Here is a 139,073-nt window from a genome sequence, read left to right as displayed (position 1 = left end):
AACGGGAAGGAACAAGACTAATATGTTTAGCTTCATAAAAGTTTGGCAGATTACATTACAGTCTATTATTTTCTTGTGGAAGACCTTGAAAGTGGTTGGCTTTAAGCACTTAAATTTAAAGGCGTTCAATCAAGATGCTTTAGAAAATTTCTTTTATTGTATAAGACAACATGGTATTGCTAATACAAACCCAACTTGTTTTCAGTTTGTACAAGCTCTGAAGACTTGTGTTGTCAATCATATGACTTTGCCTTTCAAAGCCATGAGTTTAAGTAACTGTTAAAATGATGATTACACTCCCTTGAGCAGTTTGTGTCACTTTTTGGCAGCTAGTGGTAGGAGTGAACGTTTAAGTGAATGTGAGATGAATGACACTGATACACCTGAGCAAATTTATTCTATGTAGCAGGCTATGTACTAAAAGCCATAGATGTACCAGATGATTGTGAAACATGTAATACCAGTCTCTACTCCTCTGTTGTGACTGAAAATAATTTGTTTACCTCATTTAAAGAGAATAGTCAGGAGCATTCTCATTTGAAATATGCAAGTGAAAGAGTCATGATTTTCCTAAGGGCACTCCATGATCAGCTGTATGAGTATCTAAGTAGTCATGGTCACACAACAAGACTACATGATAACTTTTAAAAAACATTTGTTCTGTCTCATACAACAATTTGTAATAAACATGACATTGAAGAGAGACTTCTGAAGACAAGTATTCCATTTATAATCTACAAGTATGTGAAAGAAAAGAAATTTACAAAGAAGAGGAAATTGTGTATGCAACAACTTAAAAAGAAGTTCAAATCATGTTAAAAGACTTTGTATTTCAGTGTTTGTTATGTGTACAATGAGAGTAAGCTCCCTATACATATACAAATGTTGTGTTAAAAGCAGAGAATTACATGTTCTTGTATAAAAATCATGCCTTTGATTTGTTTTGACAAAATCTGGTAATTCAGCAGGAACGTAACTTAACACTTTCTAGATGTGATGATTGGACTCCAAAAGTATAATGAATAAAGTGCTGTCAAGGGGAATTTGTGTTAATTTTCAGTAGTGTTCCAAACAAAGTTTTCAAAGAGGAAGTAAATAAATAAAAATGTTAAAACAAATGTTGTACCAGCGTCTTCTTTCATTATTTAAACATGATGGGTGTTGCCAAAATAACAGCCTAGTTGGGGAAAAAATAAAAAAAATGTTGTGTGTTGCAGTTCATTTTCTTTGTATGTTTCATTGGCAAAAACATTTTGGCTACATTCATGGAGTGTCTACCTGCTCTGCTCCCAATTTGTTTTTCAGTTGATGTAAAGTAGTATTTTGTGTGTTTCATAAATTTATTTGAACTGTGCAGAAGTTCAATTTCGGATGACTGAATATCCATAAATAACAACCAACAGAAAAAATAATAAATCGGATTTTGTAGACTTTACAGTACATCCTTGATTTGTAGCACAGATTTTTTTTTGTAAATGACCTCTTTGTTATCCTTTAGATGAATAGTTATTTATTTGTGTAACCTACTATTCCACTTTCGATCATACGAGTGGACATAATGTGTTTTAGGATATGTGGAAACGTAAAAATCATTTATATATGCATGCAATGTCAGATGATTTTTTAGTCTGACATGTACTAAAGCTCGTTTATTTCCACATGATAATGGCCACACGGCCAAAATCGCAATATTGAGTTTTACAAAAAAATTTAACACTCAAAAGGTGACGTCGTAATTTACGAAAATTTTCACAATGTAAACTGCAGCTACGACTAGTTAATGTTTGTTTTTGATTGAGATTTCTTTTATATATTACTTTGCAAGATCTCAAAAACCTTTATTACTGCACTATGCGGCCCACATTCAAAGATTAAATGAAAAATATTGTCATCTAATTCGCGTATTTAGAAATAAAAATAAGAGATTTTCGCGCCATATTTTTTCGTATTGAATTTCACAGCCAGGCCATAAGTAGCGCTGGTGTCGTTCTGTGTTGCCGTATAATAACGTGGTCTTTGCACTTCTACTATGTTGGTGTTCTGTGCTCCTAGCTTACTTATTTGTTACGTAGTTTAATTCTTAATTTCTTTGCGTGTTTTTGGGTACTTGCATTGTTTAATTCATAAATTTCGGGCGTATTATAGTATGAGAGTTGTAGCATCGTGCTTAAGTACCTGAATAGTGTAAATTCGCGTAGTCGTCTGTCTTCTGTTTTGAACGGCCAGTGTCGGTTAGTCACAGCCAGTGTGCTCCCTGCCGCCACTGAAAAAGCAGCTGCCAGCAGCAAGTCGTATACTCCTAGGTTAGGTTAGTGTAGTTTAACGTCCCGTCGACAACGAGGTCATTAGAGAGGGGTATACTCCTAGCTTACTTATTTGTACATAGCTTAATTCTTAATTTTTTTTGCGTATTTTTGGGTACTTGCATTGTTTAATTAATAAATTTCGGGCGTATTATAGTATTTGAGTGTGGCCTGAGCTCCCAGTTGGTGCACATCGACAGCGCAGAAAGGTAGGTATGTAGCTTCTTCACTGTGTTTACTTCGTAGATTCTTACTTAAATTGCGTGTGAGTTTCGTATAGGAGGTGTAATTTCGAGTTTTAGTTACTGTAACCGTAAATTCAGGCAGATTGTAGTGCAGTCGTTAGGCATTTGTACAGGTTAGTTCATACATTCTTTGCGTGTTTCCCTTGCGTTATCTAGGCACGGACTCGTGTTTCAGTAACTGTTGTTCAACATCGATTAGAATAGACAGGGACTATGGTTGCTGTGTTCGGATGAGGGCTGAGTTGGCATCCCTTCGCTCACAGCTGCAGGTGGCGCCGATTTCAGTCACGCAGCTTGAGGCTGTTGCCAATGGGCACCACTGTGGGAAGCCGGACTTGGGTATCACAGGGATCTCAACCTCGTCCCGTCTGTCCCCAGATCGGTCTGCCGCTGTGGTTGCCCCGGTTGCTGCCCGCAGTGGGGCTGAGCCCTCGCCTGTGGTTGATTGGGAGGTCGTTCCAAGGCATGGCAGAAAGCCTCCCTGGTGCGTCTGACAAACAGTATCAGGTACTGTCTCTGGCTGAGCCAGATGCAGCTGCCTGCCCTGTTTCAGAGGATGATTCAAGGTCTGGGCTGTCGCAGAGGGTAGGCTTATTGGTAGTTGTGAGCTCCAATGTTAGGCGCGTAATGGGGCCCCTTAGGGATATGGCGGCTAAGGAGGGGAAGAAATCAAGTGTGCACCTCGTGTGCATTCCGGGTGGAGTCATTCCTGATGTGGAAAGGGTCCTTCTGGATGCCATGAAGAGCACAGGGTGCAGCCAGCTGCAGGCGGTGGCACATGTCGGCACTAATGACGTGTGTCGCTTTGGATCTGAGGAAATTCTCTCTGGATTCCAGCGGCTATCTGATTTGGTGAAGGCTGCCGGTCTTGCTTACGAGATGATGGCAGAGCTCACCACCTGCAGCATCATTGACAGAACCAACTGCAGACCTTTGGTGCAGAGCCGGGTGGAGGGTCTGAATCAGAGGCTCAGACGGTTTTGCGACTGTGTTGGCTGCAGATTCCTTGACTTGCGCCATAGGGCGGTGGGGTTTCGGGTTCCGCTGAATAGGTCAAGAGTTCACTACACTCAGCTGGCGGCTACACGGGTAACAGAGGCTGTGTGGCGTGGACTGGGCGGTGTTTTAGGTTGGAAGGCCTTGGAAAAGTACAGGATGGGTTGCAATCTCAAAGGGTGCATGGCAAATACAGGACGTGCCTGGATCAGGGAACAGTCGGAATTGTAGTTGTAAATTGTTGTTGTGCTGGGAAAGTCCCTGAGCTTCAAGCGCTAATAGAAAGCACAGAAGCTGAAATCGTTATAGGTACAGAAAGCTGGCTAAAGCCTGAAATAAGTTCTGTAGAAATTTTTACGAAGTCTCAGACGGTGTTCAGGAAAGATAGATTAGGCAGGATTGGTGGTGGAGTGTTTGTGTCTGTCAGTAGTGGTTTATCTCGTAGCGAAGTCGAAGTAGATACTCCGTGCAAATTGGTATGGGTGGAGGTTATACTTAACAGCCGAACTAAGTTAATAACTGACTCCTTCTACCGACCCCCAGACTCTGATGATATATTTGCTGAACAGTTCAGAGAAAATTTGAGTCTCGTAACAAATAAATACCCCACTCATACGGTTATAGTTGGTGGGGACTTCAACCTTCCCTCGATATGTTGGCAAAAATACTTTTTCAAAACAGGTGGCAGGCAGAAAACATCTTCCGAGATTCTCCTAAATGCTTTCTCCGAAAATTATTTCGAGCAGTTAGTCCACGAACCCACACGAATTGTAAATGGTTGCGAAAACACACTTGACCTCTTAGCCACAAACAATTCAGAGCTAATAGAGATCATCATGACTGATACAGGCAGGGATTAGTGATCAAAAGGTCGTTGTGGCTAGGCTCAATACCGTTTCTTCCAAATCCACCAGAAACAGACGCAAAACAATTTTATTTAAAAAAGCGGATAAAGTGTCACTAGAAGTATTCCTAAGAGACAATCTCCATTCCTTCCGAACTGACTATGCAAATATAGACGAGATGTGGCGCAAATTCAAAGATATAGTAGCAACAGCAATTGAGAGATTCATACTTCATAAATTGGTAAGAGGTGCAGAGGCAACGGAAAAAGCATGCGAAGTTCAGAAGAACGCAAAATCCCGAAGATTGGCTAAAATTTACAGACGCGCGAAATTTGGCACGGACTTCAATGCGAGATGCCTTTAATAGGTTCCACAAAGAAACATTGTTTCAAAATTTGGTAGAAAATCCGAAGAAATTCTGGTCGTATGTAAAGTACACAAGCAGCAATACGCAGTCAATACCTTCGCTGCGCAGTGCTGATGGTACTGTTACCGACGACTGTGCCGCTAAAGCGGAGTTATTGAACGCAGTTTTCCGAAATTCCTTCACCAGGGAAGACGAATGGAATATTCCAGAATTTGAAACATGAACAGCTGCTAGCATGAGTTTCTTAGAAGTAGATACCTTAGGGGTTACGAAGCAACTCAAATCGCTTGATACGGGCAAGTCTTCAGGTCCAGGTTGTATACCGATTAGGTTCCTTTCAGATTACGCTGATACAATAGCTCCCTACTTAGCACTCATATACAACCGCTCGCTCACCGATAGATCTGTACCTACAGATTGGAAAATTGCGCAGGTCGCACCAGTGTTTAAGAAGGGTAGTAGGAGTAACCCATCGAACTACAGACCTATATCATTGACGTCGGTTTGCAGTAGGGTTTTGGAGCATATACTGTATTCAAACATTATGAATCACCTCGAAGGGAACGATCTATTGATATGTAATGAGCATGGTTTCAGAAAACATCATTCTTGTGCAACGGGCTAGCTCTTTATTCGCATGAAGTAATGACCACTATCGACAGGGGATCTCAAGTTGATTGCGTATTTCTAGATTTCCGGAAAGCTTTTGACACCGTTCCTCACAAGCGACTTCTAATCTAGCTGCGGGCCTATGGGGTATCGTCTCAGTTGTGCGACTGGATTCGTGATTTCCTGTCAGGAAGGTCGCAGTTCATAGTAATAGATGGCAAATCATCGAGTAAAACTGAAGTGATATCAGGTGTTCCCCAGGGAAGTGTCCTGGGACCTCTGCTGTCCTGATCTATATAAATGACCTGGGTGACAATCTGAGCAGTTCTCTTAGGTTCTTTGCAGATGATGCTGTAATTTATTGCTGTATGGTGTGGCAGGTGGCAGTTGACGATAAATAACGAAAAGTGTGAGGTGATCCACGTGAGTTCCAAAAGAAATCAGTTGGAATTCGATTACTCGATAAATAGTACAATTCTCAAGGCTGTCAATTCAACTAAGTACCTGGGTGTTAAAATTACGAACTTCAGTTGGAAAGACAACATAGATAGTATTGTGGGGAAGGCGAGCTAAAGGTTGCGTTTCATTGGCAGGACACTTAGAAGATGCAACAAGCCCACTGAAGAGACAGCTTACACTACACTCGTTCGTCCTCTGTTAGAATGTTGCTGTGCGGTGTGGGATCCTTACTAGCTGAGATTGACGGAGGACATCGAAAGGGTGCAGAAAAGGGCAGCTCGTTTTGTATTATCACGTAATAGGGGAGAGAGTGTGGCAGATATGATACGCGAGTTGGGATGGAAGTCATTAAAGCAAAGACGTTTTTCGTCGCGGCGAGATCTATTTACAAAATTTCAGTCACCAACTTTCTCTTCCGAATGCGAAAATATTTTGTCGAGCCCAACCTACATAGGTAGGAATGATCATCAAAATAAAATAAGAGAAATCAGAGCTCGAACAGAAAGGTTTAGGTGTTCGTTTTTCCCGTGCACTGTTCGGGAGTGGTATGGTAGAGAGATAGTATGATTGTGGTTCGATGAACCCTCTGCCAAGCACTTAAATGTGAATTGCAGAGTAATCATGTAGATGTAGATGTAACCTGCTCTTATACTCCTTCCCCTGCAACTGAATTCCAGTCTACCACGAAAATTAGGTTTCCATATCCCTTTACAAACTGTATTGCCCTTTCAATATCCTCATACACTTTCTCTATCTCTTCATATGCATGTTGCGACATCGGCATATATACCTGAACTATCGTTGCTGGTGTTGGTTTGCTGTTGATTCTGATAAGAACAACCGTATCACTCAACTGCTCACAGTAACACACTCTGTGCTCTACGTTCCTGTTTATAACGAATCCTACTCTCGTAATACCATTTTCTTCTTTCCATTGCACTTCACTGACCCCTACTATATGTAGATTGAGCCTTTGCATTTCCCTTTCAGATTTTCTAGTTTCCCTACCATGTTCAAGTTTCTGACATTTCACGCCCCACAACTCGTAGAGCGTTATTGTTCCACTGATTATTCAATATTTTTCTCATGGTGACCTCCCCCTTGGCAGTCTCCTCTCGGAGATCCGAACTGGGGACTATTCCAGAATCTTTTGCCAATGGAGAGATCATCATGAAACTTCTTTACCTTGTAGTCAAAATTGAAGTAGATAGTTTTTGCGTTTAACTCCCCCCCCCCCCCCCCCCGCCCCCCTGACTGATAAGATTATAGTTGATAAACAGTTCAAAGAAAACCTGAGTCTCATTTCAAATAAGTTCCCCACCCAGACATTTATAATCAGTGGTGACTTCAATCTACCATCGAGATACTGGAAAAATTATACGTTTAAAGCTGGCTGCAGGCATAAAACGTCATCCGACATTGTACTGAATGCTTTCTCAGAAAATCATTTTGAACAATTAGTTCATGAGCCCACTCGAAACGTAAATGTTTGCGAAGGCGCACTTGACCTCTTAGCAACAAATAATCCTGGACAAATAGGGAGTATCATGACAAATATGGGGATTAGCGACTACAAGGCAATTGCTGCTAGGCTGAATACCGTAACACCTACAATCATGAAAAAGAAACGCAAAGTATATCTATTTAAAAAAGCTAATAGAAATGCTCTTAACGCCTTTTTAAGAGACAGTGTTCACTCCTTCCGATCTGATCATGTAACCATAGAAAAGATGTAAAATGATTTCAAAGAGATAGTATCGACGGCAGTTTAGAGATATATACCACCTAAATTAATAAGAGATGATACTGATCCCACATGGTACACAAAATGGGTCAGATCGCTGTTGCAGAAGCAACGAAATAAGCATGCTAAATTTAAAAGCACGCAAAATCCCCCAGATTGCCAAAGTTTTGCAGAAGTTCGATATATATCGCATAATTCAAAGCGAGATGCTTTTAATAATTTCCACAACGAAACTCTGTCTCGGATTCTGGCAGAAAACCCAAAGAGATTCTGGTCATACATAAAGCACACCAGTGATAAGACACAATCAATACCTTCACTGCATGATAACAATGGTGAAGTCACTGATGACAGTTTACAAGACCCCTCGCATCTAAACTGCTACTGTTATTACTCAGCTTAGCCACAAGTCCGTAAAGGGTGGTATATGTGACGTACGGTGTAACTGGTCAGCATTTCCACCCGGAATTTGCGAGTGTAAGTCGGACCTTCCTTGATCCGCCTTGGTGGGTCGTGTCGTCGGATTTCCTCCTACCTGTGCGCGGTGCAGCTGTCGTAAATTGCGTCCCGTGCAGATTCTTCATTGGCGTATTGGATGTCTCTGTCGGTGGAAGCTAATTATCTGAAATTGCTGTCGATCAACTTTGGGGTGTCTATTTACTCGAAATTAACATTCAGAATGACGTAATATCAAATTTATTCCTATTAGATCAATAATGGAACACTCATGTCACAAACTGCTCGTAACCGAGAGCATGGCTACCATCGAACAAGACAGGAAGAGCTCTTAACGCCGACTGCCGACTTTGGCGCGCAGTTCGTATCTCTTACTAGTTTCGTCACAGTTCGTGGATTTCCGATCACGTTCGTACTTACTAAGATATGCATTTGTTAATGAACGGGTGTGAATTTTAACGAGGGAAAATTATGATAAATAGTTTTAAATATCCAGAGGCTCCTCCTAGTATTCATGTTGTCATAAATGACTTCAATTATTAAATGTAAATAAACAAAATCGATGACTTTGGCGCCAAGATGGCGGTACTTCTCTTCATGTATATTTCCCAGGCTGACGCTTGTTGCTACGGTCCAGCGCCGAGCCCCACCCCACTACGCGCGACATATGGTCGTTTCGTCACCTAGCCAGCCAGCGTGGGAAATGCTCTCCCACTCATGGCCGGCTACGGACTACAGCACTATCGTGAATACATCAATAAGAGACAATAATTTATTGAAATTAGTAAAAATGTCTTCCTCACGTAAGAGGCACCTTACAAGTTCCACTGATGATGATGAAGGCCCATACTCCTTGACAGAGCGCAGGGGACGATGCGGGAGATCCGCACCGCTGTACTAGGCAAGGTCCTTGTGGAGGTTGGTTGCCATTGCCTTCCTCCGACCGTAATGGGAATGAATGATGATGATGAAGACCACACACAGTCATCTCGAGGCAGATGAAAATCCCGGACCCCACCGGGAATCGAACCCAGGACTCCATGCTCGGGAAGCGAGACCGCTACCTCGAGACCACGAGCAGTGGACCAGTGCCACTAAAGCAGAGTTATTAAACACGGTTTTCTGAAACTCCTTTACCTAAGAAGATGAAGTAAATATTCCTGAATTCCAATCAAGAACAACGACCAAGATGAGAAACATAGAAGTGGATATTCTCGGTGTAGCAAAGCAGCTTAAATCGCTTAATAAAGGCAAGACCTCTGGTCCAGATTGTATATCAGTCAGGTTCCTTTCAGAGTATGCTGATACAATAGCTCCATATTTAGCAATTACATACAACCGCTCGCTCACAGAAAGTTCCATACGTAAAGACTGGAAAGTTGTTCAAGTCACACCAATACCCAAAGAGGGAAATAGGAGTAATCCGCTGAATTACAGGCCCATATCACTAACGTCGGTTTGCAGTCGGGTTTCGGAATGTATACTGTATTACAACATTATGAAGAACCTCGAAAGAAACGATTTATTGACACATAGTCAGCATTGATTCAGAAAACATCGTTCTTGTGAAACACAACTAGCTCTTTATACTCCTGAAGTAATGAGTGCTATCAACAGGGATGTCAAATTGATTCCATATTTTTAGATTTCCAGAAGGCTTTCGACACCGTTCCTCACAAGCGTCTTCTAACCAAATTGCATGGCTATGGAATATTGCAATAGTTGTGCGACTTGATTCGTGATTTCCTGTCAGAAAGGTCACAGTTCGTAGTAATAGACGGAAAGTCATTGAGTAAAACAGAAGTAAGTTCCCGCGTTCCCCAAGGATGTGTTATAGGCCCTCTTTTATTCCTGATCTATATCAACGACATGGGAGATAATCTGAATTGCCGTCTTTGATTTTTTTTTTTCAGATTGCCATTTACCATCTTGTTAAGCAATCACATGATCAAAAAGAATTGCAAAACAATTTAGATAAGATACCTGTATGGTGAGAAAAGTGGCAATTGTCCCTGAATAAAGAAAAGTGTGAAGTTATTCACATGAGTACTAAAAGAAATCCGCTAAATTTCGATTATGTGATAAGTCACACAAATTCTGAAGGCAGTAAATTCAACTAAATAACTAGGGATTACAATTACAAATAACCTAAATTGAAATGATGACGTAAATAATGTCGTGGGTAAAGCAAACAAAAGACTGCGATTCACTGGCAGAACACTTTAGAAGGTGCAACAGGTTTACCAACGAGACTGCTCACACCACCCTATCCTGGAGTATTACTGTGCGATGTGGGATCCGCACCAGGTGGAACTGACGGATGACAACGAAAAAGTTCACAGAAAGGCAGCTCGTTTTGTATTATCGTGAAATAGGGGAGATTGTGCCACAGGCATGATAAATGAATTGGAGTGGCAACCATTAAAACAAATGAGTTTTTCGCTGCGAAGGGATCTTATCGTGAAATTTCAATCACCAGTTTTCTCCCCCGATTGCGTAAACATTCTGTTGGCACCCACCTACATAGGGAGAAATGATCATCACAATAAAATAAGAGAAATCAGGGCACGCACAGAAAAGTTTAGGTGTTCGTTTTTCCCGCGCGCCATTTGAGAGCCGAACGATAGAGAGACAGATTGAAGATGGTCCATTGAACCCTGTGCCAGTCACTTTATTGTGAATAGCAGAGTAATTACGTAGATGTAAATGTAGATGTACAAGATGATCTAGAAGATATTTATTTCACAGTATCCAAGATGAAGAAGTGCTTACAGCTCTTAAGCTATGCGTTTTAGGGCCCATGTCCACAAGACTGTTTTACTTCGGATGACCATTCCTGTCATATCCCTGAATATTGACCATTCCTCCTCAGGCACACTGTATAAACGATAGTAAAAGTGCTCTCTCTAGACTGACAGCAGTTACTTCTGCTGTAACTGATATCTGATTACTCTTGCACTGAAATAACTGACAGAAATTAATGTTAGACGACTGTTTCATCACAACAAGGGGATGTCTCACTAAAGGTGCAAAGACGTACCAGCATCTTCCTAGGCTTACTTCATTAGTTACTCTCTTTGTTACCCATTGTCCATTTTCATATTAGCTGGCTGTCTCACTAAAGGTGCAAAGACGTACCAGCATCTTCCTAGGCTTACTTCATTAGTTACTCTCTTTGTTATCCATTGTCCATTTTCATATTAGCAGACTTAGGAAGGGACTAAAGAGTTTACGCCCACGTAACACTATTTATTGATAATGAAAACCGAAAGAAAAGAATGGCAAACTTCCTTCCTTCGCTAACAGGTAGTGAGTGGTAAAGCAAATAAACTGTTAGAAAAAGCAGAAAGATACATGAGAGGGATCTGACGGATTCCTCTTAAGGAAAATGATCAATCGAATCGATTCGGAACGCATGGATAGCGATAAGAGGGTAGTGGCGGCAGTGAGTGAAGGGCTTTGTAGTTGGAGCTGCTGAAAAGCATAGGGCAACTTATTATTGTTGGAGCGGTAACTCTAAGGGGAAACTTGGGTTCGACTTGTTTCAACATGATGCGGATGTCTGTAAACAAGGTGTCGGCTGTAGAACTCAGTTGCGACGAGAACCCAGGGTCCATTCGAGTAAGCTGAAATGCTCAGAGCGTGGAACACAGCTTCAATAGTACCGGTTGCTAAGAAGGAGGGCTGAAATCTGAATCTTGTCTCTACATTACAATTTAACAGGGAATGAGTACTTGCCAGGTTGTACTAACTCATGCCAGGGAAAGCTGCACAATGAGAATTAACATGTGAAAGGGTTTTGTGAATATTGCAAAAGGGATTTTTGGACTGGATTGCGAACAGTAACCTCCTGACCATTACACAGCGGTTTCTGCAACCCAGAGTATTGTGCATTTATTGTTAGGTTATATGTTCCTCAACAAGGTAAAATGGAGTTCGCAAGGAAGTATCAGACAAGAAGGACTGTACGTTAATCATGCTGTATCAGCAAAATGATGGTCTGAAACGTGGAGTGACTATAATAAGCATGGGTGTCCTTCAGATTGTGCATAATCACAGGCACATACGAGGTCATGCTGAAAAGTAATGCTTCCAAATTTTTATGTGAAATGCTGAAAGCTCTTTAAATAAAATCTTTATTTTCCACGCCTACATATTTGCAGCCCTCTGTCACACAGCGTGTAACATGGTGATGTGTAATGTAACTATGTCAGTGAATGAGAAACAGCGTGCTGCAATCAAGTTTTCGATTCGAACAGTTCATCCAAAAATAGAGCACGCTCTCCATCAGTATGACTATGGCATACCAGTCACGAGCGCCGTGACCTCTGCGGCAATCCAACACCTTGGGTTCATTGTCATCTATCGTCCCCATACAGTCTCGGCTTGATCCCATCCGATTTTCATCTGTTTCCAAAACTTAAAGAACATCTTCGAGGACTTCTGATAGTGATGAAGCAGTCAAGCAGAGGTCAGGTTGTGGTTCCGTCAACAAATTCAAACATTCTTTAGTGATTGTATCAACAAACTGGTCTCTCGTTGGGAGAAATGTGTTAATGGACAGTGTGGTTCAAATGGCTCTGAGCACTATGGGACTTAACTTCTGAGGTCATCAGTCCCCTAGAACTTAGAACTACTGAAACCTAACTAACCTAAGGACATCACACATATCCAATCCCGAGGCAGGATTTGAACCTGTGACGGTAGCGGTCGCGCGGTTCTAGACTGTAGGGCCCTGAACCACTCGGCCGCCACGGCCGGCTCGCCAGTGTGATTCTGTTGAGGAATAATTACGCAGGCATGAAGAATAAAGATGTGGAATGTTATAATGCTTGCTGTTTTTAAAAAAAAACTTTAAGTGTTTTCACGTAAAAATTCAGAGACATTACTTTTCAGTACGCACTTGTACAAACACTACTTGACAATCTGCAATAGGTTGACGACAGAAGGGGTACAAGAAACATGAACTAACTTCCTTGTTGGCTGGGTCTCCAATACAAGAAGAGCTAGAACACAAGGTAAACACAATACAAGATGACGAGGCCAACTGCTTACCGGTTATGCACAAGGAGAGTGAAAAAAATGGCTCATTCCCTAGAGCGAAGGGACTGGAAGGGCACACTAGTGAAACACTGTAGGAAAGAAGGTGCATTACCTCATTGGTCGGTGAAAAGATGGGACAGAAAAAAATTGGTACTCTCGGAAGCATTTACTGTGAACTATCCTTCTTTCACAGAAGAGGAAACACAGATCAGCGTCACGGCGAGAGACCAAGTTTAAAACAGAGGTTGGCTTAAAATTAGCTGAAGAGTGTTAGATAGCAATTGCCCACCGAGATATCACAATGCAGGTTGGCATCTTGGACGATTGTGATCCCACCATTTCAGCAGCGTGAAGAACAGTACCACTGAAAAATGTTCAGAGTAGTCCCAGCTCACTGTGGGTGCGAGGCAGACGATCCACATATTAAGTATATTAGTGGTAAATTGTCTAGGGTAATCTATTTGTTAAGGAGATTAATCCACTGTGTACCTAAAAATTATGTTAGAGTATCTTACTATTCATTTCTCCAAAGCATAATATCCTATGGTATTATTTTATGGGAAACCCCATTTGTGTGCATGATATACTATTGCTGCAAAAGAAAGCTATTGGGATAATTACAGGCTCACCATACAAGGCTCATTGTAAACCTTTGTTTAGTCAACAAAAAATCATGACAGTAATAAACCTACTATATATTTATTATGTTTTAATCTACACAAAAAAGAACTTACCTAAAGTAAAACATAGGGCAAATATACATTGTTACAACACCAGGACAAACAGCTGTATCTATATGCCCTACCACAGACTGTCAAAATCAGTTAACGGTTATGAACTTACGGGCCACAAATTATTTAACAAACTTCCACAAGCTATACAAAATTTACCAGAGCAACAATACAAACAAACATTTTATGACTGGTTAGTTGTATACCCATTCTACAATATAAAGGATTTCATGGCCTGTGATATTAAACTGTAACTTTAATAACAATTCTGTTCTTTTATAGCATGTAATGTATTGTATTATGTGTGTGACTTTGTCTATTGCTGTAATGGCTTAAAGACAATAAAATTATTATTATTATTATTGTTATTATAATGCTTAACCAGCAAGAGAGCAACAGTGTGAACATGAATTTAGATGAATCCTACCTTTTCTTTTGTAAAGTCTTGACAACAATTTGGTGATTGAGTACACAACTGATCTCGCAGTTGTCCTATGAGGTTATTCAGAGCATGAATAAACAAGAAATTCTTGCCTACTGCTTGTTCACACTGTCCGCTACTACTCTGCTAATCCTCACAAGGCTTCAGTGAAAGACCATACATCCTGCTTAAAAAATGAAAACTCATTGATGTAGAATGTACAGTCAACATGTCAGAAATTAACGGATCTGTGAAAGATCTATTATAGTCAGTGTGTGTGGTTTATACACCAAGATGCTTGATCCAGGGCTAACCATAATTTTCTCAAGACGGAAACACAGGGGTTGGACTAAAATGTGGAAACACTGAGAGAAGTTCGTGCTTGGATATAAATGCAGATGCTAGCCAAGCCTGCAGGTTGTGTTGTTGTGTTGACCATGAACGGCATCGCTGCAATATCCTCAGTTCGTTTTGAGTGTCAGTTGTGGTCAGAACAGTGTTCTGCGTAGCTCTAAATGCATTATGTTGGAGCTAAGTGAATTCCAACATGAACAAATTGGTGCTTGTATGGTGCATGCAGCCAAAGTCTTTGGTGTTTCAAGAGGCATTGTATCGAAGATTTATCTTGCATAAGGGAAAACGTAAAACCATAATCTGCTAAGTCACAATGCAGAAGAAAAAGCGTGTTGAGTGATCACGACGGATGGTGACTGAAGATGATTGTGGTGAAACATAAGAGAACGATAGTTGCAAAAGTCTCTGCAGAACTGAATGTCGTGCTCGTGAACACTGTCAGCATCGAAGAAACATGAAAGGAACTCCAGAAGCTGGGAACTGCAGGGCGAGCCAGGATTCGAAGGCCACTCATCAGTGATGCCAAAACCATAAAAGCTCGACTATGGAGCAAGGGAAGAAAGTTATTTGGTCGGTTGAGTCTTACTTCACACTGTTTCCAATATATGTCTGAGTTTACATCCCGAGGGTGAATACTGGCGAAAGTTAAATGATGATTTGGACAGTCACACCATGGTATTCCACAGGCTTCATAGTTACCATGTAAAGTTGCATTACCACCAAGGACTATATGATCATTTTGGCTGATCAGTTCTATCCCATAGTACAATATTTGTTCCCCATTTGTGATGTTGTTTTTTGAGACGGCACAGATCTTGTTTAGACAGGTCACATTGTCCAGGACTGGTTTTGTGAGCGCCAGGATGAATTGTCACGTCTCCTCTGGCCACCAGTCACCAGATCTCAATATTATTGAGCCCCTGTTGTTTACTATTGAGAGAAGAGTATGTAATCATTCCATCATTGTTACCTGAACTTGTCACTATTTTCAGGAAGAATGGTATAAGATTATCCATCCCAAGAAGACTAGAAGCTGTTTCAAATGCCAATGGTTTTTCTTCACTGCAGTATGCAGGTGATTTATAGCAATCCAGCTAGGGCAAGAAAAGGAGCAGACAATACACTAACATGAAATTCAGGTAGGATGTCACGAGCACACATATGGATTTCACAGGAAAGTTATAGAAGGCAGATGCAAATGTTATTCCACAGCACAATGGCACATGGAGGACATGAACGTGGCAACTAGTGGAGTGGAGCATGAAATGACACCCTGAGTGGAAACGCAGGTGGCAGCTATTAATCTGTCTAGGGCTCATTAATCTGTCTAGTGCTCATGAAAAGAAATCAGAAAATGCAGCCATAAACACAAAGACATCAATCGATGTACAAGTGAACTCACTTTCTTGGTGAAATGCAAACTAACAGTGAAGCACTTGGAACCATGCGACATTCAGGCTGTTGTTATGACTCAGCCGCAAGTGATAACAGTGCAACAGGGGTGTGACTAGGGCCCTGGCAGCCATGTTGATTAGTGGTTTATCATCATGTTAAGTTCCACCTTCTCGCTATCTATGCATGGCTTTAGCTTGCAGGTGCTTTAAAGATCCATCACAATCTGACACAATGTAGTGATCACACATGGATAAAACATGCTGAATCTTTTTTTCAAAATAGTAAAAGAACATATGATTTATAAAGAGAGAAATTCCAAATGTAAATTCGGTAGATGAATGGCAGAAACACCAAGGTGTAGTGCGTAAAGGGACACACCAGTTCAACACTGGATAAAAGGAAGAATCAGACACTGGTAAATGATGAATACATAGCATCACATAAAGTAGTATGTGAGACCTGCAAAGGTGGATGTTTCATCTGAAATCAGAAACTAAGGAACAGAATATGTGTTTCTGTTTCTTTGCTTTAAGTTGTCTGTTCAGCCAGTTCTTAGTATCTGGTTTAAGCTCATGTGTTTTTGTTTTTTCGGTATCTGACAGTTATGTTAATAGAGTGCTCAAATTTCATTACAACAGTATGCAAGTGTTATTGCACCTACTTGTCATCATGGAATTTCCCACAGTAATTACCTGCAACAACTATAATGAATTATCAGCATACTGGTAATGTGCAGTGCTATGTTCCCACCAAACAATGGATTGTGAAACTAGAGTAAGGTTACTGATACCTTTGGTCCAACCAAATACCAGTTTTATAGGATTTTAAGGTTTGAAGAACAACATACAGCAGATTATTTCTGAGATGCCAGGTGAGAGTGATTAAGCTTCCCTTCCTACATGGCTGTATGACCACATGGAACACTTGCAACAAATAAGCCTGGCACTACCCTTCGATCTTACTTACTTCCTCAATGAGATGGATCAAGCTACTTTGCAGGAAAACTGTGCCAATGTGCCTGAATGAGACGGCCATGTGAAATTTCACCACCAAGACTATTTCCCATATGCATTCCACTGTACTTCCATGCCAGAAGTTGAGCAGACAAACCAGTTTCTTCCACCATGTGAGAGCTGGCCAGTTCTGTTCCACAAGAAGAATTATGGTTTATCTCCCATGCCACACATGATCTATGGGGTTTCATATGACGACAGCCTATGATCATATTACCTAGTGTCATACAGACAAAATTCAGTGATGTTCCTACATCACAATATTCATTACCTATAATGCTGTTATTTCAACCTAAACATCCACAGACTTGGTTTATCATGACAGAGACCTAAAAATTTTGTTTTGTGTTACACAGTCTACGGATTTGCCAACTGTGCTTAATATGACAAAATTGTTTTCCATCCTTATGTTGAAGTGCATACTGTTTTTTTTCTTAATGTTAATGTATTACATACTGCCCAATCATAAACATCCTTGAGAGGGTTCCATTTAATTTCTGTAATAGGAGTTATGATGTTTTACGAATGACTATGATGTTGCTGTCATCAGCAAAGAGAACTTTTTCTCCTTGTCTTAAACTGTCTGGAAAGTTGTTAATATAGAATAAGAACAGAATTTAATCCAATATACTACACTGAGGAATACCTATGTTTATAAGTTTCTTGTTTCTGACATTTGTTTAACTAAAAATTCATCAGCTGGTGTGTGAATTACTTCCATCTTTTGCACCCTTTTTTCCAGGTAAAACTGGAACCACGCAATTACTATTCCTCTTACACCTACTCCTTCTATTTTGTTTACTTGTATTTTATGGTCAACATTGTCAAAAGCCTTGCTTAAGTCTAGGAACATATCTGTAATACAGTCATCCCTATCAAGAGCTTCATGTATCACTTCTCTGAACTCGGTAGTGCTGATATTGTACTTCTCCCAGTTCAAAAATCAAACTGTACTTTGTTAAAAAGGTTGTATTTGTTCACATAACTTATTACTCTATTTTCATGATTTATTCACTTATTTTTAAGAATGCTTACAGTAATGGACTGCCCTGTAATTTTCAATACTTTCTGCAATACATTCCTTACTGAGGGCACAACTTGTGTGCACTGTAGGTACTCTGGAAAAATATCTCAACAAAAGAATTCATATATTAAGTGTGTTATTGGGCTTGTCTTGATCTTTCACACCTTCAGAACAGAGACTGGACTATCATCTATGCCTGCTACCTTTTTATATTTAATTTATGTATTGTCTTCCTGACTTCAAGCCCTGTTGGGGAAATACCATCACTGGGCTTGCTGTGTAAGTCGTTGTGGGCACTACATGTGTTTTATGAAGATTTTATTACAAACTCTCTGTAACAACAGAGAAATGAGTCAGTCAAAATTTGCAATTCCTGACTGTTTTTCTACCCTCATCTCCATGTTATTATACTTGTGTCTGCCTTTTCCAGTTTCTTGTTTTATGACATCCCACACTACTTTGTTTTTTTTTTCTGTGTTGTATCTTACCTGTCAATGAATGATTTTTTTGCATCAAACAGCAATCTTCTACATATTTTATTATGCCTGTAAGTGCTTTTGTACAGAACTGAGCAATTTAAGCGTCTGGGATGATCTTCTAATACCAATCTACCCATCTTTTGCTGATGAATGCTGTGTCTGAAGCTTTACGTAAGTATCTGTTAACTGCATCTGTCTTCAACTTAATGTGTCTTCTTTATGGTAAGCAGCAATCTGTCTTTTCCTACATTGTTGATATTCCTAACTGGAGTTTTCATTGTCTGTGTTCATATATTCTCTAGCTTTAACATGTGTGCCTCCTCTGACAAATACATCTACATCTACATTTATACTCCGCAAGCCACCCAATGGTGTGTGGCGGATACATGATCCTCTATCTTTTAAGATGGTTTACAGTAGTAACTTGCACATTCATGTGATAATAGTAGTATAAGCTGTATTTCATTATCTCTATACCAGTGCTCTTTAATGTATAACCCATGCTGTTTAAAGACTTTACTTCAAGACAATGTACTTCCCTTTTAACAAAGTGGCCATGAAGAATCGATAATTCTAAGCAAATACATATGGTATTTGTGCACTCCAGTGTCGTACATTCTATCTTTAATGTACATGATGAAGCAATCTCCGAAGTGGTTTTTGTCCCAAGAAAAGCCTGTTTCTCCTGTCTATGACAACAGGTGTTGGACTGTGTGCAGCTCCACACAAACCTGCTACATTCTCAGTAATTAATTCCACCACCGTCCTTTTCCCAGTCCTGTTGAGGCACAGACCATGCTTAGTGTAGCCCATCCCCTGGAAGTCCTTGGCGGCACCAGTGCAGTGTGTGCCTGGCCAGCACTCATCAGTGCCATCTTCACCTCCAAACTGACTCACCATACAGCACTGCCAATACAAGGCCGACCATGCTGCTGGAATAGCTCATGTTGGTGCTACTAGTTGCAAATCTCTCTTACACAGGTCACCACCTGCATTGAACATACTGTCCATATACGAGCTGTTCCCTGCTGCAGCCACTACCTGATAATCTTTCAAGAAATTCTTACACAAAGGTCATAAACATTCAATTATTTGATTCAGTCCAGCACTTTGCTTGAAACTGATACTCCTCCTCTAACATCTCCTGTAACTGAGGGTCTACATCTCTGCCATGATGGTTACCTATCAGCAATACTCTCTTCTTCTTAACCATCTGTGATCTTCCTGTTGTTCATACTTGTGGGCGGAATCTGTTCCACATTGACCTATTCTTATACCATATTGACTTCTCTTCTCTCAACTCCAGCTTCTGGAGCCTGTTGCTGGCAGATGCAACAAAACTGCCAGACCACATCCTCCTCCTGTTAACCTTCCTACCAACTGCAGGTTTCCAACCAGCCCCCTCACCACTAATTTCCTTCGTCCTCACTATCTCTCTCTTAGCTTCAACCAAACATGTCTTTCAGGCACAGATCTTCCTTTCCTGCTCCTTTGTTAACATATCCTTGCAGAATATTTTGCCCTTCTAAGAGAAGGCTTCACTGACCTCTAAAGTGTTCTCTTTACCACCACCCCCCCCCCCCCCCCCATTTGAAATGATTTGCTATAAGTCTCACAATACATCCCACTACTTACCTCCTGCAGCATATCTCACAAGTTCCGGTCATTGTCAAATAAAATATCTACAGCAAATAAAAAAAGGTTTAAATCAGTGAAAATAAAAGAATATTCTGAGATGTATTATGTTTATTTCACCACAAAAGAATGTAACCTTCAACGTAAAAGTACAAGTTCAGTAATGTCAGAATTACGTATGTAAACAAAATGTTAAAGTCACACCTAAGGAAACATTTAAAACACAAGATATTTTCTAAATATAATGCAGAAAAGCCAAATCTTCACTTGTGTGATAAGAAAAAAATATGCTAGTGTGGTCATTCACAGTAAAAGGTATATATAAAAATACACACAGACATGCACAGTTTGTTGCAAGTGAGCTCATTATGTAAATGAAAGTCAGACCTAGATATCAGACTATCAAAAATTCACTCTACATATACACTTTCAATACAAAAACCACTAAATATAGGTACTGCAAAAGGTATTCAATATGTGAAACAGAGAAGAAAAGAACAAACATACAATCAAAACTTCTGTTTTGAAAAGCATTAAAACACACTTGTCACTCGGCCATCATCCTGTCAAATATGACAGTCTGATGGACAACTGTTGTTTGATGTCAAGCTTTTACTGAGTCATATTTGTGTATGAAATGATTTGCTGCATAGGGGATGCAAGAGTATAAGCTTATGAAGGAAAGACCTCAAATTTATAATAACAGAAGCATGTATGTATACAGATTTGTATGGATCATTTTATATTATCTTGGGTGTATTGTTTTATGTACGTATTTGTACATCCCATTTCCCTTGTAATTACTTCACTTAAAATTTACATGTTCATTTGGAAAATATCCATACAGTATTTATTGCTTATAGATGGATTGACAAATAATTTAAAAAATATTAAAATAATGACAGCTAAAATCTGCTCAATACAGATGTAAATGTAAAATTTTCATTTACAGCTTTGAATCATCTTATTCTCATATTTCTTCACATTATTATGAAATACAATGTATGTATAATTGGTTTCTACCTTATATAACAAAGTGCAGACAGCCTACAAATAATTGAATGATACAGCCATGTCCTGCTACTCTTTTACAAAATGAGTCACTGCTTACTGCATGAGACCTCTGTTGTTTTGTGAATTAAGAATGTTGGGCTGTTATAGGAATAACTTCACAAACATGTTATGGAATTAAACTAATAACCATACAGCCAAAATTCTGAAATTATCAATGTGGTTTATCATTTCAATGTAATGATGAGCTACCAGGTTAACATCAGAGTCAGTTAATGGTACTGTGTAATTGAGTCCTATGTACTTAGATGACAACAAAGGAACAATGTTACATCAAACTTAGACTCTGTTGCCCTTCAGTCATATCTCCCCCTCTCCTCCCCTCCCCCCACTTTTCATAAATATCATTCTGTTATCTCATTTGCTAAATGAATAACAACTATGTGCGCCACCAGATCCAAAAATTTTCAGAGCCATTTTAACATTTGATGTGTTCATTGACTAAACACATTTGTTGCATCTTTGAAGCTAAGATAACAGTTTTGATGTCTTGAGAATGTGACAAGTATTGTACTTGATAACTGCGACCCATATCTGTTGCAATTTCTTTACAATCTGTTCGGACTGAGAACAATTTTAAAGAATTTTTAGTCATAAATAAAACAATATATTCCTGTGAAATTTGTCTATAAATTTCACTAATAACTACATGGTTCCATTTGACATCTGCTGACAATAGTGTAGGCGAACAATCACAACACACTGGGTGTAAACATAGTGAGCCTTGTTGATGCATGGTACTGAATGAGAAGGTCAGAAAAAATTATTTTCTTCTCCATGAGTTGTACTGCTGTCCAGGGCTCTGATTTTGAAAACAGTAATCTGAAATTTTGAAAATTTAAAGGCTGAAACAGATTTCCTTGTGTATTAAATATGTCCATTTTCTATGGCATATTTTACATTATCTGCTAGCCGCTTGATTGTTTGCTTATTTGTTAATGGAGGAAATTTCCAAATTTCATGCTGTGGAATAAATTCTTCTCCTTCCATTAAATTCAGTTTTGGCTTATCATGGTCATCCATTGTGCTCACTGCAACAGCATCCAGTGACATAATGAATCCAACACCAGAGAATTGTTTTACCTCAGCTTCAAATATCTTGTATGGGTAAACAACTTGTGGATCAGATCCCAAATCTTGAATCATGTCAGACAGGCTTTGGTGATAAGTTTTAAGCAGATCTGAAATATTTGACTCCCTAAATTCCTTGGATGTGCTTGAATACAGAAAGAATGAGAGATCACATACTGGATTTGCCAAGCGTGACATCTGAAAATCAATTAGACAAGTATCTTTTATGTGTTGCTCATCAGAACCATCATAAAGGAATAAAAAATTTGGACCCCATGTATCTCCATTCAGAATAACAGAGTGAGGCTTGTCAGGCTTAACAAAATCAATGGCTTTATCATAAACTGCACTTTCACAGAATTCTCTCATCTTTTGTTCATATACACTGTCAGGATATTCTAAGGAAACTGCCTGCATAGAATAATTCAGTATATTTTTCATCATTCCTCGATACCATTCTCGCAGTGCTTCACTGTACCATACTTCCTGTAATAAAGGATTGCTATTAGGCAGTGCTAACTTACTAATATAACATTTAAGAGTAATGACAAAGATAACATGACAGATATCAAAATATAAAATTTGCCCCAAGGATGGTCCCTGAGATAAAGTTTGTGTGACAAATTAAATGCAAATTGTGTTCAAATGTAGACCATACAGTGTAATGGGTATACGGATTAATATTTTAGGTTGGCTTCATAAATCAGGACCTGAGTCCCTATTCACACATCAAATAAATATACAAAAATGTTAAACAGTGCGCTGAAGATTTGTGAGCTCTTCTCAGGAGCACATACTTGTGTAAGATCTTGCACTCTCTTGGAGAATAGGTTTGTTTGCATTTTTGTGATGTCAGAAATGTTGAATCATTTCTTCAGTGTTCTGAGGGTAGCACAATACACTTCAGAGTTGATGGTTTCACTATGAGGGAGGACATCAAACAGAATAACCCCTTCAGAGTTTAAAATCTTGAACATGGTAGCAGTAAGCAACTGTGATTGTGGAAATCATACAGCTAACCAGCTGCATGCCAGAAGTTTATTCAAACCTTTACCAAAGTTTCGACAGATATAAACCTGTATTCCTCAGAAGTACTACAAGTAGTAACACCTAAAAATAAGATAGATTATGATCAGTACATGGAAGACATATGTGTATCAAAAAGAAACACAAAAATTCCATACAGTGGAAATATAAAATTAACTTTTATGTTGTATGAGAAAAGAAACAAAGCCATAAGACTTAGTCAGCAGTAAAATAATATGTACAAATGGTGTGGCATAGCCATAAGGCTTAGTCAATGGTAAAATGATCCATGTAAAATCTAAGGCAGACACGCACCATACACACAAACAGACTACTAACACGCCAGAAGGGACAAGCCTGCAGGAAACTTACAACCAGGTGGCACTCATATAAGAAGCAGGGCCAACAACAAAAGGCAGCTGACATGTTAACAAAATTGCATTAAAATAACATTATAGAGAGTAGTAACACAACAAAAATTATGTAACAGTATATAAATCTAAGCAAAAGATGAACAAGGCTATGATGCACATTAAAACAGGATAGTGACAGATTGCATCTTTGAGAAAAATAACACCCCGAAACAGTGTGGAGAACCTGATTCAGGTGCTGTGTTTATTTAAGAACAAGCCAAAAGCCACTGAAAAAGTTTCTGTTTTTAAGCTGTAACTAATCATTACAAATAACGTCCCTATAATTGAAATTGTCCTTAAAAATGTGAAATTACTCCAGCACATCCAATCTGAAACCCTTGTTTCCTCTATGCAAAATAACCCTCTCTCCCAGTTTAATAGGGGAGAGTAGACATTGGCATAAATAAAGCCATGAACTTACTGTGTCCTTTACCCAATAAATGTTATTTGAATCTAATTGCGACTGATCTTCCTGCCTGCCCTGTGTAGAAATAGGGACAATCATTAGACCTTATTTTATTGATGGCAGTATGCGGGAAGGGTTTATCATTATGCTTTAAGGAATGATTTAAATTTTTTTCCCAGACCATTATTAGTTGAAAACAAAACTTTACAGCCATATTTATTAGTAAGAAGGCAGTTTATCTTATACAAAATATTTCCTAGAAATGGCATGGAAAAGAAATTCACATTCTCTTTACCTTCTTTTTCCAGTTTGTAATCTCCTAGAATATAACAAATTTTTGTGTTTTTATGATCCAAAATTTGGCTACTAATGATGGTTTGTGGCCTTTATTATTGATTATAGTTTTAATGAAATTTAACTCTTCCCAAAAATTTTCCAGGTAACATTATTCCAGTTCATTTGGCTCACCAAAAGCACACATGTTAGCCTTTTTCCATTCTAATATTCATCATGCTTTGGTTACTCAATTACCCTGAGAAAATTTTTGGGAAGAGATAAATTTGCTTAAAACTAGCCAGTAATAATGGCTATGAATCATCATTAGTAGAGCCAATTTTGGACAGTAAAACCACTAAAAAATGTTCCACTCTAGGAGATCAAAAACTGGAAAATGAATGTGAAGAGGAAGGGAATTTCCTTTCCATGCCATTTCTAGGAATTATTTCATATAACCTAAGCTGCCTTCTTGCTAAGAAATATGGCTGTAAAGTTACCTTTTCAACTAATAGCAGTCTCGGAAAAAATTTAATTCATGCCTTAAAGTGTAATGATGAACCGTTTTCTCATTTGGCCCCTATAAAATAAGGCATAATGATTGTCCCTGTTTCTATATAGGGCAGACAAGAATATCAGTCAAAGTTAGACTCAAATAAAATTTATTGGATAAAGGAAGCAGTTATGTTCATGACTCCACTTATGCCAAACATATAGTTGTCGATTTGTGTGTAGGATGTGCATCTGCCTTTCATTTTACACAGATCATTTTACTGTTGACTATGCCTTACAGCTTCATTTCTCTTTCCGCATAATGTGCAACATGTACATTTATCTTATATTTCCACTGTACATAATTTTTGATGATTCTTTTTGCTGCACATATGACTTCCATGTACTGGTTGTAATCTATTCTATTTTTAGGTGTTACTACTTGTAGTTCTTCTGAGGAAGACAGGTTTATGTCTGTAGTTAAAGGTTTGAATAAAATTTTGGCATCCAACTGATTGACTGTATGATTCCCATTGTATCCCTTCAGGGTCCCAGAAGACCATCGCCATGACTTTAGCAGCTGAGAGTGCTGCTTTGAACTTGTCCTTCTGATGAGAGATAGTGTGGTGCCACTTGACGGATTGGTGTTTTGCGCCTCAAATTCCAACACTCCAGGAGTCACAGCTGCATGTGGCTGGCTGACGTGTGGGAGATCGGACAGGTTTGTGTGACTTCGTTGCAACTATGACAGATGTCTCGCCCAACAACTCACCACGCTATTGTTCACCACCAGGCTTTCATGGACATTCTGCAAGTGCCTATTATTATTTGCGATGCTCTGGTTTTCTGCCAAAAGAAACTCAATGTCACCTCTCTGCTAAGGCTGCATCTCTACTATGGATGGCAATTTGAAGGATGCATACAGCAATGCTACCTATTGGAAATATGTGAAACAATAGGGAATAAAGCAGGAATATTCCACAATGTTCCATAACAGATTCCACATTTTTTCAACCAAAACTGGCCAAGAAATAAAAGAGTTGCAATACTTATTGAATGCCCCTTAACATCACCAGAATTTGGAGAGTGGCCTTCTTTAGCTACAATGTTGATTCATTTGTCTTTTTCAGCATCCATTCTCAAGAAGATGGGTGATAATAAAATTACACTGACAACAACATGCAACTGAGATGTGTTTGCTGGGCAAACCATCAAAGGATATACCTATCTGCATGAGGCACCTGTAGACTTGAAACAAGCACATAAAAGTTATACTAACTCTTTAACTTCTGGAACAGACTCAGCTAAAAATAACTATCTGATGTGTAAGAATATGGGTTACTATGAAGACAAAAGAAAAATTGTGTGATAAATAATAATTGTACAAGCTTTCAAAGTTGTACTTGATGTATATTTATAAAATTTGCATTGTATAATCTCTGTAGGAAGTGCAATGTGTATCTGATTTTTATAAGAAAAGAAATCTTGTAAATGTGCTGAATCTAAGCAACATAAAGAAAGAGTGAATACCCATTTCCTTTTTATCATTTGACTCAGTACTACTTTTATACAGTGCAACTTAGCTTTTTTCCCCCTTTAAGCAAAGCTTCCATCTTCCACTGGAAAATCTATAATTTGGAACTTATGTCAAAAGGAATATAACAATGCTGATGTGTAGTTGCTACTACCAGTGGTGCCTCCTGACACACCTTCCTGACCACACTCAATGAAGTGGTATCATCGAAAGGCGTGTGTGTGTGTGTGTGTGTGTGTGTGTGTGTGTGTGTGTGTGTGTGTGTGTGTGTGTGTGTGTGTGTTTAGTTCTGATGACATTCTTTGTTTATAAGCTAATGAGTTTTTCAGTCTTTTCATTTGAGAGTGTCCTCTACTCAGTGCCACCTCCATTTGATGAGTGTTGTCTGTACTCTTTATGTATTAATTCAGATGTACGATATTAGTGTTCTAAGGTATACGTTACCTGCAAATTGCCTGCAGCAGCTCTGAATTCTTCCGGTTCCTGGTCTTTCATAGCAAATGAAAGACCGTGGAACCTAGCTATGCACTTTAGAACTTCTGCACAATGTGCAAAGTTATATGTTTGTTGTCCTTTGGCTGCCTGGAAACCAAGCACACTCAAGTCTTCCAAAATAATGAAGTCATGGTCACCATCTGTAAATGCTTTAAAGCATCTGTGAAATTGAAATATGGTATCAGAGAAGTCAAAAGTAATTTTAAGGCATTAAACCCATGAGCAATTGAATCAGATTTAACTGATGTGTTGGAGAGCACTCTTACCACCAGACAAATAGAATAGTTCAAGGTATCACGCAACTGGAATTTTAGTGAGACAATCAAATGCAGTATGGGAAGGACCCACGACAGAGAGTGCATATGATCGTCACCACTCAATTGTAACTAAGTAACTTAGTTCACGATGATCTCTCCACGTCTAAAGTAATGCAGACACTGCGCTATTCATGTGAAATCTTTTCAAGAGTGTGTCGTAATTTGCAAAAAATTGCTGCTGCCTGAGTCAGCTCTCATGAGCAATAATGTGTTACTGACAGAGGATGGCCATTGACTGTCAAGCATGGTACCCATACATAGACATGCTACAGAGGAGCATATGATTTGCTGATTCACTGCTGGACAACACAAAGTGTACCTTAGTGTACAAGTGTGCACATCACAGAACTAAGTGGTTAGCATAAACCTAGGAATACAGACTCTGGATGCTTGAAGAATGGGAAAAGGGTGCTCTGACTCATGATCCATGGTACGAGCTAACAGCAGTGACACAGCAGTGACACCCATAATTACAATACTCGAGCCAAAAGTGACTATCATAGGATACGAACTAACAAGAAAGCTACAGACCACAGTCCATATGTAACTGGGAGACAATTCTATTATGAGTTGCCAAAAAATATAAAGCAACTCCAAGGCAATCTTTTCAAGAGCAAGTTGAAAAATTTGTTAATAGAAAGATGTTTATACTCATTAAAAGAATTCTGAGCTGCAGTACTGTTAGTTTATTCTTTTACATACTGCAATATATTAGTGGTGGTATTGTTATAATTGGCTAATTGATGTATATAATCATTATATGTATGGAGTGATATATAATGTGCTAATGTGTTTATAACATTATTGCATGGAATGATATACAATGTGCTACTTGATGTATATATCCATTCTTGGACTGACATGATATTGATATAATTGTACAAAAAATGACGATGTCCAAGACTGTAAAGTTAACATGGACAAATAAACATTATTATTATATGAATGTTAAAAACAACGTGACAGGAAGCGTTACCTTGCCAACGGGGCACCATTCAAGCAAATGGAGGTATTCCCCTGTGGGAGGTGTTTACCACAAGATGAAATGGGGCCTCTTATACAGCTGCCGCCATGTCTCAGTAGCAAATAATACCGGAATGTACTGCTGTATTATGTGCATTCATTTGTTCAGCCACAGCACTTGCAACTTCATACAGACGATGCACCATCCCATTTTTCATCTTCTGTGTCAGAATGGTTAGAGGAATACTATAAAAACATGAGGATGCTTGTGTGCTCCCTCCTCCGGGTCGTCCGCAGCTCGTGGTCGTGCGGTAGCGTTCTCGCTTCCCGTGCCCGGATTTGATTCCTGGTGGGGTCAGGGATTTTCTCTGCCTCGTGATGACTGGGTGTTGTGTGATGTCCTTAGGTTAGTCAGGTTTAAGTAGTTCTAGGGGACTGATGACCATATCTGTTAAGTCCCATAGTGCTCAGAGCCTCCTCCAGGTCACCTGACATCACTCTTATCAAGCACATCTGTGACATGAGTGAAAGGCGTTTGTCTCGGCTCCAGCTTCATTGCACCTCAAAGCTCTTGATTTGTGGATAGCAGTTGAAGTGGGCATATATTAAGATGGCTTTTCCTCTCTTGTGGAGTTCATGCCATAGTGTCTCACCAGTGTCATCTGGATGAGAGGGTTAACAGTTAACACTAATAGGTAGGTTTGTGTACTTCAACTGCTCATGAGTGTGTATTACAACAGAAAAATAAATTTTAAAATTTGTTTTCTTATAATATTTTATTAGGTTTTAAGATACTACGTGTACAACTCTGGCAGTTTTTTATATGACAAAACTTCCACTAAAGATAATGATACATCTGTAAATTATGCTTTCAAAGTTACAGTCATACTTGCATTTGTAACATACCAGAAAGGAATAACACCATTTGATATAATTCTTTTCCTTAGATAACTTTTTTCTTTTCTGTATTATACTGGTAGTACATTTACCATATATCCGGTAAAGTATCAAAATTCATAGCTAGATGAAATTTCAGTATAATTCATTATTCATTAGTTTAATGGAGTTCTGCTAATGCCAAATGTATAATTAGTTTTTCAGCAATGTCTTTTTGTTACAGAAATCTGTAGTTTGCTATGTCACTGCCATTAATTTCAAGACTGTGCTCCTTATAAAGCAATTTGTATTTACAGACTGCACTAAATATTCAAACACTTGTCTACAAAGTATAGCAACTAGAAAATAGGTCCAGAAATTGGAACTTACTAGCTATATGGTTAAGATCTCTAAGCCAGAGTCAATGCCTAGTAATACTGTAGCTTTAGCAACATCTCCATGAGATAATCCATAATTATCTATTTTCATGTTAATATCTCAGTGTAAAAATTCATGTTTTGGATTCATATGATTTTGATGTCAGAGTTACTAATATCTGTAGATCTGAATGTTATAGTCAAACAGTGGAAAATCTAGGATGGAAAAATGACAAATCTTCATAAAAACTGATAACAATAAATAGTTCACAGTGTGAGTCACATTGACATGAAGAAGTTATGTGGATGACTACAGTTGGACTATTCAAATAAGTTCATAAAATATTTACACTGACTGACTGTTACATTCAATATTATGAGAAGGAAAGTAGCTACTCACCATATAGCGGAGATGATGAGTCGCAGATAGGCACAACAAAAAGACTCTCACAATTATATCTTTCATCCATTATGGCCTTCGTCAACAATAGACATATATATGCACATGCCTGCACACTCTTGCAAACGTGGCTCACACACACGACTGCAGTCTCAGGCAACTGAAACCACACTCAGTTTTGGTTGCCTAAGACTGCAGTCATGTATGTGAGTTGCATTTGCGTGAGTGTGTGTGCATGTGTGTATGTATGTCTACTGTTGACAAAGGCCTTAATGGCCAAAAGCCATAATTGTGAGAGCCTTTTTGTTGTGCCTATCTGCGACTCAGCATCTCCACTATATGGTGAATAGCTACTTTCCTTCTCATAATATTGAATGTTACAGTCAGTCAGTGTAAATATTTTATGAACTTATTTGAACAGTCCAGCTATAGCCATCCACATAACTTCTTCAAATCAATGTGACTCACACTGCAAACTATTTATTTTTATCAGTTTTTATGAAGAGCTGTCATTTGTATAGACACAAGTGACGACTATCCAAGGAAATGTGTACTAAAGGAATTACTGCGAAAGCAAAGGGAGCTTCACTCCAAGTTTAAACGCAGCCAAAACCTCTCGGACAAACAGAAGCTAAACGATGTCAAAGTTAGCGTAAGGAGGGCTATGCGTGAAGTGTTCAGTGAATTCGAAAGTAAAATTCTACGTACCGACTTGACAGAAAATCCTAGGAAGTTCTGATCTTATGTTAAATCAGTAAGTGGCTCGAAACAGCATATCCAGACACTCTGGGATGATGATGGCATTGAAACAGAGGATGACACGTGTAAAGCTGAAATCTAAACACCTTTTTCCAAAGCTGTTTCACAGAGGAAGACCGCACTGCAGTTTCTTCTCTAAATCCTCGCACAAACGAAAAAATGGCTGACATCGAAATAAGTGTCCAAAGAATAGAAAAGCAACTGGAATCACTCAACAGAGGAAAGTCCACTGGACCTGATGGGATACCAATTTGATTCTACACAGAGTACACGAAAGAACTTGCCCCCCTTCTAACAGCCGTGTACTGCAAGTCTCTAGAGGAACGGAAGGTTCCAAATGATTGGAAAAGAGCACAGGTAGTCCCAGTCTTCAAGAAGGGTTGTCGAGCAGATGCGCAAAACTATAGACCTATATCTCTGACATCGATCTGTTGTAGAATTTTAGAACATGTTTTTTGCTCGAGTATCATGTCGTTTTTGGAAACCCAGAATCTACTCTGTAGGAATCAACATGGATTCCAGAAACAGTGATCGTGTGAGACCCAACTGACTTTATTTGTTCATGAGACCCAGAAAATATTAGATACGGGCTCCCAGGTAGATGCTATTTTTCTTGACTTCCGGAAGGCGTTCGATACAGTTCCGCACTGTCGCCTGATAAACAAAGTAAGAGCCTACGGAATATCAGACCAGCTGTGTGGCTGGATTGAAGAGTTTTTAGCAAACAGAACACAGCATGTTGTTCTCAATGGAGAGACGTCTACAGACATTAAAGTAACATCTGGCGTGCCACAGGGGAGTGTTATGGGACCATTGCTTTTCACAATATATATAAACGACCTAGTAGATAGTGTCGGAAGTTCCATGCGACTTTTCACGGATGATGCTGTAGTATACAGAGAAGTTGCAGCATTAGAAAATTGTAGCGAAATGCAGGAAGATCTGCAGCAGATAGGCACTTGGTGCAGGGAGTGGCAACTGACCCTTAACGTAGACAAATGTAATGTATTGTGAATACATAGAAAGAAGGATCCTTTATTGTATGATTACATGATAGCGGAACAAACACTGGTAGCAGTTACTTCTGTAAAATATCTGGGAGTATGCGTGTGGAACAATTTGAAGTGGAATGATCATATAAAATTAATTGTTGGTAAGGCGGGTGCCAGGTTGAGATTCATTGGGAGATTCCTTAGAAAATGTAGTCTATCAACGAAGGAGGTGGCTTACAAAACACTCGTTCGACCTATACTTGGGTATTGCTCATCAGTGTGGGATCCGTACCAGATCGGGTTGACGGAGGAGATAGAGAAGATCCAAAGAAGAACGGTGCGTTTCATCACAGGGTTATTTGGTAACCATGATAGCGTTACGGAGATGTTTAGCAAACTCAAGTGGCAGACTCTGCAAGAGAGGCGCTCTGCATCACGGTGTAGCTTGCTGTCCAGGTTTCGAAAGGGTGCGTTTCTGGATGAGGTGTCGAATATATTGCTTCCCCCTACTTATACCTCCCGAGGAGATCACGAATGTCAAATTAGAGAGATTCGAGCGCGCACGGAGGCTTTCAGACAGTCGTTCTTCCCGCGAACCATACGCGACTGGAACAGAAAAGGGAGGTAATGACAGTGGCACGTAAAGTGCCCTCCGCCACACACCGTTGGGTTGCTTGTGGAGTATAAATGTAGATGTAGATGTACCATGGTTTAGAGTTCAAGTGTAGTTGATAAACTGGTTTATGTGAACTACAAAAACAGTTGATAGAATAAGCTGATCATCAATATGTGTTTTGACTACTAAATGTGAAGTAATCTGAAGTTTAAATCAGTTTAAACCAGTTTTAGAGAATGAGACAGTGAAATGTCAGTGTTATCAAAGAACAGTAGCAATATAAATGAGCCAGTAACTTCACACATTGAGAGGTGATCTGAAACGTCAGGCTTTCAGAACCAAAGGTTCTAAGGCACATTAGATACAAAAAAAATCATTTTTGGTGAATACATACTGGAAAAGGTTCATTATCGAAAATCAAAGTCCAGAGATGTGTAAATTGTGCCTAAGAAACAGATAAAGCATGAAAAGAGTTTCGTAAATGAACTTGGGTTTCCTATTTAAAGTGCAAAAATTAGTTGCACACAACCATTTGGATGTTATGCTGGACAAGAGCACTCATAACTTTCTTTTGGGAAACTCCAGTCATAGAAAGCATTGTGTGGTCTACTAAGAAGGGAGGTAGTGATATGTGTGCCACTTTTTCACACGATTTCTCTTCATGAACTCATCAGCCATCTTAGATAAGATGAAGCATTGCACCAATATTTTCCAGAGGAGTTATTTAGTGAATAATTCCTAATCATTTTCGAAGAAATAGATCACAATGTCCTTTATTATTTGTATTTGCCACTTGACTTCAGGATTGTACCAATAAACACAAATTTTGTTACCACAGAGACTCTCAAAAGAGAAATGGGTCCCTGCTAATTCTGTTATATCCCTTTTTTTTACTTGCATAAGTAGAAATAGTACGTAGCAGTTTAGTCATAGTTAACTGTTAATACAGCATAGAGGAATACTTTCTCATACCCAATTTTTTTAAAATTAATTTATACACTCCGCTGCAGAGTGAAAATCTCATTCTGGAAACATCCCCCAGGCTGTGGCTATGCCATGTCTCCGCTATATCCTTTCTTTCAGGAGTGTCAGTTCTGCAAGGTTCGCAGGAGAGCTTCTGTAAAGTTTGGAAGGTAGGAGACGAGATACTGGCAGACGTAAAGCTGTGAGTACCGGGCGTGAGTCGTGCTTCGGTAGCTCAGATGGTAGAGCACTTGCCTGCGAAAGGCAAAGGTTCCGAGTTCGAGTCTCGGTCGGGAACACAGTTTTAATCTGCCAGGAAGTTTCATATCAGTGCACACTCCGCTGCAGAGTGAAAATCTCATTCTGTATACAAGAGGTATTCGGAAAGTAAGGTCTGATTGCCACAAAATGGAAACCACTGTGAAAATCAAAAGTATTCTATTTACAACAGTTAGCTACAACTTCCAGCTGCCTATCTACATAGTTGCAACTCCAACTTTGACATTTGTTACAGTGTAATACCAACTTTGCAATACACTCGTCTTACATGGCACCCATAAGTGCTTTCTGTCAAGTCTCTATGCTGGTCTACAGCATGTTTACTGTGCCAAGATGTTGTCTTGAACTGCTGATTCATGTTGGCAGAGATGAAACTCAGGGGGAGCCACTTATGGGCTATATTGTGGGTGATAAAACACTTCCCTCATGGCCAACCCACATTCCCACCTACATACAGTCCCTGCCCATTTCCTCCTTGCTCACTATTCTGAAATTCCTGCAGGAGGTTGGACATACTGGCGCATCTGCTGTGGAGGTGGATACAATGTCCATCTAGCTGAATCAATTATATGAATGTGCCTGAAAGAGCAGACACCATGGATTCATATAGCAGATAATTGTCTTGAAGAAGGAAATGCATTACAGTTATTTTATGTGGGCTGCATAGCTTCAGGTGGAATTTCTCATCAGGCCCTTGTACTTGTCAGGAGACACTATTTTCTAATCATTTTTATGAGCTTACTGTGCACTAAGAACTGAAAAAAAAACACTGTCACACGATTGATGGGCATACCAGAGACACTGCCTGACAAATCTGTGCAAAGCTTCATATGATTTTCACAGTGGTTTTCATTTTGGACCAATTGTAACTTACTTTCTGAACAGCCTCAATATTTTGGCTCATTTCACACACCCCAACATCCTCATTCCTGATGGGACACATGGAACACAGTCAATGAATGGTTTTCCTTGACCATGTTCACTCCTGTTCACTAAAAATCAAGTGTCTTGAAACTAACCTTGGAATTTGTGTAAAGGGATTTTTTGGCTTTTTCTTCTTCTGGAATGCCATCAACTTCTCCAGTACCTGAAAAGTAAGATGAAAGATACTGAGAGTGTTGCTGCAGATCAAGAGAAGTTAAATTTGTATGGTCTTATTTTCAAAAGCTTCAACCTTATATATCTGCAAACTGTATAACATAGTTACAAGGGTGTATGATGATTCATAACTAAAACTGAACATACAAGAGTACTGAGAAGCACCAGCTTTTTCTCACTTAATATTCCTCTTTCCTGATCTAACTGGTTCAATTTCTTTCTTTTTCACCTACCCGTGGTCTAGGGGTAGCGTCTTTGATTCATAATCAAAACGTCTTCGGTCCCAGGTTCGATCCCCGCCACTGCCTAAATTTTGATAAATAATCAGCATTGGCGGCTGAAGACTACCGGCATAAGAAGTCAGCCTCATTCTGCCAACGGCCTTGTCAAAGAAGGCCCGAGGGCGGAGGAGCGGACAGAGGTTCAGGGCACTCTCTTGTCCTAGGGGTGGGAAATTGCCCCTAAAGGCGGAAGAATCAGCAATGATCAACGACATGAGGATGCAGAAGGCAATGGAAACCACTGCATTAAAGACACGTAACGTGTATCCAAAGGACATGTGGCCTGTAATTGAAGAAGTGTCATGATGATCTCTCCATTGGCAAAAGATTCCGGAATAGTCCCCCATTCGGATCTCCAGGAGGGGACTGCCAAGGGGGAGGTTACCATGAGAAAAAGATTGAATAATCAACGAAAGGATAACGTTCTATGAGTTGGGGCGTGGAATGTCAGAAGCTTGAACGTGGTAGGGAAACTAGAAAATCCGAAAAGGGAAATGCAAAGGCTCAATCTTGATATAGTAGGGGTCAGTGAAGTGAAGTGGAAGGAAGACAAGGATTTCTGGTCAGATGAGTATCGGGTAATATCAACAGCAGCAGAAAATGTATAACAGGTGTAGGATTCGTTATGAATAGGAAGGTAGGGCAGAGGGTGTGTTACTGTGAACAGTTCAGTGATCGGGTTGTTCTAATCAGAATCGACAGCAGACCAACACCGACAACGATAGTTCAGGTATACATGCCGACGTCACAAGCTGAAGGTGAACAGACAGAGAAAGTATATGAGGATATTGAAAGGGTAATGCAGTATGTAAAGGAGGACGAAAATCTAATAGTCATGGGTGACTGGAATGCAGTTGTAGGGGAAGGAGTAGAAGAAAAGGTTACAGGAGAATATGGGCTTGGGACAAGGAATGAAAGAGGAGAAAGACTAATTGAGTTCTGCAACAAGTTTCAGCTAGTAATAGCGAATACCCTGTTCAAGAATCACAAGAGGAGGAGGTATACTTGGAAAAGGCCAGGAGATAGGGGAAGATTTCAATTAGATTACATCATGATCAGACAGAGATTCCGAAATCAGATACTGGACTGTAAGGCGTACCCAGGAGCAGATATAGACTCAGATCACAATATAGTAGTGATGAAGAGTAGGCTGAAGTTCAAGACATTAGTCAGGAAGAATCAATATGCAAAGGAGTGGGATACGGAAGTACTAAGGAATGATGAGATACGTTTGAAGTTCTCTAACGCTATAGATACAGCAATAAGGAGTAGCGCAGTAGGCAGTACAGTTGAAGAGGAATGGACATCTCTAAAAAGGGCCATCACAGAAGTTGGGAAGGAAAACATAGGTACAAAGAAGGTAGCTGCGAAGAAACCATGGGTAACAGAAGAAATACTTCAGTTGATTGATGAAAGGAGAAAGTACAAACAGAAATACAGGTCGTTGAGGAATGAAATAAATAGGAAGTGCAGGGAAGCTAAGACGAAATGGCTGCAGGAAAAATGTGAAGACATCGAAAAGGATATGATTGTCGGATGGACAGGCTCAGCATACAGGAAAGTCAAAACAACCTTTGGTGACATTAAAAGCAACGGTGGTAACATTGAGAGTGCAACGGGAATTCCACTGTTAAATGCAGAGGAGAGAGCAGATAGGTGGAAAGAATACATTGAAAGCCTCTATGAGGGTGAAGATTTGTCTGATGTGATAGAAGAACAAACAGGAGTCGATTTAGAAGAGATAGGGGATCCAGTATTAGACTCGGAATTTAAAAGAGCTTTGGAGGACTTACGGTCAAATAAGGCAGAAGGGATAGATAACATTCCATCAGAATTTCTAAAATCATTGGGGGAAGTGGCAACAAAACGACTATTCACGTTGGTGCGTAGAATATATGAGTCTGGCGACAGACCATCTGACTTTCGGAAAAGCATCATTCACACAATTCCGAAGACGGCAAGAGCTGACAAGTGCGAGAATTATCGCACAATCAGCTTAACAGCTCATGCATCGAAGCTGCTTACAAGAATAATATACAGAAGAATGGAAAAGAAAATTGAGAATGCGCTAGGTGACGGTCAGTTTGGCTTTAGGAAAAGTAAAGGGACGAGAGAGGCAATTCTGACGTTACGGCTAATAATGGAAGCAAGGCTAAAGAAAAATCAAGACACTTTCATAGGATTTGTCGACTTGGAAAAAGCGTTCGACAATATAAAATGGTGCAAGCTGTTCGAGATTCTGAAAAAAGTAGGGGTAAGCTATAGGGAGAGACGGGTCATATACAATATGTACAACAACCAAGAGGGAATAATAAGAGTGGACAATCAAGAACGAAGTGCTCGTATTAAGAAGGGTGTAAGACAAGGCTGTAGCCTTTCGCCCCTACTCTTCAATCTGTACACCGAGGAAGCAATGAAGGAAATAAAAAAAAGGTTCAGGAGTGGAATTAAAATACAAGGTGAAAGGATATCAATTATACGATTCGCTGATGACATTGCTATCCTGAGTGAAAGTGAAGAAGAATTAAATGATCTGCTGAACGGAATAAAACGGTCTAATGAGTACACAGTATGGTTTGAGAGTAAATCGGAGAAAGACGAAGGTAATGAGAAGTAGTAGAAATGAGAACAGCGAGAAACTTGACATCAGGATTGATGGTCATGAAGTCAATGAAGTTAAGGAATTCTGCTACCTATGCAGTAAAATAACCAATGATGGACGGAGCAAGGAGGACATCAAAAGCAGACTCGCTATGGCAAAAAAGGCAGTTCTGGCCAAGAGAAGTCTACTAATATCAAATACCGGCCTTAATTTGAGGAAGAAATTTCTGAGGATGTATGTCTGGAGTACAGCATTGTATGGTAGTGAAACATGGACTGTGGGAAAACCGGAACAGAACAGAATCGAAGCATTTGAGATGTGGTGCTATAGACGAATGTTGAAAATTAGGTGGACTGATAAGGTAAGGAATGAGGAGGTTCTATGCAGAATCAGAGAGGAAAGGAATATGTGGAAAACACTGATAAGGAGAAGGGACAGGATGATAGGACATCTGCTAAGACATGAGGGAATGACTTTCATGGTACTAGAGGGAGCTGTAGAGGGCAAAAACTGTAGAGGAAGACAGAGATTGGAATACATCAAGCAAATAATTGAGGACGTAGGTTACAAGTTGCAAGTGCTACTCTGAGATGAAGAGGTTAGCACAGGAAAGGAATTCGTGACTGGCAGAAGTATATTACTTTACTTCTCATTACTCATAATACCTGTTAAAATATCGTTTAGTAAGAGCAAGAAATAACAGAAATTATTCTTTTAACAATATTTTGTACAACCAAAAAGCCACAGAAAATAATGTGTAGTATGGAATGCATATGTGGGAGATACAACTGTTCTTCCCAAGTAACATAGTCATACAGTTTTCACTTGCTTGCGAATAATCAAAAGCTCATGGAAGAGGGGGAGAAGTAGAGAAGGGGAAAGGACTATGTAGGTACACTGGTGGGACAGAATCATCATCATCATCATCATTTAAGATTGATTATGCCTTTCAGCGTTCAGTCTGGAGCATAGTCCCCCTTATAAAATTCCTCCATGATCCCCTATTCAGTGCTAGCATTGGTGCCTCATCTGATGTTAAGCCTATTACTTCTAAATCATTCTTAACCGAATCCAGGTACCTTCTCCTTGGTCTGCCCCGACTCCTCCTATCCTCTACTGCTGAACCCATGAGCCTTTTGGGTAACCTTGCTTCTCCCATGCATGTAACATGACCCCACCATCTAAGCCAGTTCGCCCTGACTGCTACATATAGAGTTCATTCCCAGTTTTTCTTTGATTTCCTCATTGTGGACACCCTCCTGGCATTGTTCCCATCTACTAGTACCTGCAATCATCCTAGCTACTTTCATATCCGTAACCTCAACCTGTTGATAAGGTAACCTGAATCCACCCAGGGACAGAAGGCATGTTTAATACTGGAGTGGGAGTAGTGGAAGTAGAGACGGAGATAGGGAGGTGGAGGACAGGGACTAGCGAAAGTTGAGGCCAGCGGGATTATGGGGATGAAGGATATGTTGTAAGGAGAATTCCCATATGTACAATTCAGAAAAGCTGGTGTCAGCGGGAAGAATCTATGTGGCTGGGGCAGTGAAGCATTAAAGAGAAGCACATCATGCTGTGTGTCATGTTCAGCAACTAAGTGGTCCACCTGTCTGCTGGTCATTGTTTGGCAATGGCCTTTCAAGTGGACAGACAGTTTTTTAGTTGTTATGTCCATATAAACTGCAGCTTAGTGGTTGCAGTCAAGTTTGTAGATCACATGGCTGCTTCCACAAGTGAAACTGTGACAAGACTGAAGTAGATGGTAGTGGAAGGATGTATGGGGCATGTCTCGCATCAAGGTCAGTTGCAGGTATATGAGCCATGAGGCAAGGAGCTGAGGATAGGGGAGGAGTGGGGATGGACAAGAATATTGCATAGATTGTTGGAATATCAGTGTGGGAGATGTTGCGAGGACAGTGAGTAGTATATTTATCATTTCAGGACACAATGTGAGATAGTTGTAACCCTGATGAAGACTGTTCCCATTGCTTTATTTTGAATATTACAAGTTTTTGTGGTTACTCTCCTAAAATTAGTTCACAATTTGTTTTGTAGTTGGTGACTGAAATTCATAAGTTTGGAAATTCTGTTGAATGCAGGGTTTATAGAAGACATTTTAAAAGAATTACTTCACTTCACTTTTTCTAGCTGGCCAAATTATTCCATTAATTATTATATCTTACAGTAGCTTGCTTCACTTCCTGTCAAAGTTCATACATTCAAGTACTGGCTGTTTGCAGTTGATTGCCTCCAGTGCATGTGTACATGACGTCATTGGTCATTCTGAATTGATAATAATAAGCCTTCAGTTTTCCATATCCCAATGCTGTGAAGTTAGGAGAGAGAGGTAATTTAATCACCAGTCATTGGTACACTGTTAGAAAATATTCTTTTATAATGATTACTGTTGTAGTCTGCAGTCATTCTTTCTCTCTTTCTTCAGGAATTGATTTTCGTAACATTTGGACTACAGACCTATATCATTGACGTCGGTTTGCAGTAGGGTTTTGGAGCATATACTGTATTCAAACATTATGAATCACCTCGAAGGGAACGATCTATTGATACACAATCAGCATGGTTTCAGAAAACATCGTTCTTGTGCAACGCAGCTAGCTCTTTATTCGCACGAAGTAATGGCCACTATCGACAGGGGATCTCAAGTTGATTCCGTATTTCTAGATTTCCGAAAAGCTTTTGACACCGTTCCTCACAAGCGACTTCTAATCTAGCTGCGGGCCTATGGGGTATCGTCTCAGTTATGCGACTGGATTCATGATTTCCTATCAGGAAGGTCGCAGTTCGTAGTAATAGACGGCAAATCATCGAGTAAAACTGAAGTGATATCAGGTGTTCCCCAGGGAAGCATCCTGGGACTTCTGCTGTTCCTGATCTATATAAATGACCTGGGTGACAATCTGAGCAGTTCTCTTAGGTTGTTAGTAGATGATGCTGTAATTTACTGTCTAGTAAGGTCATCCGAAGACCAGTATCAGTTGCAAAGCGATTTAGAAAAGATTGCTGTATGGTGTGGCAGGTGGCAGTCGACGCTAAATAACGAAAAGCGTGAGGTGATCCACATGAGCTCCAAAAGAAATCCATTGGAATTCGATTACTAGATAAATAGTACAATTCTCAAGGCTGTCAATTCAACTAAGTACCTGGGTGTTAAAATTACGAACAACTTCAGTTGGAAAGACCACATAGATAATATTGTGGGGAGGCGAGCCAAAGGTTGTGTTTCATTGGCAGGACACTTAGAAGATGCAACAAGTCCACTAAAGAGACAGCTTACACTACACTCGTTCGTCCTCTGTTAGAATATTGCTGTGCGGTGTGGAATCCTTACCAGGTGGGATTGACGGAGGACATCAAAAGGGTGCAAAAAAGGGCAGCCCGTTTTGTATTATCACGTAATAGGGGAGAGAGTGTGGCAGATATGATACGCGAATTAGGATGGAAGTCATTACAGCAAAGACGTTTTTTGTCGCGGCGAGATCTATTTACAAAATTTCAGTCACCAACTTTCTCTTCCGAATGCGAAAATATTTTGTTGAGCCCAACCTACATAGGTAGGAATGATCATCAAAATAAAATAAGAGAAATCAGAGCTTGAACAGAAAGGTTTAGATGTTCGTTTTTCCCGCGCGCTGTTCGGGAGTGGAATGGTAGAGAGATAGTATGATTGTGGTTCGACGAACCCTCTGCTAAGCACTTAAATGTGAATTGCAGAGTAGTCATGTAGATGTAGATGTAGATTTGAAAGTTTTAGAACATAACTATAGCTAACTTTCTCTCGTCCATCTTTGTTCAGCTTGTCTGCAAATTCGTTTCTACAGATATTGTTTTTTATAAAGTACGCTGGCTTTTTTATAAAAATTACTATTCCTGTGCCTGCTCATTCTATAGTTCTATACTCATCAGTGAATACTTCTATCATACATTGCCTCATTACTACTTTATTGGATAATGACAATATCAGTCAGATGAGGCCAGTTTTTATAATGAACGTCACAGTCTAAAGTTTAATTGCTATTTCCAGCTTACATTGCATTGTACTGATTCAGTATTTCCTAATTTTAACATAAGCAAACAACAGTAACAGAAGAAATTGTTGCACACTACTTACGGGAATGATACGTAATTAGTTCATCATGCGAAGTATTATAAAACCTGGCACGCCTGTAAAAGGAGTTATTAAAATATGGGCAAATTGATTAAGAATTTCTAAGTGAATGATACATCAATAATTACTGGAGGCTCAAATGACACTGATAAGCAATTGAAACAGTTTCAAAGGAACAAGACAGATTCTCTGTAATGCATACTGAAACTGGCATGAACATAATAATTCATGCAGTACCTGTTAGACAAGACACCCAAGGCCAGACTAGAAAAATAAAGACTGTGTATTACTTCATGATAGAAAAAAATCAATATTACTACAAATGTGAATTTTGTTCCTCTAAACAGACAAGGAAAGATGCACAACTGAAATAGGCTTGTCTCTTTCATACTTCTGATGAAAGTAAAAATGCCAACAACAGTACCAGTAATAAAATACACAAATGGACAAATAAGTGACTATCCTGAAATGAAAGGAACAAACTGATAACAATGGACTACTATGTGAGCAGAAACATGCATAATGGAAGAAACAGCAACATGCCTGGCAAGCTGAATTTTAAACCTAAAAATACAGTAACAAGGCAGTTATTAAAAGATAGATTGGTAAAAAAGTTAACTAATAAAGTGCCACAACAAAGCAAGAGTACAGGTCTACAAATAACTATGGAAGCGTGAGGAAACAAGAACAAGAAAGAAAAAGCAAATATAAACAAACTGAATTTAAAATAATAGTATGCTATGCTGCAAATGTGACACAAAACTACTAAGATGTGAATGGGCCCAATCTAAAAGTTTATCACCATAATGTACAATCCCTGCATAATAAGACCGATGAAACTAATATACTGCTAACACATGAGCTATATGATATCCCAGTAACATACAATTCTGAGCCCTGGTGTAAACCTAAATTAATTTGACTTACAAAAATAACAAGCCGGATGGTGTAGTGAATTACACAAAGGAAAATCTACATTTTACTGCCATACCCAACTGAACTTGAAAGAATGCCAAAAAGAACTATGAGACTGCAGCTATAAAAATTAATAAGTAGAACTTGACAGTATAATTACAGTACAGAAGGTTCTGGCAGAATGTAAATACTTTAGGAGTAAAGCGCTCCCCCTCCTGTGTATCTTCATTGTGCTGGTTCCATGGAATTGCAATTTGGCAGGTGGACTGTGGTGCGGGATTGTGTTGGATGGTGTCAGTGGAGGGAGAAAGAGGTGGGAAGCAGGAGAAGGCATTGGGGACATGTAGCTAGGGGCTCAGAGGAAGGCAGAGGATGTCACCTCCTGAACGTTGACCTCCACTTCTCTGATGGCTCGATTCATAATCCTGTTCATTTTAGCCCACTAACCACCAATACTACCTGGATTCTGACAGCTGTTACCCCTTGTAAACCAAGAAAAGTGCTCCCGCACAGCCCAGCCACCAGTTGACAGCATATCTGCAGTGATGAGAATTCCCTTGCTCAGTATGCTGAAGGTCTCACGAAGGCATTACAGACATAAACTATCCTGCATCACAACCTCAAATACCCCTAATCCTCCCATCTCCTCCAAGAATCATCTGCAAAGGAGCACTCCCCTCTCCAGGCAATACCATTCTGGGGTGGAGCAACAGAATCACGTACTTCTCCAGAGTTTTGATTTTCTATCATCATGTCTGGAACTGAGGAACATCCTACCCACAATTCTACCAACCCCTCCTAAAGTGGTACTTCATTGCCCTCCCAACCTGTACATCATCCTGGTCCATCCCTATGCCATTCCCTCACCCACCTCCTTGCAACAGGGCCACATCCCTGTGGAAGACCTTCATGCATGTCCTGCTTAGTTCACTTATCCAGCACATCCCACTCCAGACCCATCAAAGGCTTATCCTATCCCATCAGAGGCAGGGCCAGCAGTGAAAGCAGCCACATCAGTTATCAGCTCTGCTGCCATTTCTGCACAGTACTTTATGAGAGCATGAGCACCAACCTGCTGTCCACCAGAATGAATGGCTATCCCCTGCTGTGGCCAAGAACAGAGTCAACTATGTGGCACAAACATGACAACATGCTGCTGAGCACAACATGCTTCAGTTCAATGGCTGCTTTATAACCTGTGCCATGTAGATCCTTCCCTCCAGCACCACCTCTTCTGAACTTTCCATTGTTTGATTTTGTCTATCGTTTTTCTTCAATCCCACAACTCTGTGATGATTTCCATTGTTGCTATTCTCTACAGCATTAATCTTCTCAGTGCTTTTTCTTTGTCTTCTTTCCTGTTTTTTCACCACTTTTCAAACTGCACACACTTCCAGTTCCTTATATTCTTGATAATCCAGCCTGGAATTCTTTATAGTGTTGATATTCTTATGCATTTGGGAGTTATTGTTGCAACACATTCTTTGTTCCTCTAATTCTCCTAACTTAAATCTCTGCTAAACCACCATTTCCATCCTCTCTACCTAATAGTTCCCCTCCTCTCCACTGCCGACTCCTCCGAATACACCCCTACATGTCATCCACATACCACACCACACAAACTCCAGTGTCCGTGTTCAATCTGTTCATTTGCCACTCTTCCCAAATAGAATCTTTCAACCCAGTTCACCAGCCAAATTGTAATCCTGGCATTGTGTGTCTAACTGGCATAATGTGGGTGTACAGGTGTGTGTGCACAAAATCCATTTGAACTAAAACAACACCACTCACGAAGAAGCAGAAGCACTGAGTCCTTGATAGCTTCTGGATTAATCCTTTTTTGAACTCAAATAACACATGGTGAGTAGAAGGAGAAAGAGGCAAGAGGCAGGGAGAGGGAAAGGCCATGGGTGGCTAGTAGTTTGGAGGCAGCCAGTTTGCCAGCTAGGAATGTGGGAGGGAGAGATGGCAGGTAAACATGTTAGGCACCTGATGCACAGTTGTTAGAGCCTTGTAGAGTGCACACTGATGGTGACATGGGAGTGGGGTGATATGACAGAAGAATGGGAAACTGTTGGGTGGACAGTGTGGAGACAGTAGGCTACTGGGCATTGAGGGCAGGATTGTTGGGGGAGCAAAGGGTGTGTTGCAAGGATAACTCCCATCTGCATAGTTCAGAGAAGCTTGTGGTGAAGGGAACAATGTTGATGGCCAGGTAGTGAAGCAGCCATTGAGGTTGAGTATGTTATGCTCAGTTAAATGTTGTGTCGCTGGGTGGTCAACTTTGTTCTTGGCAACAGTTTGGTGGTGGCCATTCATCCTGATGGACAGGTGGTGTGTAGTCATTTCAACATTAAAAGTTGTCCAGTGTTTGCAGCAGAGTTGGTATATGACTTGGCTGCTTTCACAGATGGCCCAGCCTCTGGAGGGGTAGAATAATCCTGTGACACCTCTCCAGGGAACACCACCTTGACGAAGCACTATCCTGAGGGTGGAGATGCTTGCGTATCCCTGTGAAGCTGAGGGCTATGCCAAAGGCAGAGGACCTACTGCCTCAGCTGATGGATCAGATTAAAAGTGTCCCACTACGTCCCATCTTCCCTATCCACTCCTACTCCTTACCCAATTCTCTGTCCCAACCCAAGGTGTGATGCGATCCATGTTGAGGGTGCGTGTCACATGGGAGGATGTGTCACAAACAGAGCCTCAGGGATACTGGGTGACCTCTCTGAATAAGTAGCCTTACACCGTGCAGGGTATTCCTGGTGTGGACCATGTAGATCCCCAAATCTTGTGGAACCAATATGGACACGACTTAAGAAAATAAATTAAAACAAACTGAGGGGCAAACTGAGACCTCAGACACCCAAACATCGGGGTCAGCACTGATGGAAGGCATTCCCACTAATGAATCAGGGTATAGACCTGAGCCAGAAGTGGGTACTGTAACCGAGAAGTTGGACCAGATCAAGATTAAAGCCTTGTCGGGGGTCCACAGGAGAAAACTACTTAGGGAACAGAGAAAATGGGAAGGAAAGAAAGGCTTCCTAAAGACAAGTGGAGGGAATTAAAGGGGCTTGAACCCTAAGAAAAAACTGTCTCCGGTTGAAGGGGATACACAGACCCCCACAATGAAGAAGACAGGCAACAAGAGGATAAGGGAGGAATCTGACTCCTTCCTCCATGGATAAGTGAGCCCAGAAAAAACCGAGGCAAGAAATAGGGAAACATACCTATAGTACTGCAGTCTTGGATTTTAAGAAGGCAATTATCCAGGAAGGCTATCCAACGGTAACCATCACCTCACAGCAAGAGGAACTCGTACAGATGGCCCTCTTTGAAAAGACTGGGAGGGGGACACTGGTCCAGGACCCAACTTCAGGAGGGTCTATCTAGATCGTGGTGCCCTCATTTTTGTCTGTGAGGGGGTGCACATGATGGAATGGCTTAAGGACAAGGTGACCATGATATCCCTGTGGGAAGATGCAAAGCTGCTGGTCAAGATGGCAGCGGAGCTTCTTAAGACCACAAAGGTATCAATATGGGTACCAGAGATCCTTAAGGATGTCTCTCCTAAGACTCTGTTTGAGAAAATAGGGGCCCAGAACCCAAAAGTCTCAACAGAAGACTGGAGAGTGATCAACCAGAAGGTCGTACCGGAAGGATGAACCCTGGTGGTGGAGTCGGAGAGAAGTCCCTGAAGGCAATGCAAGAGCAAGACCTGAAATTGTTTTTAGGGTTCTCGCAGGTCACTCTCAGGGTTATCAAAGACCTCAAAGGCAATGATGGCAGCAAGACAGAGACTGGAGGTGCTGCAGATTAATTTTCAGCACAGTAAAGGGGCCTCTGCTGCTCTGAGCCACTGCCTGGGGAGGCAGGAAGTGGACGTGACCCTGATACAAGAACCCTACTTATATAAAGAGAGTGTAAACGGCTTCAGTGGCACAGTGTTGGAATATACAAAGACAGCACATGAGATGCTGGAATTGCTCCTCAAAACTCACTTTCCTCAATATGCTCTGCTGGACAACACAGACCAGAATGAGATCCTGGAGAGACAATGGTTCTCAGCCACTTGAAGAGAGGACTGGGATTCGGCCAAGGAGTGTGTGGACTTCATTAAATTCAATGGATGGTGGGAACATTCCAACTGTTCAAGTCACTTGGCCCAGATGGAATCTTTACAGCTCTCCTGCAACAGGCAGGAGAGAATCTCATGAGTCCTATGCAGGTTATTCAGGGTTAGCCTGGCAGTAGGAATCATTTCCAATGCTTGGAGGGCAGTGAAGGTTGTCTTCATTCCAAAGCCAGGGAGAATCGGTCACACCAAGGCCAAGGATATGAGAACAATCAGTCTGTTCTCCTTCATTCTCAAAACATTGGAAAAACTGGTTAATGTATATGTTGGGGGCAGGAGGCTAATTAGGGCCCCCCTACATTCGGACCAACACACATATCAACCAGGTAAGTCATGTGAGACAGCTCTCCATCAACTTGTTGGGAGGGTGGAGAAAGTACTTCATTTCCAAGAAATAGCCCTCTGCATCTTCCTGGATACAGAGGGGACTTTCAGTAACACGACCTTCGATTCCAAGGTAAGGGCAGCAGAGGTGCATGACCTATGGACCACTATATGTAGGTGGACCAGGGCCATTCTTAATGGAAGGAAGGTAGAGGCTACAATGATGAATGAAAAGATGCTAATTAATACCGCTAGAGGTTGCCCACAAGGAGGAGTTCTGTCCTCTTTATTGTGGAATCTAGTGGTGAACAAATTAATGAGGAACTGAATTCCAGACAATGCTTCTGCCAAGGACTGTGTCATAGTAATACTTGGCAAATTTACTGACACAGTTAGAAATATGGCAGGAGGAGGATTGGACACTGTGCAAGACTGGTGCATTAAACAGGATCTAAGGGTTAATCCTAAGAAGACTGTTGTGGTGCCATATATGAAGAGGCATATCCAACACTCAAGTTGGAATCTAAAGCTCTTCAATGAAACTCTACCAGTGAAGAGGATAGTGAAGTATCTAGGGGTAGCCTTAGATGAGAAACTAACAAGGACCCTTCACATTAAGAGCATCTGCTCCATGGTGAAAAGTACTCTAGCGAGTACCAGAAGGGTTTGTGGTAAAAACTGGGGCCTAAGCCCGAGAGGTATGCACTGGATATACACCATGGTGGTTAGACCTAGGATCTCCTACGGGGCCGTAGTGTGGTGGAAGAAGGTAGAACAGCAGATTGTAGCTAAGGAGCTTGCTAAGGTGCAGAGACTGGCCTGCTTAGCCATAACAGGAGGAATTAGCAGCACACCAACTGCTGGAATGGGAGTCATGCTGAACATGCCTCCACTACACCTTTGGTCAAGATGGAGGCAGCAGCTGGGGCATACAGACTTAAACCTGGTAAAAACTGGATCTCATCGGAATATCCAGAATCACACAGTAAGATAGTGAGTGAAGTAAATACAGGAATGTCTGGAGAAATGCCGGCCGACTATATAATAACTCCCAACTGCTTCAACAAGCCTTACAATATAATAACTGGAAGCAGGGAGCAGTGGGAATTCATGCTCAGTTATCAAGATCCCCTTATAACCACTCAAATCACCTAACACTTTCACTAGTCCATTTTCTGCATCATTTCCTGTTTCCCCAACACCGTCTCTACCCTAACGGACACTTGCTCCATCTATCTGCACCAGTTCAGAAAAGTATCCCTTTCCCTTTATTTGACTATAACCCAGACCCACATCCTGTTCATTAAATGCTGCCTAAGACTGGAATCCCTTCCCCCCTCCACCAATAGCCTAACCATAAAAATCTCCTTCTTTGGATCCCACACTCCTTTCATAACGACCATCAACTTTTTAGATTTTGCCAGTTCCTGCCCTTCCTCCTTCTTTGGATCCCACACTCCTTTCATAATGACCATCAACTTTTTAGATTTTGCCAGTTCCTGCCCTTCACAAATGTGGTGCTGTAGAAATAATTTTCCACGGTACAGGCACTCCAGCACCACCTCTGCTCCCTCCGCAAGATATTGTTAGTGTGCAGTCCTTACCACATATACCACATTTCCAAAACTGAAACCCTTGCACTCCAAAACCTGGAGGAGCATCCTAGACATCACCTCCCTAAATAATTGTCCAACCTGTTGACAACCTACTGCTGCCTTGGGGCACCGCTATCCATCAACACCCAGCCTACTCACAGTGAACCCCCTTGTCATCCACTCATAGCATCCAGACCTTGCCTAGATAACCTTTTCAATTTACCATATGCTCCTAAAACCCTCTCTCAATGCTCCAAAAAATTCAGAATCCAAGCAAACCCAAAAAACTGTTGTTAACCTTTACACCAAAACCCTGAGTCCCATAGAAGCTTCAGTTCTATCCAAAGGAATCACTTTCAGCTTCACACCCAAGTTGAATCATGTTGGACTTGTCAAAGACCTAGTCTCCTTCGCCCAATCCCAACAGGGGAAACATTGCTTTGCCAACAGTCCTTCCAATCAAAGTCTGCCTAATCCCAACACTTAACCTTGTCTCTCCCAGTTCATATCACAGTCCAATTTGACCCTCCCCTGCCCCCCCCCCTTCCCATCCACCCGCCCCTTGTCATCTTCCATGAATTCCTTACCTCCAACTTGACATCACCATCCTTCCCTGGGTCCATTCCTAAGGACACTAAACTTTTAGCAAAAGAAAGGACAGCCATACACATGCTAAAAACATATTCTGACATAATCACCCTCCCTCCAGACAAGTCTCCACCACTATCATGAAGAGTCACAGTGGCTATTGACAGAAGGCCTGCCAGCTGTATACGTCCTCCACCTACAAGCTCTGCCATAGTGATCCCATCCCATAACTATAACATAATCCCCAGTAATTCTTGAGAACATTTCTCATGGAGAAATTGTTTATGTTCACTTTCAAGTCCATCTCCATCCTCACCCTGATGTCACCCCACACACCCATCTTCTCCATCCCCCAAAATCGAGAAACCTAACAATCTTGGACGATCCGTTATAGCTGGTTATTGTACTCTGGCTGAAAGAATTCCCGCCCTTGTTGACCAACATCTCCAAGCAACTGCCCAAAACCTAACCCGACACATCAAAGATACTTACCAATTTCTTCATAGAAGCTGCATCTCCTGGATACCTACTAATCAATGTTGATGTCACCTTCCTTTACGGAACATCCCTTATACCCATGGCCTACTAGCTACTATTGAACACTACCTCTCCTGACGTCATTCAGTCTCCAGAACCACCATCTCATTCCTCATACACCTCACCAACTACACATTTCCTTTGAAGGGAAGGTATACAGACAACTCTATGGCACAGCCATGGGCAGCTGCATGGCACCCTCATATGTCAAGCCGTTTATGGGTCATCTAGAAGAGATCTTCCTCGCCTCTCAAAATTCCCAACACTTAGTCTGTTTAAGGTTCACCCCCCCCCCCCCCCCCTGATACTTTTATGATCTGCATTCCAGACCAAGACACGCTATCCTTGTTCCACCATAAAACCACTGTCTTTTTCCTTTGCTACACCTCATCCTCCTCAATCCAGTGTACCACCTTCCTGGACATCAACCTCCACCTTTCTGATAGTGCCACCCACGTCGCTGTCCACATTAAATCCACTAACCACCAACAGTACCTGGATCTTGATGGCTTCCATCCCTTCTGCAGCAAAAAGTCCCTCCCATACAACCTAGGTATCTCTGGATGACATATCTGTAGTGATGAGAACTCTGTTGCCCAGTATCCTGAAAGTCTGATGAAGGCCTTCACATTATACCAGAATTTTCCTGCAACATGAATACCCAATCTAATAAATGTAAAATAAGCACATGTAGTAGGTCAATGTACAGGAGCACGACCACATAGGATGAAGTAACAAAAGGATCCAAAAGCTACAACTCTGCAGTCACTGATGGTGTGCCTCCCGCATTCTTAAAGAAGAGTGCTGTAAGCCTAGGTGTACTACTTACACACTTAGTGCTTGCTCTCTTCAAGAAGGTATGTTTGCTGATGTACTGAAAGTATCTTATCTAATTACAATATATAAAAGAGGTGGAAGAGGTATTGTAAATAACTACAGGCCTATCACAATGCCCTCTTGTATTAAAAAATATATATATATTAAAGAAAGTTATGTATGACAAACTTATGGAATTTGTAAATAAAAACAAAATCCTAAGTAATGAACAACATGTAATCAGAAATAAGAGGTTAATAATAACTGCCATTTATTAGTGAATTTATTGTATACCAAGCCTAACAGGCACAAGAGCAATCAACAGGACTATTTATTGACATATCCAAAACTTTTAACATGGTGGAACATAATATTCTGCTGTCAAAGCTTGGAAAGTATGGTATTCAAGTTCAGTGCAGCAGCTGGATAAGTTCCTTCTTGAGCAATAATAAACTAGCAGTGAGCTTCAAGCACACTAATGCCAACCTTAAACTATTTATGAACATTTATCAGAATACAGTCTAATTAAAAATGACGTACTTCAAGGGTCAGTAATGGGATCACTTCTGTCCCTTTTGTGCATTAATTATCCAAGCTTAAATCTGAATGCTCATAGAATGATCATATTTGCAGATGACACCATAATTCTATCAAAAGAGGGAAGTAAGGAAGAATTACAGCAATCAGTTAACACTGTCACAAAACAACATAGTAACTGGGCATAGGGTAGTAAACTTTTAATAAATAGTAGAGAGACTATTACATTAATCATTCACAATTCTCTGAACAAGGACATGTACATCCCACTTCTATCATTGATAAACTGGTTGGTAACAGCACAGAAGCCAAATTGTTAGAATTATTATGACATAGCAATCTGAAATGGAATAAGCATATACACTATCTTATAACGCTTAATTGAGCAAGACCTGTTACCCTCTCTGCTCATAAAAATCCTGCTGTAGTGAGAAAACAGTAAAGAGTGCATTATATGCCTTGTATTTTCACCTTGAATAGAGGGTCACATTTTGGAGAAAATCTAAAGCAACTATCAGCACATTCAAACTGCAAAAATGGGCTATTACAATCATGACTGAAAAACAAAGTTACAGACATGCAGAAAGGACTGTTTAAGATCTCTGGCATCCCTCCTTTAACATCTCTACATTACATAATAAATGAAATAATTATGGATGAATAAATAACTCAATCTGTGATACTCATGATAACTTTACCACACAAAACAAAAACTTACATATGATAAAAACCAACAAATTCCTGTGCCAAAATGATACTTACCACATGGGAGTCAAATTTTACAACAAACTTACTGAAAACATAACAGCAAATACTGCAGTTAAAATCTGTGGGAAATCTTTAAAGTCATTTTTATAGCATCACCACTTTTATTCTGTTGAAAAATAATTAAATTTATGAAGTACATGATATGTATGAGAGTGTTATTTGTAATTTTAGATATGTATGCATGGAAATTAATTTCATTTCTATACATATACATTGGCTTGCCCAATGTCTTATGCATAAGCTCTTTCTGTAGGCACAAAAAAAAAAGACTATAAAATTGGTGTTACACCCAGTAGAACACACAGTGCCTCATTTGATACTGTTTTGTAACCTCTGACAATCTTGATGTTAATTAATCATTCTTATTGTTTACAGTTATGGCAGTTGTACTTTCTCATTAGAGAATTAACACACACTGGAGATGCATTTAATAAGCTGGGCAATATGGCTCCTCCATAGATGATTCTTGGAACCTGAGAGCAATTTCCTCAGTTATGTTTGTTTTGACAACAAGTGTTTCAGTTCTGCATGTTGGTTCTTGACATGATGGATGTGGCTGTTAAAGCTGATCTTATCCTCAATAATTGTCTCAAGATATTTTAGTTGGTCAATTTGCTCCAATTCTTTATTGTTCAATAAGATGTTTACTTTTGCTTTATCCCTTTTACTCCTAATTTCTGCTCAGTGAAACAAATTTTGTTATTATTGGCTTATTCTTTTTTCTTTTTTTTTTGCATTTGAAACACTTTCTGCTGCTTCCTTTCATTAGTGTAGTGGTAGCACCTGATGTTACAATGGAAACTGTGTAGTTGACACATTACCATCAACTGTCATGGTGCCACTACTCAAATAGTGCTGGTAATCAGGAGCACTCTCCAATATGACCACACCACAGTCTGCCATATAAACTGGCCCAGGTTGTGACTGAGTCAGTTGTGATGTTGAATGCAAGGCATATGTGCTACTGGTTTGACTTGGGTGCTGTTATCACGCCCTCTGTTTACCATGGGTGGAAATTTGATATGGTGTGCACTGGGCTTTGCTTTGAAATAGACTTAAGTTAGCTTGTATTGTTTCTGAGGAGCCCCCTGTATATATCCCTGCTGGTAAATAAACTGGGGCCAATCCCACTATATCATGTGTAACTTGAATTTACAAATCCTGATATTTCCAAATCTTCAGTAAACGTGATCGTTTGTCTTTATGTTGTGTAATTTATGTTTAGGGGCTGTATAATATGTTCATGATCTTAGCTGACAACAGGAACTTTGGTTACTTTCATCTCAATCTTGACAATGCTGACAGACAAAAAAAAAAAAAAAAAAAATTCAGTTTTTGAGTGAAAGTAGCTTTTAACTAAAATGTACAACAAAATTTCTGCAGAGTAGAATACTTTTCTAGGTCATCAACTAGCATCAAAGGCTCCTTATGCATCCAGAATACACACTGCCCATGCACCAGACTATCATCAACAAATTTAGTTGCCTCTGTCTAGCAAACCCATACTGGATGTTCTATAATAGCTTCACTGAGGAATGAAAGTAGATTAACTTGAAGTTTTTTCAGCACTTTTGCCTTTGTATACAGGGAACTTGGGCGATATCTTACTGTTCTTCTTTCCTGGATCTACTACTGATATTATTTTGATTTATTCCAGTGTTTCGGAAAATACTCATGTTTTAAGCAAGTGTAACTTTCTGTGACATACTTTGGGAGAAAATTGAATGCCTGAAGAGTGTTTTTCTGTTTATTTGTTGTCGCCAGAGCTCCTATTAGGATTTATTCTTTTTAGTATTTCAAGTATTTCTTGTTCCATAAATTGTCTGTGTTTATTTGTTTCTGTCACCCTCTGTGTCCTTCATTCTACTTGTTTGTGGTGATGTTTCATCTGTTTCTTCAACTATTGGTACAAAATAATCTTATGTGTGGTTGTGTAGGTGTAGTGTTATCTGGTTTCTTCAGAGTTGTTGCCATAGTTGTAACCCCAATTTTTCTTTATGCTAGACAATAGGCTAGTTTTCAAAGGATAATTTTTGGCATTAGGTTACAATATTCATCCCACAACTAATTTTGCGTTATGTATAGCTTTTCAGTGAGGTATAGTGTTTTTTGGTGTGCCGTAAGTTCCTCGTCCTTTTTATTCTTTGAACAAGTTACTTCAATGCATTATCCTTTCATTAAATCTCCAATATAGATTTAATTTGTTTTGTGTGTGCCACTAAGAAGTAGAGTTGGTTTTGGAAGTTTTACTGCAGTGTAAGATTGTTTATTTATTTATTTTCTACTTCTGTTTCTCTTTCAACTACCTGTCTATTTACCTTGCATTCATTGAGATATATGTTTTCATATAAAGGTATTTTCAGGCAAGCTAATCTACTGTATATCCAAATTCACTGTGCATTTGGGTGACTGTGTGGTTATGTGTACTTTTGCTAAAAAAGGAGATAGTGCTCGAACATTAGCATGAATGCCGTTTTCTGTTACATGTTTCTGTGGTCCTTCAGAGAAAATGAGACAAAAAGTCATGAAAATTTATAGATCTATCAGTCTCTTTTGCACAATATTTACAGTAGTCATCACAAATTCATAAAAATTAACACTAGAATGTCACCAGGAAAAGGAACACACTGGCTTCAAAATTGAATGTAAGACAATTGGCCATTTTTGAGGTGTGAACAAAATTATAAAATAACACAGTGATTATGAATGACCACCCACACCTTACCACTTTGACCACCAAACCAATCATCGTTGATCCTGCAGACTTTACCCTTCTCCAGCAAGAAGTGGGAACACATAATGCATCCAGGAACATTGTTGAACATGGTCATTATGGTGGTCTATGTGTTATGTTGTGGGAAGCATAATGTTGCATGGCCATACTGTCTTTCAAGGTATGCATTCAGCCCTGACTTTATTTTTATGGATGTTAATGCACAACCACACTGAAAAGCACTGGTACTGGAGCTTTTACAACATAATGATATTCACTAAGTGACTTCAGTGTTATTAGTGGGAGGTCTTCAAGATGGTGGCTAGTGTTGATATACATAGTGTTCATGCGAAAAAAAAAGTGAAAATTACAGTGATAAAAACAGCGTGTGTGCAAACTGTGGTGATGAAATCAGAAAGTTAAATGATTGTGTAAGCAGTCTGCAACTAACCATTAATATCCTGATGAGCAAACTAAAAAAACTTACATCTAAAAAGTGTGAACCAACAGCAAACTTGCCTCACAGTAACATTGAAATTCCAGGAAAAGTGAAAAACAAAGTGCCACATTCTCAACGAAGCTTGTTAAATAAAGCTACTATTGTGTTCACAAGCAGATTCAGTGTGCAATCAACTGTGCAAGATAAGAAACATTGTGCAAGTGATAAAATTCATTTGCGAGCTGAATGTGAAACACAAATAGATGGAGTGATACATCTGAAAGAATGCTTAATAATTCATTTACTGTTATGAAAGAAAAAGAGTCTGAGAGACCTGAACACTTGTGTGACTTAAATATCAATTGTTTCTCCAGTGCTGATACTAAATGTTTTGGCTATAATGCTGGTGACCCATCTAAGCATGCAAAGAAACCTGAACAAAAAAAAGTAGTTGTTATGGCAGATAGGCATGGTCATGAATTTGCTCACATTCTGAATGGTCAGTCCAGTGTACAAACAATCACTTACATAAAACCAGTTGCTTCTATGTCAGAAGTTCGCAAGCATGTGCGATCCACAGACATTGCTGACTTATCCTCTGAAGACTTTGTTGTGCTATTTGGTGGGTCAAATGGCGTGTACAAAAATGAAACTCACAAAGCAAAACAATAACTAAAAAGGTTCTTAGGACAGTTGATACAAACAAATGTTTTAGTGCTGAACACCCCATATTGGTATGACTTACCGTCTTGGTCATGCATAAATAAAGAAATAATCAATGCCAGCCAACAAATTTCATTCCTTTGCAGACATTTCAGAAATGTACAACTTGTAAATGTTAACAATATTGGGTGCAAATTCCACACATTACATGGATTGCACATTAACAACATGGGGAAATAACTGCTTGTTGAAAAAAATTAAAGAAATTATCAAGAAGTGGCATCAAACACTCAAAAGTAAAATCATTCTGGATAGCCCCCCTCAATATTCAAAGGAAACAACACCAGCAAGATCTCTGTCACCAACATCAACAACAACAAAAGAAGAAACAAGGTGCCTCCAATATTCAGTCACAGTTACAACAATGAATGCAGTAACAGCTACACTAATTGTAGACACAGCACTAACACCAGCAGTAATATCATCAACTGGAGCAGCTGAACAACTAACAGGGGAGCCAGGTACAGAAGAAAATTCTGCAGCAGATGATAATAGAAGAATAAGTGCAGTAGGTAAAAGAAAAGCAGTACTTCCAGTACACCTGAATGATTTTTAATTGACAAGATAAAGGTAAGTGATAAATTAAATATGCCAAAGTATAAAAAACCTTTTAATTTCATGCTGATTCATCAAAATGTCCAATCATTGCAAAACAAATTAAGTGAACTTGAAATTTTATTTACTAATGAGTTAAAAAACATTTCTGTAATGTGTATAACTGAACACTGGCTGCCTAAAGATGCAATGTCAGTCACAAAACTAGCAGACTTCAATCTTTCATCATCATTCTCTAGAATTACACATAGTCATGGAGGGTAACGTATATTTGTTAAAACTGGTATTGATTATTGTAACATAAAACCCATTGAACTGTTAGGTAAAGAGAAAGTTTTTGAAGTATCTGCAGTCAAACTCTCTGCATTGAAATTAATAATCATCTGTGTATATAGGAGCCTTGATGGGAACTTAAATGATTTCTGTCATCAACTAGAAGCAGCTTTAAATACTATAAAAAATTTCAACAAAACATTGATCATACATGGAGATTTTAATATTGATTTTCAAGAAATCTCAAAAGACCAGGAAAGCTTAACTGGAAACATATAACATATAATCCACCACAGATTCTTCTTCAAGGGTTACTCCAACAACAAGCTCAACAATTGATCAGATATTAATAAACACAAACGTATATCACAAATTCAGCGCCAGAAATCTTAATACTAGCTTCAGTGATCACTATGCACAGTTTATTGTTTTACACCATCCAAGAGAAACAAATGAGAAAGAGGAACTCATGAAAGAAACACGAAAATTCAGTAATAAAGAAACAAATGTTTTTATACAGAGACTAAGTGAAGGAACCTGGTATGAAGTGTATACTTGTGAAAATACCAACAGAAAGTCTGAAAAATTCATGGAAATCTTCATATCATACTTTGAAGCTGCATTTACACTATAAAAAAAAATGTCAACTTAACTTCAGAAAGAGCAAATGGATTACAACAGGTATTAGAACCTCTTGTGCAGAGAAGAGAAAAATACACAATATAGCAAAGACACAGAACATACCTTGTGAATTTCATTTATAGCTGAAGAATTACAAGAGGATCCTCAAAAATGTTGTAAGGAAAGCTAAAACAATGGCAAATGAGAGATACATTGGAAATTCAAAAAACAAATCTAAAGCTATATGGGAAGTTATAAAAAATCAAACAGCAAGTGAAACCAAACAATATAAAAACGTAAACTTATGAAGGGCAAATGATTTCTTGCCTAACAAAAATTGCAGATCCTTCAACAAATATTTTGCAAACATAAATGAACAGTTGGTGAGTGTACTGGAAGAACACAACAAAATATCACCTCCATCATTAAACAGAATGAGAAATGTGTCTGCGTCATTGTTCCTTTCACCACAAATACTTAAGAAATTTTATCAGTTATAAAAACCTTGAAAACAGGGTACTCATGTGGAATTTGCATAATACCAGATGCAATTGTTTAAAGCTGCTGTTGTGCCTTAGCTGATCCTTTGACACTCTTGTGCAACAGCTTAGTGGCATCAGAAACCTTCCCCTCATGCTTAAAACAAGCAGATCTGAAACCGCTGCTCAAAAAAGGAAATCCAGAAGATGTTTCAAATTATAGACCAATAGCCCTACAGCCTGTACTTTCAAAAATTTTAGAAATGAATGTTTATAAGGGATTGTCTGATTTCCTAAATAAACATAAAATTCTCTTTCCCTCAAAGCATAGTTTTACGAAAGGCTATTCAACTGAGAGTGAAATATCTGAATATCTTAATGAAATCTATGCTAAACTGCATACGAGTGAGTTTGTGACTCGCATATGTCTTGAGTTATCCAAAGCTTTCGACACCATTGACCATAATGCCCTACTACAGAAGCTTAACCAATTACGAATTAGAGGTATATCCAATGAGTGGCTCAAGACATACCTATGTGGTCGCAAACAGGTGGTTGAAGTGCAATATACTTACCATAACAAAATCAACTACTACTATTCAGGATGTGAAAATGTGAAATACGGTGCCCCTCAAGGATCAGTATTAGAACCCATTCTGTTTCTCCTCTATGTCAATGATCTTATGTACAACAGGTATTGCCAAACTACCCTTCAGTTTGAAGACAATACAAGCTTTCTTATTAGTGGGAAAATAGAAGAAAAACTAAAAGACTCTGCTATCCAAATAATGAACCACTTAGAACAATGGTTCAGCTATAACAAGCTCATTATAAACAATGAAAAGACAGTAGCACTGAACTTCTACAATCTAAAAGGAAGGTACCACACAAACATACAAATAGTACTGAGGGACAGAGTTCTTGAAAGTGTTGACAGCACAAAATTTCTGGAACACTGCCTCAGAACAACACAAAATGGGAGGTACACATTGAATATTTGCAAAGAAAACTGAGCAAAACCTACTACATATACGGGTCTTAAAAAGATGTTGTAGCAAAGCCAGCCAGTTAAATGTACACTACTCCTATGTGCATTCTGTAATTACAGGGTGTTTCAAAAATGACCGGTATATTTGAAACGGTAATAAAAACTAAACGAGCAGTGATAGAAATACACCATTTGTTGCAATATGCTTGGGACAACAGTACGTTTTCAGGCAGACAAACTTTCGAAATTACAGTAGTTACAATTGTCAACAACAGATGACGCTGCGGTCTGGGAAACTCTATAGTACGATATTTTCCACATATCCACCATGCGTAGCAATAATATGGTGTCGTCTCTGAATGAAATTACCCGAAACCTTTGACAACGTGTCTGGCGGAATGGCTTCACATGCAGATGAGATGTACTGCTTCAGCTGTTCAATTGTTTCCGGATTCTGGCGGTACACCTGGTCTTTCAAGTGTCCCCACAGGAAGAAGTCACAGGGGTTCATGTCTGGCGAATAGGGAGGCCAATCCACGCCGCCTCCTGTATGTTTCGGATAGCCCAAAGCAATCACACGATCATCGAAATATTCATTCAGGAAATTAAAGACATCGGCCATGCGATGTGGCCGGGCACCATCTTGCATAAACCACGAGGTGTTTGCAGTGTCGTCTAAGGCAGTTTGTACCGCCACAAATTCACGAAGAATGTCCAGATGGCGTGATGCAGTAATCGTTTCGGATCTGAAAAATGGGCCAATGATTCCTTTGGAAGAAATGGCGGCCCAGACCAGTACTTTTTGAGGATGCAGGGACGATGGGACTGCAACATGGGGCTTTTCGGTTCCCCATATGTGCCAGTTCTGTTTATTCACGAAGCCGTCCAGGTAAAAATAAGCTTCGTCAGTAAACCAAATGCTGCCCATATGCATATCGTCGTCATCAATCCTGTGCACTATATCATTAGCGAATGTCTCTCGTGCAGCAATGGTAGCGGCGCTGAGGGGTTGCCGCGTTTGAATTTTGTATGGATAGAGGTGTAAACTCTGGCGCATGAGACGATACGTGGACGTTGGCGTCATTTGGACTGCTGCTGCAACACAGCGAATGGAAACCCGAGGCCGCTGTTGGATCACCTGCTGCACTAGCTGCGCGTTGCCCTCTGTGGTTGCCGTACGCGGTCGCCCTACCTTTCCAGCATGTTCATCCGTCACATTCCCAGTCCGTTGAAATTTTTCAAACAGATCCTTTATTGTATCGCTTTTCGGTCCTTTGGTTACATTAAACCTCCATTGAAAACTTCGTCTTGTTGCAACAACACTGTGTTCTAGGCGGTGGAATTCCAACACCAGAAAAATCCTCTGTTCTAAGGAATAAACCATGTTGTCCACAACACACTTGCACGTTGTGAACAGCACACGCTTACAGCAGAAAGACGACGTACAGAATGGCGCACCCACAGACTGCATTGTCTTCTATATCTTTCACATCACTTGCAGCGCCATCTGTTGTTGAAAATTGTAACTACTGTAATTTCGAAAGTTTGTCCGCCTGAAAATGTACTGTTGTCCCAAGCATATAGCAACAAATGGTGTATTTCTATCGCTGCTCGTTTAGTTTTTATTGCCGTTTCAAATATACCGGTCATTTTTGAAACACCCTGTAAATATGGCATAATCCTCTGGGGCAATGCAACAATAAATATTAAACTTTTCAGGATGCGAAAGGGAATATTAAGAATTATTGAAAGGTTAACAATAGGAAATTATGCAGACCCATATTTAAAAAAAATGTCAGTTCTTCCTCTTCCTTGCATTTTTATCTATGAAATGTCAGTTTTCATAAAACAATATATTCATAGAAACCCAGATATCTTGTTGAAAATGAAGATAAACATACATACAATACAAGAAAAAAATCTGATCTTAATATCAAACAGGTGAGAACATCATTGTGCCAAAAAGGCACTCTACATATTGGGATAAATATTTACAATAATCTGCCAAACCATATTAAATCAATAAGTAAACTCATCAGTATTAAGGCTGAACTAAAGGCATATTTAACTGATCATTGCTCTTACAATCTGACAGAGTACCTAGAGACCAAACAACAAAAATAAATATGAATTAAGAATATTCTACTTTGTATGTTGTCTCTAATGTTTGTTGTATATACGATTCTTTGCTAAATTATTTAAATATCTAGTCCTTAGGAATGCAACATGAACTGTACTTTATCTTGTAAAGACTTAACCATGCCCAATATCATTGTATATATTCTATACATGTAGGATTAGAAGGACTAAATAAATAAATAAATAGATTATTGTCTTTTAATAAAAGTGTCAGTTTTGTTTGTCCCATTGCATATTTCTTTCGGTTACTTCATGTACTATACTGAAGCTGTCCATTCTTTGTTTCATCAAGCTATGTTAATTTGCAGTGAAACATCATGTGAAAGTTATTTTCATCCTTAAGTTTTGCCCCCTGTGTGTTATTGTCAGTAGCCCTAGGGGAAATTTTCATTTCCTTAATCCAAGAAAACAAAGGAAGGGTGTGAGTTAATGGGTTATACCTGAACTGCTTTCATTTGCTGACAATATTTTACTATTTGCCTCTAGTGCAGATAAATTTCAACAACTAAATGAAGAACTTAGTACAGTCAGTGTGAAAGTAGGCCAGAAAATCAAATATAATAAGATTAAAATACTATACAATCAATGAGTTTTAGAGACATAAATGGTGATTGTGCATTTATTGCTGTAAAGAGAATGATAATATCTAGTGTGGTTACAATAGAACCTGACAACAGATATTTCAGAAAGTTACTATGAAAGCAAGGACAGCTCCATCACAGATTTAAGTGAAACAGAAGTCTAGCTACAAATAAAAGCTGAAATAAGCCAAAATGAACATAAGGAGAGCAACGCAAGAGGCGTTCAATGAATCTGATAGTAAAATTTTGCCTACTGATCTGGTTAAAAAATCCCAAGAAATTCTGGTCTTATGTAAAGTCAGTGGACCAAAAGCATCTGTTTATTAATTACTTGAATACAATGTATTAATGTTTTACAATAATATTTATTAGTTTGTTAAGGACTCAGACCTAAGAACTGAAAGCCGCTTCATTATGAACTAATAAATATTATTGTGGAACATTAATATGTTGTATTCAAGTTATCAATAATTTTATGTTACTCCATGAGACAATGGAATATTCCATAAATAATATCTATTTAGTTTGTTCAATGACGATAAAAGGCACCAAACCAGAAAATGACAAAGAGAATTCAGTATTCAGGAACTGTTTCACTGTGACAGATCTCAACAGAGTTCTACTTTTCAATCACTGCATGGACGCCAGAATGGCAGATATCAAGATACATCATCATCATAGAACAGAAAATCAACTAAAATCACTCATTAGAGGAAAGGCATCTGAATCAGATGAGATACCTCTGAGATTTTACAGATTTTATGCCAAAGAACATGCTTCCCTTGTAGCAATACATTATCGTAGGTCACTGGAAGAACAAAGCATACAGACATCTGGAAAAAAAGTACAGGTCACTTCTGTTTTCAAGAACAGTAATCAAACTCATGAACATAATTATATGCCAGTATCACTGACGTCTGTCTGTTGTAGAATTATGGAATGTGTTCTATGTTCATGCATTACAACATTTCTGAAAAATGAAAATCTGCTGTATAAAAAGGAACGTGGATTGATTTCTTCAAGGTGTTAGAAACAGTTCCACACTGTTATTCAGTGATAATTATGCAGGCATACTGATATCAGACCACATACTTTCTATGATACAGACATCAAAATGTTATTCTTAATGGGACAAAACTGACTGAAGAAAAGGTATTTACTGGAATACTCCAAGGGAAAGTTGTAGGGCCATTACTGTTTACACTATATATAACAGATCTAGCTGATAACACTGGAAGTTTCATGACGCTTTTTCAGATGATGCTGTTTTCTACAGAAAGATGGTAATGCCAGAAGACTATAGTGGAATTTAGAAAGATCTGGAAAGGATCTGTGATTGGCGCTGGGACTGTCAGCTGACCCTGAATGTATATAAATGTAATGTAATACTCAGAAATATGCAAAGAGATCCATTACTGTTTGATTATGTATCAGCAAAAATTCCATGGAAATAGTGACAACTTTAAAACAGCTAGAAGTAATCTTCTGATGTGACAAAGTGGAACAACCACATAAAGTTATCTGTAGGAAAAGCAGATACCAGGCTGAGATTAATGGAAGAATCTAATGGAAATATAATTAATCTACATCTAATTGACTGTTCTGCAATTCACACTGTAGTGCTTGGTCAAAGTATGGGAAAAATGAACAGTTAAATCTTTTCATGCAATTCTGATTTCTCTTATTTTATTATGATGAACATTTCTCCCCTTTAGGTGGCATCAGAAAAATATTTTTGAATTAGAAGGAGAAGTTGGTGACTGGAATTGCATGAAAATTAGTGATTACCACCCCAACTTGTATATCATATCCGTAACATCTCTTCTCTATTTCTGATAATATGAAATGAGCTGCCCTTCTTTGAACTCTTAAAGTGTCCTCCGTCAGTCCTATCTGGTAAGGGTATCCATACCACATAGCGATACTCCGAAAGAGGACAGAGATGCGTAGAATAGACAGTATTGTTAGTAAATCTGTTGCACCATCTAAGTGTTTTACAATAAAATGCAGTCTTTAATTCACCTTCAACACAACATTTTTTATGTAAGTGTTCCAATTTAAGTTGTTTGTAATTGTAATCCCAAGGGATTTAGTTGAAGTGACAGCCTTTAGATTTGTGTCACCTACTGTGCAACAGAAATTTAACAATTTCCTTTAATACTCATGTGGATGATCTAAAGGAGTTTAGAGTCAACTGCAACTTGTCACAACATACAGATATCTTGCCTAAATCGTTTTGCAATTGGTTTTGATCTTCTGATGCCTTTACTAGACAGTAAACTACAGCATCATCTACACAGAATCTAAGAGGGCCACTCAAATTGTCTTCTAAATTCCTTATACAGATTAGGAACAGCAGAGGGCATATAACACTTTCTTGGTTTAGATTACGAACAGCAGAGGGTCTATAACAGTCCCTTGGGGAATGCCAGTAATTACTTCTGTTTTACTTGAACACTTTCCATCAGTTACTACAAACTATGACCTTTCTGACAGGAAATCACAAACTCAATCACACAACTGAGACAGTACTAGATACATCTGCTATCTGATTAGAAGCTACTTGAGAGGAACTGCGTCAAAAGTCTTCTGGAAATCTAGAAATGTAGAATCGATAAGAGATCCCCTGTCAATAGCATTCATTAATTTCGATGAATAAAGAACCAGTTTTTCACAAGAATGATATTTTCTGAATCCGTGCTTACTAAGTGTCAATAGACTGTTTCCTTCAAGATGCACAAACGAAATGGCTTACAAACTACTTGTTTGACCGATTCTTGTGTAGTGCTCATCTCTGGGACCCTTACCTAGTGGGATTAACAGAAGAGATAGAGAAACTAGAGTTAATAGTGGCATGTTTTGTCACAGGATTGTTTATTTGGTGTGAGATCATTACAGAGATGCTCAACAAACTCTATCGGCAGTCTCTACAGGATACATGTTGTGCAGGGTTACAGCTGAAATTCTAAGTGCATACATATGAAGAAGAGTTGGGCAAAATATTACTTCGTCCCCCATATATCTCACAAAATGATGATGACCAGAACATCCATGAAATTAGAGCACATACAGAAGTTTATAGAGAGTCATTCCTCACACACATCATTTGCGAACAGAAAAGAGAAGGGGAAAATAGTAGTAACACCAGAGATACCCTCCACCACACACTGTAACTTGGCTTATGGAGTGGAGATGCAGATGTATAAAACAGTAAAAACTGACAGTATAGTTATAAGACCAACTGATGAGTTTTGTATTATGAAACTTGAAAGCAATGGCTGGATGGACACCACAAGAAACAAGCAGACAGTGAAAGACATATTTTTATTGTAAAAACAATTCAAAAACTGAGAGTTGCTCAGCTAGCAATGGAGAAACACTTGGTGGAAATTATTAGGAGGCACAAGGAAACAAACAAATGTATCAGAGAACAGAATAGAATGGAAGACATAATTATGACTGCAGTAAAAATGAAATGTATTTGGATAGTATATGTAGCCAGACATTGGATATCAGATGTTCCTATGAATCCAGCAGTTGATGATGAATAGCTGATGATGATGGCGATCTTCCTAGAATTTCTGCTGCCACATACCTTCCACTTTTCTTCCCCTTGAAAGTAATTTACTCTGGCTTCATTTGTTTGGTACACATAACATGTTAAAGAAAGTCTGGAACACCAACAGAAAATATTCACACCTTAACTGTTTCAAAGAGATGTGATTTGATGGGAGGTGTAACGTCTAGTAAGAAACAAAAACAACATTGTGGTGTCACCGCCAGACACCACACTTGCTAGGTGGTAGTTTAAATCGGCCGCGGTCCATGTAGTACATGTCGGACCCGCGTGTCGCCACTGTGATCGCAGACCTAGCGCCACCACCAAGGCAGGTCTCGTGATACGAGAGTGGACTCGACCCCAGTTGTACGAGAACCAAGCTATCGCCCCAGTTGTACGCGAACCTAGCTATCGCCCAGTTGTATGAAGCCTTTCTCTCTCATTAGCCGAGAGACAGAATAGCCATCAGCTAAGTTAATGGCAACGAACTAGTAAGGCGCCAGTTGTATCAGTGACTATAGCTTACGAGTATTCAAGAGAGATGTATTCCAAGGAAGCAATAAAAGAAAAGATAAGTAAAAAGCATCTACATACTTTTCTTCTTATTCATTCATGAGTTCTCGTGTTCCAGACTTCACGCCCGTCTGCCTTAGTCTAGCGTGCCTTTCTTTTGGCTACTACCGTGTGGCGTAACAGTCTTGTTACGTCACTACAGATTGGCGACGAGGATGGGATCCGAACCCACGCGTGCATAGCACCGCACGTTGACGTGCACCCTGGACTAGTTTTGCAGGCGTTTCCTAGCTCCCCTCGGACCGGATGGCCGGGTGCGGGTGGCACAGCCTCGCCTGTTGTTAGGCTCCCCACCTCATCGCATACGTCAACATGTGGTCCTCCCCACGGCGGGCGGAAGCCTTATTACACGACCGTTCGCCGATTTGCGGGGGAGGAATGTGGTGTCACCGCCAGACACCACACTTGCTAGGTGGTAGTTTAAATCGGCCGCGGTCCATGTAGTACATGTCGGACCCGCGTGTCGCCACTGTGATCGCAGACCTAGCGCCACCACCAAGGCAGGTCTCGTGATACGAGAGTGGACTCGACCCCAGTTGTACGAGAACCAAGCTATCGCCCCAGTTGTACGCGAACCTAGCTATCGCCCAGTTGTATGAAGCCTTTCTCTCTCATTAGCCGAGAGACAGAATAGCCATCAGCTAAGTTAATGGCAACGAACTAGTAAGGCGCCAGTTGTATCAGTGACTATAGCTTACGAGTATTCAAGAGAGATGTATTCCAAGGAAGCAATAAAAGAAAAGATAAGTAAAAAGCATCTACATACTTTTCTTCTTATTCATTCATGAGTTCTCGTGTTCCAGACTTCACGCCCGTCTGCCTTAGTCTAGCGTGCCTTTCTTTTGGCTACTACCGTGTGGCGTAACAGTCTTGTTACGTCACTACAAACATATTATGTAGTAACGAGAAAATTATATGTATCATATTGTGTTATTGTATAAAATTATGTATTTTTTTTTATTATTTATTTTTGAGAATATCTGCGTCGGCGAGTAATGAAACCGCCACAGACGATAAATGTCGAACAAAGATTAAAATAAGTAACTAGTATATAATACGTGACGAATATCAATTTCTTTGCCTTCTTCATCTGGGAGTCGAGCGAGTAAGATATCCTGTGTCGTAGTAGCGAACGCTAGGGTAGCATTCTTTTGTCGAGACTAAGAGATGTACGCCATTACGTGTGAATTCATAAAGGTGTGTAACAATTGAAATATTTAAATGTTTTAATAGAGTTATGTAAATGAAAACTCGCATTATTAATTGTCAAAGCTTGCTTGCCTATTATCCCATCCTGTTGAGACATTTTTCAGTTATATAAATATTATCTGTGGTGCTGAGCTGCGTGGCGAACGAAAGAGCCGCTGCCGCGGCGTATTCAAACGACTTCCAATATAGTCTATCATACCACAAGGAAGCGGTAAAGTAACAGTAAAATAATATTATTTCTTTTAGCTCCCAGACTTGCAGTGCAGATCAGCAGATTTTATGATGTGTTGCAGGCTGACGCGGGCTGCTGATAGTATATAACTCACAGTACAAATAAGTTAATGTACCGTCAAAATCTAATAGGAATCTTGCTGTGCTCCGTTCTGGTCAGGCAAACTGTATAGTGAAAACGTATTTTTTTTTAATAAGAGTCTCATGTTTTTGTGCTAGTCGTGGCAGTGAATGGTGTTTTACCGAGAAACAAAATCCACTGCAAAATTTTGTTGTTGAATGATCATACGAACTGTAACATCAGTGTTCATAACAAAGTAATTTCAATTTTCAATAACTATAAAGTAGGAAGATATGTTGATTTTTAGAATGAGTTACAGTCACAAAAAACTGTTCCTTTAATTGTAGGCCAGATACAGAACAATAAGATCTCAATATATATATATTTTGCTTTGTTAAAAGGTAATGATGATAAAGAAATTCAAAGCACGGCATTACTAACAGATATTTCACGGCTCTTTTCGTATATGCGTTATTACGCGAGCAATAACAAAAACAAAACCAAAAAATAAATAGAAAAGAGGATATATATATATGTATATATTTTACGCCGACAAAAAACGCGAAACTGTCGCCCAAAAACGCGGGGCCCGAATTTGCAGTGGCCACAAAATTTTTATGTATTTCCCTTTCAGTGTCTATTGTTATATATGTATATATATATGTATTTAGTGATAAATGTATGTATGTGTATCATGATTAATGCAATGTATTAATGAATGTGCAACCACTCTTTCATGAAAAAACGTACTACTGCAAGCGAGTCAGAGAAGACGATCCTGATAGTACTGAGAAACTGTAACGACTACGTAATCCGGGGGCAGCCGAACCCCAAGATCAGATAAACTAAACGTAAGACTACAGTGTAGTTGTCCTGTTTGTAGAAGCTGAGCTCCAGTGAAGTGATCTCATATCGCTAGTGGTGTGCATATTGTGTGTAGTTTGATGTTAGTGTTATGACAGGACAAAGTTGATGGTAGATAGTAATTTTTAGTGGGCAGTGTAGTGTAGATAAATTAACATATTTTGTGTGCAAGTGGCAAAACTGTCAGATTTTGTGTTTGAGTAAGCAATTTAGGAATATGGTTAAGTTGCATAGTCAACGTCTGAGCAATATGGATACTGAGGAACAGCAATTAGTTAGTGCAGGAAATGTAGAACCGGGTACCTTAAGCAGTACAAGTACTCTTTTTGAGGCTATAACATGCGAAAATATGGGGGTGGGGGCACAGGAAGTGGTGCCACCACCCACTAGTGCTCGAGGAGATGTAGATAAAGAAATTACACCACCTCCAGAAAAGCAGGAACCAGAGAGTGGTAATCTTCCTGGCGGGTATTCACTTCAGGCTATATTAGAGCGTGTGCTAAATTACCAGGCAGAATTTGCCCAACAGCAAGCTGAGCGAGATCGCCAGCAAGCGGAGCGAGATCGCAAGCAAGCTGAGCGAGACCAGCAACTTGTGCAATCGTTAGAAAATATGAAAAAAGAGATTGCAGATATGAAACAGAATTATGAGTCGATACCTAAGGCCGTGCAGGAGTTGACGGTACAGGTCAATAACCTGCAAGTAGCAAACACTAACAGGGTAGACGAAATAGGTGTACTAGCCAACCCAGTAGAAAAGCTAGAAATAGATTCCACACAGCTTGTAGAGCAGAAGTGGAATGAACAAGCAACTAAAATTGAAACCAAATTCAACTCATGGCTAGAAGTGAAGGAGAGTGAGATTGACAAAAATATTAATTCTAAAGTACAAGCAGCCATAGCAGATAGAAATTCCGAATCGTTCAGTACCGCAGTAAATAGTCAGGTACAGAACGACGTGCAAACCATCAAACAAATACTCAGTGAGGATATTCTGCAGTGGCAAGTGAATATTAACAAACGGATATCCGACTTGGAAAAGGGTTTAGCACAAAGCAGAAAACATCTGGAACATGAAACTGTGTCGCCAACAGCCAATGTTTTTGGCAACGCACAAACCTATACGCGACACAACAATGGTGAATCTGTAGTCGATAATGCGAAGAGCTGTAGCTTCGGTTCGGAGCAGACAGCATATGTCCCAGGAGCAAATCCATATAGTTCAAAAATATTAGTTGAAGAAAGTTTAATCAAAAATAGGCAGTTTCAAACGTTTACTACTGAACGGAAGTCAGTACACCCAGTAGTATTCATAAAAAGCTTTAAAAATATCTTGCCTAGTGTGTGGAATGAAGCACAGAAAATTCAATACGTAATGTCATACATTCAGGGTGATGCAGCGTTGTGGGCTACGGAAGTAGCAGACAGCTGCTTGACATATGAACAGTTCGAAAGGGCGGTTCTGTCGAAATATTGGTCGCCTTGTATACAAGAGCGTCTAAGAAAAGAAGTATATAATCCCGAACCGTACTCACCCCATCTTGGGAATTTGAGACGGTATTTTGAAAAGTATATAAACAAAACGCACTACTGGGACGAGCCTATATCACCAAGAGACATAATAAGACTACTAAAATCACATTTACTCATTCATATCAAAGAGAAATTAATACACGTACCAGAAAGCGACATGGAACATTTCCTGTCTGTTCTAGATTCAATAGACTTGATCCAGGAAGACGCAAAATCAGCGTGCGATCACTCGCGGAATAATGGATCAGGGTGTAACCATGACAGAAATAATAATGCACAAAACCACAACCATGGAAATGGTGGGGGTGGTAACAAGCGGCAAGAGCATTCGCAAAATGGTAGTAATGGTAGAAGCCAGAACGGGTATGGGCAACCAACTTATAACAAAAAGCGTCGATTTGACGACCGGTACGAATCCGGAATGTCAGGGACCAACCGCTGTAAAAATGCGCGAGGTCAGTGGCATAGCAATTATAGTGATAGTAATTGAAATTGGCATCAGAATCAGAGAACAAGCCCAGAGCGACAGGGTAATGACCGGTATGACAACAGTAGACCACCACCGCAAAACGCGCCTATTGCGCAGCCGTGGCAGCCTACAAATCAGAATGTACACATAGTGGAGGTCACGGACAATAGCCGTCCAAGTACCTCACAAGTAAGCAATCCAACAAACTAGGATCGGCCTCGATATGCTCTCCATCGCTGGCCGAGGGGTGGAGTGAGAGCAACACGAATGATAATAATATACCTGGAATATGTATGCTGCAATACAACGACGGTATCAGTATGGATAAAGATCTACTGAATGAACCGCACGAATGTAAGAAAGATAATAACGAAAATGTGCAAGCCATAATAGAAGCGAAAATCAATGATGTTGCAGTGAATATAATCATTGACACAGGTGCCTCAGTAAGTGTAATGAGTATAGAGTTATTTAAAGCACTGGGAAAAGGACGTAGCATACCGACTTTCCCGGTTAATAATTGTAAGGTGTCTGGAGCCATAAGTGCACAGAGCCAATTAGTTAAATACCAGGTGCAGGTAGAGATTTGTAAGGAGGGCGAAGCCATAGTGAGCTCGTTCCTCATTGTTAAAGGACTAAAGGTGGCCTGCATTTTGGGAGTAGATTTTCTCCGTGAGAGGGACGCAGTGATCGACCTCTCCTTGGGGAAACTAAGCATAGTTAATAAAGGTAGGAGGATTGAGTTGTCTATGATGAAATCGAAGGAGGTACTTGTGCCATGTTGTAATCGAATTAATATCAAATGTAGGAACCCCTGGGTACTACACCTCGATGATTTTTCACATGTAGCAGACCTCTATTACCCGAATTTAGAGGATCAAAATTTTGAAACAAATGTTGAGACATTTCAAACCAAAGTGCAGGAATCTGAAGGTTGAAGCGATATCCAAAAGCAACAGTTGACGCAGCTGCTGTCGGAATATACTATGGTATTTACCGACCGACCAGGAATAGTCAAAGGGTACCACTATCACATAGAGCTGATGCCCCACAAAACATACTGTCGCGCAACTTACTCCATCCCTTGGTCGAGGAGGGAAGTAGTGGCTAAAGAGATTCGGAAGATGTTGGCACACGAATGTAGCTATTTGTTAGCACATCCCCAGACGGGGAAAATAAAAGGACTGTATCCACGTAAAGATGTAAAGTTATTTATTCAGTGACATGTCTGATGTAAATAGTAGTGGTAAGAAGATTTCAATTGTGTTTTAGAGTATAAGTATTGTCAGTTTTAAGAAAGAATTTATGTATAGTTACAATTTTGAGGAAGCAGAATCAGTACACTGAGCAATAATATGCAAGGGGAAGACTTGGTTTACAGACAGTTAGTGTCATTAAAATACTACATGCTCTTCAAGCAATGAATAATCTTTTGTTGATAAAATAATGATTAATTTCTTGAATCATTTTGTAGTAAGTAAGTACAATTAATGATGAAATCTCATATAAATATGTAGCAGATGTAATTGTGTTAGAATCAAGGAACCCTGAGAGAGAGTCTATACTAGCAAAAATTGACTTTGTAGTACGAAATAATTATGTGATGTAATGTTTACTGCCAATAGTGACCTGAGAACGACACTGGAGCAGAATCCAATAAAAAACAAAACCGTTCCGTGTAACCTATGCTTTGTATGTATTAATGCTTCAATTGAAGCCTGTGTACTTGGCACACGTTCTTGAATATTAATTACGCGGTACGCGAATCAAGTTACGCGGAAACTACACTGTAGTCCTGTAGGACGGACCGTTAAAAATAATACTAGTACTAAATGAAGTATTTATTGAACAATATGCCCAAGTCAAGCTGTCATGCACATGGTAAAATCTGTTTGCTAGATGGGTGATAACCTGGCAAGCTACACTAAAAGAGGAAAAGAAAGCTATGTACAAAAAAAAAAAAAAAAAAAAAAAAAAAAAAAAAAAAAAAAAAAAAAAAAAAAAATCACACACCTTTAAATAATTACAAAAAAGCAATATATGCCTAGTAATAGTATTAAAAGTGTGTAATGAGAAGGTAACACAATGGACTCAATGTAGATGAGAGTGATTATGCTAAGAACAGTTGTTATGCATTAAAATTAAACTGTGTGCATAAACAACCTAGGAAAGGACGGAATATTGTGTGTAGTAGGGACAGAAAATGACTGTTGTATCTGCACCAATATATACGTCGGTATAAGTTAAGTGTTGAGTGACTAACTGTCATAGTGCAGTGCTCAACGAACAGTAGTACACTGTGAGTAAAAACGGTAGTTAGTGATCCGTTCGGAGTCGATTCAAACAAACATGGCTCGACGGAGACATTTAGTATGTGTGTACCGAAATATTTTCGCGTGTTGAAAGACGCTCTGGCAGTGTATCAGCCGTGAGAACAAGTGAAAGTGTGTAGTACAATGTGCGTGTGACGAACCCTGAATACCAGTGTCACAATGCCACAAGAAACCTGTTATCATGCCAAAACATTCTGTGCATACCAGCGAAGCGACGGCGTAATGAACAATAAACACTTTTAAACAAGTTGCATTTTCTTCCACAGCTGTGTCCTTAGAGACAGTACACTGTTGTGGAATGTTTGTTTCATGCACTACGACGGGGAGCCATGCGGAGAAGCAGAGACGAGCGCCTTGCCGCCAGCCGGCCGGTCGCGGTAAACCACGGCAACTTGCCGACATCGGCGAATGGTTCGGCGCGGTTCGCGACTGCTTGCGCCACGTCAGCATGACGTCGCTGTTACTGAGAGCTGGTCGTCGAACCCAGTGGCCGTCGGCACGCGGCGTTCCAAACGACGCGACCCAACAATTGCTTCGCGCCGCCCGCTTCGTACAACATTGTTGTCATTCAAATGAACTATCAATTATGTGGTTAATGCACTAATATGAAAACGGTATATTGGACACGAAATGACGTGACAAACATTGTGTTTTTCTTTAGTTACTCGATGCAGACTCAAAGTATTCATCGGTTCAGTGATGTATAGATATAATATGTTTTCGTCATGTTAATGAAGTAAACTTGCACGAATGCTAGAACATTTTAAAACAATTGTCGTGAGTAAGTGCAGAGACGATTCATTATACCACTGTAAAACTGTTTAATGAGTGACTTTCATTGCAATACAGAACACAAATGTGAAAAAGGGTAGAAGGTATATTGGTAACAAAGAGACTAAAAGTTTAACATGTTGTCATAAATAGCCTTTGTTATCTGTGAACATTGGATAGAGTCTGAACTTTTTGTGATCAAACTGGGTATTAAAACAAACCAGGCGAGATGACTATGGCTCCGGCGCAGTTTTCCCAGGTTTTCTGATCGCATGTAGCCCGAATGGGGGAGCCAGATAAATGTAATGACCCTGGGACTAGGTTTATGGTCACCTCGCAAAGTGTAAGAACAGTATAAAAAGTGTAATTAAACCTACAGTGTAAAAGAACTAAGAAGTTTAAAGTGAATGTTCCAACCAAGGTAACAGACAATAACCAAACGGACGTTAGTGGCAGCATATTGCCGAACATTCTTAACGTTAGTCAATTGCTGCCAGGGGGCATTGTAACGTCTAGTAAGAAACAAAAACAACATATTATGTAGTAACGAGAAAATTATATGTATCATATTGTGTTATTGTATAAAATTATGTATTTTTTTTTTATTATTTATTTTTGAGAATATCTGCGTCGGCGAGTAATGAAACCGCCACAGACGATAAATGTCGAACAAAGATTAAAATAAGTAACTTGTATATAATACGTGACGAATATCAATTTCTTTGCCTTCTTCATCTGGGAGTCGAGCGAGTAAGATATCCTGTGTCGTAGTAGCGAACGCTAGGGTAGCATTCTTTTGTCGAGACTAAGAGATGTACGCCATTACGTGTGAATTCATAAAGGTGTGTAACAATTGAAATATTTAAATGTTTTAATAGAGTTATGTAAATGAAAACTCGCATTATTAATTGTCAAAGCTTGCTTGCCTATTATCCCATCCTGTTGAGACATTTTTCAGTTATATAAATATTATCTGTGGTGCTGAGCTGCGTGGCGAACGAAAGAGCCGCTGCCGCGGCGTATTCAAACGACTTCCAATATAGTCTATCATACCGCAAGGAAGCGGTAAAGTAACAGTAAAATAATATTATTTCTTTTAGCTCCCAGACTTGCAGTGCAGGTCAGCAGATTTTATGATGTGTTGCAGGTTGACGCGGGCTGCTGATAGTATATAACTCACAGTACAAATAAGTTAATGTACCGTCAAAATCTAATAGGAATCTTGCTGTGCTCCGTTCTGGTCTGGCAAACTGTATAGTGAAAACATATTTTTTTTAATAAGAGTCTCATGTTCTTGTGATAGTCGTGGCATTGAATGGTGTTTTACTGAGAAACAAAATCCACTGCAAAATTTTGTTGTTGAATGATCATACGAACTGTAACATCAGTGTTCATAACCAAGTAATTTCAATTTTCAATAACTATAAAGTAGGGAAGATATGTTGATTTTTAGAATGAGTTACAGTCACGAAAAAACGTTCCTTTAATTGTAGGCCAGATACAGAACAATAAGATCTCAATATATATATTTTTTGCTTTGTTAAAAGGTAATGATGATAAAGAAATTCAAAGCATGGCATTACTAACAGATATTTCGTGGCTCTTTTCGTATATGCGTTATTACGCGAGCAATAACAAAAACAAAACCAAAAAATAAATAGAAAAGAGGATATATATATGTATATATTTTACGCCGACAAACGCGAAAGAGGGTATGGCGAATTTTTCAAATATGTTACTAGGAAGATTATATTGTGTGAGCATATCCTGCTGTTGTGTCCAAAAGAGTGCAGAACAACACTATAAACATGATTTTGACTATGTGAAGTTGCAAACAACACATTCAATCTAACTGTCCTTTTGTTGTATTATGATTTTGACTATTTGATCCACTCATCTGTATTGTCATTGTCTTTCATGGTGGATGTAAGTGGTGTGACCTTATTATTATACAGCATACACAAGACCAGTGTCATGGCCATCTGCTACTTGGACAATGAAAAACTGACTTTTTGGTTTTCAAATCTATTTGTTTTCACTCATTAGTCAAATAAATGGTAGCTCTTCTGTACAGAGCCACTACCTACTGAACCAATTACCTGACTTGGCATTTCTTTCTCTTCCTTTAATGTGCAATTAAATATGTGGTATTTAGGACTGCTTTCCACAAAATTGATGTGTTCAGTTTGTTTTGAAATTCTCATCATCGTGGTCTCCATCAGCTATTTGCTTTATGAAAATCAAGATCTTTGTTAAGCAGCAAGCAATGTAGTTGATATAACATATTTCTTGTTTAGCTAAATAAATATGACAGTAGTGTAGCATCTTCTTGTTATTCAACACTATACAGAATAAAAATAAAACTTTGTATGAAAAAAATACTATTAAGAAACAATAAACTTACATGAAGAATGTATTGTGACCACGTCGTGTCTACAGTAATATTTTGGATTTGAAATGTGATTTCATACTCTTTTTGTCACACAAATATTACCCTATCTTCTCAGTCATGTATCTAAGCCTTAACTGTTAGAATCATTAACAGACAGCTCAACAGGCTGATAATACAACAATATGCATACTGTTTCTGGTAAGTTGACACTCTGTGTGTGAGTGAGTACTTAGATCAATTAACAGTGTATTTATCAAGTATACAATTCTTTTCTTCAAATTATACTCGATAATTTTTGCTGTTAATTGGACACAATGATAAAAGTAAATAACAATCTGAATGTTTATGCTTTCTGGGTTTTTCTTACCTCTTTGTAGAAGTGTACTTCATTTCTGTAGAATTCTGCCAATCTAAAAGATTTTTTGTGGCAAATATTTGATGGTAGAGCTTTGACAACAACTGCTACAGTATGTGCTTTTGAGCCATTACCTGACGTGCCTTCAATTCGTATTCGTCTAATGTCACTCATGTAGCACTCTCCCTGATCACCTAATGGAGACAATGTGTAACTCCTAAGTGCTACATCTGACTGCCCACTCACATCTTTCAATATATCAGTAAGAATGTGTTCTTGGAACATGGGTGAAATTTTCAGTAACTCTGCTTCTGTCCCGATGACTTCACACATTGTTTTGTGTTTAACTGCAGCACCTGTAATTAAGAGCATCTTCAGGTAACATCATGCCGGCAATACATTTAATATATTCTTCAGATCTTTTGCGAATATAGTGAGTGACTGAAAATTATCCATTTACATTTTTCTATTTTTACATGTCTGAAAAAATGATAAGCGTTGAGTGAAAACTAAGTCTTCAATCATTAGTCAAATAAATGGTAGCTCTTCTGTACCTCAATATTTCAGCTCATTAAATTTACATAATTATAAACTTAAGAGTGCATGTGATCATTGATCATTTGTAGCTTTAATGATAGGAAACTGCATTACCCTGCCAAAGACATTCCATTTAATTTCCAAAATTAGTGATAACATTTCAATTCTGTAATGATAAAAGCACATTGAAAACAGACTCAGAGACATTTTGAAATTACTTACGCCTTTTCATCCTCCAACTTTACAGTTACATGGAATAACAGATTTTTTCATCATAACGTGTCATTCTGCGAAAGGTTTGTATTGTTTCTCATTATTTTCCAGTATATAACCTCATATACTTCTTGGGAATGCTACAGATCCCAGTAACAATGCTCTGATGAATAATTAAAATATGCACAATATCTGTGCATATTTCTGAATTGTGCTATTTTATATTTCAGATTTCTAATGTTTACTGTCAACTTAAAATTAATAGTATCTGATTAAAAATACCTGTTTTGAATATTTTCTTGCTCTACTTCCAAACATGACAATTTCTCTGGACACCTGCTGGATTTAACAATATTTTGATGTAATTTCACCAGTAACAATTTCAACTTTCAATGATTTCAGTAATATAAAACAATCTAAACCGGTCAGTTCACATCAATGATCCATGTAAAAGACTGAATTCAGCAGCATTTGCCATTCGCTCAATTTCATCTGTTTGTGACTTGGAAACATTTAAAGCTGCATACCTAGGATATTTCCATTCACCTATGACATATGGCATCATATTTTGGGGTAACCAGTCATGAGCAAACAAAGCCTTTATTGCACAGAAAAGTCACCAGAATTATGACTAGAGTGCACCCCAGATGCTCCCACAAAAACTTATTCAAACAGCTCGGGAGCCTCACCATGCCATCTCAGTACATTTTTTCACCAATGTGGTTTGTGAACCATGATCATACAATTTACAAAACAAACAGTGAATATCATGATCATGATACGAGAAGTAAACATGATCTTCATAAAGATATAAAAAGTCTCAGCATGGTACAAAAAAGGAGTACATTATTCAAGCATAAAAATGTACAATAAACTACTATTTTATGTTAAATCAGCCATTGGGAATATGACTAAATTCACAAAACAGCTGAAACTTTGTGTTTTGAATAGTTCTTTCTATTATTTACAGGAATTTTTTGATAGTGTGTAACAATTTGTACAATGTGTTTAATTTTGAGCATTCCTATAAGATAGTAACTGTTCTTGAAAGAACAGATACCACTGATGACCGTGCAGCTTCTCTAGAATCAATAATAATAATCATTTATTCCTATAAGAACTGACTACGTAGCACTGGTATATAAACTGATGACAGAATGCTTTTTATACGTATTAGAATGTAAGACTTGCCATTTGTTTGTGTAATCATTATTACTACTATAATCTGGGTTGTTCTTTCAACACTTGAACCTCATGTATCTGTTTATTTATGACTTAGTTTGTAAGCCTTAAGACCATTTAAATTGGTTATTCTGTAATAATCTGACACATTCTACATCCTAGTGATACACTTGCATCAAGGATCGATGGAACACAAAAGTAAATAAATAAATAAAAATAACTAGATGTTCTGACGCATTAAGGGATCACCAATTTAGTACTGGAGGGCAGTGTGGAGGGTAAAAATCATAGAAGAAGACCAAGAGATGAGTACACTAAGCAGATTCAGAAGGATGTAGGTTGCAGTAGGTACTGGGAGACGAAGAAGCTTGCACAGGGTAGAGTAGCATGGAGAGTTGCATCAAACCAGTCTCAGGACTGAAGACCACAACAACAACAAATAGCTGTCAGCTACTTAGCCATAATGTAAACATAAAGTCATGCTGAACTTTTAATTATTAGTGTAGTCCAACTAGAAAAATATTCTGAATGGATATCTATCAATTCTATGGAACATAATAAGTGTTCTTTGACTTCCTTGGGGCATGAAAGGTCATCAAAGTCATTGACTAAGTTACATAAAGAAATTACCATTTTTAACTTCTATCAAGGAAAAACAGGCATAAACAAACAATCTCTAATTACACATCCATTTCCCCCCTCGAGTCATTTCATTATTTGTGTAATGTAGCGCACAATTTAATGATCATCCGCATTTCTGGGAAAATCTTGATAAATGTCTTTCAGTTTTGCTTCCATGCTGAGTTCTCTACACAAATGACACTGTGAAAGACGTGGAGTGCAATGTGAATTATTTAACAAATAGTGTAGCAGAGCAGAACACTGGTATATGGCTTATAACATAGAAAACAGAGTGGTGATCAACTGCTGGGAAACCCAGTGCACACAGTTTATAATACAGTACCGATATGAAAGCAACATTTTACCATCACAGGATGAAGAAATAATGTATATTTTTAATTCATGTGACTTCAGGTAGTTGGAAGCTTTATTTGGGACATTCACATTCAGAGATGGTTGAACCTAGCTTCACCACCAACACTACATTTACTGTAAGTTAACACTATTTTTGATTTAGTGACTATAATCTCAAAAAGTTTTGACAACCTAGTAATTTTTGCTGCAGGATTTTCTGTTAACTCAATAGAGATCTCATTTTGTGTATTAATTGCTTTGTTTCTTAAAGGGATTTCGTAACTTTTTAGCTCAACAAAGTAAAAGATAATCAGCAGGCTTAGTTTAAAGTTATTTCTTTCCTGTTCTGTAAAAAACTGCACCAGCCACAATGCATCTCTGCTTTGAATGCTGTTTTCAAATGTAGGATGAGTTAGTTGATGTTCATAAGCAGCTGGAAATCAAATTAACTACTCTCAAATGATTGGCAGCAGCTGCCACTAAAGGTATATGAAAAACTGTCCTTTCCTGTGAATCCTGTCTCCTCTACAGGAAGTACTGGATCTGTCACAGCTCATCCATTTGATTTCAAAGCGGCATGTCAGTGGTAGGTAAAGCCATCCTGTACTCATATAGACATGGATTAATCAACAGATTTGAGGTACTGTCTTCCACTGAAACTGAGCCAGTGGAACCCAATTTACCCATTGGGAAACCAGCTTTGTCCTGTGTAAAGAGGAGGCAAATGCTAAGGGTACAGATATATTAATCATTGGCACTTCAAACATATGGAAAATAATGATATCCCTTAGGGAGACAGCAGTAAGGAACAGGAAGGAACACCAGGTCCACTTAATGTGTATGCTTTGGGGCCTCATTCAAAATGGTGAAGAGGCTTTTCCATTGAGGGAACAGAGTGCAACAAACCGCAAATTGTGGCACATGTTAGAACAAACAATACCTGTTCTCTGGGCTTTCAGGTCATGCCTGGATCATTCCAGCAACTGGCAGAGAAGGTTGAGAAGACCAGCCTTGCACACAGAGTTCCAGCTAACCTCATAATTTGCAGTTTTGTCCACAGAACTGATCATGACCCCCTGACTCTGAGACAAGTAGCAGGATGGAATTAGAGCCTTCGCATGTTCTATGACAAGCTAGGCTGTGGCTTCCTGGACTTGCACCACAGTGTTGAGAGCTGTAGGACCCCCATAAACGGATCAAGTGTGCACTATACACCTGAGGGTGCTACCCAGATAGCTGAATGTGTGTCTGGTGAACATAATCAGTTTTTAGTGTGGGTGACTCTTCTTCCAGTCCAGATAATGACAGCTGTAAGAGACCCGGAATAAAGATCCAAAGGAATACCCCCCCCCCCTCCCCCCCCCCCACACACACCAGCAAGAGTATTAAAATCCTAGTAATTACCTGTCAAAGCATTCACAACAAAACATCAGCATTTGAAGTGCTCCTGAAAACAGTGAAACTCACATAATACTAGACAGAGAAATCTAGGTAAAACCTGAAGTTGATAGCAGTAAGATTTTTGGGGAAAATGTATCTGTATATCAAAAGGACAGACTAATGCGAAATGGAGATGACGTATTTATCGCAATAGACAAGAATCACAAGTCCTCCAAGACAGAAATTGAAGTTACATGCGAGATTGTTTGGACACAGCGCAGTATTGGTGATGGGTGTAAAATTCTAATAGGATACTCCTATTGGCCACTAAACTTGCCTCCTGATGTAACTGAAAACTTATAGAAAACCTCACTTCACTTATACATAAGTTCCTCAATTGTACCATAATACTCTATGGAGACTTTATCATCCAAAAAGTAATTTGGAAAATTAAAGTTTTGTTAGTGGCAGACATGAGAAGACATGGTGTGAAACATTATTAAACACCTTGTCTGAAAACTACTAAGAACAGAAAGTTCGGAACCCCACTCATGATGGAAATATATTAGATCTATTGGCAACAAATAGATCTAATCTCTTTGAGGATTCCACATTGTATTAGTGGTACCAGTGACCATGAGGCAGTTGTGGCAAAAAGATTAGCAAAGGACAAACAGGAACTAAAACAAGTATGAAGATGGCTATAACAGAGGGATGCTAAATGAAATTCATTTGGCTGTCAAGAGAATAATGCATGAACCACCAATGACTACCATAGCAGAATTCTGTCAAATGATCTTTCATAAAAACCCAAAGAAATTCTGGTTGCATGTAAGGACTGATAGTGGCAACAAAGTTAGCATCCAACCTCTCACAGATGAGATAGGAATTGAAACTTCCTGGCAGATTAAAACTGTGTGCCCGACCGAGACTCGAACTCGGGACCTTTGCCTTTTGCGGGCAAGTGCTCTACCAACTGAGCTACCGAAGCACGACTCACGCCCGGTACTCACAGCTTTACTTCTGCCAGTACCTCGTCTCCTACCTTCCAAACTTTACAGAAGCTCTCTTGTGAACCTGGTAGAGCACTTGCCCGCAAAAGGCAATGGTCCCGAGTTCGAGTCTCGGTCGGGCACACAGTTTTAATCTGCCAGGAAGTTTCATATCAGCACACACTCCGCTGCAGAGTGAAAATCTCATTCTGGAGATAGGAATTGTTTTTGAAGACAGAAAAGCAAACACATAAATGCTCAACTCCATTTTTGAATGTTCCTTTACACAAGAAAACCAAGAGAAGCGCCCTAATTTAATCCTCGTACCACTGAAAAGATGAGTGAAATAAGTGTTAGAGTCAGTGTCTTTGAGAAAAGCTGAAATCATTAAAACTGAAATAAGCTCCAGGGCTCAATGGAATCCTTGTCAGATTTATACTGAATTTGTGGCTGAGTTAGCCCCTCTTTTAACTATAATCTATCGTAAATCCCTTGAACAAAAGCCCAAGCCCAGAAGCTCAAAGAAAGCTCAGTTCACACACATTTAAAGGTGGGGTAATAGGAGTGTTTCACAAAACTACTGTCCAGTATCCTTGACATTGGTTTGTTGTAGAATCTTAGAACATGTTCTGAGCTCAAACATAGTGAGACATCTCAAACAGAATGATCTCCTCCATGAAAGCCAGTATGGATTTCAAAAACATTGATCATGTGAAACGCAGCTTGCACTTTTCTCATATGACATACAGTACTGCAAGCTTCGGAACAAGGCAGTTAGGTAGAAACAGTATTCTTTGATTTTTGAAAAGCATTTCACTCAGTACCACATCTATGCTTATTATTAAAATTGTAGTCATATGGAGTATCAGGTGAATTTTATGACTGGATTGAGGATTTTTTTGGTAAGGAGAATGCAGCAAATTACCTTGGGTGGAGAGTCATTAACAGAAGTTGAAGCAATTTTGGGTGTGCCCCTGGGCAGGTTGTATTAGTGATGTCATGGACAATATTAACAGTAACCTCAGACTTTTTGCAAATGATGCACTAATCTTGAATGAAGTACTGTCTGAAAGAATCTGTATAAATAATCAGTCAGATCTTGATAAGATTTCAAAGTGGTGCAAAAATTGGCAACTTACTTTAAATGTTCAGAAATGTAAAACTGTGCACTTCACAAAATGAAAAAAAAGTAATATCCTATGACTATAATGTCAATGAGTCTGAGTTAGTTGGAATCAATTACTTTACACAAATACCTGGGAGTAAAACTATGTAGGGATATGACATAGAATGAGGTCACAGGTTTAGTCATGAGTATAGGAGACGGTTGACTTGATTTTATTGGTAGAATACTGGAGAAATTCAATCAGTCTACAAAAGAGATTGCTTACAAATCACTTGTGCAACTCATCCTAGATGAATGCTCAAGTGTGAGGAACCTGTTCAAAACAGGAGTAAAAGTGGATATTGAATGTATATTATTTTGCAGTTCATTGCACAGAAATCAGTCTTAGTAAATGTCAACAGAAGTCTTCTAGAGTTGATAGCCAGACTATATTTAATATGGCCTTCATTGTCTGTACAATGATGAGGAATATAGTGAGGGATGGGTCATTCACTAATTTTCCACAAGATCTAAAAAAAAAGTGAGATCTGGTAATTCAGGGGATCATTCAAAATTACAAATATATCGGCAGTTTCTTTTTCTTCTTCTTCTCCTTCTTCTTCAAAGTACTGCATAGGGTGTGTAAAATGGATAGGCACAGTGTTGTCTTGAAAAATTCCATTAGTACTTGGAGGAAAGTGCATCATTAGACTCGTCCAGTGTACAACTGACCAGATACTCATTTATGTGCAAATGAACTATTTAACCAAGACACAGGACGGAGGCTTTGTGGACCACTTAACACAAAAACTTACTCTTTGCTCAAAAAATCAACTCGAGAAACTGCTTAATAAACACCAGTAGGTGCTGAGAATATAAATAACTTTCACCACGGCTTGAGCAGAGAAAACTGGGAAGAAATATATAGATGTTCAAATATTGATTACAAATTTGACAGCTTCATCAGCAACTTTAGTTATTACTTTGATCTCTGTTTCCCCTTATAAAGAAGAAAATACAAAAAGGAAATGTTGCCACTGGAGTACAAATATCTGCAAAACAAAAAAAAGCTTACTTTAAAACATGTCCAAACAGAACACATATGCAGAGTTTGACATGTATTTCAAAATCTATAAGAAAATCCACAGTAGGATCATAAAACAGGCATAAACAATAGCAAATGACAGAAACATAAAAACTCTGAAAATAAAATTAAAGGTATGTGGAATTTTGTAAGAAGGGAGACAGCAGCAGAACATCCAGAATTTCAAAAAATTAACTTCTCAAAAACCTAGACCCTAGAAAAATTGCAAATCAATTTCATTCATACTTCACACACGTAGCAGGATAACTCATTCAACAAAACTCACAGTGTGCAGTAGAGAATCAATTCAGATGTATTTCAAATCAAAAGACTCTCTTCCTACATGTGACTAGTGTGAAAGAAATGCCAGATACCATTAAAGAACTCAAATCAAACCACCCCTTTGGTATAGACATTATAACTGACTATTATAAAGAAATATGCTCCCTTCATAGTCAAGCCTCTAGTCAACATTTGCAACTGTTCACTCACAGATGGTGCATAAAAAAACCTGGAAAGTAAAGCCTCTCTATAAAGAAGTGATCAAAACAGATGTCTCCACCTACATTCCTATATCACTCCTATCTGGGTTTTCCAAAATAATGGAGAAAATTTGCTATTAGAGATAAATAACCTTTAAAGAAAAAATAGCTATGTCTCAATTCTCAGTGTGGTTTTTATAAATCAATATCTACTGAGACTACCATCTTTGCATTCCTGAATTGACAATAAAGTGCACATTTCTGAAATTTTTTTAGGCATTTCAAATGCATCTGATGTCATAAGTCACAACATCTTGCTTACGAATGTGGAGTATGTAGGTGTTAGGGGCAGCTAACGACTGGTCACAACGTTAGCTGCAGAATAGAGAAGAAATAGTTGAACTTCCATTCCAAGAAGGGAAAACCTTGAAGACTTGTCACTCAGAAAAACTGTGTATTAAGTGCAGTGTACCACAAGGCTCCATTCTGGGACCAATTTTGTTTTTGCTCTGTGTAAATAACCTGAAACCAACTAGCCTCCATTACAAATATATTTAATTTCCTGATTATACAAAAGTGATAGTCAAAGAAATGACTGAAAAAGTTGTAGAATGAAATTAAAATACGCACTTAATATGTTGCAAACTGGTTTCCTGCAAACAATCTGATAATAAATATCCAAGAAACAGTTACTATGAATCTAGACACCATACAGAATAACTCTCTGCTAGTGCCTAAAGTAATTCACTAGAAACTTGGAAAATGTAAATGCTACAGTTTCTTGGATTATGGATCCAGGAGGATCTGAGATAGATCCAACATATAAAATATGTAACTAAAAGACTGAACATCATCTGCTAGTGCATGACAATTCTTTTAAGTTTCAAATTGAAGCAAAAAATAAAAAAAAATGTGTAGTTTGCCAGAGCAGAATCTCTACTGTGATGCAGCATAATCCTCAGGGGAATCTCAATTGCTAGCAAAAATTGTTTCACAGCCCAAAAGAGAGAGAGGTTTGTATGAGTCGTGGAAATTGCAGCTCTAGAAACTTGTGCAAGCCTTTATTCACAAGACTTCAAGTCCTTACATTGGTTGTTAGTATGTTTTGTGAGTAAAATTTTTTATTAGGAAATTTTAGATGATGATAACCAGCTGTTAGCTAAAAACCAAGGTATTCACTCAATAACACAAGAAGAAACCAAAATGTACATTTCCAAAATTAAAATAAACGCTGAAACAAAATGGACCACTCAATCAGGAAACACGCTGTACCATAAACCACCTTGTGACATCAAAATGATCAGCATTTCAAACAGTTGTTCATACCTAACTACTGCAGGAGTGTTATTATGATGCAGCTGAGTATCTACCAGATTAAAACCTAAATGTGTACATTATTATTGTAATAAACAGTGATAGTGGAAAATTTGTATAGATTGTGTTAAGCATGAAACAGTGGAACAGAATGTAAAATTTGAAGATCTGTACACAACTATGTATTTTGTCAGTAAATGTTCTTACAGTATAAATGAAGATTTGTTGGCATAAAGAAGCAGAATATTATACAACATATTTTCATCACAATGTTGTATAAATTGTAAATATCTTTAAATTTTTAAATTTTTGTCTTTCACACAAAAAGCTGCAGCCTATAAATGATGGTCACAAAGATACTGCAACAACTTTTAACATCTTCTTAACTTGATTAATTGTCGTAAATTCATAAGCAGTGTATGACAAGGTTGTGTACATTTGTGATTTTTGAGTGAAAATGATGATGATATAAACTATGATCACATAATGGGATCAATATCGTATTGCTTTTTTGTGTTCTTATGAAAAATATCCATGCATGTATCTTTTCTATTATTTAATCACAATCTGAACTGATGAAACTAAGTTTACTGTGTGTGTGTAATTTGCTTACAGCTTTTTGTATGTAGACTCCTGTATATTTGTAACAGATACACAGTTTATAATCATCACACTAATTTATATTGTCTCATCTCATCTTTTCAGAATACTGACAGTGTGTATGTATGTACAAACATGATGAAGAGGATCAATGAAATAATACAATACAATACAGACAACAGATGGCCCACTGATAAATAAGATGAAACTATATAGACGAAAATACAAAGGTTCATATTCCAAATATCCCCACTCTGAGGTCAAGGGATGGATGAGGGGTCTTTGAAGTCTAAGATTTATATAAAGATTACCAAAAGTTTTCATTGGAACTAGTGCTGAAGTAAAACTCACGACCTATCTATCACATGTAAAATGATGAACCAAAATGTATAAGCCTATACATAACTTAAACAAACAATTATTACTTAAATTTATGGCAATCATTTTTCCTCTAACATGTGAAGATAAAAATGCTGCTTTTACAGCACTGACCCATCCACAGGGTAACATTAGGACAATTTCAGCATATTTCTTTCTGTGGCTATTGCAGACATGTATTTGTACTACTCAAACCTATGTCAAGGAAATGTGTCTTAAAGTGTGCCCAAAAGTTCATTTGGCGTTTCATCTAGAACTCGCGGCCCAGAGTAATAAATATATAAAAGCTGTTCAAAGCATCCCCCAACTTCCAGCAGCCTATATTGCAAAATATGTTTATATTTTTTTCTACCTAGTTCCAAGGTTGTAAATGTAGTGTTTATAGTAAAATGGTATTTTTATAGCTTAATAGTGTATTATATATTGAACAATCACACACCAGCTCTTCAGCCTTCACTTGATGCACTAGACATAAATACCCTCAGTCAGTCTTCATCAAACTGATAAATTGTATCTCTCTCACTGTGCCCAAACACTTACTACCTTCTGATCGATTAGACCAATTGGTAATTGCTTAAAAATTCCTCATAAAAACCACTGGCACATACAGATTTCCATTTATGTTGAAACCATTTCACCTGATAACCAAAAATGATAAACACAAGACAAAATTTAAATGTCCATCCGATTGAAACAGAATGTTCAAGCTGACTTACATCACAGATTAAGTACACAAAAGCTCCTAATATGTTAAGCCTGGATATTGCCCAGAAAGGTCAATCGATTCTGGGCCCAAGGTTTGTTCAGTTGGTCTAATGTTCCATCTTCAATTTTTTTTTCTTTTTTGCCATTATGTGAAACCGACAGTGTCAACTGCACTAATGTTGTTTATATTAGAAGCAGTAGTAGTAATAGCAGCAGCAGCAACAGCACAGTAGTAATAGTAGTTGATGCTGTTGTTGTAGCAGCTTTATTCATCTGCAGTTCTCTTCTACTAGAATATCAGACATGTCTTGATATAACAATTTAAGAAAAAGAAAAATAAAGCAATTCATATATCCAGGCTCTTACAAACCTACAGGTCTAGTATCCGAAGAATGGGACAGACAGTCAGCAGTGGCCTTATAGTAGGACCCATTCTGGCATTTGACAGAAATTGTTTAGGAATCACGATGGTTGGATGAGGACTTGGGCCTCTATCCCCCAAATATAAATCCGCTCTGTTTAAAACGGTGCTACTGTATTGTGTTTACCCCTAGTGTAAAACACTGTTTTACAAATAAGTTATTTAATAAAGAAAAGGGCTAATGCTACACTACTAATTGATTTCTTATTCCCAGCCACTGCAAACACTATACACACATGGTTTTATAGTAGTACACACACTATCAGTTGATTCAGGACCATTAGTAGTTGCCAAAAGTGAGTTAAATTATATTGACTCCCTGAATCTGGACCACAACAGCGTGGTGTAATATGGCTAATAAGTACTGGTAGCCAAAGGAAATGAAAATGTACAGCATACTTCGAGAAGACATATATAAAATGACTGAATATAATCAATGTGATGTACTATATGGCTTCTTGACAAACCAAACGAAACCCGTACAATACTTGGAACGGAAGAATAAAAGATGTTAGTTTCAAATTACGATCTACTTGTCAGAACAAAGAATCCTGTTTTTCCCTGAATTCCGTGCGAATGCAGGTACTAGTGTATCTTCTCAGCAAATTCTTTCCAAACACTGACAGCTCTCTCTCTCTGTATGTGTGTGTGTCCTCGTTCACCGGTACTTAGGCATTTATGGTTTCTTAGCTGGTAACTCATATCGACGTTTAAGTTTTATAATTTTACGTACGGTATGTTGTAATTTATAAATGACATTACAGAACTGTAATTCATTTAATTACATTGCATTTACGTACACGAACATGTTCGGTTCATTTCTCAGCCTTCTTTTGTTGCGGACTGTTTAATATTATTTACGACTCGTAGGCCTAATGTTGTTGCATCGTAGTTCGGAGTGCAAATAAAATTGTTATCTGTAGATCTCTTCATATATGGCTTGAAGTCAAAGGTGGGAGAACGCAAGACCATACCATCTGTCTGGCTGATGTCAGCTTGAATTAATGTAATCAGTGTTAATGTAGTAGAATGAAGGGAAAGTAGTCGTCCGCTTGCGATGTCTTCGCGACATTCCGCCGTCTTGAGGAAAAAAAGCATTCATTTCTGCAAAGCTGTTTATCGCTAACTTTTCTACATGTCTTCCCGTTGTTCACGGGTATTAAAATTACGCTAATGACACTTCAAGCTGAGACTAAAAGGATGCTTCAACATAATTTTTCTCATGGAAAGACAGATGTAACTGCCAGTCAAATACTATAATTAATGAAAGAAGTGTCACTGTAATGCCAACGGTCAACGTTAACCTCATTTACTCACGAAAGCAGAGGGCGCAGATGAACCATGAACAGTTTGCCAACTTCTGTGCTACTGATGTCTCTGAAGAGATAGGCTCTATCTAATTTGATAACTTTCCACAAGATAATACGGGAATAATGCATCAAAAGACTACACAATAATACGGCGCTCTCAATAACTTAGAACCAGCTTTGATCATCACGATGCTAGCTGTGGAGTGCCAGTATTCGGCAACGATGGGACAAGTTTGTGGAAATTACATGTCTTGGCGGCAGAAGTTATTAACAGCTTCGGCCTCCTTCGGATGCTCTCGGGTGCACTCGGCTGAGCGGCAGTTGGCGGAGCGCTCAAATTACCGGCAGGAGGCTCTGCTGGCACAATGCACTCGGCAGTCCAGTCCTGGCTTTCATCAAGTTGTCACTGATTTTAGACTTTTTTTCGCAGTTTTTGGTATATTTGAACAGTTTTAAGCAGAGATGTCAATTCTGTGAAATAATGTGTTTGTAAAGCAAGTAAAAAATCCAAAATATAGGTACCTGTTATTATTTTGCATTTGAAATACTTTTCTCCAAAATGCATTACCTGTTTTATTTGAAATACTTAAAACATAAATATTTTGTATTTGTAAAGTGCAAAACGCTTTCTTCGGAATTTTTATTTCATGCTTCGCAGTTTTCGTTCGTTTAATGAGCCATCTGTTTAAACAATAATAGTTCTACGATGGACAAGGGGGTGTAATAAGACCAAAAGTATATCTGTCAAGTGGTTACAACCACGACCCTAATTTTTACAAAAGGCTGTAAGCCTTGAATACCTATTATATGTTTACCATTATTGTTACTTTAATGGAAAACGGACCTGAAATCATCTGATAATGCCTAGTGATCTCAAAAGGAAGTGAAGAATGGAGTGAGATCAATATCGCATTTTTGTGAGATCACGAGTTTATCATGGGCAACACTACAGAGTTCATTCAATGTGACAGTGACAGCTATACCTGTGTAAACAATGTCTACTACAGAACACCAAGATAAAAATTGCAAGGCCCATGTTACGATACGGAAACAGAGACCGATATTATCGCTCCCAGTGGCTTGCGGTAGTTTCAATACTGACAAATATGGTACGATTATCTGTATTCTTGCTTTGCGAAATTCAAGTACTCGATGATAACATTTTTCATTTATATTTAAGGTGTGTCCTGGTAGTAAAGTTTATTTGTTGTTGTTGTTGTTGTTGTGGTCTTGAGTCCTGAGACTGGTTTGATGCAGCTCTCCATGCTACTCTATCCTGTGCAAGCTTTTTCATCTCCCAGTACCTACTGCAACCTACATCCTTCTGAATCTGCTTAGTGTATTCATCTCTTGGTCTCCCTCTACGATTTTTACCCTCCACGCTGCCCTCCAATACTAAATTGGTGATCCCTTGATGCCTCAGAACATGTCCTACCAACCGATCCCTTCTTCTAGTCAAGTTGTGCCACAAACTTCTCTTCTCCCCAATCCTATTCAATACTTCCTCATTAGTTACGTGATCTACCCATCTAATCTTCAGCATTCTTCTGTAGCACCACATTTCGAAAGCTTCTATTCTCTTCTTGTCCAAACTATTTATCGTCCATGTTTCACTTCCATACATGGCTACACTCCATACGAATACTTTCAGAAATGACTTCCTGACACTTAAATCAATACTGGATGTTAACAAATTTCTCTTCTTCAGAAATGCTTTCCTTGCCATTGCCAGCCTACATTTTATATCCTCTCTACTTCGACCATCATCAGTTATTTTGCTCCCCAAATAGCAAAACTCCTTTACTACTTTAAGTGCCTCATTTCCTAATCTAATTCCCTCAGCATCACCCGACTTAATTAGACTACATTCCATTATCCTTGTTTTGCTTTTGTTGATGTTCATCTTATATCCTCCTTTCAAGACACTGTCCATTCCATTCAACGGCTCTTCCAAGTCCTTTGCTGTCTCTGACAGAACTACAATGTCATCGGCGAACCTCAAAGTTTTTATTTCTTCTCCATGAATTTTAATACCTACTCCGAATTTTTCTTTTGTTTCCTTTACTGCTTGCTCAATATACAGATTGAACAACATCGGGGAGAGGCTACAACCCTGTCTTACTCCCTTCCCAACCACTGCTTCCCTTTCATGTCCCTCGACTCCTATAACTGCCATCTGGTTTCTGTACAAATTGTAAATAGCCTTTCGCTCCCTGTATTTTACCCCTGCCACCTTTAGAATTTGAAAGAGAGTATTCCAGTCAACATTGTCAAAAGCTTTCTCTAAGTCTACAAATGCTAGAAACGTAGGTTTGCCTTTCCTTAATCTTTCTTCTAAGATAAGTCGTAAGGTCAGTATTGCCTCACGTGTTCCAGTGTTTCTACGGAATCCAAACTGATCTTCCCCGAGGTTGGCCTCTACCAGTTTTTCCATTCGTCTGTAAAGAATTCGTGTTAGTATTTTGCAGCTGTGACTTATTAAGCTGATAGTTCGGTAATTTTCACATCTGTCAACACCTGCTTTCTTTGGGATTGGAATTATTATATTCTTCTTGAAGTCTGAGGGTATTTCGCCTGTCTCATACATCTTGCTCACCAGATGGTAGAGTTTTGTCAGGACTGGCTCTCCCACGGCCGTCAGTAGTTCCAATGGAATATTGTCTACTCCGGGGGCCTTGTTTCGACTCAGGTCTTTCAGTGCTCTGTCAAACTCTTCACGCAGTATCGTATCTCCCATTTCATCTTCATCTACATCCTCTTCCATTTCCATAATATTGTCCTCAAGTACATCGCCCTTGTATAGACCCTCTATATACTCCTTCCACCTTTCCGCTTTCCCTTCTTTGCTTAGAACTGGGTTTCCATCTGAGCTCTTGATATTCATACAAGTCGTTCTCTTATCTCCAAAGGTCTCTTTAATTTTCCTGTAGGCGGTATCTATCTTACCCCTAGTGAGATAGGCCTCTACATCCTTACATTTGTCCTCTAGCCATCCCTGCTTAGCCATTTTGCACTTCCTGTCGGTCTCATTTTTGAGACGTTTGTATTCCTTTTTGCCTGTTTCACTTACTGCATTTTTATATTTCCTCCTTTCATCAATTAAATTCAATATTTCTTCTGTTACTCAAGGATTTCTACTAGCCCTCGTCTTTTTACCTACTTGATCCTCTGCTGCCTTCACTACTTCATCCCTCAAAGCTACCCATTCTTCTTCCACTGTATTTATTTCCCCCATTCCTGTCAATTGCTCCCTTATGCTCTCCCTGAATCTCTGTACAACCTCCGGTTCTTTTAGTTTATCCAGGTTCCATCTCCTTAAATTCCCACCTTTTTGCAGCTTCTTCAGTTTTAATCTACAGGTCATAACCAATAGATTGTGGTCAGAGTCCACATCTGCCCCTGGAAATGTCTTACAATTTAAAACCTGGTTCCTAAATCTCTGTCTTACCATTATAAAATCTATCTGATACCTTTTAGAATCTCCAGGGTTCTTCCATGTATACAACCTTCTTTCATGATTCTTAAACCAAGTGTTAGTTATGATTATGTTGTGCTCTGTGCAAAATTCTACCAGGCGGCTTCCTCTTTCATTTCTGTCCCCCAATCCATATTCACCTACTATGTTTCCTTCTCTCCCTTTTCCTACACTCGAATTCCAGTCACCCATGACTATTAAATTTTCGTCTCCCTTCACAATCTGAATAATTTCTTTTATTTCATCATACATTTCTTCAATTTCTTCGTCATCTGCAGAGCTAGTTGGCATATAAACTTGTACTACTGTAGTAGGTGTGGGCTTCGTATCTATCTTGGCCACAATAATGCGTTCACTATGCTGTTTGTAGTAGCTTACCCGCATTCCTATTTTCTATTCATTATTAAACCTACTCCTGCATTACCCCTATTTGATTTTGTGTTTATAACCCTGTAGTCACCTGACCAGAAGTCTTGTTCCTCCTGCCACCGGACTTCACTAATTTATTTATTAATTGTAAAACCCAATTTGGAGTTTCGTCAATGTCGCTGTTACCAAGTGTAAATTATGTTCTTCATTAAACTACTTCTTAAGTGTATTGCACCCTTTCGACTGTATTGTAAATATGTTGATAGTATTGTGTTTAATCTTTGCTTTCATTCGTAATATTGGGTGGAGAAACTAGTAATATATATATATATATATCATATGAAACAGAAGCCGGTTTTCTGTGGATTGATTTCTGTTTGTTTCGGCTTACGATACCACGCGCGAATTGCTCGATTTAAATGCATTGTAAGTATATAGCCCGTATTCTGCATTATTTTTATTCCCATCCGTTTTTCATACTCTCGCATTTTATGAAGGATACAGAATGTTTCATTGACTTCTGCTAAAATGTGCTTATTATCGTACTGTGTCTGTTAATAACATGTGAAAGCATTTGTATTAACGACTGTCACATTTTCAGCATTTGCAAGAAAGAATGCTGTAGACATTAAAACTCAAAACATACTCATATACGTCTACATTCACGCTCTGCAAGCCAATGTCGAATGCATGGCACTCAGTCATAAGAATCAATACAAAGCAGAATTACATACTCATTATGTTACAAAATGTAATAAAGCTGAATACCAGTAATGTCAAAACTTATTAACATGTAGTTCTCGGTTAAATGTGAGAATACGGCAAACGGATGCAAAAAAAAAAAGAATAAAGCAAGCAACGAAAAAGCAGCTTCTGTTTTATATGAAACAAGAACAAATGTGGAATCATTTATGAGACCGGGTATTACGGATGCGAGCGGAGCGCAGCCAGAATACGAGCAACATACTTACAACGCAACTGAAAGAGTGCAATACACACAAGAAGTCGTAATTAGAAACACAATGTGTTAAATCAACTCCCGTTAACTACGAAAAGAAAACCAACATGGAAGACTCTTAGTCAGCCAATAAGAAAGTTAGATGGATTGATAAACTTGCTGCGCTCCAAGTGGCCTGGCAACGAACCAAGATATTGTTACTGGAAGTCCTTCTATGAGTTTCACCCTCGTGATGTCTACATCTACGCATTACTTGAAAAACTGTTTGTTCCTTTTGGATTAGTATTGATAGTTTTTAGCAGACGTCGATAGTTTCGATATTATTGTTGTACTATCGATGTTTATTCATCACTACGTTGTAAGTGCAGACATTGGATTTCCAGGTCAATAAAACATGAAACAAGAAATGCGTTTACATGCCAAAATTACAATTACTATGTACCTTACAATTCTCCAAAACATCTTCCCATGAAATAATGCGTCATACCTACCAGTGAACCACAAGTCTGATGGTCAATAGCTAAGCATGAGATGAACTGACCACAAGCACAACATGTGTCACTGTAGTGCATAGATTCTATAAGTGAAAGTCAAATACGTAATTTAAAAACAACCATGATTCGAAATACACATACATAACATTTTTTCTGAAATGTTTATAAAGTATTTTTGAACACCGCTAAGAAACCCTATACAATGTATTTGTAATACTTGTATTACCTCATTACAAAACTGCAAGTACCATTTTTTGACAGTATCGCTTAGTAAGTGACAAGCATAATTTCAAAAGAAATGTAAAAAATTTAAATTTATTGTAAGAAACAGAATGTACATTAGTTGCTAAAAATTTTTTAGTAAATTATTAAATTCAAAATACAGTGGTGCGCAACCTAAAATTAGCTCAACCAATCTAAAAATTAGGCCATTATGGTGAACGCATCATATTTAGTGCATCAGAAAATTAGGTGATGTGGTAGCCTACATCATGGCCATGAATACTACGTAGGATACCAACGGAAAACCGTCTTCTTCTCCTAAGTAATCACTACAGATTGCCCCTACGAACTCAACACGAGTAAATTAAAGCCTTAATTTAATATCACAATCTTTGCTGCAAATAAGTACCGCTTTTGAAGCACTATCATGCACTTTCGTTTATAATATACGAGGTGCGACAATAAAGTAATGAGACTGATGTGAAAAAAAAATGTTGCTTACCGTTTTAGTCAAGTTTAGTGTTGTCTCCTTCAAAGTAGTTCCCTTCTGATTGCACACAATTTTTCCAGCGCTTCTGCCATTGATGGTAACATTTCTGACATTCTTCTTCTGCAATATCCTCCAAGACCCTCATCACAGCTTTTTGGACATATTGTGTTGTTTGAAAATGGTGTCCCTTGACCGCCGTTTTGACTCTTTGAAATAGAAAAAAGTCGCAATGAGCGATATCTGGTGAATAAGGTGGCTGTGGTAGTACTGAAATTTGTTTTGAGGTTAAAAACTGCTGTACTGACAGAGCAGTATGGGATGGCGCATTGCCTTGATGCAGAATTCAATCATCAGCAGTGTTGGCATGGACACGAGAAACTCTTTAATGAAGTCTTTCTAAAATTTCTTTGTAGTAATATTGGTTAACTTTGGAATCATAGAAGAACACAAGCATGCATTTCACTTTTGACTGACGTGAGCTTTTTTTGGCCTGGGTGATCCCTTTGAGTACCATTGCCAGCTTTGGCGTTTTGTCTCTGGATCGTACTGAAAAAACCAACTTTCATCGCCAGTAATAACATGGCTCAACAGTTCTGGATTGATTTCCGTTTGCTCTAACAGATCGGCTACAACATTTTTCCGTGTTTCTCGCTGTTGTGGTGTGAGATTTTTGGGGACCATTTATGCACAAATCTTTCTCATATGAAGATCTTCAGTTATTGTTAGACTAACCGTTTCTCGATCGACGTTCAGTTCTTCTGCAATCATTTTCACAGATAATCTTCGATCAGATCGTAAGAATTCACGCACCCTGGCCAAGTTGACATCCGTCCTTGATGTTGATGGTCGTCCACGCCTGCAGGGTTGCCACATCTTGCAAAGAAAATCAGTCTCATTACTTTATTGTCGCACCCCTCATATATCACAGTTTACGATCACTGCGAGGCGCATGCACTAAGCTGGCAGTATGTAAGTAAAAATAATTTCTCACACGTCCCTTCACTAAGTGTGCGATTTGCACTTTTACCACAGGCAATATGTCTTAGTAGGTTATGCAGTATATATATTTACACATTATATGGCAAGTGTAGTACACACTTTTTCTAGTATATAAAGCCCTTCAATTACCTATATATAATTTGTGATTATCTTCTTGATGCATCTTAAAAACACATAATTGATAAAGCTTATTTACAAATCATACTATAGTATACACTTGTCATTTTAACTTACAGAGTGCTGTTAAACAGACTAAACGAATTAGAGTGCTTGTCAGTTGATTTGTCAGGGGCACTATTGTATGAGACTTGAGTCACTTGCTGCAAATTTTTCTGCATTGTAACAATACAGTGAAGGACCATTTACTGAAGTAAAAAGTAGATTTGAAAGTGTCATAATTTGTAAATGGTTTCTCAGATCAAACAGTGTTAGACTCATGGCGCTAAATCTGTGTTCACATTCAGCTGTAGGTATAACTTCAACTGCGTTCAAAAGTTCTTCCACATAAGTGGGTATGTGTTGGGGATTTTCTTTATATATTCGAAAATCTTTGACTAGTGGCACACACATGCGTTCAATTATTTTAAAATGCACCTTCTTACATAAAAAGGAATTGACAAGTCACCCGTAAAATACACGTTCATTGTCATCTGAAAGTCATGTGTCTGAATATAATACAGCTGCAAAGCGTTTTTTTATATTGTCTACCAAAGCCTGAAAAATTTCTTCTGAAGTGTTTAAAATTTGTTATACTTGTCCCAAGATGTCTCTTTAATTATGACTCCTTTGAATTAACACTTTTCCTCTAACTCTTGTACTATCATTGCAATTCACATCAAGGCATTTATTTTCAATGTGTCAAGAGATTTATAGCCATGTCAATTTCTTGTTCTGCTTTCAGGACTGAAGAGTTTCTGTTTTGCATAAAGACTGATAATATTTGCAGAGTTTCTAGGGCCTCATAAAGCACCACTAGTTTCTGTTTTGCATAAAGACTGATAATACTTGCAGAGTTTCTAGGGCCTCATAAAGCACCACTAATTTCATTATAAACAACCATTTCGCGAGATATTTTAGCAGCCCTTCAAATCTAGATCTGCCATGAACTGATCGGGAACCGTCATGATTTAGTTTTTCAAAACGACGGACAAGAGAACTGTGATTTTCAAGAAGAACTCGAATAGCATGAAATGGCGAAGCAGCCCAACGTACGTGAAAAACAAAGCCTGTTTTCAGTAGCTGAGAGGATAATTCTTGTGAAACACCCTGTAGTAGTCTCTGATTTTTGGGACTTTGAGAAAACACAGAATATAAGGAATCTGAAAAAGTCACATCAGTCATATCTCAAGGACAGCTAGTTCCATTTTGTGGTTCATACAATGCAAGGCAATCAATTTCTTATGTAAGTGAGTATGCAGCGTAACGACTACGTCTTTGTAAGGTTCAAGCATTGCTGATGCACCATCTGTTGCAATACCTAAGAGATGTTATCTTAGTACGTCGTATTTAATGTTATACTTTTCAAGAGCTGCTAACAGTGTACTGAAAATACCTTCTCCTGTCCCACTTTCTAATCCGACAATGTCGAGAAAAATTGTAACTCCGTCAAAGGGCGAATGTACATATATTATTAAACAGGTTTTATTGGAAATCATTGTACTTTCGTCCATCATGGCACTAGACCTTGTACCCGATTCTGTAAGGAAGTGAGCAAGATTGTTTTTTATTTTTTCCTCTGTAAACATAATGATATTTCGGCATGCATGGTCAGAACTTTTGTAGTTCGATTACAGCGGGATATGATTTGAATGATAATTTCTCTTTAGCTACTACATAAGCATAACTGAGCAACATAGCACTTGCGATTACTTTTTCTTGATGTTACTTTCTCCACAACTTTCCACTTTCACTCATGGATTTTTCTAAACTTTGCTCTTCTTTGCCATTTCTACGCATTTCATCTGTGATACGAACTTCGCATGAACGTTGATTTTATCTTTTAGCTTTTTGGCATTATTAGCAGAAACACCAGCTAAAAACGGGTTATGGACAGGCTCACGTTCCATGCTTTCCACATTAAGTTCACGAACTTCTGGACACACTGTGTATATTACTAAATTTTGCCATTTGCAGACAACCACGACTTAGTCTTTTGATAGTTTTGAAAACACAATGAAGCATCACAATTTCCTACTTAATTTAAAGCCACTGTTACTCCAATTCCTACCTTGATTCGTCTCACAGTTTTCAGTCCATGAAGATTCGCTATCTGTCTCTCTGTTAGCAGCACCATTACCATTTTGTTTTTAACTCTTTTAGCACAACTTTTTTCTGATTGTAAATGTTCGCTCTCGTTTACGGTAACGCACTGTTCTTAAGGACTGTTGGAACTTTGCTTTGTTTGGCGTGACATGATGAAATTAAGTAGTTCTTGGCCTGAACACTCTCATCTCACCAACAATGCTACTTGCCTTGCAAGGTCACAAGTAACGGACGTTGCAGCTTAGGGTGTAAAAGCAACAATGACTGCACGAGAATGGCGATTCAGTTTGAAATGTTTAAATAAATAACGCCTTCTTCCAAAATTAACCAGCAAACATGTTAATGCTAAAATAGTAGATGTATTAATACTTCCTGTACAGTATATAGCTCCAGAAACTTAAATTAAAAGTGAAGTTTTACATAACCAATAAGCAGGAAATAAATATCCCTGGTCGGTATCGGTAATTTAAACCAGAGGATGGTATGGTTTGAGAAAAGGGAGGGGGGGAGATGGCACACTCAGCTTCCCCCTGCGGTAGCCTATCAACTTATTGTAATACGTCCAACAATGGCCACTTTCTCCAACGCGCCGCGAGCGGCCCAGCCGGACACCCTGGGGCAAGCCCCCAGTTGCAGTCATTCTGCAAGGATACAGCGGGAAGCTGGGGCCGACGTCCCTCGCTCAAGGAGGCCACGATGTGAAGGGCCTGTCTGACAACGAGAAGCGTGCCGAGAGCTGATGGACACCTGCAACCATTAGGACGGAACGCCAAGACTGTACGCGCGAAAGCATCTGAGTTCTTCTGGCGTGGCGGCAATCACTTTACCTGCCTTAAAAAGCAGGTATGTGCCGACAATTCCAGCACCCCACGGGCACAGGGAACTGCGTGCAAAAAGCGCGGAAAATGGCGCAGGGAGGCGTGTGAAAGAAGCCAGCATTCATAAGAAGATATTTTTTCTCGACAGTGAGGACATTCCTTGTAAATGATGGGCGCCAAAAGACTCTGAGACGGAGTCCAAATATGAGTCTGCCCAGGGCTTACGCAGAGAGAGCGGTTATAAAGAAGTGTTGTGTAGCTGCTCTCCCAACAGCTTCGGAATGCGGGAAAATATCTTAGGAATGTAAAATCGTGAGAAAGATGCCAATTCACGAGGCTCACGCCAGACAGAAAATTTCCACCCTGCACGGAGTGGCGTGGCGATGAAACAGCGATCTGTCATTGGGCTACATTGAAAATTTCGTCCGCCAATGACAACGCCGAAGGTAATAATGTTTGGAAGAAGAGTTGGGCCGAGAGATGGATGAGAAGCGAGAAGGGGAAGTGGTTGAGACACTGCAGTAGCTGTAAGGTGCTAGGATTTGGGCACTTACACATTAACTTGTCAACATCAGTATTAATAATAAAGGGACTGGCAAGGGCATCAGGTCATGACTTTATTGACTTATGATGAATATGAGGCGCTCTCGAGTAGTATTCCCTGCATGTCTGCATGATTAAGTTACTAACTTAAAGCGTTGGTGGAAAGCGTCGAAGCTGAGAATTGTAGAATATAGCCTAAGTCTGCAGCTGGCCGTAGCTAGCCGGGCCGCCGTGGCCGGCAAGTAGCGTAAACCGGAAACGCGGGACAATACGGCGCCTTTGGGGGAAGCCAGGCCTTCGGAGCCACCTGTGCTGGCCAGCACGTGTCGAAGACGGGATTTTCGTTTGCCTAGGGGCGATATGACCACACGATCATTTGGCAGAATCTCAGAAATGACGTTGGAGTGATTTCGGCGTTGGAGCGTTCGACATTGGCTGGAAATGAGTATTCTTCCGCCGCGTTTTCGTACGCGTGGAAGACGGGAGAATTGTGGAGAAAGAGGACTTCGCCTTCAGTCATTGAGCGGTACGGACTTGGAGACGGCTTCTTGGCCATCGTCTTCGAAGGGAGTGGACTTCGACTTGGACGTCGGCGATGTAGGACGCATCCCACGAGATCTAAGACGTGAATTGTTCCTCTGGGCAGAATAGTGCAGAGAGGGATTTTTTTCATATTCGAGTTACGGATTTTGTCAAAAGAAAGTGGGCGTCTGATTTCTAACTTGCAGGATTTGTGCTGTCCTGTGGGGGTGGAAGTTTGAGAAGCAACTTTCAATTGAGATTACCTCAGACTAGGAGTACTGTGATTCGGAGACGGCACAGCCATCCGAATTATCGATATCTTCAACATAGGGCCAGTTTGAGTGATTGCCTTCACTACAGGTGTAGGATTGCGCATTTTTTTTAGGTCTACACGACGAGGTTCAGCGCGGGAGACAAACGGTCTGTATCGCAGCACTGCACCAACGCGCGTTCCATGCTGAGTTCTGCGCTTAGAACTCTTTGTGTGCTCAGAAGCAAGATTTTCACCAACGCTTAACCACTTCCAAGAACTTACCTAGTATTCTTGATCTTGTAGTTATCCTTGTGAGGTGCCGAGTGTTTAACAGTGTAGCTGCCGGTAATTGGGGCATGTAATTGAAAATTAGTTAATATGCCATTCTCAGGAGCGTGTGGGTGGTCAAAAAAATTCACGTTTTTGTAATTTTTGTCAATTATGGGAAATATCAAAATTAAATGCCAATATTACAATCGAATTATCGACTTCATCGTAACTAGCATTTAACCTGTCCCAGCAAGCTTTTCATGTACTCTAGTCACTGGGCAGCTTGCCCAGACGGGAAGGATAGAAGGTTTGCGATCTTCTATGTCAGCGACGGACAAATAAACTTACAAAGCGAGAGAACATAGGCACTCGTCCACCGTCGCCAACATCCGCCTTCCGACGCCGCGATAGCACAGCTTCGGCCACGCAAACGACAACTGTCAGACAGACAATGCTGAGATTGTACGTGGGACCCGCCGCAACGCCGCGATTGCTGATGTGGGCAGCCGGCTCGCGCCGCACAGCTCCGAGGCGACGGGCCGTACCTTCACAGCACCTGCCGCCGACAGCAGTATACGACGAACGATAACGAATAATGGTGAGACGATTCGTCCCCTCCTCCTTCCCCTTAATAACTGAGTCGTGTCCACGTCCAGTCAAATCGGCCTTTAGATTTATAATTCGGTTTTGTTTTGTGAACAGCACAAAAAAATACATTTCTTTAATGTTTTGATCATATATGCAATCTTTTCATTCATACATGAACCCCTCAGTTACGAGCCATTTGTGCTTGAATTCATTTCATTATTGATATCAAATAATTGTTGGCTCCTAATGTGGGGTAACTGCGTCAGTCATCCGCTCATCATGTCACGTCCGACAGCAGAGAGAAGAAATTCACAGTTCACTACATTTTCAGGTCGCCCAGCGTGGCATGGTTATCTGATGTCACAAAACAGTTTCTCACGAGTTCACAACAAACCTGATGGAACTTTTGCCACATGTGAACTGTGATCCTTATTGAGCTCAAGCGCCGAAGTTCATTCGGAAGTTTCCGTTGCTGCCAATCCGTGTGATCTACATTGTTTGGTACAAAGTATAGCACATGAGCGGAGCGGCATGAAAACTAAGTTTCCAATGCTTGAAAGTCTCTCGGGCATGCAGCTGGATTTATTGATAATTGTAGAACGAATTTTCTACAGCGTAACGTGCCATCGTCATCAAGTTACACTTACCGACTAACATCCTGGACTAGTCACCCACTGACTTGACCGTGCGATATGCTGGCCGCGGGAGGGACGGGGAGAGGGGGGGGGGGGGGGCTAGTGTATCTCCAACTCGGGAATCGAGTGGGGATTTCTACAGCCATCTTGTGCATCCAGTCCCCAATAGTGGGATGTGTTTTGTAGAATGGTTTGTGTCTTTGTATTTCATTTTGTGGTTGATTTCAAGTGAATGTTCAGCAAATTGCTGATCTTGCAGGCTGCTGGAGGTCAGTGTGCGTTTTCTGTTCCGCGCACCTTTCTTCATTTGTGAGAATGGTTTGTCCGACTCGCCACACTCGCATTGTATTTTATACAGTCCAGATTTCCAGAGTCCCAGATCGTCCCTAAAAGGGATTTGGTCTTTGCTTGTTGGTGGTACTCACATTTGATATTTTGTCGTCGTAAAATTCTACCGACTTTTCCAGATACGTTGCCCGTGTGTGGAATGTAGGCTATCTTTTTCGGTTGGTCGTTATCGGGTGTTGGCGTTAATATGGTCTTTCACTTGAAGACATGTCGAACTAGGCCATCGCTATAGCTGTTTTTCTGGAAATCGTCCTTGAGGGGATCCCGTTCAGGTTTTAATCCTTCTTCGTCAGAGATCACACGAGCGCTGTGGACCAGTGTGTTTATCACTCCCTTCCTTTGTGATGGGTAATGACAGCTAGAGGCATAAAGACGGTGATCCATGTGAGTTTTCTTCCGACAGACGCTTTATACTAGCGGTCTGTCCAGTTTTCTCCACACCAGGACATCCAAGAATGGCAGAAGACTATTTTGCTCCAGCTCCATGGTGAACTGAATTTGGCTGTTGACAGAATTCAGGCGTTGCTGTGAGGCCAAATGACGAACGTATTGTCAACGTATCTGTAAAAGACGATCGGTTTTAGCGATGCTGAGTCCAGTGCCTTCTTCTCGAAGACTTCCATGTACATGTTGGCCACCACAGTTGATAGAGGACTACTCATACGCTCGCCATCAGTCTGTTCTTAGTAATGTCCGCCAAAAAGAAAATATGTGGACGTGAGCACAAAATTGAAAAGTTTGGTGAACAAGGATCCAAATTTCATTTCAATAAGTTGCAGCGACTCCTGGAGTGAAACTTTGGTGAAAAATGACACATTGTCGAAACAGAGCATGAGATCTGAGCTGGCCAATCTGAGTTCTCGTAGACATTCCACGAAATGAGCCGAGTTCTTGATGTGGTGCTCACGTTTTCCAACCAAAGGATTGAAAACTAACGTCAGGTGTTTCACGAGCTGGTAAGTTGGCGTTCCTATTACACTCAGTACTGGTCTTAGAGGTGTGCCCTCTTCGTGTGCTTCTAGAAGCCCGTAGAGCTTCGCAGATGGTGCGGTAGCACATGGCAGATGTTTCTTTGCTGTCTCTTTTGTAAAAGCACTTCGGAGTACTTCAATCATCTTACGCTACATCCATCTGGTCGCATCCGCCGTCATCATCTTGTGAGCCACATCGTCTAGGAGTTTGTACATTTTATCTTTGTATTCTGCGACTGTTAGTAAGACGGTCACGTTTCACTTATCCGCTGGTAGGACGATAATATCTGGATCGTCACGCAGAGAACACAACGCGGCTCTTTCCGGTCTGGAGAAGTTATGTCTTGTCGACGCGGACCTGGCGAGATTACGTCACTTTTCTCGGTGTATCTTCTCAGTCGTGTCTGGTGGCAGAGTGGAGGCAATTCCTACCACTCGTCTGATGATTTCTGCGCCAGGTGGTGCTGCTGGTGTTGGGGCAAAGTTTAAGCCTTGCTCGAGGACATACAACGCAACGTCATCGATCGTGTTCTCTGTAAGATCAATGACGGTTCATCTAGTCTCTCGTTTTGGCTGTTTTGATGCTAGTCGATTGAACTTTAAAGACTATTTCATAGATGCATTACAAGGAGGCTATCGAAATCCGGTTACGTGAGAACCTCACCAACTAGGGCAATGGCTATCAACGCCGCCACTGAAAAATCTCCAAACGCAGCGAAAACGGAACAACGAACACGGCAAAACCAGAGCGTAGTCTGAGGACCGGCACTCGAATCCCAAGCGCGGTCTAGCCCCACCACCGCGGCCGGTATATTGCGCGGTCCATTCACGGGGTCAGTGGACGGGAGGGAGACGACTGGTACATATGTCATACCCACTGCTCCAGGATGTTAATCAGCAGAAGTAACCTGATGCTGATGGTACGTTACGCCGTCGAAAACTCGTTCTACAACGATCAATCAATCCGGTTGCATATCCGAGAGACTTTGAAGCAACATATTCGCCGGAAAACCTACGAACACACGTAAGTTGTCAGTACTGCATGACAGGCTGCCTACCAATCACTGCCGTCTTTAAAATGTGATTACATAAAACCTTGTACCTGTGTGATATTTCTATCAGAGCAGACGATCGGCACGAAAACTAAGTTTTCAGGATTCCACGAGCTGCTGCTTGCTCCCCTTACCACAAGTCCCCTCGCGGAAGCCACTGAGCTCTCTTCTCTCTCCTTGCAAGTCCCACTGAGTACAATTCACGATGACTGGACACATTGTACTATCTCTGGTGAATATCACTGTTAGGTTGCATCTGAAGCAAATAATAAGTTGCACTAAAGCAGCACTGCAAATGGTGAACTCATTAAGGGGAGGTTTACTATCTTTGGCCCGAAAAAAGCATGTTCTTTAAGAATTGTTTTCTCGGGATGTGTTATAGATATCAATGTCAAATTTGGTCAAAATTTTTATTGATATTTTCTCTACAAACTGAAATTTTTTGGACTGAAAATGTCGAAGAACAAAGGCGGAAGTGCCGTCGGAACGAAACAAAATTTCGATGTAGACCTCTACGCGCGGTATGTCACAGGTCAGTCGGCTCGTCTGAAATCAAAATTAAGTTGACGTTAGCGAAGTATATAAGATTCTTAGGAGTTGAACCTCGCTTAAGTTATTTGGATCATAGTAAACAAAGTGGAGGCCATTTGAAAAAAAACAGGGTTTTTTCATCGATTTTTCGACTTCGTCGGCCAAGTAAAAATATTTATAGTTGATGGATCGGAATAAAAAATGGCTCTGAGCACTATGGGACTTAACATCTGTGGTCATCAGTCCCCTAGAACTTAGAACTACTTAAACCTAAGGACATCACACACATCCATGCCCGAGGCAGGATTCGAACCTGCGACCGTAGCAGTCGCGCGGTTCCGGACTGAGCGCCTAGAACCGCTAGACCGCCGCGGCCGGCTCGGAATAAAAGTGGTACAACTTCTAGACAATTTAGTTAGCTTCGTCGGAAACAAAGAATCATGCTAATCGGTTCAGTAGATGTGAACCTACCATACCGCCCGGTAAAAAAAATGTCATTTCTAGAAAAACGCGTTTGAAATTTTGACTACATATAAAAGCAATATTATGCAACTTATGTTCAATCTGCTATTCTGGGTCCATAAACTAGTCCTTCATCTTCTCACAGAGGGCGTTCTGCTTGCTCTGGGCCATCCTGTGCTGCTCCAGAGCCGCTCGTAAGGCCGGTGACAATCGGTTTTCGGCCGCTTGAATCCGGTGGTCGTCCGAATGCTTGGCGAACTGCGTCGAATAGAGTCCCAGGGTGACGTCCATCGTTGTCATGGTCTTCAGAATTGCTGAATACCCTTCGTTGAAGCTGCTCACTGCCAGGAAAGTCGCAGCCTCCACAGTCTTCACACAAGAATGCAAATGCTTGGGGGCTAACGTCCAAACACACGCGTTCAAACTTTTATTTGAATTTTGTGTTTCCTCCCAAGCACCGGTACAATAACTCGACCTCTGAAAGAAAAAAAAAAAAAAAAAACTGGTGCCTGAGAAAGGCCGATTTCAGGCAGGTGCAATTTTTTGTTCAACCACGAATAACAAACATATCCGTTCCGTATTCGGAAAAACAGTTTCAGGGGTGGATTGTAAACACTTTTATGGATCTAAAAATGCAATTTAAAAAAAAATCGATTTTTTGAACCAAAGGATCCTAACCTCCTCTTAAGAGCAAAACAGAACTCAGCCGAATTCACAATGCGTTCCTTCACAAAACACAAAATATAACGCAGGCGATTGTACAAAACTTTTTTCCGCAGATTTGAAACTTAGGGCAAAATTACGTGCTTTGTGTGCGTCTTTGAAACTGTACTATTTCGGAATCACATTTATAAAACAAAGAATCAGGTCCATGGCTAGTGAAACCTCACTCATTTAAACTCATCTTTACTTGTAAGCATAAGCTTCCGCAGCCTTTGTCGCAGTCAGTAAAATTCTTGTGGGTCTGTGACTGCATTGGCAATGTGTAAAACGTTTGACGTTTTGGCCACTATAGCAAGTGATCTTCCTCAGGTTTTTTTTTTTTTTTTAATTTTGCTAACTGCTGAATGAGAAAACTTTGGATTATGTTATGGTGGAAGACGCTGGTATCAAACTCTGATAGATTATTGAGGATGAGGAGCAGGGGTGTTAGACTTCCTCCAGCACGCGGATATCTGAACATCAAAGATATATCCAACCAAGACAACGCGTCAAGGCAGTGGTGGCGGAACACTGGGATGGGTGTAGCATAAAGTATTTCGAGAGGCCCGAGTACTGACAATACAGCCGCTTACCTTGAGGAGGAAGATTACAGAGGCGGTAGAAGTAGCCAAACGACCCGTCAACATGAAGGGGAGGAGGGGCACCGACTTCCGGCATCTTGGCTGCCAGCACTAACAGCGGTACGGAACTGCAGCTCATGCGGCGGAACAGACACAGGCACACGAGAGACTAAAGAGGCCGCAGGTACACAGAATACTGGAATGCCTCAGCCAGCACTAGGCTGAAGGTAAAAGGCGCTACGTCACAACTGCCACACGTTTCCCATTTGCCTATTACCACCAGTGGCAAGTAATAAAGCAACCACCAATAAAGAACGTTTATTTCCACCAACGAAAACACCAATAAGCGATGCGTAACACTCCTCCTCCTCAGCCTCAGTATCCTGTTAGAGTGCGATAATGCGATAACAGCCTCTTCGGGCAGTATGTAAGAACCACACTTTTCTCATTCCGCAGCTAGCGAAAAAACATTCTGAGGAAGGCCACCTGCAATAGTGGCCGAAACGTCGGAAGTGTTACACATAGACAATGAGGACACAGACCCTACAGAATTTTATTGCTATTTTTACTTCTCACATTTTAGTTTCAGTAATTAATAAATACCTGTAGGGGCTTCATAACTCATCATAAGCGTTGCTGAAGCTACATAAGGCACTTTCAGGAATATAGTAACGTCCGTAGGTAACATATTATCGACAATGCGCAAAGACTGGTCCGAGGACACCGCCTCGCTCCCCCCATCCATAAATAAGTGATTTTTTGAGTTAAAGTCGCAGGTTCAGTAATTTTTCTGCCTTTCATAGACGTGACCTGCTGCAGGTCGACACTGATTTCAATGGCGAATTTTGTGGCAGCTGGATGACTTGTGTAGCCGTTTACTCTGGACGAAAGCACGTACACACGTCGTTTCTGCTGCATGTAATATTATATTATATGTATTATATTTCGCTTTATCTTCTAATACAAAAAGCAGAAACGATGAAGGTATGTTTGTTTGTCCAAGGCTGGCTCAAATGGCTCTGAGCACTATGCGACTTAACTTCTGAGGTCATCAGTCGCCTAGAACTTAGAACTAATTAAACCTAACTAACCTAAGGACATCACACACATCCATGCCCGAGGCAGGATCCGAACCTGCGGCCGTAGCGGTCGCTCGGTTCCAGACTGTAGCGCCTAGAACCGCACGGCTACTCCGGCCGGCGTTTGTCCAAGGGGAATGCTTGTACCAGTCATACAATTGCCACAAAATTCGTCACTGAAGTTGGTATTGCCCTGAAGAAGGTCGCTACAGATATGAAAGTTGAAACATTACGAGAGTTGCGACCATTGTTAACTCAAAAAATCGCTCATTCGAGGGCGAGAGGGATGGGACAGGAGTGTACCTTCTGGAGTGGTATTTGCCTTCTTTCGGTAATATCTCACCTATAAACATTTAGTAAACATTAATTAAAAAATCCCGCACGACCCAGAGAAGATAATGGAAACCTCCATCGTCTAAATCCTCTCGGTAACTATACTGCGAGCAGCAGTTGGGAACTGACTTGTGCACTGCCCGGAGAGGGTTTAAAGCAATTTAAATCTACTATATAACTTGTAGAAAGACTAGCTAAAGGTGACCAGCTGCCACGTCTGAACTCTCGCGCTGCATCTTCAAGGGCAGTAGTTTTCTTTAACCAAATTGTAGAGTGTACGGAGAAAGTTCAAAGTCATTCGTGTCCTACGACCAGTAGGAAGATTGTTTGAATATGGTTTACGTCTCCTCTAAATTTACTATCGCATACTGTAAAACCAATAATGTTGTTACATCATATTCTGTGTGGTCCAGGTACGCCAACAGTGAAACGGGATTTCCCACTGAAAAGGTAATTCAAATTCACCAGAAACCACTTGATGTTTTCTGTGCGTTTAAAGAACCCATTAGATTGCAATTTTTTAAGCATTAAGTATGTTGAGTAAACAAAAATGAGACAATTTAAATTATTCCTTGTGTTTAAAGCCAGGATAGTATAAAAAAATGTGCCACGGCAAACTAACCCAAGAGAAAATGAGCAGCTTGGGATCATCAACGTTTTCCTCGACAGAAGGTTCAATACCAGAGACAGAGGTGGTACCGGGTGAAGTACATTCAGATGCTTTATATGCCGTTCACTTTTGGCATTGTCGTGAAGTGGGATAGTGTCACTTGGATCTCTATATTTAAGCACTTCACACCAGAAATTAACAGTGTCTGTGGTTTCGGACCATTTGACGAGTTAAATTTTTTAATTGAAAATCAACTTTTGTCACTGTGCCTGCGTCAATATTACACGACTGAAGGAGAGGAGTCAATGGTTCTTTAACGACCTGAAGAGTTGAAGAATGCAAAAACCAGTTATAAGTTTTCCTAACCAAGAAGTTAAAATTTCTTGCAGCGTTTCACTAGCGGCAGAAGTAGCGTGTTGAACTGAATGGCATACACATTTTTACAAAATTTAAGGGACACAGTTGTTAATAAGCACCATTACTTTTTCTTTGTCTGTGCATACACCCTGCAGCTTGTTTAGATCTAATTTGAATTCTTGAAGCGTGTCTTTATTTGATGTTACAACAGACTGCATTAAAAAGCTCGAGGTCGGCGAATTCCAAAAATGTTGAAATCATGCCATTGGTTGCAGCATTGTAATATATTATTGCTATTCCTAATAATTTGCTCACTCTAATGTCTGTTGATTCAACAGTTAGAATGCTAAAAATAGTCTCACTGATGTGTTGCCACATATTTTCCACAAAATAAGCCCTTGTATTGTATTGTATTGCACTGTATGGAACTTGGGACCTAGAAACGATGGAGAGGCTTCGTTCCCGGCGTAGCCCTCAGTGGTTCACAACCCCACAACAGGCTACAGCAGTCCACTCACCCATCGCCGCCCCACATCGAACCCTGGGTTTTTGTGCAACCATGTCAAACACTTTGGAATCTGAGTTCAAGATCTCCTAAAGCTCGTGAAACCTACTTGGAATCAACTAGAAAGTCTCCTACTTATCTATGTCCACCATGATAGTATTCATACTATAATTGTGTTCAATATCCACTCAGCCCCCATGAACCATGCACCTTACCGTTGGTGGGGAGGCTTGCATGCCTCAGCAATACAGGTAGCCATACCGTAGCTGCAACCACAACGGAAGGGTCTCTGTTGAGAGGCCAGACAAACGTGTGGCTCCTGAAGAGGGGCAGCAGCCTGTTTACTAGTTGCAGGGGCAACAGTCTGGCTGATTGACTGATCTGGCCTTGTAACATTAATCAAAACGGCCTTGCTGTGCTGGTACTGCGAATGACTGCAAGCAAGGGGGAACTACAGTCGTAATTTTTCCTGCGGTTATGCAGCTATACTGTATGGTTAAGCGATGATGGTGTCCTCTTGGGTAAAATATTTCGGAGGTGAAATAGCCCCCATTCGGATCTCTGGGCGGGGACTACTCAGGAGAACGTAGTTATCAGGAGAAAGAAAACTGGCGTTCTACGGATCGGAGTGTGGAATGTCAGATTCCTTAATCGGGCAGGTAGGTTAGAAAATTTAAAAAGGGAAATGGATAGGTTTAAATTAGATATAGTGGCAATTAGTGAAGTTTGGTTGCAGGAGGAACAAGACTTCTGGTTAGGTGAATACAGTATAATAAATACAAAATCAAATAGGCGTAATGCAGGAGTAGGGTTAATAATGAATAAAAAATAGGAACGCAGATAAGCTACTACAAACAGCATACTGAACACATTATTGTAGCCAAGATAGACACGAAGCACACGCCTATCACAGTAGTACAAGTTTATATGCCAACTATCTCCGCAGATGACGAAGAGGCTGAAGAAATGTGTGGTGAGATGAAAGAAATTATTCAGATAGTGAAGGGAGACGAAAATTTAATAGTCATGGGGGACTTGAATTCGATAGTAGGAAAAGGAAGAGAAGGAAAAGTAGTAGGTGAATATGGACTGGGAGTACGAAATGAAAGAGGAAGCCTCCTGGAAGAATTCTGCATAGAGCATAACTTAATCATAGGTAACATGAAAGAAGGCTGTATACATGGAAGAGGCCTGGATACACTGCAAGGTTTCAGATAAATTATGTAATGGTAAGACAGAGATTTAGGAACCAGGTTTTAAATAGTAAGACATTTCCAGGGGCAGATGTGGACTCTGACCACAATCTATTGGTTAAGAATTGTAGATTAAAACTGAAGGTACTGCAAAAAGGTGGGAATTTAAGAAGATGGGACCCTGATAAACTGAAAGAACCAGAGGTCGTAGAGAGTTTCAGAGAGAGCATTAGGGAACGATTGACAAGAATGGGGGAAAGAAATACAGTAGAAGAAGAATGGGTAGCTTTGAGACATGAAATAGTGAAGGTAGCAGAGGATCAAGTAGGTAAAAAGACGAGGGGTAGTAGAAATCCTTGGGTAGCGAGATGTTGGATTTAATTGATGAAAGGAAAAAATATAATGGGAGATATGATACTGCGTGAAGAGTTTGACAGAGCACTGAAAGACCTAAGTCCAAACAAGGCCCCGGGATCAGGCAATATTCCATTAGAACCACTGATAGTCATGGGAGAGCCAGCCCTAACAATACCATCTGGTGAGCAAGATGTATGAGACAGAAGAAATACCCTCAGACTTCAAGAAAACATAATAATTCCAATTCCAAAGAAAGCAGGTGCTGACAGGTGCGAAAATTTCCGAAATATCAGTTTAATAAGTCACGGCTTCAAAATACTGACACGAATTCTTTACAGATGAATGGAAAACTGGTAGAATCCGACCTTGGGGAAGATCCTTTTGGATTCCGTACAAATGTTGGAACACGTGAGGCAATACTGACCCTACAACTTATCTTAGAAGATACATTAAGGAAAGGTAAACCTACATCTACATCTACATGATTACTCTGCAATTCACATTTAAGTGCTTGGCAGAGGGTTCATCGAACCACAATCATACTATCTCTCTACCATTCCACTCCCTAACAGCGCACGGGAAAAACGAACACCTAAACCTATCTGTTCGAGCTCTGGTTTCTCTTATTTTATTTTGATGATCATTCCTACCTATGTAGGTTGAGCTCAACAAAATATTTTCGCATTCAGAAGAGAAAATTGGTGACTGAAATTTCGTAAATAGATCTGGCCGCGACGAAAAACGTCTTTGCTTTAATGACTTCCATTCCAACTCGCGTATCATATCTGCCACACTCTCTCCCCTATTACGTGATAATACAAAACGAGCTGCCCTTTTTTGCACCCTTTAGATGTCCTCCGTCAATCCCACCTGGTAAGGATTCCACACCGCGCAGCAATATTCTAACAGAGGACGAACGAGTGTAGTGTAAGCTGTCTCTTTAGTGGACTTGTTGCATCTTCTAAGTGTCATGCCAATGAAACGCAACCTTTGGCTCGCCTTTCCCACAATATTATCTATGTGGTCTTTCCAACTCAAGTTGTTCGTAATTAGTTGAATTAACAGCCTTGAGAATTGTACTATTTACGTTTTTAGCGTTTTTAGACTTAGAGAAAGTTTTTGACAATGTTGACTGGAATACTCTCTTTCAAATACTGAAGGTGGCAGAGGTCAAATAAAGGGAGCGAAAGGCTACTTACAATTTCTACAGGAACCAGATGGCAGTTATAAGAGTCGAGTGGCATGAAAGAGAAGCGATGGTTGGGAGGTAGTGAGACAGGGTTGTAGCTATCCCCAATGTTATTCTATCTGTATATTGAGCAAGCAGTAAGGGAAACAAAAGAAAAATTCGGATAGGAATTAAAATCCATGGAGAAGAAATGAAAAGTTCGAAGTTCGCCGATGACATTGTAATTCTGTCAGAGACAGCAAAGGACCTGGAAGAGCAGTTGAACGCAATTGACAGTGTCTACAAACAAGGATATAAGATGAACATCAACCAAAGCAAAATGAGGATAATGGAATGTAGCCTAATTAAATCAGGCGATGTTGAGGGAATTAGATTAGGAAATGAGACATTTAAAGTAGTAAATGAGTTTTGCTATATGGGGAGCAGAATAACTGATGATGGTCGAAGTAGAGAGGATATAAAATATAGACTGGCAATAGCAAGGAAAGCGTTTCTGAAGAAGAGAAATTTGTTAAGATCGAGTATAGATTTAAGTGTCAGGAAGTCTTTCTGAAAGTATTTGTATGGAGTGTAGCCATGTATGGAAGTGAAACATGGACGATAAATAGTGTAGACAAGGAGAGAATAGGAGCTTTCGAAGTGTTATGTCACAGAAGAATGCTGAAGATTAGATGGATAGATCGCGTAACTAAGGAGGGGTACTGAACAGAATTGGGAGAAGAGGAATTTGTGGCACAACTTGACTAGAAGAAGGAATTGGTTGGTAGGTCATCTTCTGAGTCACAAAGGGATCACAAATTTAGTACTGTAGGGCAGTGTGGAGGATAAAAATCGGCCGGCCGCTGTGGCCGAACTGTTCTAGGCGCTTCAGTCCGGTTCCACGCCGCTGTTACGGACGCAGGTTCGAATCCTGCCTCGGGCATGGATGTGTGTGATGTCCTTAGGTTAGTTAGGTTTGCGTGGTTCTAAGTCTTGGGGACTGATGACCTCAGATGTTAAGTCCCATAGAGCTTAGAGCCATTTGAATCATCTGATAAAAATCGTAGAGGGAGGCCAAGAGATGAATACACTAAGCAGATTCAGAAGGATATACACTCCTGGAAATGGAAAAAAGAACACATTGACACCGGTGTGTCAGACCCACCATACTTGCTCCGGACACTGCGAGAGGGCTGTACAAGCAATGATCACACGCACGGCACAGCGGACACACCAGGAACTGCGGTGTTGGCCGTCGAATGGCGCTAGCTGCGCAGCATTTGTGCACCGCCGCCGTCAGTGTCAGCCAGTTTGCCGTGGCATACGGAGCTCCATCGCAGTCTTTAACACTGGTAGCATGCCGCGACAGCGTGGACGTGAACCGTATGTGCAGTTGACGGACTTTGAGTGAGGGCATATAGTGGGCATGCGGGAGGCCGGGTGGACGTACCGCTGAATTGCTCAACACGTGGGGCGTGAGGTCTCCACAGTACATCGATGTTGTCGCCAGTGGTCGGCGGAAGGTGCACGTGCCCGTCGACCTGGGACCGGACCGCAGCGACGCACGGATGCACGCCAAGACCGTAGGATCCTACGCAGTGCCGTAGGGGACCGCACCGCCACTTCCCAGCAAATTAGGGACACTGTTGCTCCTGGGGTATCGGCGAGGACCATTCGCAACCGTCTCCATGAAGCTGGGCTACGGTCCCGCACACTGTTAGGCCGTCTTCCTCTCACGCCCCAACATCGTGCAGCCCGCCTCCAGTGGTGTCGCGACAGGCGTGAATGGAGGGACGAATGGAGACGTGTCGTCTTCAGCGATGAGAGTCACTTCTGCCTTGGTGCCAATGATGGTCGTATGCGTGTTTGGCGCCGTGCAGGTGAGCGCCACAATCAGGACTGCATACGACCGAGGCACACAGGGCCAACACCCGGCATCATGGTGTGGGGAGCGATCTCCTACACTGGCCGTACACCACTGGTGATCGTCGAGGGGACACTGAATAGTGCATGGTACATCCAAACCATCATCGAACCCATCGTTCTACCATTCCTAGACCGGCAAGGGAACTTGCTGTTCCAACAGGACAATGCACGTCCGCATGTATCCCGTGCCACCCAACGTGCTCTAGAAGGTGTAAGTCAACTACCCTGGCCAGCAAGATCTCCGGATCTGTCCCCCATTGAGCATGTTTGGGACTGGATGAAGCATCGTCTCACGCGGTCTGCACGTCCAGCACGAACGCTGGTCCAACTGAGGCACCAGGTGGAAATGGTATGGCAATCCGTTCCACAGGACTACATCCAGCATCTCTACGATCGTCTCCATGGGAGAATAGCAGCCTGCTTTGCTGCGAAAGGTGGATATACACTGTACTAGTGCCGACATTGTGCATGCTCTGTTGCCTGTGTCTATGTGCCTGTGGTTCTGTCAGTGTGATCATGTGATGTATCTGACCCCAGGAATGTGTCAATAAAGTTTCCCTTTCCTGGGACAATGAATTCACGGTGTTCTTATTTCAATTTCCAGGAGTGTAGGTTGGAGATGAAGAAACTTGCACAGGATAGAGTAGCATCGAGAGCTGCATCAAATCAGTTTCTGGACTGAAGACCACAACAACAACAACATCTACTCACAGTCAAGGCTACTCTAAATGAAACTTTAAGGAAACTTGGATTATCAGATTTTAAAGAAATTGAAATTCAGTTTCTTAATGAATACATTAGCTGTTCAAAACCTATACCTAAGTGTATCAGGAGTTTAGAAGGGGATAAATATACCTCCTATGAATAAGTTCTGCCGGAACTAATGAGAATTAATGAGAATGCAAAGAATACTAAGCATCTTGCAGAAGGATAACCGTATGTTCTGAGGTGTGTTAATCAAAGTTATTAAAGAAAGTCGTAATATGCGTTATGAGAGATTCTGTTCATTAGTGGAACCAAAACAAAGGATTGCATATTAGCATACAAATCATATCATTTTTTCAAACGGAAATAGGTATCGAAGGCTAACAGAGAATACTTTTAAGAACTGTTTATATCGGAAGTGTAGAAGAGGAAACAAGAACAAAAGGATGGGAAGAACTTGCATCATTCTGATAAAAAAGTTGAATCTGATTATATGTTTGTTGAGAACTTGAGATTCTTCTGTAGCCAGTGATAGTGCAAACACTGCTGTAGATCGGGAAACTCCACAATATTTGGAAGATGATGACAACAGTTTAGATTCCATGAACATCTATCCAGCTGTAAGAAAGATTTGTCCTTAAATATAATATTTGATAACCAAGTTCAGCTCCTATTGAACGAGTAAGTTTCATTGGTGGAATGCTAAAGAGGCCACAAAAGCAGAATATGAAAGATTAAATGTTTGAACAATTGTTGGTGTTAAAATCAGCGAAATAAATGGCACGTGAAATGTTCACTAAGTAGAGGTATTTTATTTGAAGAAAGGTACTTTGAAAATACAAATTTTTTATTTAAGTACTTGTGTTTAAAACCGTTTTGTGTTTACTTTGAAATAGAAAATATAACCAAATATTTGCATTTTGAATTTAAATACTTTTAATAAGCTATTTTGTACATCTCTGATTTTAAGTATATTTCCTTTTAATCCGAGAGTTATACTTCACGTATCTGAAACTCTGCTGTCGCAGGATACACAGTATGTTTGTTATCACCTAATCTACTGTTGACACACATTAGAACTCTGTTTTTCAGCTATTTTTAACTCTGAGTAACTCGTTCCAGAGACAGGTCCGGAGACAAAAAGAACCTATTTAGTTTTGGATAGATGTTACTGTTTAAACAGAATGACACCGACCTCATCGCCAAGCTGCCAATGCCTACACATGGCACACATTTCAAATCCACAGTATGTCATCACTTGCTAATCATGTAACAACACTGTGACTATTTGTATGGTTATCTAGCTGTGTGGTATCAGATAAGGAAATTATCTTGACTCCTCCAGGATGAACATTAATAAAAGCCGGCCGGAGTGGCCGAACCGTTCTAGGCGCTTCAGTCTGGAACCGCGCGACCGCTACGGTCGCAGGTTCGAATCCTGCCTCGGGCAATGATGTGTGTGATGTCCTTAGGTTAGTTAGGTTTAAGTAGTTCTAAGTTCTAGGGGACTGATGACCTCAGCTGTTAAGTCCCATAGTGCTCAGAGCCATTTTGAATATTAATAAAACCGACATACTGCAGGGACGACTCCTGCCTGGCAATGGAGGGAACAAGGTCCTATGAACATGTGTCCAGAAATGGAGGATGTGCATGGACGACAACAATTCGTCACGGTACATAGTACAGAGCTGCATCGCATCCACGTCACAACAGATGCTCGAAATGGCCTCCATGGGGATGCAGTTGTCATGTACGATACAGGCAATCGTACTTTGGCTTACACCATGTTGGTGGGCCACTTGCCTGGACCTCTAAATCTGGTGTACAAACAGTCCACTGCCTCCCTGCACGTTCGTTTGTCTGAAAGGACCCATGATCACACAAACGCCCAAAAAAGGGCTGAAATGTTACGTGATGTGGCTGGTGTCGGTGAGGGCACTTGCTTTGATAAAGCTGTGCTTTCCGTCGACCATCCCCAACTGCTTGGTGCACAAACACCATCTCGGCTTGTTCCCGACAAGGATACCAGACCATTCTGCTGCTTACAGTACGCTACGTTAATCACATAGCCTGCAACATACAAGGAACACACAGGACGTCGTCAGAGGAATTTCCATTTGTGTGCCATCTACTGTGGCAACTGTGCATTTCCAGGCGCATGCTCATAGGACCTCCATTTCCAGCCAGGGACCCATCCCTGCTGTTTGTCGGTTTATATTCCAAGTGATTTTGGCAGCACGGCGGAAATTAACAGACTTGGAGCGCAGAACGGTAGTTGGAACTAGATGCATGGGACATTCTATTTCGGAAAAGCGTTAGGGGATTTAATATTCTGAGATCAACTATGTCAAGAGTGTGCCAAAAATACCAAATTTCAGATATTACCTCTCACTATAGACAATGCAGTGGCCGATGGCCTTCACTTTACGACCGAGAACAGCGTCGTTTGAGTAGAGTTGTCAGTGCTAAAAAACCAAAATAGAAATAATGAACGATCCAAGAACAAGAAGTGCAATAAAGAGCAGTCTCAAAGAGAAACGGCGTCGTGTTTAATGGCGGCATGGTGGTTCATCGTGTTCGGTCAGAGGGTTAGCAGCCCTCTGCAATAAAAGAACTGTATAATGGATCAACTAAGAAATCAAATGGGTGTGTCATGAGAAGTCCGCCTCGAACAAATGCAATGAACAATATAAAAAATAGTGGTTACGGTGTTAGACTGCCAAGCAGGCGAGCCGTGTTCAGAACTTCCTCATGTCAGTCATTTAATTTTTTTTCCACAATGTTATCATCTGTCCGTCCAGTCACTGAAATGTTTGTTCTCTTTCTGTTGTCTTAACAGCTGTCATACTATACATTGGTTATAGAATACAAGATATGTCACAGACACAAACTTGAATACAGCAAAAACATAAAAAAAGAAGATTGGCACGGGGGAGTACTGAACACAGCTGGCCCGCTTGGCAATCCAACGCCGTGACCCCTTTTCTTTTATCTCATTTTGTTCGTTATTGTTCGTGGCATTTGTTCGGGGTGAACGTCCCATGACACACGTTGAAGTTCGTTGTTGATCTAGTCACTCTGTTTTTATTTTTTAATACAAAGGCCAGCTAATCCTCTTCTTTCTTTTTTTTAAATCTCATTTTGTTCATTATTGGTCCTTGTATTTGTTCGGGGTGGACATCCCATGATGCCTCAAGTTCATCATTGAACATTTCTCTCAGTTTTTTTTTATTACAAAAGGCAGCTATCCTTCTGGCTGAACACACTGAGCTACTGTGCCATCTGTCCTCTGACCAAACACACTGAGCTACCGGGTTGGCTTAACCACGACGCCATTGCTCTGTCATACTCCTCTATACTGCACTTCTTGTCCTTGAACCCTTCGCTGTTCCTATTTTTCTTTTTTTTTTCACAGTTCAGTACATTTTCTTCCTGTTTTCATGCTTGATTTATGTTCAGTTTTTGACGGGCTGTCGTGTCAACTGGGCCCTCTTACCACTAAATCTGAGGGTGGGGGGGGGCGATGGGGAGTTCCCTACCCCAGGTCCTCACTTCTCCGTCGGAGCACCTGCGTGCACCAACTGCCATTCAGCCGAGAGCTCCTGAGAAAACGCAATGACGACCGAAGCTGTTCCTCACTTTACTGCACCGACCCAAGTGCTGAAATGTTGGTTGGTGGCAATGGCTTTGTAAATCATCAGAGCAATCACAGACCATCAGTCCAGCATAGTGGGCAGTGAGTCGAAGTGTAAGCAGGTACTGAAGAAGTGATGACGGTTAGCACTTCAGGGCACTAAGTGGCGAGGTCATCAGCTTACTTGCATGAAAGAAATATAGAAGAGAGCGGTGAAAATTTATTAAAAAACAACAATAAATTTTTAAACCAACCAGTATCATCGAGAAAGAATTTAAAATACAACACTGACATTATGAGATTTCTAAATGACGAACTGTAAAATGCAGATAAAGCACAGTGGGATAACGAAATAAGATCAAGGATAAAATGCCAGAACAGATAAATGGAAAAGGGTCCAAATATTTTTGCAGAGTGACTACTTAGAAATAACTGGTGACCAAGTCACTCTGTCACACATTAAACTCTGACCTGAAGGTGCAAAAGAAAGGCGTGTAGAAAGCATGTGACCATAATGTGTAAGTTAAACGACACAGAACAGTAATAGTAGATAGGTCACTCAATGAAATGTCATCAGTTAGTTAACAAATGCCGGCCGAAGTGGCCGTGCGGTTAAAGGCGCTGCAGTCTGGAACCGCAAGACCGCTACGGTCGCAGGTTCGAATCCTGCCTCGGGCATGGATGTTTGTGATGTCCTTAGGTTAGTTAGGTTTACCTAGTTCTAAGTTCTAGGGGACTAATGACCTCAGCAGTTGAGTCCCATAGTGCTCAGAGCCATTTTTTTAGTTAACAAATGACTTTGTTATAACGCATTTCGGTTTTAGCCATTGCCCAATATTCTGAAAATAAAGAACAGAGTGCCAGAAAAAAGTTTTTAAAGCTGTGAAATGCCATAGGAAGAAGAAAAAAGATTAGTTACAACAAAATGAACACATACGAAATACATCACATTGTTCAGACGAACTGTAAGTACATGTAGAGTAGATAGGCATCAGAGACAGACTGGTAGTGATCGTACGGTGACATCACCATGAAGTAAAAATTACTGATAGGGGCACTAGTTTGCTCAAAGTGGCACCCTCAGCCTCAAATAGCAAAGCACAATATGTTCTTTAAAATGATGGCAATTTAAATAATAGTTTAATATATATGCATATTTAGCTGAAGAGACTTAACTTACGTAAGTCACAGTGTGTATAGATAATTACAGAATCAAAGAGTTCTTTTACTAATATACAAAAATCAGATGCAAAGGGTTACTCAATATAACGATACCAGAGGTAACTCTAAATAGTGAGTATGTAGGCATGTATGACTTAATGCAAATTGTATCTGGAGAGGACATGACCAGTGATGCTAGAAATTGTAGGAGAACATAATCGTAAACCAACTATTAGCCTAGGGAAAATCGTGGCCTTTGGCTTATAACCTTGTACATGTTCCTTACACAAATCATTTTTTTTACAAAAGTATACTACATAATGTACTTTCAATTAAGCCAAGGAACTACAACACAAGATTGGAATTTACGTAATGTTTGGTGTTGTACTACTTCTACAACACAAAAGCTGAAAGACTTAATCACATGAAACACTACACTACAGCTGCTATACAAAGGGAGCCGTATATATGATGATCATTAACACAATCGAATCTAGATGATTAGAATATTTGCAGTAATATATAAAAATTGCGTATTCTGAGGCAACATAATAAAGTAAAAATCCAATTGGCTGCTGCGAGTAACAGTTCTCCCAGTGATGTTGGCGCAGTGCATAACATTAAAATATCAGGTGTGACATTTGCCTCTCGTTCAGTATCTCAAAACATACGTTGCTTAGAGCTTACTGCAGACTACCTTACAATGTAGCTATATTACCAATACACAGCAAAGTGTAAAACCCACTGTGTGGACGTGAGAAAACTTTTATCTAACATAATGCAAACAGCAAGGATAAAAGATAGGAAGATAGGGGCAATAGTGTATATAATTTACGTATCCAAATATCAAAGAACCACTGGCAACCGGAGTGCAGTTGTTCATTCAGTATTATAGACGAATTACGTGATTGGTGCACGTGGATCTCTAAGTCTTCTAGCATATCCAGTTCTCGCCCTTTGGGTTCGACGTGGGGAATATTCAAACACCCGTCAATGGAAGGTGTAGAATGTGTTTCCTGCAGTAAATGACAACCAACAGCCGTGCTGTTTTTGTAGCTGTGCTCCATAAATCTGGTAGCAAACCCCCTACCCGTCTGTTCCACTTAAATACCATTGCATGACTCGCATGTAGTCCTATATACCCATGACCTACGAAACTTTACTTGCCCAACCACAGACTTACGTAACGATAGCCCTAAATCCTATTTGAATTCTTGCCCGTGGGATTTTCTCGCAATGTGGACCAGAGAAGGAGATGTAGATTTATTGTTGCAACAGTGCATATTGAGTACATGGAATGATTTCATTCACAAATCAAATAGCACAAGTGGTTCTGATGTACCAGGCATTGACCCATGCTCAAACACCCATATTAGTACATGATGTAGCCTCCACAGGCGGCAGTGCAAGCCCTGACTATGGCATCCAGTCGATGGTGTAGATGGCGGATACAGTCCTGGGATATGCTATTCCACGCCTGTTCGACCTGTTCACGTACTTCTGTAAGAGTTGTTGGTTGATGAATCGCACGTGTCACTTCTCGTCCCATCAGATCCCACATGTGCTCGATTGGAAACAATTCCGGAATTTGTGCTGGCCAGGGAAGGTGCTGTACTTCTTGCAGAGCACGTTGAATTTCATGATCAGTGTGTGGGCGAGCAGCATTCTGTTGGAAAAACACATCTCCTTCCTGATGCAAGAACGACACAAGAACTGATCTCATATTGTTCTGCTCATAGTAAGCGCTGGTTAGAGTCCCCTCCAGAAACACCAAAGGTGAACGAGAGTTGTGGCTTATCCCACCTCAGATCATAAGGCGTGGGGTGGGGCCAGTGTGTCTTGGACGAATGTGCTCTACCAGACAGCACTCAATGGGTCTACATCGTATGCGCGAACGACCGTCACTTGCATGCAGGTGGAATCTGCTTCCATCAGTGAAGATCATGGTGCGCCATTCCATCTTCCAAGCGATCCTCTGACGGCACCAATCGAGCCGTTCACGTCGATCCGTGGCTTGAGTGGAAGACAGGCCAAAGATGTGCGTACCTGTAGTGTCATGTATGCACCTGTAGTCCCACTGCTAATAACCAGTTCGCAACAGTTCGTGTTGACATGTCTGAGCTCACAAGACCTCTTATCTGTGCTGTAGTAACTGTACGATCATTCACTGCTGCCGTTACAATACGACGATCATGGCAGGCGTCTGTGCTGCGAGTAAATCCTGTAGGCGGTGGGCGTGAGGACTTCTGACACCAAATCTGTAGGCGCTCCAGTGGTCCCGGTCGCCTACGGTGGACTGGAGGCCGAGCAGTGACCTCTCCAGTAGTCAGGATGCTAGGAAATGACTGTGGACGCGTTAGAAACGCCAAAGAAACACCTTTACTCCTACAGAGTACATTGTGGCTTAGTGATATTAACGACCTTCCCCGAGTCCTCGCTGACTCGTAGCGATGACACCAGCTCTGGGCTGCACCAGTCTTGCTAGCGCAGCGCCGCGTGCTGTGACATAGTGGAGGAATGTCCTTACTTCGTACTTCGGCCACGCGTGGCTGGTGGCGCCTGGCTGGCTGGCCGGCCGGCTCGGCTGCGGACAGCAGGAGGCTCCGGGTTGGAGTCCGGCCGCTGTCGGCACGAGAGGCGTTCTCGTAGTGCGGACTGTATCCCACCCCGTCTTCGTCCCTGCTCCTCCTGGTGGCTCGTCCGCCGTGGACGGGCGGAACGGGCTACAATCTCACCCGGTTGTGACGGCAGATGCACAGGGCCTAGGCCCTGCACAATCTCGACGACGGCTCACTGATGTGGTCAGCATTGGTGGCGAGCGAGTCTGCCGTGATGTCTGCTAATCCTGGTTAGATGATTGACAGCGGCAGCAGAGAGGACCAGATCTGGTACCGTCCCCTCACGTCTGCTGCTGGATAGGCTGCCATTGCTGCAACATCTCCTTAATAAAGATTAACATGTCGATCACCTAGCTGAGCGCTACACAGCGACCCAGTACACATCTAACTGCAAGTCTAACTGCGAGTGCCTTGTTGCTATCAAAGCTGGCGTATTTAAAGGAAGCACGATCGACGTCCTGACGTCATGCTCGTTTGTAATGAACGCATTCGTTCCACATATACTGCTGATTCATCTGTCGTACTGGTCCTTTTGGTGTTCTTGCGACAGAGTTACGTGTTGTTACGACAGACTTTCGCGAAGTTGTGAAATGTAGTACAGCTGACACTATACCTCTGTCTTCACTCTACCAAAGTCTCCGTCTAACACAAACCCGCGTGCTAAGCAATTCTCTCTCGGTTGTTGTGCGTAACCAGGCCATTGCCCCTGCGTGACGACACATTCCATACACGTGCAATCCTCTTACCTCTTGGCTAACCTACTGCCTCCGGCTCTGGGCATAGGCAACGAAACTTTGACACTATTCCATGTTTCCAACTCTTAACTACTCCGCGAAACTACAATCCAGAATATCGTCTACGGAGGGGAAGAATGTTCACGTGACCACTGATACCAGGATTGTTGCGCGACTGACGCAGCACGTGTTGCTTGTGCGCAGTTCTCCGAAAGGACCGTCACGCCACTCGGAAGGCCACAACTGACCCCTTTCAAACTCTCTCAGTTAGTTGTAGGCAGCACGAGTGAGTCCCCGTGGCGTGGTTGCCTGATGGCTTCACACGTCTTGACCATATTGAGCCTTCTGGCTGTGAGCACTCCCTATTAAAAGGTAGATGGAGATGGCGCTCTGGGGGCTAGGCCACTATGCTATCTGTTGGCGGACGACGTTGAAACCGTTATCAACACATCTGCTATCCCCCAGGTGGCATACGTCATCTTCGGATCAAAATCGACGGCGTCTTTCCAGATGTATTAATTTCTTTCCAGCAGAGTATTTTACTGACTACAAAGGGAGAAATGATGATTCTACACTACTGGCCTTTAAAGTTGCTACACCAAGAAGAAATGCAGATGATAAACGGGTATTCATTGGACAGATATATTATACTGGAACTGAATGTGATTACTTTTTCACTCAATTTGGGTGCATAGATCCTGAGAAATCAGTACCCAGAACAATCACCTCTGGCTGTGATAACGGCGTTGATACGCCTGGGCATTGAGTCAAACAGAGCTTGGATGGCGTGTACAGGTACAGCTGCCCATGCAGCTTCAACACGATACCACAGTTCATCAAGAGTAGTGACTGGCGTATTGTGACGAGCCAGTTGCTCGGCCACCATTGACCAGACGTTTTGAATCGGCGAGAGATCTGAAGAATGTGCTGGGCAGGGCAGCAGTCGAACATTTCTGTATCCAGAAAGCCCCGTACAGGACCTGCAACATGCGGTCGTGTATTATCCTGCTGAAATGTAGGGTTTCGCAGGGATCGAATGAAGGGTAGAGCCACGGGTCGTAACATATCTGAAATGTAACTAACGTCCATTGTTCAAAGTGCCGTCAATGCGAACAAGAGGTGACCGAGACGCGTAACCAATGGCACCCCATACCATGACGCCGGGTGATGGCGATGACGAATAAACGCTTCCAATGTGCGTTCACCGCGATGTCGCCAAACACGGATGCGACCATCATGATGCTGTAAACAGAACCTGGATTAATCCGAAAAAATGGCGTTTTGCCATTCGTGCACCCAGGTTCTTCGTTGAGTACACCATCGCAGGCGCTCCTGTCTGTGATGCAGCGTCAAGGGTAACCGCAGCCATGGTCTCAGAGCTGATAGTCCATGCTGCTGCAAACGTCGTCGAACTGTTCGTGCAGATGGTTGTTGTCTTGCAAACGTTCCATCTGTTGACTCAGGGACCGAGCCGTGGCTGCACGATCCGTTACAGCCATGCGCATATGATGCCTGTTATCTGGACTGCTAGTGACACGAGGCCGTTGGGATCCAGCACGGCGTTACATATTACCCTCCTGAACGCACCGATTCCATATTCTGCTGTCATTGGATCTCGATCAACGCGAGCAGCAATGTCGCGATACGATAAACCGCAATCGCGATAGGCTACAATCCGACCTTTATCAAAGTCGGAAACGTGATGGTACGCATTTCTCCTCCTTACACGAGCCATCACAACGTTTCACGTGGAAACGCCGGTCAACTGCTGTTTGTGTATTAGAAATCGGTTGGAAACTTTCCTCATGTCAGCACGTTGTAGATGTCGCCACCGGCGCCAATCTTGTGTGAATGCTCTGAAAAGCTAATCATTTGCATATCACAGCATCTTCTTCGTGTCGGTTAAATTTCGCGTCTATAGCACGTCATCATCGTGGTGTAGCAGTTTTAATGGCCAGTAGTGTAATAAAATAAGAGAAATCTGACCTCAAATGTAAAGATTTAAGCGGTTCGATGTGCCCTCTGGCAAGCACTTAAATATAGGTTGCGAATTACTCATCTGGAAACATTGTGTAAAACTTTTATTACACGCATACTACAAATACATGTGAATAGGGACCACATTCCACGAAGACAACAGCAAAAACAAAATTAAGCAATTGCAGCCGTTTCTATTCACTGTATTCATTTTGAAATGTGATGTAATGCTAGAAGTAGTGCTTCCTGCCTGCGATGCGTACAAGTGTTAGCTGTCTCAGATACGTGCATACGTCCATAGCAACCACGGTTGAACTGCGCCGGTACACCAAAGTGCAGCGCAATGTGACGCGTCGAATTTGCAGCATGGCGCCGCTCTGCGAACAATGGACACAACGGGACTGAGGATTAGCACTCAGGTGCGACCGTCATCACTTAGGGGCGTTGCGGCTCCATCCAAGCACCGCACCCCTAACTCGTTCCGTTCCGTGCCGGGGCGGCAGCCACGGTCCGCAGCGCCGCTGATATGCGATGTGGTGCTCTTTGCAGACTGATGGAGCACAAACGCGCTCTGACACAGCCAGAGCGCCGTTCGACTGCGCGACTCACGAGGAGAACACTAAAAGCGCCATAGCTCGATTTCTCAGTTTATCCATAGATACTCGCCCGCTCCTAAACCAAGTTTTCGAGGTATTTTCTAGGTACTTTATGTGTCTCTTACCGCGCAATACTGTCAGACGGAGTGGTGACTCAGTGATTAGTAATGCGGCTTGTGTAGTTTTCACTCCATGTTCGAAATCCGATTATTGTTTTTATTTTTATTGTTTTCATTTACCTTACTACGTCTGTAGAAGGTTACTACACAAATGTCTCTTATCATATTAGAGGATACAAGGGCGTTACATTAACTGCAATACTACAACTAGATTTCACAGTAAGTGTCATACAGTTATCACGTAATGTATGTGTGTTTGTATGGTGTGTTGAGGGGTTACAACCTTCTTACATTCCCATACACTACTGGCCATTAAAATTGCTACACCGCGAAGATGACGTGCTACAGACGCGAAATTTAACCGACAGGAAGAAGATGCTGTGATATGCAAATGACTAGCTTTCCAGAGCATTCACACAAGGTTGGCGCCGGTGGCGACCCCTACAACGTGCTGACATGAGGAAAGTTTCCAAACGATTTCTCATACACAGCCCGCATCTCGTGGTCGTGCGGTAGCGTTCTCGCTTCCCACGCCTGGGTTCCCGGGTTCGATTCCCGGCGGGGTCAGGGATTTTCTCTGCCTCGTGATGGCTGGGTGTTGTGTGCTGTCCTTAGGTTAGTTAGGTTTAAGTAGTTCTAAGTTCTAGGGGACTGATGACCATAGATGTTAAGTCCCATAGTGCTCAGAGCCATTTGAACCATTTTCTCATACACAAACAGCGGTTGACTGGCGTTGCCTGGTGAAACATTGTTGTGATGCCTCGTGTAAGGAGGAGAAATGCGTACCATCACGTTTCCGACTTTGATAAAGGTCGGATTGTAGCCTATCTCGATTGCGGTTTATCGTATCGCGACATTGCTGCTCGCGTTGGTCGAGATCCAATGACTGTTAGCAGAATATGAAATCGGTGGGTTCAGGACCGTAATGCGGAACGCCGTGCTGGATCCCAACGGCCTCGTATCACTAACAGTCGAGATGACAGGCATGTTATCCGCATGGCTGGAACGGATCGTGCAGCCACGTCTCGATCCCTGAGGCAACAGATGGGGACGTTTGCAAGACGACCATCATCTGCACGAACAGTTCGACGACGTTTGCAGCAGCATGGACTGTCAGCGCGGTGACCATGGCTGCGGTTACCCTTGACGCTGCATCACAGACATGAGCGCCTGCGATGGTGTAGTCAACGACGAACCTGAATCCAGGTTCTGTTTACAGCATCATGATGCTAGCATCCGTGTTTGGCGACATCGCGGTGAACGCACATTGGAACTGTGTATTCGTTATCACCATACTGGCGTATCACGCGGCGTGATGGCGTGGAGTGCCATTGGTTACACGTCTTGGTCACCTCTTGTTCGCACTGACGGCACTTTGAACAGTGGACGTTACATTTCACATGTGTTACGACCCGTGGCTCCACCCTTCATTCGATCCCTGCAGCAGGATAATGCACGACTGCATGTTGCAGGTCCTGTACGGGCCTTTCTGGATACATAACATGTTCGACTGCTGCCCTGGCCAGCACATTCTCCAGGTCTCTCACCAACTGAAAACGTCTAGTCAATGGTGGCCGAGCAACTGGCTCGTCACTACCCTTGATGAACTGTGGTGTCGTGTTGAAGCTGCATGGGCAGCTGTACCTGTATACGCCATCCAAGGTCTGTTTGACTCAATGCCCAGACGTATCAAGGCGGTTATTACGGCCAGAGGTGATTGTTCTGGGTACTGATTTCTCAGGATCGATGCACCCAAATTGTGTGAAAATGTAATCTCATGTCAGTTCTAGTATACTATATTTGTCCAATGAATACCCGTTTACCATGCGCATTTCTTCTTGGTGTAGCAATTTTAATGGCCAGTAGTGTATTCTGATTTTTCATTCTCATATCAGTCTTCATATTTTATTCATATGTTTATTCTTCAGGAAAATTTGACGTGTTACCTTGGATAATACCGATCATTCTTCCCACGCACTATTTGCGAGTGGAACAGGGTTGAAGGGATCAGATAGTGGTATCGAAAGTACCCTCCGCCACACACCATTAGGTGGCTTGCGGAGTATGAAGTAGATGTTGATCGTAGAAAAAATTGAACCATAGATATTCCGAATACCATGTGTATTAGTGAAGGCGGGTTAGCAGCAGTGACATTTCTTCGCATGATTCTCAGTCGGGACAGAAATGTTTTTAACATTGCTCAATATTTCACGCATTGGTAATAATTTCGCGGCAAACCATGCATAACGCATCACTTTTCCGAAAGCTGGCGCTTGTTTATGAATTGATTATGAATCAAGAAACACTATAAGAGTTTCATCGAAAACAGTTTCTAATTATTTTCGTAGTTTTTTACTCGTTTATCTGACATACAACTGATAGACGACAAAGGACAACGCTATATGAATATACATTGGAACGCATTCGCGTATTAATTTTCTACAGACCTAGGTACATAAAAGAAAAACAAAACTGAAAGTAATAATCGGATTTCGAAACGTGTTGCAATCTTAAGAAGTGGCGAGGCTAAGCACTGTGGCACTATTTAGTCTAAGGCTACCGCGCAGTAAAAGGCACATTATGTACCTCTAAAATACGTCGAAAAATTGAGGCTTTATTTTTTCAGAAACGGTAGAATATAGCTCTTCCCGTGTTCTCCTCGTCAGCCAGATAAGGTGAGTGTCGACTAATTATAGTACAGAGCAGTGGCAGTACTCGTAAATAACAGCAGACAGAGGAGAACACATCAGCACCTCTATTAATACCATTCTAGTGTCCGCAGGTTTTAAAATAAGGGTCGTTCTGAAACTAGACGGGTGAAATACCCTTAGGCGTCAAGATAATTACAAATTAAAAATTTTCGGATTTTTTTCCTTTACTCATTCTAGTCAAATACTTCCAATTCCAAAGAAGGCAATTATGATAATTGGAGTTCCTTAAAAAACAGATCTCAGGCTAGAAACTGTAGCGGCGGATAGAGACTAGGATATTGCTAGCAAATAACTGAGAATGTAGGATGCAAGTGGCACTTTGTGATGAAGAGGAGCAGGAGAAGAGTTGGTGGTGTGCTGTGTCAAACTATTTAGACTGATCAAAAAAATTTTAATGGATCTGACAGTTGTTCTGGCTGCTCCTCATAAAAAAAGTAAGGACAAGTGCGAGTAGATGGACCTACACTCTGTGGGCTCCGTACAAGCTTAATTGTGTACATAGATAATAATAATAATAATTTCATGCAGCTCAATGGCCTGGTGGAAGTCTTTCTACTGGACGCCACCTCGGCGACTTGCGTGTACCTAACCTACCCCAGTTACCCAACCGGCGAAAAGGGACCTACGGTTTAACGTGGAATCCGGACTACGCATTATTTCTGGCGATTCTTCACATCTTTGAGACGTCAAGGCTAGGTTAGAACGAAGACTGAAAAATCTATGGTCTGACCAAGATCTGATCCCACAATCGCTCTGTTTCCAAACACGCACTTTACCTCTAGATCACTATACCACTTATATGCATAGTCGATCTATAGGTTTTGCGAGCATCAAAATATTTGACACATATGGCCTTATCTTTTGACTGCATTGACTTGAAACTTAGATTATTTACACCTTACTATTTGACATAACAGTCATCTTAATAATTCTGCCCGTTCCTGAGAAAAAGGGATCTAAACAGACAGAGAGACAGGCAGACGGTCAGCAGACGGTAAAATAATGTTTTTATGTGATATAATTACAAACTAAAAATTTTCCATTTTTTTTCTTTACTTGTGCTGTGAAACCTTGATTCTTGTCAAATTTCATGATTGTAAATCAACAGGACGTAACCTATAGGTTTTGAGGAATGAATCTGCGAGTATCGATATATGTGAAGCTTACATTTTTCACACCGCAGAGGTACATTTCTTTATTTCTGTATTTGCTTATTCGATGTATGGATTGAACAGTAGGGACGAAAACCTACATCCTTGTCTTACACTTTCTTTAATCCGAGAACTTCGTTCTTGGTCGTCCTGTCTTATTATTCTCCCTTGTCTCTTGTAGGTACTGTCTATTACCCGTCTCTCTCTATAGCTTACCACTGCTTTTCTCAGAATTTCGAACATCTTGCACTATCTTCAATTGTCGAACGCTTTTTCCAGGTCGACAAATCCTATGAACGTGTTTTGATTTTTCTTTAGTCTTGCTTCCATTATCAACTGCGTCAGATTTGCAACTCTGGTGCCTTTACCTTTCCTAAAGTCAGATTGATCCTCATATAACACATCCTACATTTTCTTTTCCTTTCTTTTGTATATTATTCTTGTCAGCAACTTGGATGCATGAGCTGTTAAGCTGATTGTACGACAATTCTCGCACTTGTCAGCTCTTGTAGTCTTCGGAATTGTGTAGATGGTATTTCCCCGAAAGTCAGGTTGTCTGTCGCCAGACTGATACATTCTACACACCATTGTGAATATTAGTTTTGTTGCCAGTTTCCTAAATGATTTTAGATTATTTGGTCTCAAGTCAACCAAAGCTCTCTCAAATTCTGATTCTAATACTAGATCCCCAATCTAAATCGACTCCTGTTTTTTCCTGTATCACATCCGACAAATCTTATCCCTAATAGAGGCCTTCAATGTACTCTTTCCACCTATCCGCTCTCTCCTCTGCATTTAACAGTGTTATTTATGTTGCACTCTTAACTTTACGACCCTTGCTTTTAATTTCACCGAAGGTTATTTTGACTGATCTGTATGCTGAGTCAGTCCGTGCGACAGTCATTTTTTTTTCGATTTCTTCACATTTTTTATGCAGGTATTTCGTCTTAGCTTTCCTGCACTTCCTATTTATTTCATTCCTCAGCGAGTTGTATTTGTATTCCTGGATTTCCCTGAACTTTTTTTTTGTACTTTCAGTTGAGAAGTAAAGAGTCCAGCAGTCAGTTGATTCACAAACAGGAAGTATAGCGCAAACATTTTAATTTGTTTGATTTTAAATGAAGACGCAGGGTGTGGCTGTAACAGGTGTAATTGAAAGTGGACTGATGCAGAGGAAGCTTTTTTGTAGCAAGCGCTTACCTTCAATGTGAGGAGCTGTAGGTACCATTCGCTATGTACTGTAAATTGCTGCCTCATTCTTTAAATAAATGTTGTGAGAAATAAGCAGTACCAATACTCTCCTACTGGCTCATTATTACAAGATTTAATGATCTACCTACAGAAACTAAATACAATTTAATCTTTAGTCATTTTAACAATAAAAATATTAAAATAATTCTTTTCTCTTAAGCTTTTATTAGGGGCCAATGTTGATAAAGGGGGGAGAGGGGAGGGGGCTACTAGTTAATATCTGAATGCACTCAGGCATAATGGCCTCAGAACGGTTGGGAACCATTGCCCTGAGTCATCCTGTACCATTTTTCAATCATTCAGCGATAAAACTTTCCCGTACACCATAGTGTCATCAGCAAACAGTAGTAGATTGATACTAACCCTATCCATTAGATCGTTTAGTAAGCCAAAACTCTGCCGCTGTTGAATACTGTCCAATGCTGGTTGACGCTTCTCCTCCTGATATGATGCGTAGCACTGTCTTCTCACAAACACTCTACATTCAAATGCTAATTCTAAATGAGAAACCTGCTAGGTAATATTTCCCTATACACAGAATGTCAATGTCGTTACACATATCTAATTTGTGCAGTTTGGGAAATTTTAATAATCTGAATATCCAAATATATACTTTACGCCAATTTTGTTGCATGCCCTCTTTATGATGTTGCTATTTTAATGGTTAGCAGAGTTGATTCGCCCTAGAAGAGACAAGACTAGTGCAATGATAATGATTAAAGATCTTCGGATGGACTTCGTTAATGTGTCAGCGTAAGAAGTAGACACACTGGGCTGCACACAGCATGTAAGAGGTAGTAGCAGGAGGGAGAGTTGACATCAGGAACCAAAAAGTGTTATGTGTATTTCATAACCAGAGATAGGCTGTATGGGCTACGTACAATATCTGACTCAACGCCTCATCTCACTGCCTCTAGTCAGAGTACTAATTATCTCTGCAAATGTATGGATCAGTATTAGTGACAGTTATGATAATTTCGAGTGACTCAACGGCCTGGTGCCAATCTTTCAATTGGACGCCATTTCGACGACTTGTGTGTCCCAGCCATACATCGGTTATCCTCCTAGGGAAAGAGTACTTGCAGTTTAACATGGAATCCGAACCACGCGTCCTTCCTGGCGAATCTTCACATCACTGAGGGCTGAAGCCTAATTTAAAGACAGACTGAAAATTTCTGTGGTCCGACGGAAATCCATTTGCCACCTCTCGGTTTCCAGGCACGTTCTTTGCCACTAGAGCACCAGATTCGACTAGTATTTGTGATAATAAATAGAATGTGTTGTATGTGTTGCACTAGATACGTCTGTAGACTTTGAGTAAATTATTATATACTGTCTAAATTTTGGACAAAACTGTTACTGTTTGTATCAAATGACGAAAACTGTACTGAGAATACTGTCAGAGCTTTAAACTGAGTTTACGTGAGAATTTTCGAGGCAAGCTTCAGCCAAGTACAAGACTACATAAGTTTTATGAAAATTTAATTATTTCAAGTCGAAAAGCCGTTTCCAAATCCGAGAAAAATCTTGAAAATTATGGTAATTTTAGAAAACATTTAGAGAAATATTCTGAAATGTTTGATTAATGTCTGACTCCAGTGTGATTTCATCGGTATACATCAGTGTTATTACTGTGCTATTGCTGTTGCACATCCATAGTAATATTAGAAAGTACGTTACTAAAGTACTAATGGGCCAAGTAACACATATTATTATGAGGGTATGTTTTCATTAACGGGTTTCGTTACTGTTCAGAGTTGCTTACCAGAGTTTTCTCCGTGATGCAAAGCATAGACCTTTTTGGATTATTTCCGTTCACTGTTGTTTGAATAGAAATGGGTCAAATGGCTCTGAGCGCTATGGGACTCAACATTTGAGGTCATCAGTCCCCTAGAACTTAGAACTACTTAAACCTAACTAACCTAAGGAAATCACACACATCCGTGCCCGAGGCAGGATTCGAACCTGCGACCGTAGCGGTCACGCGGTTCTCACTGTAGCGCCTAGAACCGCTCGGCCACCCCGGCCGGCGTTTGAATTGAGTTTCTACAATTATGATGAGAGATTGCACTTATAGTAGGCAATAGTCTTTTAGAAGTGTGTGTCTTCCCTGTGAAAAAAAGACTTTCCCGTTACCATGCATTCAATTAGATACCTATCGATTAAGATCGGAGGAGGCTTTAGGAAGAAAGAAACTAGGGACTGGAATTTTGTTCTCCGTGGATAAGGAGACCACGTGGTTTATCAAAGTTCTGGTTTACGCGAATTGTCAGTTGTTTGCAAGGTGTATGAGATTCGTTAGTATCTTTTAGAATTTACCTTGTACAAGTGATTACAATTTTCATAGACTTCTTTCTGTGACTGTTTCTATAGTTTTTCAGCCATGTTGGAAGAATTTGTTGTCATAGCAGACTGAGGGATTTTGGAAGTCGCCGTATATAAATTAATTATATGGACGTATTTGAAATCTGGTTCGCAAACGACCTGAGCTTTGCTTTTTGTGTTGTACAATGGGCACGTCGAAAAAGTGGTTGGCCAGGTAGAAAAATGACTTACCGGTACCCGCGATGCAAGAACAAATAAATAATTATAAAATAAACTGAAAATATTGATCGTTGCGATAATCTGCTACTACAGTACACATAGTCCTTCCGTGGATTAACTGACTCATGTCGAAGGCAATCTTGGTTGAATGGGCACAACGATAAATGCTGTCTGTTTAAGATTCGTGGTCAAGTTTGACAACTGAGCTCAGGGGCGGATCCAGGGACCATGGTTTGGTCCTGGGAAGGAGTGGCATAGGGGAGGGGCGGGGGAGCAGGCACAGCCTGTTATAGCCGCCTTCCGTCACCACCAATTTTAATGCCTACGATTTTAATAATAACAACAACATTGTATGTAAAACGTCTTAATAAAATAACAATAAATTGTTTGATCATATTCAAATATATAAAATGTTTTTGTAAAATAATAATTTGTCAACATCAATGTTTCGTACGTCGCTTTAACATAACATCCAAGAAATGGTAATTCAGAAAACTGTAGCATCTGAAAAGCATATGTACGAAAATTTGTGATGCCATGCAGTTACGGTAAGAACTGTAACAGAAACAAACTCGCACAACTTTGAACACTGTTTTTTCTTGTGGTTTCCGTCAACATTCCGGAAGTCAGTCTTTCTGTTTGTATCAGTGGAGGGTCTTTCTCTTTCGAAATCAGAATTGTATTAATACCTTCAGCTGCAGACGGGCGTTGATATATACCAACGGGGAGAGGTGAAAATGTGTGCCCCGACAGGGACTCGAACCCGGGATCTCCTGCTTACATGGCATCTATCTGAGCCACCCAGGGCACAGAGAATAGCAGGGACTACCTCGCGCACGCCTTCCGCGAGACCCACGTTCTCATCTTGTATGTCCACACACTACATTCGTAGTGTCCCACCCCAACACACTCATTACACGTGGAAGACAGTCTTACCAAGTCCTGTAAGAGTTCGGTGAATATGTGTACACCCGCACAGAAGAGGAAGGTTCAAATGGCTCTGAGCACTATGGGACTCAACTTCTGAGGTCATTAGTCCCCTAGAACTTAGAACTAGTTAAACCTAACTAACCTAAGAACATCACACACATCCATGCCCGAGGCAGGATTCGAACCTGCGACCGTAGCGGTCTCGCGGTTCCAGACTGCAGCGCCTAGAACCGCACGGCCACTTCGGCCGGCAGAAGAGGAAGGTCTGGCCAGTATTGCCAGAACTATATACTTATATAGATATGGTGTCCGTTCTTTCGAACATGTCTGAAAGAACGGACACCATATCCATAAAAGTATATCTTTCTCTTTCTGTCCTTTCTTACGCAACTTCCTGCGGTTTGCCGATTTTGTTTGTGAACTCAGGAACAGTCTCGAATTACTTGTTGACAGCCAGTGCGGTCAGCCTTAAGTACGTGCTCCTTTACCTTGCCCATCAACGTCCGGAACTCATGAAGCAAATAGCTGAAAATTATATGTGTTAAACGTATCTAGCAATTTCTAGAATTTCTTGACATTTTAGAAACTTAATTCTCATGTTTCTTTGTTCTCCATAGCTATGAAATTTGGAAACTGACATACTAATATGTAAAATTATAAAAATTGCTGCTAAATATTGAAATATTTTTTTGAGAGGGGTGGGGGTGCGCGTGCGTTTATGACCAACACGAAAGCCCCTCCTCTCCGCTGGAAACTGCCTGAGTTCCTAAGTTTTATTTTCTGTTGTTTTCTTAGCTTGTCAAATATCTGTGTGTGTTCTTCCGTAACACCACATTTGATTATTTCCTCGGGTCTTATCAAAAGCTGACTTGGTGTGCCAAACATAAAGACTTCGTTATAGACGACATAATCTATCTAAATTCCTGGAGGGGGGGGGGGGGTAGTGGGGAGGGGTCGCTGGAGGAAGCAAGTTAGTTCAGTTTCGTCCTAAAAACTATGAAACAAATGTTTATCCGACAAGCAGTGTAGAATGAAACGCGAAGAGGCGTGGATCGAACGACCCGTCAGTTGCGAAGGTGTATCCTCTTAACTTTGCTGCGCTGCAGACTCGTGTCGGACGAGAGAACTCCCAGAGTACATGGGCCTAAGTTTCGAGAGTTAAGGTTGCCGGCAAGTTCCCGAGAAATGTGATTAGCTCCTGGGGGAGTGGTGTTACAGGATCTACTGTGAAATGCTGTAATCACTCGACAGGGGATAGAACTTTGTGCTAACTGACAGAATGCGATTTGTCAGTTCTTGAACGCTATTATACGCTGGGCAGTCGTTGCGTAAAGATCAGAAGCTGAGATAATGAAAGGTGTTAAATGTGTGATACACTTAATGGCTCTCTTAACGCATAATGTTTCGACAAAGCTGATATCTATATTCACTGTCCTTGTGTAACTTGTCCTTACGTCACAGGGCACAGCCAGTTGTTCCCGTAAGTGTTTCGAAACGGTGCGCATTGACTACTTTCAAAACTTAAGAGTGTGGCAAGAAAGCTATGTTTCACCAGTTATCACGACACTTTCCGGTAAGTTGATGCTTAGATTCTCTTAGTGGGAATACTCAGTGGAAAATTGAAAACACCGAAAATGATTCTCAGGCATTGCGAAATTCATCAAGTTAAGGGCACTCTAGTTGCCAGCATATAAACAATATCTCTTGCTGTTTTATTAGGTTTATCTTCACCTTCATCAATATACTTGGGTTGTATGTAGCTATCTATATGAGAAGATTATACTGGAAAAGGACTATATTAATGCTGCCATTACACAAAAATTCGAAAAACTATTTGTATCTGCAAGCAATTTGTGCCGATTTATCGTATAGTTCGGCTTGACTAGTTACTTTTATGTGTGTCGTAACTCACTACTGTATTTATAATTTAACATGTAGATGTATTTATAATGGCGGAGCTGAAGTGTCTCATGCCAACAGGAGTTGCGCAATAATCCGCTTGCTGTCAGCCAAGTGAAGTCTTTCCATTAAGCTCTGTCTAAAAGCTGTCAGTGTATGGACAGCAACCTTATTTCTACGGCAATTATTTAACCTGTTGAGTTTTAAAAGTGAAACTGAGTGTCTGCTGTTACACTAAAGAGAAATCAGTATTATATAGACATTTTTTACCAGATAAGCACGTTAAGGGAAAGCAGAAAGGTGGAAGGAGTATATAGAGGGTCTATACAAGGGCGATGTACTTGAGGACAATATTATGGAAATGGGAGAGGATGTAGATGAAGATGAAATGGGAGATACGATTCTGCGTGAAGAGTTTGACAGAGCACTGAAAGACCTGAGTCGAAACAAGGCCCCGGGAGTAGACAACATTCCATTAGAACTACTGACGGCCTTGGGAGAGCCGGTCCTGACAAAACTCTACCATCTGGTGAGCAAGATGTATGAGACAGGCGAAATACCCTCAGACTTCAAGAAGAATATAATAATTCCAATCCAAAAGAAAGCAGGTGTTGACAGATGTGAAAATTACCGAACTATTAGTTTAATAAGTCACAGCTGCAAAATACTAACGCGAATTCTTTACAGACGAATGGAAAAACTGGTAGAAGCCGACCTCGGGGAAGATCAGTTTGGATTCCGTAGAAATGTTGGAACACGTGAGGCAATACTGACCCTACGACTTATCTAAGAAAATAGGTTAATGAAAGGCAAACCTACGTTTCTAGCATTTGTAGACTTAGAGATAGCTCTTGACAATGTTGACTGGAATACTCCCTTTCAAATTCTGAAGGTGGCAGGGGTGAAATACAGCGAGCGAAAGGCTACTTACAATTTTTACAGAAACCAGATGGCACTTATAAGAGTCGAGGGGTATGAAAAGGAAGCCGTGGTTGGGAAGGGAGTGAGACAGGGTTTAGCCTCTCCCCGATGTTATTCAGTCTGTATATTGAGCGAGCAGTAAAGGAAACAAAAGAAAAATTCCGAGTAGGTATTAAAATCCATGGAGACGAAATAAAAACTTTGAGGTTCGCCGATGACATTGTAATTCTGTCAGACACAGCAATGGACTTGGAAGAGCAGTTGAAAGGAATGGACCATGTCTTGAAAGGAGGATATGAGATGAACATCAACAGAAGAAAAACGAGGATAATGGAATGTAGCCGAATCAAGTCGGGTGATGCAGAGGGAATTAGATTAAAAAATGAGACACTTAAAGTAGTAAAGGAGTTTTGCTATTTGGGGAGCATAATAACTGATGATGGTCGAAGCAGAGAGGACATAAAATGTAGACTGGCAATGGCAAGGAAAGCGTTTCTGAAGAAGAGAAATTTGTTAACATCGAGTATAGATTTAAGTGTCAGGAAGTCGTTTCTGAAAGTATTTGTATGGAGTGTAGCCATGTATGGCAATGAAACATGGACGATAAATAGTTTAGACAAGAAGAGGGGAATAGAAGCTTTTGAAATGTGGTGCTACAGAAGAATGTTGAAAATTAGATGGGTAGATCACGTAACTAATGAGGAGGTATTGAGCAGAATTGGGGAGAAGAGGAGTTTGTGGCACAACTTGACAAGAAGAAGGGACCGATTGGTAGGACATGTTCTGAGGCATCAGGGGATCACAAATTTAGCATTGGAGGGCAGTGTGGAGGGTAAAAATCGTAGAGGGAGACCAAGAGTTGAATACATTAAACATATTCAGAAGGATGTAGGTTGCAGTTAAGTACTGGGAGATGAAGAAGCTTGCACAGGATAGAGTAGCATGGACAGCTGCATCAAACCAGTCTCAGGACTGAAGACCACAACAACAAGAAGCACCCTAAGATCTCTCATACTCGGCTATGGAGGCAAAGACGGACCTTATTTCGACCTATTACGGCACAGTACTAAAGCAGCGTTTGAGGCTTAAGTGAAAAACCTGAATTTATTTTCAGGTAGGTATTACTGGACAGCTGCTACTTGAGGATTGGTATACTACAGACTTTAAACAAAATCTTCACTTTTCTAGCTTCCATACAGTCTGTAAGAGCTATTCTGATATGAGATTACTGAAACATAACTGTGGGTGTCAGGACGATGTGTGGCCTTTACATATTCATTAACCATCTAATGGCGACCACACACAGTTGCTGACATGATAGGGAGTGATAAAGTGCTGATTCAAAAGTGAAATTCTTTACCAACATTTATTTTCCTCAGCGGGAAATTAAAATAGATAAAATAAACAGTAAGAGCTACCATAAATTATTTAATGGCCACAACGAGAACTATGGTGAAGACGTTGAGCACTTAAAGAAGTTTTCAAAATTTGTCGTACATGGGTTCCTGAAGAGATAAACAAAAAGATCACCCATTTTAACGAAATTCGCACAGTGAAAACACGAACAATATTAAGATTCAATCCAAAAACCTGATACAAATATATTTTACATTTACTCAAGCGTTGACGTAAGGTAACCGGCTTGAGCTTAGACCAGTCACTGCTGGGTCCCTAAGATTTGGTGCTCTCAAACACAGAGTAAAATTTAACCACTTACTCAAAGTAACAACAACACACATAAATTTAAGTCTGTTTTACGTCTTAATTTTGACTCAGTAATGCTAACGGTAATATAACACATACTTAAAAGACAAGAAACTCTTTCAAAGGACAACCTCTTTCACGTTTTAACTCATGATCTTCAAGAAAAACAGACAATTTAAAAATTAATTTCTTTTTACTAAATAAGTGCAAAAATAAGAGTTCCATAAAACAATCAACATTAAAATCTAAATTATACTTGCCGTTTGCAAGTAGGCTTGAAATACCTCGCATCTGTGCTGGTAAGCAGGAACGCTGATACACACTGGGGAACTAAGACCAAAATAACTGTCATTAATCAAAGCTAGAAAGAGTTACATACGAGTGACCAAATTCAATAGCAAAACATCACTCAAGGAACAATAGTTTTCGTGAATGGCAACCAACACTTCAGTAATACGTAAGAAAAGGTGCTCACCACTTTTCTTTTTGTTCCAGTGCTTGCCTCTAAACTGAACTCTGGCATTTCGGCATCCACAAATCAAAGCAGCAGACACAGGAAACGTGCCAACTCTGAAGACGTAAACCCACGACAAAACGGAAGAGGCAGTAGTAATTCTTCAAATATGATAGGCAAACTTTCCACAGCCATCCAAAACAAGACGAAGTAGACCTCTGTCCTCGGCGAGCAACCTTAGATTATATGCTCAGCAGCAAGCAAACATTGAGGCCAGGAGGGAGCATACGTGCAGGTAAATATGCTCGGCGTGCGGCCGCCCGCAGGAAGCCCACGGACCGCTCGCTGGGATACGAAGAGCAAATATGTTTCATGAGTGGCAGATACCGATTATAACACAGGTATACCTCAGTTTGTGAGGTTCCTCCTGTTTTGGGAGGTATTTTTTTCTATACCTTTTGTTTACTAGAACTCAGCAGATAGGAGAAGTACACCACTGGCCATTAAAATTGCTACGCCAAGAAGAAATGCACATGATAAACGGGTATTCATTGCACAAATATATTATACTAGAACTGACAT

At 40.3% G+C, this 139,073-nt stretch overlaps 1 protein-coding gene and 1 non-coding gene across 6 annotated transcripts; both read right to left on the bottom strand.

The window, feature by feature from the left end:
• Nucleotides 1-20,229: 20,229 nt before the first annotated feature.
• Nucleotides 20,230-88,561, bottom strand: LOC124797835. 5 transcript variants are annotated; one of them, XM_047260882.1, is made up of 6 exons: nucleotides 88,317-88,561; nucleotides 86,313-86,511; nucleotides 75,644-75,987; nucleotides 34,462-34,529; nucleotides 26,850-27,060; nucleotides 20,230-22,747 (listed from the first exon to the last, which is right to left on the bottom strand). In XM_047260882.1, the coding sequence occupies exons 3-6, from the start codon at nucleotides 75,962-75,964 to the stop codon at nucleotides 22,058-22,060; spliced, it is 1,290 nt and encodes a 429-aa protein (XP_047116838.1). In that variant the 5' UTR covers nucleotides 75,965-75,987; nucleotides 86,313-86,511; nucleotides 88,317-88,561; the 3' UTR covers nucleotides 20,230-22,057. The 5 variants fall into 5 exon arrangements, with proteins under 5 accessions (XP_047116838.1, XP_047116836.1, XP_047116837.1 ...); XM_047260880.1 differs by lacking the exon at nucleotides 86,313-86,511 and adding an exon at nucleotides 76,664-76,720; XM_047260881.1 differs by lacking the exon at nucleotides 86,313-86,511 and adding an exon at nucleotides 76,664-76,717.
• On the bottom strand, nucleotides 80,836-80,910 carry Trnal-caa. Its single transcript has one exon. It is a non-coding gene; the product is annotated as a tRNA-Leu (tRNA).
• Nucleotides 88,562-139,073: the final 50,512 nt, after the last annotated feature.

This window comes from Schistocerca piceifrons, chromosome 5 (assembly GCF_021461385.2).
Source record: "Schistocerca piceifrons isolate TAMUIC-IGC-003096 chromosome 5, iqSchPice1.1, whole genome shotgun sequence".
NCBI classification, from domain to species: domain Eukaryota; kingdom Metazoa; phylum Arthropoda; class Insecta; order Orthoptera; family Acrididae; genus Schistocerca; species Schistocerca piceifrons.
Note: the sequence above shows the minus strand (reverse complement) of the source record. Positions and strands in the feature narration are given on the sequence as shown.

Excerpts from the sequence above, each read along its gene's own strand:
- LOC124797835 (XM_047260878.1), bottom strand. Across the intron at positions 34,530-75,643 it reads AAGTACACTTCTACAAAGAG|GTACTGGAGAAGTTGATGGC; the intron begins GTAAGAAAAACC and ends CTTACTTTTCAG. Across the intron at positions 22,748-26,849 it reads CTGCTGCAGGCAATTTGCAG|GAAGTATGGTACAGTGAAGC; the intron begins GTAACGTATACC and ends CCTTTATTACAG.